The sequence below is a fragment of the Triticum aestivum genome, chromosome 7D (assembly GCF_018294505.1).
Source record: "Triticum aestivum cultivar Chinese Spring chromosome 7D, IWGSC CS RefSeq v2.1, whole genome shotgun sequence".
NCBI classification, from domain to species: domain Eukaryota; kingdom Viridiplantae; phylum Streptophyta; class Magnoliopsida; order Poales; family Poaceae; genus Triticum; species Triticum aestivum.
In genome coordinates, this window is record NC_057814.1 from 619604183 (window position 1) to 619747540 (window position 143358).

Genomic DNA, 143358 nt, shown 5'->3' on the forward strand with positions numbered 1-143358 from the left:
GCGGTTCGAAAAAAAAAGTTAGGGAGTCCAAATGAGAAAACAAAGATATTTGAGGGATGTTTGAGGATGATCCGGCCATCAGTCACGACCGCTCGAGTTGGGTTCGGGGAAGTTTCAGACACGCACGCAAAGGGGGGTTAGGCCGTCACGGTCAAGAGGGAAGCGAAAACCCGATTGGTCTGGAGCGGTCAACGAAGGCAAAGCGGTCCGAGGGAAGGTGATGAAGGCAAAGGGAAAAACGGCAACGACGAGCGAATGCAAGTTTTATGAAAACATGCGGATGCAATGCGTATGATGACATGATGAATGCAGCAAACAAATAAATACACACAACGATAACGAAAAAGATGGAAGGCGTCTGGAGCGTCGGTCTCGGGGCGTTACAGGATGGTTGAAAGAATGTCATGCAGCTGCGTCTCCGGCCCGCCCAGGACGAAAAGCCCATTTTCTGTCATGATTTTTTGTCATAGAAGTAGGACCCCACCACATCTATGATGATACCGGGTTTTGTCACAATTATCGTCATAGAAGTGTCATAAGTATGACAGAAAAAAATTCGTTCGGCTCAAAATGTCACGGATGTGTCTTTTTTTTGTAGTGAACGCACTTTTGATTGGTATCAGAGCAAGCTACTCCCTTGTTCTGTATGATTTTGGTTTAACCGTCTGGAGTTTTAGTTATGTCGACCGCAGGTATGATCAAGGTCCCTGCTGGGTGTCCTACCTTCGATGGGACGGACTACCCCTACTGGAAGAATAAGATGCGAATGCATCTTGAGGCAATTGATAACGATATCTGGTATGTTGTGGAAAATGGTGTTCCCTCAATCACTCCTTCTTTGAATGTTGCTGATGTGAAGAGATTCAAGCAACTCGATTCTCAAGCGAAGAATATCATATGTGGCCATCTGAGCAAAGGACGGTATGGAAGAGTGAGTGCTTTGGAAACTGCTAAGCTTATCTGGGATAGGTTGTCCAAAGTGAATGAAGGAGTCTCAACTCAGTGTGACTCTCGAGTTGATGTTCTTCGCAATCTCTTCAACCGCTTCAAAAGACTCGACAATGAAAATGTTCAACAAACCTTCGATCGCCTCACTGACATCTCAAATGAGCTTCAAGCACTTGGTGCCACTGACATCACCGACCATGAGGTGGTGAAGAAATTGCTGAGATCGCTTGATTCCTCATTTGATACTCTCGCTTTGATGATACAAGAACGAGCTGATTACAAGTCACTTGATCCCGGCGATATCCTCGAGAGGCTAAATACTCATGAGTTCCAGCTTGCTGAAAAGAGAGATCTCTATGGTTCTAGCTATGGCAGATCACGTGCACTGAAGGCCAAGGCAGTTTATGAATCTGAAGATGAAGACTCTGGCAGCAGCCTTGGTGATCCTGAAGAACTGAGCCATGAACTAGCACTGCTCGTGAAGAAATTCCAGAAGTTCTCAAGACGTGGTCGCTTTGGAAGACCCTCAAGGAGCAATGATTCCTCATCCAGTGACTACAAGAAAAGGCTTTGTCACAAATGCAAGAAACCTGGACACTACATTCAAGATTGTCCTCAGTGGGAAAAGGAATCAAAGAAGAAGGAATACAAGGATTACAATTCTGATGATGCAAAGAAAAAGAAGAAATCCTCAAAGTCTTCATCATCAAAATCCTCAAAGTCTTCATCTCACAAGAAGAGCAGCTCCAAGAAGGCTCGGGCATTCATTGGCAAGGAAATGGACTCTGAGGCTGAATCTGAAGAAAATGAGGAAGAGGAGGCATCTGAGGAGTCCGAATCCGGTGTGGCGAGCCTAGCTCTCGCTACTACATTCGTCAGCAAGTCTATCTTCAACTCTGAAGAAAATGACCTCACCAACAAGGCTGATGAAGGCAATGATGACTACGCTCCCACCTATTGCTTCATGGCAAAGGGTGCCAAGGTACTCAAATATACCTCCTCTGAATCAAGTGAGAATGAATCTGATGAAAACCTCAAGCCCAGCTGTTCTAAACTTGCTAAGATTGCTGTGAAACAACAAAGGGCTTTTGAAAAGGTTCAAAACATGCTACACAAAAGTGATGATATGTTGGGTGAAGAAATGGATCGCACTAAAACCTTGACCGAAAATCTTCAGAGACTTCAGAGTAGGTTTGACAACCTTCAAGGTCATCATAACACTCTCTTATCTGATCATGTGAAGCTTTCTTATGAATTTCTTCAAAGAAAGCAAGATCTTGAGAAGCTAAGAGTGAGTTATGAAGATCTTCAGAAGGAGCGCGATTCATTACTTGCTCAACAAATCAACGTTGTTCAGGAAGAATTTGTTCCTCCAATGTTTGAAGTGCATTGAACGTGAATCTGCTAATTCTTCACCTGAATGTTCAAATGCTTCTAATGCTACAAATTCTTCACTTGCCTCTGCTATCACTAATTCCTCATCTGAGGACATTGCTAGTATCACTGACGATGCAGGGCTGAAGGAATTGTACATGACAGGCATGTACAAAAGCCTCAAAGGGCATCAGACTCTTTGTGAAGTGCTTAAAAGTAGATCCTCAACAGGAACCCAAGGAAAGAGGGTATTGCCTTTGAGAGGAAACTCAATGATGATGGTACATATTGGAAGCCTGAGCAGTACCCCAAAACCTCATGGGTTGCTGCAAAGGGACCTCCAGTTGATCCATCTAATCTATCTGGCTTTACATGTGAATCTTCTCATTCTTCTGATGAGTCATTTGACTCCAACTATAAACTGTTTAAAAATCAGAATGGTGAAGTATTTGCTAGATATGTTGGCACTAACTGCAGGAGCGGTTCTCCTATGAAGAAAATCTGGGTTCCCAAAAAGTGCCTTGAAAGTCTTCAGGTGAATGTCCTCATGACACCACCTGTGAAGAATAGGAACTCCAGATCAAATTCTTCATATGGACCAAAGTCTTCATATGGATCCAAGTCCTCATACGGATCGAATTCCTCACGTGGATAAAATTCCTCAAAAGGATCAAAGTCCTCATATGAATATCATCGTGCTAACAACTCTGTTTCGTAGGGAAGAGCTAAGGGCTATGAATATGAGCATTATTCTTCTAATCATTATGTTCACAAGTCCTCGAAGAATTTCTCTGCTTATTCATATGCTTACCCTAACTCCTCTTATGTGAAACGAAATGGATTGGCTTCTATGCCACCTTTCTCGTATGGAGCTCGCAGAGTGATGAACCCTTTGCCACCCCTTCAGATGTGGGTGGTGAAGAAAAAGAACTAATCTCTTCTGCAGGGTCAGGTCTCCAGACGTGCGTGAACGTCTGAAGTATTTGCTGGAGACCTGAAAAATTGCCTGAAAGGATGCAGGCTAATCATGAAGAAATGAACTTTCATTTCCCACTTCCTCATACTGCTTTATCTGTTCTATTACTTGATGAAATTGATCTGATGAATTGATGTCATATTCTTCACTGATGAAGTATATGAGTTCGTAAGCTGCACTAATTCATCTGCAGGATGATCAACCCAAAGCCACTGAGTGGGTCCTCGATAGTGGATGTACAAATCACATGATTGGTGACAAGAATCTATTGATGGATGCTCCCTTATCACCATCGCATCTGAAGCATGTCATCTTCACTGACAAAGGCAAAAGTCAGGTATTGGGTCTAGGTAAGGTTGCGATCACAAAGGATCGACACATGGACAAAGTCATGCTTGTCGAGTCCTTAGGATACAACCTCATGTCTGTCACAATGCTTTGTGATCTTGATATGGTTGTTGTCTTTGGCAAGTATCGTTGTGTTGTGGTTATGGAAGCTGACAATTCCAAAGTCTTCGAAGGCTTTAGGAGAGGAGACTTGTATATTGTTGATTTCTCTACAGGACCGCAACCAGCCGTGTGCCTACTTGCAAAAGCTTCAGAAGGCTAGCTATGGCATCGACGACTTGGTCATGCAGGCATGAGGAATTTGCACATGCTTGCAAAGAAGAAGCACGTCATTGGCATTGAGAATGTCAAATTCCTCAAGGATCACTTATGCAGAGCCTGTGAAGCTGGGAAGATGACAAAGGCTAAGCATCCAGCGAAGACTATCATGACTACTACTCGTCCATTTGAATTGCTTCATATGGATCTCTTTGGTCCTAACCATTATTCTGCAGTTTCAAATGATGCATCTCAATATGGCTTTGTTATTGTTGATGATTTTCCTCGAGGGCTTGAACCAACTTTGGTGTGAAGATCAAGCACATCAGAAGTGACAATGGAACTGAGTTCAAGAACTCTGGTCTTGATGACTATCTTGATGAACTTGGTATTACTCATGAGTTATCTGCTCTTCATCGAACCGCACATCTACAGTTTCAACAACCTTATGAAGAACGTTGTTGAAGACTCTGTAGTTGTGCGAGTCCTTTTCGTAACCAAGAATAAAACCTTCATGTGCTTTCGGTGCAAATTTTAAGTTGTGATGAGGGTCTCTAATCCAACATTTAGCACCGAAGACTTTGAAATAACTCCCATTGGGTTTCTTGTCAGTGAGGAGTTCATAGGCAGTGTTCTTGAAGAATTTGTGAAGATATACTCTGTTGATGATGTGGCAAGCAGTATCAATTGCATCAATCCAGAAACGACGAGGCGTTTTGTATTCATCAAGCATAGTGCGAGCCATCTCAGCAAGAGTCCTGTTCTTGCGCTCCACGACGCCATTCTGCTGAGGAAATTATCGGCATCATGAAGAATCTGGTTTTCAACATCATTCATGGCATTCCTGTCAATTATCATGATTTCTTCATGAGGACTCTGGAAAATGTTGCTCATTCTCTGTTTGAGCTGAAGCCTTATGCCCCTTGGATTATGAGATTCCTCAGAACAAGGTCTTCACTCAACTACAAGGCTGATTTTCAGAATCACCTCAGCTACTTGCCCCCGATTGAAGTCCTCAAGCGGACCTATTCCTCAGCTGACCAAAAGGGCAAGGCACCAGCTGTTATTGATGAAGGCATTCGTCCATTGGATGGTCAATTCCACAAAGCTGCATCTTATTCCACCAATGATGACTCTGCCACTCATGATTCTGCTGCCCATGCATCCAAGCCAAATCCTCAAGCCACTGCTCCCCGTGTGATGACTAACCGTGAGCTTCTGCTAAGTCTTCACCAGAGGGTGGATCGAAACCATAAATGGGTTAAGCGTCAGTTTGGTTCAATTCTTCACAACATGACTGCTACACATAATGCAGTGAAGAAAAACCATTACTACCTCCATGAAGTCTTCGATCGCACCCGGGCTATTCTGTCACATGTATATGGTGAAGAAGATCTGAAGAACATGGGTCTCAAGGAAGACTTTGACTGGTCTGCACCTCCACCGAAGAAATACAAGAAGGTCAAGGTTCCTTCCTTGGTGGCCAGCTCCTATTCTTCATCGCGCGAAACCGATGAGCATGAAGACTTGGACGACACTGCGGCAGGCCCTACATCAACAAACGACCCCAACAACGCTGGCGCTCCTTCATCAACTTGATATTCTTCAGGGGCGTTAGTCCTCATTTTCAATCCTTTTGGTCATTCGATGACAAAGGGGGAGAAATTTGAGTTAGTCTTCAAGCGGGTCTCTCATATATGGGCGTTTTTTTTGCTAAGTTACAACTCTCGTTCTTCTGAAACTTTGCTGGATCGAGTTGTAAACTTAAACTCTATGGTGACCTGATACTTTTGATGTAGTTTTTCTGCATGCTTATTCCTCGTTAATGTTAATGCACGCATGCTGAATTACATTAGTCACCATATTTCATCATTCATTTCAAATTCTTCATATTATATGTCAAATGCGTGTATGAATTACAAGATATAGGGGGAGATCTCCATGATTCAACTCTTCAAGTGTGCATTTCTTCAAAAGCAAATTGCTCACTATGCACATCTTCAGGGGGAGTTCTTCTATATCTTGCAATCAAATTCCTCAATATCAGTATTTACACTTCATATGTTTATCCCTGTTGAAAACTTAACCTATATTGTCATCAATCACCAAAATGGGGGAGATTGTAAGTGCATCTAGTGCCCCTTAGTGATTTTGGTGTATTGAAGACTTATAGGTTAAGAGACTAATGAGTTTATGAGTGTACACAGGTCTATAAGTCTATGAGGAGTTTGATATTTACAGAGAAAGTCAACCCCTAAAAATGAAGTTCTTCAACTGAAGACTTTGGATTTCTGAAGACTTCCTGAGGACCTTGAAAGTGAACAAATTGGTGTGACCTTGAAGACTTGGTATTCATTTGAGGAACATGAAGCGTGAAGACTTTTGTTTTCGTAGTTTCATTTTCTCTTTCTTGAGTCATAGGAAACACCGTACTGTTAAAGGGAGTCGAGGAAATACTAAGGAAAATTTCTCATGTGATGCTCAACTCAAAATCCTACACCTACCAATCCCTTCGAGTGAAGCCATTGGAAATCTGATACAGTTCAGTCATATTCTTCAGTGACAGAGACGAAGTTCTTCTGGTCTCTGAGGAATTTGTTCTGACTGAGGAGTTAGGAATTCGCCAGTGCGGATTGCCTACACAGTGAGGAACATGATAGCCCTGAGGAATTTGAGCCTCAAATATCCGACCGTTGTTGTGCTACGCGCCAGCTGTCCTAAAATATCTACCCACCTAACGGTCATATCATTGAAGGGCATTTATGTCTTATCATGTCGGGCTGCTCCCTAGGCTATAAATAGCCGCCCCCTGCAACCATTAGCTGGTTGGCTGCTCCGAGAGAAACTGACACTTGTCATTTGAGAGCATCCCATCCTCCGAGGACTTTGAGCGAAAATCATCAAGTGAGGAAACCCAAACCCAAACACCTACAAACCCAAAGTGATTGAGCATCACTGAAGAGATTGATCCTGCGTGGATCCGACGCTTGTTACCTTTGAAGACTGTGCTTCTTCCAGACGGTTAGGCGTCATGGTCTAGAGCATCCAAGAGGAATTGTGGATCGTCGAGTGACCGAGTTTGTGAAGGTTCGGAAGTCACCTGAAGACTTACCACGAGTGATTGGGCGAGGTCTGTGTGACCTTAGCTCAAGGAGAACACGGTGAGGACTGTGTGTCCGGGACTGTGTGTCCTCAGGTTTAAATACCTAGCCGCTCCAACCAGATGTACAACTGAGACAGCAGTTGGAACTGGTCTACTGGTCTACCAAAGCATTGTCTTCACCAAGCTTACTGGTTCTATTTCCTCAACTCTTTCATTTCCTCATAACTGTATTGTTCACTTGTTCATATCTGTTTGAAGACTTTGACTGAAGACTTTCTCAATTTCTTCAGTTCAATTTCTTCAGTCTGTTTGTCTTCATCCTGTGCTATCCTGTGTTTACGCTTTCTGTACTCAGTGCTTGTCTTTATTTCATCATGATGATCATGCTTGTGTTCTGTTATGTTTAGTTTTGAGTACTTATTCCGCTGCAAGTAGTTCTTCGCTAAGGAATTTCCTCACCTGCAAATTCCTTAGTGAAGAATTCATAAATCGCCTATTCACCCCCCCTCTAGTCGATATAACGCACTTTCATTCGCCATGGACCTCCAGATAGCTTGAATGAGCTAGCAATCATGTTCGAGAAGGCTAACGTTGATGGACTCTCATCTGTCATGCCTGGAGTGGATAATGAAGAGGTGGAAGAAACTGAAACTGAGGAAGATATACATGAGTTGTATGAAGAAGAGAATGAGACTCAAGTTCCCAGCCCTGTTCAACCAAGCCCAGCACAACCAAAGCGCAAGCGTCCAAAAAGTGCAATTCCTTGTAGTCCATCCAAGTTCCAGAAAAATAATGTGCCAAAGGACTTCAAGAGGTTTGTTGATCATGTCATACAGGAAGATTGTGCGGGCCAAACTAGTAAGACCGCTGACAATGATGATATTCTTGCTATTATGGAAGAGGTTGCCAAGTGTGGAGCCTCCGAGACTAGTGATGAGTACTACATGGTTACAAAGTTGTTTGCCAAACCATCAAACTGCAGCTTCTTTTATGCAATGAAGACAAATGAAGGGAGACTCAATTGGCTCAAGAGATAGTTTGATGATAGAAAGAAGTAGCGTCTGTCATGTATCTTTACTTATTTTGGTGCTTTTGAACAATTTGAAACATGTGTTTACTTGCTGTACCATGTTGAATTATGTATTTGCTACATAAATTGAGCACTATTGAAACATGTTCTGTATGGATTAAACGATGGTTTGTGGTACTGAAGGACGGTCAGTGTCTCATGTAATATATAATTAATACCATATGTTATGACGAGTTCAAAAATATTGTCATGTGCTAGAATATGTGAAAACTAGTATGATCCCAGTTCAAATATGTGAAACTGGCCATCTACGACTAAAACAATTCAAATTGGGCCATTTACTGTTAAAACAGTGTAATCAGCACTTAAACCCAATCTACAGAAGAACAAAGGGCGTTATGGTCATTTCAGCATGTTTCAGCATCAGCCGCAGCTGTGTAATCAGCACTTAAACCCAATCTACAGAAGAACAAAGGGCGTTATGGTCATTTCAGCATGTTTCAGCATCAGCCGCAGCTGTGTAATCAGCACTTAAACCCAATTTACAGAAGAACAAAGGGCGTTATGGTCATTTCAGCATGTTTCAGCATCAGCCGCAGCTGCCATAGCACAACTACAAAACGGCTGCACTTTAGCTCCAACCTTCCAACCACAGCTAGCAGCTACAGCCGCTCCTTCCAGCTGCAGCTGGTGCAGCTGCAGCCGAAGAAGCTGCAGCCCAAACAAACACACCCTTAGTCGCTCCAAAAACTCTAGCAAGCTACTCCCAGTATCTTTTGCGTTGATTTTCCACACACCTTCATTAACAGTATTTGGGTCAATGAACCCAATGCCATAGACTCCATCTCTTTACATTTCATAAATCTTCATTCTGCATAATACCACAGAAAAGAATATAGTGAGGATAATTATAGGCAATGAACGAACACAGCTAGAGACTTAAATTACAGAAAGAAATCACTTACAGACAATAGCAACTAACGAGAGATTTGTCGAGTGCGTCTTGATTGAATAACTGATACATTTCTTGAAACTCAACCCACAAATCTTTTTCATGGAAGTAATGCTCTGCCTTGACTTTCACCATGAGGCTCTCTCACCCGTTCTTTATTTCTCTCAGGTACCAGTCATGCAATCTGCGCATTTTCGTTGATAAAAACGAGACCTCCTCAGGGCTGACTAGAGGTTGGACGGGGACATATTTCCATGCTACTTCCTCCTCTTGAATCATGGGAATAACCATCTAGCGATAGCAGACGGCTACAACTGGCGACCAAGGAAGATGCAACCTGCAGACCAAAATGCTAAAACCGGCAAACAGAAAATGCTATGGCGCACGGAACTGATATGCTGCAATTGGCGAGCTGCGATGGTCACTGCACCGAGCTGCTGCGGTCACCGCGGCGTTTGGGACCATGGCCGTGGCGAGCTGCGGTAGTCACCACCGAGCTGGAACCGTGGTTGCGTTTTGCTGCATCCGCAAACTCGGTTTCTTTTTCTGGAACCGTGGCTGCTCCGAGAGCGAGGATGGAGAGCGTGAACCATTCCTGTGCGAACGAGCGACCCTATGATTCCTTTTGGACCGGCCCATTTCGGACTCCTTCCCCACCAGTTTTGGGAAGGTTCTAGAACCTTCCCCAAACGGTTTTTTTGTTTTTCCCGACCTTTCTTTTCTTTTTCTTTTAAGCTATTTATTCTATTTTCATTGTTCTTTCTTTTCTTATATTTCCTTTCTTTCCTATTTCTTATTCTCTATTATTTTTCGTTTTGTGATCATCTTTTAAATTTGTGAACACATTTTCTCAAATTGTGAACACTTTTTGAAAATCATAAACATTTTTTGAACTCTTGAATATTTTTTGAAATCATGAACATTTTTCAAATTTGTTAATGTTTTCCACAAATTTCCGATTATTTTTTAAAATCATATACATTTTTTTAATTGACGAACATATTTTTAGAAATCACAAATTTGCAAACATTTTCAGAAATTGTGAACATGTGTTTTAAGCCTCTGAACATTTTTTGGATCTGCAAACATTTTTCGAACGACGGAATTTTTTCAGAAATGGGGGAACAAATTTGGCAATTCACTTTTTTTTCTACAAACATCTTTCCAATGCATGAACATTTTTTGATTACATGAATATTTTTTAAATCAGTGAACATTTTCCAAATCAATGATGATTTTTGTAATTCATGAATTTTGAATTTTGTGAACATTTTCGAAAAATCATGAAAACATTTTTAATTGACGAACAAGTGTGCAATTTCATAACATTTTTTGAAGACATGAATATTTTCAAAATTATGAACATTTTTTGAATATGTGAACAGTCTTTGAATCTGCGAACATTTTATGGTTTCTTGAACATTTCCAAAATGCACAATTTTTTAAAATTTTGGAATGTTTTGAAATCCCAATTTATTTAACATAGAAAAAAATAAAACCGTACTAGAAAAGAGAAAAGGGAAAAAGAAAAGGAGAAAACAAAGTTAAGAAATTGACAGACGCGCACATGGGCTGACCCAAAAACGCGCGGTTGGGGAGCTAGGAGTGTGTGCTATGTCTCCTCCCAGTGCTCAGCGCGCGGTATAGGAGGTCCCATGTCAGCATGTGCGCATGGTGTGTGTTTTGTTTGATTTGTTTGCCGGCCGGCTAGACGCTAGCCATTGCAGCCTGCAGCCCAATAAGGCAGCTGCTCATGGCCCAACATCATGGACATCACCAGGCTTTTTCACTTTTCCTTTTTTGAGTGATTTTTTCACCTTTCTTTTTTCAAGCGATTTTCCCATCGGTCGGCGATACCTATGCATGTGTATACCTGTATCTGTGCAAAAACATCACATGAATCAAGGTAGGGTGGCCACCCTACCTTGCCCTACAGGGAGCTACGCCAGTGGTGTAAACTTGAAATTGGCTGAAATCAAATAAAAAGGGCAAATCATCAATGTGCCCACAAAGGTTTGTGCCCAAATGTAACCCCCCACCCCCGCCCAATGGAAAATGGACTAAACTACCCTGGCCTTCCGTCAATGCGGAGGGTATCGATGGCCAGGACAGGAGAAGAGGAAGTAGTACCTCCTCCTCCCCCTCTAGATCTACGGGTAAGCGGCGATATCATCCTCCACCTTATCCCTCCTCCGTAGGTGTTTCCGCTAGATCAATCGATTTGGAATCCCTTTCTCCATTGACCTCTGATATGTCCTTCCTTGCAGCAACCCATGGAAGAGGCGGCGGCGGGCAAGCTGCGTAGATCTGACCATTACCACCGCGTCACTGATACGGCCAGCTTGCCGCCGCCATTCCAGATGGAGGACCTTCCTACCGTAACTTCCATTCCATTTGTTTTGTATTTCATTTTTCCTCATACTGAAAGCAACTGAAATTAAGTATTTACTAAAATATTCCCATACATATATGCTTCATATTTTTTTTATGAGTGAGGCCCAATGTTTATGTTGTCTTGCATAATTAGTTTCCTCCTGAGTAGGGCATTAACTTGTTTTTAAAATATTATTAAATGCTCGGTGAAGCTACAAGAAAAATATATATATATTGCATCTGCTCAAAGTTCTCTTTCAAATATATGCACTTTCACCTCATTGTGTCTACCAATGGCAATTAGTTCTAGTCAAAATTCAACTCACCTGAACATTTTCATCATTTCTTGTCGCAGGAGATTCAACCTGTTATAATGTCACTGCTACCACTTAAAGAGGCTGTGAGGGCCAGCATTGTTTCAAAAGGCTGGAGAATGCTCTGGAGATTCCATTGTAACCTATGTTTTGACAGCCGCGGTGATATGGATTCTGACACTGATGATGAGTTTACTCATCGGGATAGTACCAAAATAAAACAAGCAAAGCTCATTGAGACTGTAAATTGTGTTATTCAACATCATAGTGGGCTAGGAATCAATAAGTTCAACATTAGGTGTGGCCTGCGCAAAGTGGACTCTGAATATCTTAACATGTGGATTAGCTTTGCTGCTTCATCAAAGGCAAAGATAATAGATTTTAATCTGAAGATAATTGATTGCCCGTTCGAATAGTTCACCACTTTCCTCTTGAGGTCTTAGATGCTCTAGGTAGCTCATTTGTGCAGTCATTGTTTCTTGTTGAAGTTGCTATAAACCCACACTCACGCATGCGTGGCTTCATAGTACTCAGAAGACTTGTTCTAAAATATGTTGAGATATTTGGGGACTTCCCGGGCTTTTTAGCAAATTGTTTAGCACTCGAGGACCTAGAGATGATCAAGTGCTCCGGTGTAACAACTTTGAGCATACCACACCAACTTCATAAGCTCAAGCATTTGCTAGTTGATATAATGGATGTTGAGATGGTTGAGTTTCATGCTGGTGATCTAACTCATTTTGAGTACAAAGGGCCAGTGATCCCTATAGTGCATCATGGTTGCTCAAAATTAGAGAAGGCAACAATAATGTTTGAAGGTAGTAAAGGACTGAGCCATGTGTTCAATGATGTTTCAATCATTTTGGGAGTGAATACACTAAGTGTGCAAGCTCATGTACTTGCATATGAACAGGTTACCCGGTGTCTATTTATCTATTCTTGTTTGCTTACCTCATTGTTCTTGAAACTGTGTTCTAATATTATCATATTTCCCTATCATGTTTTAGTTGGAGAAGGTGGCACCAAGACCACATAGCATGTTTATGCATTTGCGGCACATGACTTGCGGATTAACTATCATCTCTAGCATATCAAAGGCTGACAAATGGTGTTCTTCGGCTGGCCTGTTGTCTAAATCTCACACCACAACTAGAGACGTTGCACTTGGATGTGAGTGGCATTTTGTTGGTATAGTTAAGACCCATACTTGGATTGTTTCTGACAGAGTGGTTGCTAACATCCAAATGCAGATGATGTATTCACACTGTAATGTTTAGGTCCCTCATGATTTTGTGGAGGAGGAAGGTCCCCACATGCATCGCCACGATCATCTCAGGAATGTCTACATCAGCGGGTTCCGGTGTTACACTGCTCAGACCACACTTGCGTGTTGTATCCTGGAAAATGCTTGTGTTCTTGAGCACATGAGATTACAACCCTGGATCGCGACCTGGATATGCCCTGATCCTGGCCTGGAGAATATCGGCGTCGAAGGAAGATTTCTGCCGAGGGTTCGTGAGTGGGCACGACTCACCTCTGAGCACTTCAATAAGGCGATCACCATCTAAGATGCCCCTTCAGAGTGAGTAAGCATGTATCATTTCCTCATCTGTGAACCATCAAACCATATTGTCATTCATTTTTAAGGTTAATGTTTGCTGGTGCCGCTTCTGTGTGTGCGCTTGTTTTCTACATTTCTTCAGGCTATAGCCGGTGTGTTGTGTTATTGGCTTGGATGGATGGATGTTCTTATGTTGAACTGGCTACTTCCAGTAGATATCCATAAATCATGAACAGCCACCCTTCTCCATGGAAGAAAAATCATAAGAAGAAAAGGATATTGAAGAATGGACGCAAAACACGGATAATTAACTAAACAATCTGGGACAAAGAAAGAGGAGAAATTTGCTTGCAATCGCCACCCCTGATCGTTTCCCAGCCGTGGAACACAATGTGACCCATCGAATTTGGGAAAGGTGACGTCGTCAACCAAGTCAGATTGTGCCTAGATGTGGCTGGATTGACCCAAGCACCACCACATGAGAATACAGCCACGGGTCTCGACCAAGATATGCTGTTATGCTATCTTGTTGAATATGGGCGTCAGAGGAAGATTTTTACCGGACGTCCATGAATGGGCACGGCTCACCTCGGAACGCTTCGGTAAGGCAATCACTGTCTTAGATGCCCCTTCAGAGTGAGTAAGTGTATATCATTTTCCTCATATGTGTATCGTCAAATTATCATTTCACCACCGATGCCTTTTTAAGCTTGGAACGAGAGGTTATTTTGTTTCTCCCCGTGTAGTAGCATAAAAGCTCGAACAGAATCATGACTTTCTTTTTATTCATTTACCTTTGCTGACTCTTGTGAAAGAACTAAAACTATCTGTCTCTCGGTTGGACATGAAATGTCTCTACAAAGCATACTTGATTGGCTTGCCTGAACATGTACGCAAAATTAAATTTACTTGAAGCAGTTTTTGGTACGTTTTACATGACATGCATGTACGTGTGTAATCATCCTAGGAAGCGAAGGTGAGTGTCACAACCTTCTTCCTCCTCCAAATCAAATAAGTGGAGAGGAAGTGGAAGTGGAAAGAGGCAAAGAAGAATAGAAGGGCAAAGAGGCAGAAACGGAAGTGGAAGCTTGCTTGGCAGGGAGCTCACTGCGGTGGTGTGAAGGTGCCATTGTCCAGCCACCAGTTCCTTTTATACCTCTTTGCCCTTCTATTCTTCCCCAATCTTCTTCTCCCAGGCCGACGGTAGATGGCAGCGTTGGAGAAGTTGCCGCTTGCCGCGTGCAGCTGTTGGTTACCTGGTCACTACAAATGCTTTTACAACATAAGGTTCTAATCACGGTAGAGGAAACTAAAATCAATACAAGAAACTAAATTGGAAACGGAAAAGGTGAAAATTTAAGCAACTAAACAGTAGCTAAACCCAATTTCCCCATCTGAAGTGTATAAACTGAACCATGCCGAAAAAACCAAGAGATTCTAATCCTGCAAATTATACAAACCTCGGGGGAAAATTTCCGATGATTCTTTCCGACCATAAAAAGTTCTTTTGAAAACTTAAAAAGTCCCTTAGAATAAACAATTTACATACATGATACTTGGTTGAATATTTCTTGGTTAGACGTACAAGTCCTTACTTTTAGTATAAAAGCACAACCAACTATACTCCATAACTCAACAACAGCGACTCGGAAACACATCAGCACAAGAAGAATAAACTTAGATGGCCTTGAACGAACTAACGTTTTACTTTTAAGTTGATGCATGGTATCAATAATAAGAAAAATAATGACCACACTGATTTCTTAGATGTTCTGTCACTGCTCTACCACCATTTTCCCTATGCTTCGACCTCCCTTCAACAAGATTCCACTTGGAAACACATCGGTACAAGGAAATCATCATGGTGGCAAGCTGCTCTTGGTTTCTAGCACACATAGCTGGAGCGCATCAACTGGGGCTAACTTCAGACTCTTACGCTTCGCTCGGAGGTCAGCCGCGGCGGCCTTGATGGTGAGGAACCTGGCGAGCAATGCATCCTCCTCGTTCCCTGCAATTCCATAGCGTCGCAAGTGTATCGTGCTTGTTGAATCCAGTACAAGATACACAAGCGGGATGATTTAAAATCGAATACCCCAACAAAGTAAGTAGTTCCCCTGTTACATGGTTAAAGAATGGTGTTCAGGCACATAGAGGACACACCTGACGGCGAGACACAGCAGAGCAGATCATGAGATGCATTATTTGGTATGAGACTATTTGACAACAACAGCAAGTGCATAACACAATGTGCTCCCAGGACAACGTATTTTGGTTGAGTCTGCCATATTGAGGTAGGGTCAACCAGCATGCCAAGTAAACAATAACCATTTTCACTCTTCGGAGCTTGATGGCATCACATGGTGGCGAGCGCCCATCGGCCGCCTGTACTATATACTCCCTCCATTTACTTATACAAGGCCATTATGGAATATACGTTTTATATCAATATAAGGCCACCAACAGTAATCGAGGAAAGAATTAATTATACTATTTCCTTGTACAAGCAACTTGTTTAATACTTGCATGCATGTAGTCATAATGACACTAGCTACTTCCTCCATTCAGTTTCCTTGCATGCATGTTACGTATTAATGATCCCGATAAACGAAAAGAAAAGTTGGCTTGTCAATTATGCATTAAATTTTACCTTAATACCTGTAATTTGAGTTTGTGGCCTTGTATATAAAAATGAAGGGAGTACTAACTGCGATGGCTGCGAGTTCATTATGCATATCAGATATCAGCATATGACTGCAGTAGTTGATAGCTTGACTGACATGACTACCTTATATGAGGAGAAGCAGCAGTAACTATTATTTTTAGTGTAGACCTCAAGTATGACATAAAAAGGGGACCACGTACCAAATCCATCAAAAGAAGCAAGAACAATCTCTTCAGGCAATGAGCTGGAAACCTCTCGCCAGCCTTTTGAGTTAGCTGTTGAGCTTGTAAATAGTCACCACACTCTTCACAAGTCCAAATAAAAGTACACGGTTTTAAGCCTGCCAGCGACAACAAAACTAATATTATGATCAAGATTATGTACATAAAAATTGTGTAAATAAGCTCATGGAAAACAAAATTCAATATTCTCATCAAGACAACAACTCAAAAAATGAGACATCGGAATTTGTTGGACCAGTAAGCACAAACTGCATAAAACATGTGGTGCTAGGTACTTGGAGACCGTTGATGAACAGTACGACAGTACCTGCAAGGCACACTGTTTAGACTCCATGTTCATTCACATGCATCTTTATGCTCAAATGATATATGATATACTATATAGCAGCTCGCGACTATATCAACATAATGTACTTAGCAGTAAAACAGGCTTAAAAAACAAGGTCGTCGTTACAAATATATACATTCCACAGTGAAAATCCAGTCAAAATGCAAATATCCACAATAACGGGCCATTTTGATACTAATGCTTGGGATTCTACCTATATGACATAAGGGTCGAACCAAGGCAACAAGCCATAGCTGCGATTCAATAGAGCAAGAACACAAGTTACATAGCACCAGGGATGGCAAACAATAGAACTAGTAAAACGCATGTAAGTGCCATCATGATTACATGAACGATTTAAAGAGATTGCCCCTACCGATCATAAGATTTTCTGACTCAACTAAAAGTCTGGAATACCCTTAAACAAGAGTGAAATGCATTGTAGGTCCCTAAACTATTTCAGGGTTGTCAATGTAGGTCATCAAACTATGAAAATCGGCATCCAGGTTCTCGAAGTGCAGTAAGTGTGCCATTCAGGCCCAAAATCTGCCTGACCCCACCTGGCCGGCCAGCTGGCGCCGTTGACCCGTGGCATGTTAGAAGGGGGGCCCACAATGTAACGGCCGCTGACGGGAATATGCGAATAAATTCAAATTCATAGTTTCAAAAAATGTTCGTGAATATGGAAAATGTTCATGACTTTAATAAAATGTTCATTAGTTTATAAAAATGTTTGAATATGGAAAAATGTTCGAGACTTTATAAAATGTTCGCGATCGATGAATTTGAAAAAATGTGAACAATGAATTTGGAAAAAAAATCGCGACCTTAAGAAAATGTTTGTGAACAACAAATTTTATTAGAAAAGAAAATATGTTCACGAACAATAAATTTGAAAATATGTTCACGAATAACAAAAAAGTTCACGAATATGAAATATATGTTCGCAACTTAAAAAAAACTATTCACGAACAATAAATTTGAAAATATGTTGTGCAACCACAAATATTGTTTGCGAACATGGAAAAAAATTCGCCAATTTTAAAAATATTCGCAAACGGTGAATTTGAAATAAGTTCGCAAACAATGAATTTGGAAAAATATTCACGATTTTAAAAGAATGTTTGCGAACCATAAATTTTAAAAGAAAAGAAAATATGTTTGCAAACCACCCCATATTGTTCGCGAATGATAAATTTCAAAATATGTTCATGAACTACAAAAGATGTTCGCGAATATGTAAAAAAATGTTCACGAATGACGAACGGGAAAAAAACTTTGCACAAAATTTCATAAATGTTCATTATTTTTTTCTCAATAGTGATTTTAAAAATTTTATGAATTTAAAAATGTTCACGGGTTTACAAAAACGTTCTGAGTTAAAAATGTTCGTTAATTTGATAATATGTTTGTGAATTTACAAAATTTCCGTTAATCTAAATGATCAAGGTTTCAAAAACTGTTCGCAAATAGTGAAAAAAAGTTCACGAACGAGAATTTTGAAAATGTGTTCGCGAACCACAAACTAATGAACATTTAAAGTCGCGCACTAGAATTTTGAAAATGTGTTCCTTGGAATTTATTTGAATTTATTTGCATATTTCCGTCATCGGCCATTACCTTGTGGGCCCCTATCCGACGTGCCACGGGTCAACAGCAACAGCTGGCCGGTCAGGCAGGGTTAGACAGATTTTGGACCCAAATAACACACTTACTGCACTTCGAGGACCTAGATGCCGATTTTCATAGTTTGAGAACCTACATGACACTCATGAAATAGTTTAGGGACCAACAAATGCACTTCACTCCTTAAACAGTAATGAGATACTAATCTAACTATGAATTATGAAGTGCCAAAAGCCATAGACAGTCCCAGTTCCTTAAACTCCACCACTTTAACCTTTTTTTAAGATGAGTTGAGTAACTTCTAAAAGAATTCAAATGATTGTTGGACTAAGTCAGAGTCAGACCCATAGTGTGCAAATGTGAACGTCCATCTCTATGGTCAACAAAATCTTGCTTCTGACTTACTTCTGAAATATGTTAAGATTTGTTATGCAACTCCAATATTATCCTTTTGACTTTCTTGTGGGCTATAAATAACCAATTTGGAAACGGTGAAATTCTTATGAGAGAAATGTTTCTAGGTGGTAGAATTTCAGCATTTCTGGGAGGAAACTTGTACAAGATAACCAAACAGTTAGAAATATAGTAGTACAGTTCAGTTCATAACTGATAACCATTAACATCAGATCTGATTACCATGCATCATTGATCAATCAATCCATGGAAATAAAACAGTTTTGCAAGCTATTTTTCAGCTCAATTCTAACGGGAAACCAAAACTCCACCAGTCATCAACTCATCATCCTGCCTAAACAAGCAAAAAATAATGGAAGTCCTGACTTTGCAAATGCAAGAAGGACTAATAAATCATCTCTCATTACAATGAACCCTTCATCAGTGCTCATCGGTGCAGCGCCGAGCTACGTCTGCTGCTGCTGCTGCTGCCTGCCACCGCCACACATCCTGAAGAAGCCGCAGGCGCCTCCACCAGTCACCACGGTCTCCTTGTCGTCCTGGAGCTGCTCCAGCACCGCCACCACCTGCTCCATGCTTGGCCGGGCTTTCGGGTCGACAGAGATGCACTTGAGCGCCAGCGCAGCAGCCTTCTGCGCGCTGCCAAGGGGGTACTGCCCGCCCAGCCGCGCGTCCAGGATTTGAGAGATGCGGCGCTTGCTTGTCAGGTACGGCGATGCCCACTCCACCAGCTTGTGCTCGCCGGCTGGCCGGTTCTTGTCCAGGGCGCGCCGGCCGGACAACATCTCCAGCAGCACAACGCCGAAGCTGTACACGTCGCACTTTGTCGTCAGATGCCCTGTTAAACCAAAGGTTCAGAAAGGACTAGCAGATAAGCAGTCCAACTAGATACTCCACCAAGGGTTCAGTTTCGATAGACATCAAGATCATTTTTTTCCTTGTTCGTAGTCAGATGTTGCAGAGGAGAAGACAACGAACCACCTTGGATTGACCCAACATGGATTAGTGTATGCATTAGCAGGATTATATGGGTATTACACTATACAGCTCATCAACTAAAAGAACAAGTAATGGCCGCCATTGACCTGTTGGTACAAAGTACATGGACTCCATTATGGATCAATCACCTGCTACTCCCTTAAATTAAAGTGCATATACCTATGTAGATGGTTGTGATACTTAATTAATCAAAACGTTTAGCGCATGTGGTGAAGGGGCCCAGTCAGGTCTGAAGCCATAATTTTTTTCAAAAAGTTGTGTTGCACCTAACTAATATGAGTATATGGCGTCCTCAGCACCAACTCAAGAATTTTAATAGTGTTTTTGTCTCATAGTGGTTCATATACCATACCTACTGCTTAACAACATCATCATCATTCAACCCTGACAAGCAAACTATCATGCTCAAAGCTTTAACAGAAGAAAATAAAACCGTTTCAGCGATACCAAGCATGCTACATCTGATCATGGCTTCGAAGACAAATTAAGCTCTGTGTTCATTTAATTTACTTTAATTTAAATATTTTACCTGTATCAAGGTATTCAGGGGCTGCATATCCATATGTGCCCATGACCCTTGTAGAGACATGACTCTTATCATCAGCTCGCCCATCCCTCGCCAACCCAAAATCAGACAGCTTTGCGTTGTAGTTCTGAAATCAGTCAGTCAACACAGTTAGCATTAATAAGGTACTGAACAAATTGTTCATTCATCAAATTAGAAGGAAAGAACAGAAACATACCGAGTCAAGAAGAACATTTCCCATCTTGAAATCACGGTAGATGACATTGGCCTTGTCGCTATGTAGGAATGCGAGCCCCTTGGCTGCCCCAAGAGCAACATTCATCCTCAGATTCCATGACAGTGGCTTGAAATGTGAGCCCCCTACATCATAATTCAACCAAACTTGTTATTATATCCCACTAACTAATCTTTCATCCTCGGTAGTAACTAATTTGGGAGGTGTTAGCTGATCAATGGAACGCTAGAATAAGGCTAGTTAGTAATTACTCCTGAACATATGGTTCTCTAAGCTTCCGCGTGGCATGAACTCATAGACGAGTAGGTGCTGCACGTCTTCGAGACAGTACCCTAGGAGCTTCACCAGATTGGGGTGCGACAATTGTCCAAGGTAATTCACTTCAGCCTGCACATAAGATTCAGAAACTAAGAACATATTATTCGATAATAATGTATTCGGAAATTTGGAGAACTGAAGAGATGAATGAATTGGTATTGATTGGTAGTGAGCACTGACCAGCCATTCCCTGTGGCCCTGGATGCCTTCCTGGTTGAGCTTCTTAACAGCAATTGGCATGCCAGTCTTGTCGCCGCTGGGCGGGGCAAAGGTGGTCTCGTCGACCCACCCCTTGAATACCACCCCGAAGCCACCTTCACCGAGCACACTGTCCGGACGGAAGTTCCTAGTGGCCGCCCTGAGCTCCCTGTAGGCGAGGTTGGCCGACTGGAGGATCTCGCCCTCGCTCCGAGAGGTCGGCTTCACAAAGCAGTTACTCATGGCCAGCGATATATCAGATCAACCAAACTCCACGAAGCAGCAGATGGATCGACCCCCAAACTGAAGCAGGGGAGAAATTAGAAGTTGAGACCTTTCGCCTCTGATGGCGGATGGATTTATTATAGCCATCTGAACGCGTAAGACTGATGGTTGACTACTGAGTACTGACTAAACATGCACAAAGAGGTGCCCAGCTGAGCTTAATTATTAACTCCTCAACTACTACAACAAGCCAACAACTGCCACCACTAATCTTATATTCAAGAATTAATGGACACAAAAAGGAGGAGATTAATTAAATTTAACTACATTATGTTAAAGCAGCAGGCACCGACTGGTATGTTAGATAACCATATAGCAGTGTAGTACTATACTGCGATCACATTATCATGGACTCTTCACCACTGTACCGTACGTGAAGGGCCTCATCCATGATCCACCTAACTCTTTGTTAAGCAACTAATGACCTATCTGCAGTTCTGTGTTGCACTACACAAAAAGGAGCCCATGTGTACATCCATCGTAGCTAGTTGACCTTTGTTAATTCCGGCACGTGTCTGCCTTGGAAGCTTCTACATGGTGGCTGGCTCCATCGCCACAAGTTGTAGCACATTGCTAGCAGTACTGCATGCAATGCATCCATCCATTCATTCGATGTGACCACCAGTGTAAGCTCTTCGGCGCATACATAGTACAATGTACAAGTGGCACCAACATCGTGTTCAACATAGGCCGCAATGAAATGGAGTGATGGCCAAAGAACGGAAGAACCTATGCAAGAAAGGAGTCAGCTGACAGAGTTAGGCTTCCACATACCACAAAATCATGTTGTTGAACTTCAGCAATGCACCCAACATTTTTCATGAACCACCACCAAAACAATATGGAAAGGCTAGGCTGCAAGAGAACATATTGGTTTATATAGCACTAGTACGTGAATAATCTTGGTTTCATCTAAATTTGTCTGTGTTTATGCATATGACTGCAGTAGCTGATAGCTCGACTATCATGACAGCCTTCTATGATGAGAAGCAACAGTAATAACTATTTTTAGTTTAGGCCTTAAGTATGGCATAAAAAGGGGATCACATACCAAACCTGTCAAGAGAAACAACAACAATCTCTCCAGGTAATAGGCTGAAACCTCTCGCCAGCCTTTTGATTAGCTGATGAGCTTGTAAAATATCCATTACTCTTCACAACTCAAAATAACAGTATTCCAGCTGCCACTTTCTCAGACATTCTGGTGGTCACCTTCTTAACCCTGCCAGAAACCACATGCAGTCACTCATTCAGAGTTTCAGATCAACAACAAAACTAATATTCGATCGAGATCATCTGCGACTGTGTAATTAAGCTTAAGGAAGACAAAATTCAATATTCCCATCATAACAACTAATCACACAATGAGACATCAGGATTAGTTGGACCAATCAGCACAAGCTACATAAAGCATGTGGTGCTATGTGCCTCGAGTTCGCTGATGAACAATGTGTACTCACACGGCACATGGGTTAGACTCCTTAGTCCTTACTCATCTGAATGTATCTTTATGCTCAAATGATATATGATATACTCCCTCCGTTCCCAAATATAAGTCTTTTTAGACATTTCAAATGGACTAGAACATACGGATGTATGTAGACATATTTTAGAGTGTAGATTCACTCATTTTGCTCCGTATGTAGTCAATTGTTGGAATCTCTAAAAAGACTTATATTTAGGAACGGAGGGAGTATTTAGCACCTCGAGATTATATCAACATAACGTACTTAGCAGTAAAGCAAGCTTAAAACATCAATGCGTCGTCACAAATAAACAATAAATACACCCCCACCCCCACCCCCCAGTCTAAACCTTAAAAAAATGCAGATATGCACAATCACGGGGCATTCGACGCGACCACTCGGTACTATTACATGGCATAAAGATCAAACCAAGGCATCAAGCTATAGCTACAATTCAACGGGGCAAGACCAAAAGCTACATAGCACCAGGGATAGCAAACAACAGAACTAGTAAAAGGCATGTAAGTTCCTCCATGATAATATGAATAATTTAAAGAGATTGTCCCTACCTATCATAAGATTTGTAACTCAACTGAAATACTCTTAAAGAACAATGAGATACTCATGTTGGCAACTGTACCAGGGTATGAATTATGAAGTGCCAAAAGGAAGAGACAATCCCAGTTCCTTACAGTCCACCACTTTAGCCTTTTGGGTTTTGTAAGATGAGTTGCATTTCTTCTAAAAAGAATTCAAATGATTTGTTGGACGAAGTCAGACTCATATTGTGCAAATGTGACAAGTCCATGCCTATGGAGACTTGGAAGAATATCAAGATTTGTTGTGCACTCGAACATTTTGACATTGCCCTTTGACTTTCTTGTGGAAAAATGTTGTTTTCCTTCTGAAAAATGTTGCCGCTGACATCTATTTGAAAACTGAGAAATTCTCTTCAGAAAAATGTTGTTTCCCTTCTGTATCATAAATTTAACAATCACATTGATTTCAGCCTTGAATCACCAGTAGTCATTGCAAGAACATGACCCCAACTTGAAGTGATGGAATCTATTCAGATCCCTCACAACGAACTCGCGCTCCATAATGTCACTTATGAGCTTGAACGCGTCGTGACAGTCACAGCACATCCTCAGGTTCTTCATCACCCTGATGGTCATCCCCTTGGGGATAACCAGCAAACCAAACCCCAAAGCCAATACCTCACTGTGCACTCCAACCATCTCGCCTTTCCCGTCCTCTCCATCCTCCTCATGAGCATCAAAGACTCTGGTACTACCTAGTCCACCCTTGTAACCCTTCTCCCGCATCTTACCCTCTAACTCATCAAGCAACATCATCACTTCACCTGCCCTTGCACCGGCGGGTGATACCAATCCGGCGTAGAACACGTAGGGTATGTCCTTTATCTCAATCCAGCTGCACCCAGGATCTTTCTGTATGCCACGTCGCCTCATGTTCGACCATACAGCAGCAGCATTTTCAGTCTGGCCGGCTGAAGTGTATGCATTTGACATCACTACCAGTGCACCTGCTACATCTTGGTTGAACTCTGACACTCTGTGGGCAGCCATGGTGGCTAGATCTAAGCGCCTATGTGTCCGGCAAGCGGACAGCAATGAGCTCCACAGCATGAGGGCATCACGGCCTTCAACCTGCGCTTCGTTGGCCAGCTCAAATGCCTCCTCGAGCCGTCCTGCTCGGCCGAGCATGTCAACCGCACAAGCGTAGTGGCTGGCGCATGGATGGATGCCATATTTGCTCTGCATGGACTGGAAGAGATGGAGGCCAGTGTCAACAAGACCTGAATGGCTGCAAGCATGCATGACGCCAAGCAGTGTAACACTGTTCGGTTGCACATGTCGATCGATCATCTCACTAAAAAAAGTGAGTGCGCACCTCCCAAGACCATACTTTGCTGCTGCCACGATGATGGAGGTATAGCAGATGACCGATGGATGCTCAATCCTGTCAAACACCTTTCTTGAGTACTCGTAGAATCCACACTTGGAGTACATGTCAACCAAGGCCACAACAATCACGCCATTGCATCCATGCCCAAACCGAAGGACTGTTCCATGTACAGACTTGCCAACCCCAAGCCGCCCAACGCCTGCACACGCATTCACAACGCTTGACAGCATGAAGTGGTTGGGAGCCATGAAATTACCTTTGGTTCTGAACTCAGCGAAAAGTTGGATGGCTTCACGCCCAAGCGCATTCTGCGCGTATACAGACAGCATCGAGCCCCATGAAACTGCATTCCTCGCCGGAGCAGCCATACCATCAAACACTGCACGTGCACCCTCCACATCTCCGGCCTTGCCATACATGTCAACGAGTGCAGTGGCAACAACAGCATCAGACGCGTAGCCCTCAACCTCAGCACGGGCATGCACTTTCCGCCCAAGTCTGACATCAGCAAGGCGTGCGCATGCGCTGGCAGCAGTCGAGAAGGTGAAGGCATTCGGTGGCACACCGCTGTGAGACATGTCACGGAGGAGGGAAACAGCCAGGCAGGGTCGGCCAGAGCTAGAGTACCCAGACATGAGGGCTGTCCAGGAGATGACGTCCCGCTCAGGCATTCCATCGAACAGGTCACGGGCGCAGGCAGTGACGCCGCATCGACAGTAAGCAGCGATGATGTGGTTGCAAGAAGAGATGGCGCAGGCTGTGCCGACCTTGAGCAGCTTCGCATGGGTGGCGGCCACGGACGCGTGGTCGGTGGCTGCACGTAGCAGGTGGATTAACAGCGGTGTGACCGTGGCTGTGGTTGATGATGCCGCCATGGGAGTGGATTGTCATCCAAAGGTTATTGCCTTCCATTCTCCCTGAGGATCAGCCCGCCCCTAATACCTCCTATTAATACCATGTATAAATGTAGAATTTGGCACAACTGCTACTTCTGCATGCAATCCCACACAAAAAATAATTAGAAGGACTATTGGACAGTCACTTGATACAAATTGAACATTTGAGAACTTGTATACTAAACAATGTACAGATCTGCCGGTAAATATACAGATTACCCTTTAATCAAAATCACCTATAATGCAATCAGTTGAAGCCGCATTTGTTTTCCTAACATTCGAAAGCCCACTATCCAATGTTTCTAATTTCATCAGCCTGCGGCAAATTTACGATGCCGTGGTAAACTAATCTGGTTAGCAAGTCGCGGCAACACATGGCACTGAGTTGATATGCACGAGCTAGACAGGCATGGAAACAGAAGGGGAAAATCGAGTTACCAAGGCGTGCGGCGCGGCGTCGCTGGGCAGCTCCGTGGACAATCAATCCTGCTCGGCCTGTCGGGTCCGCGCCGGATTGGGAGTGGACGCGCCTCACGGAGATGTGAGGCGCCGCCGGCACGGTCTGTGGCCCGCTGCCGCGACGCAGCGACGGTCTGTGAGGTGCGGCGGAGGCCTGCTGGGGCTGGGGAGCGCCGGGGCCGGGGCCTGGGCGACGGCAAGCGGCGCCTCCCCTTGGGACTGGACGAGCAGGCGATGGGGTCGGCGGCGCGTGGCGGCGGGAGGAGATAGTGGCAGGGGCGGATGGCTGCTACTGTCGTTCTTCGGTCGACAGTTCAACACCCCCCTTTCAGGTAACGAACGGCCGTGATTGAACAAGGAGAAGAGGCATGGATGGCCCAGATCAACTTAGTTACGTTGAGGGGGGGGGGGGGGGGGGGGTTGTTTAATTTTCTGTTATTTACGTTGGGGGTAACTAGGAATTGTCCCATCGAAAATGCCAAATGAAGACGGAGCTCCATGGAGGCCTTTATTTGATAACTTCAAAATTCAAACTTTTCAGTTTTAAAAAATTCTAAAAATAAATACACATATGCCTAGATACATAATGTATGTGTGTGCAAATTTTTAGGTCGAAATACAATAAAATGTGAGCTACACAAAAAAAGACAAATCTGGGGCTTTTTAGCATATGTATTGTTCATCTTTAAAGTCCATGATTTTGTTTTTTTATGCAGCTCGCAATTTAAGGTATTTCATCCTGAATTTTTTTTCACACATACACTTTACATCCTTGCATACATGTGTAATTTTTTTCAGATTTTTTCTAAACTGAAATTTATGAATTTTAAAATTTTCAAAATAAAGGGCTCCATGGAGCTCGGTCTCCAAAATGCCCTACTCCCAATTACTAATATCGTTTATGCTAGAGAAAAGTCCATATTTTAACCCTCAACTAACAACACGGTTTAATTTACAACCCTCGACTCCGGAACCGGTCAAAATGCACCCTCAGCTAACCATGAGGTTTAAAAATCAAACCTCATCTCGGTTTTGACCAAGTCAAGTGGTTTTGACTACTGATTGGGTAATGCCATGTCAGCACTATACTGGTCAAATTATTTGACTGGTTAGCCGAAGGGGCCACATGTCATAGTCTAAGTATTTTCTAAACAGATTTGACTGCACTTAAAATAAATGAATTGACACATGGTCAGTGGCTGATTAGGAGGGGGGCTAACGGGCGATTAGCCCTAACCAACCATCTCCCACCGACAAGTTTCAACGCCAGCGGGCGTGGGTGCATGGTGGCGGAAGTGCGGCAACTCATGGGAGTGGACCAAAGGAGGTGCGCGTACGTGCGCGAACTAGAGGGGAAGGTCGCACACGAGTGAGGAGCACGGGCCCCTACGGTCACCGGAGCGGCGCCGGCATCAACAGACCAGCAACTATGGAACTAGGCTAGAGGAAGAGGATGAGTGAGGGGAGCAGCGACGCAGGATTGTTGCTCACCTTGAACATGTAGGCACGTTCGGGGAAGCAGACGAGGGCACGGGGCATGCCGGCGGTCGCCGGAACGTGGCAATGCGAGGATGGCGCTCAGGGTAGAAGAACTTGGCAGGGAGGCGCCAGGAGCTGCGTGAAGATGCCATGGAGGCAAGGAGGCCAGAAGGGGCGCTAGAGCTTCGCCGAAGGTGGAGATCTGGGCGGCGACGACCTTCACCGAAGGCGGAGAAGACGTTGGCCGAGGCGACGATTCCGGCCGCCTCGGATCAATTCCTTTCATGCATGGGGAAGCTCCAAATGACGAGGCGGGGCGAAATGGCAACTCATGATGACGTGTTCACGTGCAGCTGGATATCTATGTGTAGGACGTCCTCTCTCTTCAACGGGAGACTACATTTGTGTCTGCAGCAAGATGTTTGTGTGACGACTCCAGCGATCTTGATAATCTGTTAGTACATTCTTCAGTAGACATATTATGAATGTGCACGTATTGGTAATTTGGTATGGTGCCTGTATATCCATGTTGTAATCGGTATTTTCAAAGAGGAAAAACCAACATTTTTGTTTATCTCAATGTTTTAAGGCATGTTGGTTCCTGGACATTTTGGCCCTAAAAGAAGCAACACTCTCGGTTTGTGGCTTTGTGCACTCCAGCGAAGAAAATCGTTCCAAACGAGAGTGACGTTTTGGCACATGGGAGCATATGCTTCCTGGATTTTAAAATATGTTTTAAACATATTTTGAAATGTCACAAAATTCTGACAAAATGATTCTCGCGTACATCTCGACATTATGTAACAAAATGATTCTCGCGTAGATCTCGACATTCTGTGACAAAATGATTCTCGCGTACATCTCGACATTCTACGTGCATACAAACTCGTTCGGTCGAAAACCGATAACATTTGTGTCACATGCAAAAAAGACAAAATTTAGTGTTAAAAAGGCTTTTCATGAAAAAAATTGTCTTTTTTACACAAGGCGTATAAAAATATCGGGTTTTCATGAAACTTGGCGTGCGTACATACAATATTGAGATGTGCGCGTCAAATTTGTGTTCGGGTTTTTTTTAACATTTTGAAATATATTTTTTGATGGTAGGAGCATATGCTCCCATGTGCCAAAGCGAATTTCCGGTTCCAAAACTTCTTCTAAAAAACAAACTCTCAAGGTTGCTCTCTCAAAAGAAAAGGAAAAACTCTCGGTTTGTGGTACACAGCGCTGGCCGCTGGTTGCTGTTACAGGGAAAGCGGCAGACTGGAGCAGCAACAGCGATGTGGCCGGAGCCGGCGAAGACGAAGCAGCCCCTGCTCCTCCTCCTCCTCCTCCTCCTCCTCCTCCTCTAGATCAGGAAGTAAGCTGCGCTATCATCCTCTCTCCTCTCCTCTCCCGCAGGGGTTTCTGACAGATCGATCGATTGCTGACGCGGGGTTCCTGTCGCCATTAACTAACCTGTGGGTCCTCCCTCACTGCAGCAGCCCATGGAAGAGGCCGCGGTGGCGGGCAAGCTGAGTAGGTTGGAGCTCCAGCGCGGCGCCGCCGACGCGCCGTCCTTCCGGATGGAGGACCTGCCCGTGGTAAGTGGCTGGTAACTTCCATTCCGTCAGCTCAGTTACTCTGTTTCCCCCCTACCATTACAGCAAGGGAAATAAAGTGTTTACTGAAAAATTTGATCTTTGGTGTGATGCCTGCTGTGTTCTCCACGGATCTGAACCTGTAGAGGGGAAATATTTGGTGTTCTGTTTGAGTCGTTGCCTCGGGGCTTCAACTACTGACCACTTCATGATTTTCCTGCCTCATGTTTTAGGGCATCTTGCTTTTAACTTGTTAATCAGGATGAATATGAATCAACTTTCTAAAAAGATCATCAAGGACTGAGTGAGACTACAGCAAAACAATTGCAGTTTGCATCGGATTTCTCTTTTCAAATATATACACTTTCATCCTCATTTTGTCTACCGGTGGCAGTGAGTTCTAGTCAAAATTCAACCCACCTATAGTTCATATCCTTTCTTGTCGCAGGAGGTTCAACCTGTTATAATGTCACTGCTGCCACTGGAAGAGGCCGTGAGGACAAGCATTGTTTCAAGAAGTTGGAAAATGCTCTGGAGATTCCACCGCGACCTATGTTTTGATGATCCCAGTGATCCCGATTCTGACACCGATGACGAGTTCGCTGCTCAGGATAGTACCAAAATAAAGCAAGCAAAGTTCATTGAGACTGTAGATTCGGTTATTCAACAACATAGTGGGATAGGAGTCAACAAGTTCAGCATCAGGTGTGGCCTGCACAAAGAAGACTCTGATCATCTTGACAGGTGGATTTCCTTTGCCACTTCATCAAAGGCGAAGATAATACATTTTGATCTGCTAATAATTGATGGTCCATTATATGGAGTTCACCACTTCCCTCTTGAGGCCTTAGATGCTCAAGATAGCTCATTTGTGCAGTCATTGTTTCTCGCTGCTGTTTCTATAAAGCCACACTCAGGAATATGTGGCTTTACAATACTCAGAAATCTTGTTCTGAAATCTGTTCAGATATTTGGGGATTTTCCTGGCTTGCTTGCAAAGTGTTCAGCACTTGAGGACTTGCAGACCATCGGCTGCTCTCGTGTTACTAGTTTAAGCGTACCACACAAACTCGATAAACTTCAACATTTGCTAATTGATAGTACAAGGGATATCAAGACGGTTGAGTTTCATGCTGTTGATCTTGCTCATTTTGAGTACAGAGGGGAAGTGATCTCTATAGTGCTTCATGGTTGCTCAAAATTAGAGAAGGCAACAATAATGTTTATGGCCCCTAAAGCAGTGACCCACACATTCACTGCAGTTCCAAGCATTTTGCCAGTAAAGATATTACATATGCAAGCTGTTATATCAAAATATCCACAGGTTGCCAAGTTTTTCTTTTTTTTGCTTACCTCATAGATAGTTCTTCAAAATTGGTGTTACTGTTATGTCATCTTTTTTGTCCGGGTCATGTTTCAGTTGCAGAAGCTGCCAGCAAGACCACAGGGCATGTTTATGCATTTGAGGCATATGACTTGCCAACTAAGTGTAAATTGTAGAGAAGCAAATTACGATAATGAAGTTCTTCAACTGGCCCATTGTCTGGATGCTGCACCCGGACTGGAGACATTGCACTTGCATGTGAGTGCAATTTTATTTATTTAGAAAGATTAATATATGGACCTTCAGAAAAGAACTGTACTTGGATTAGTTTGACCAAATGATTGCAATCTTCCAATGCAGATGTTTTATATGATATCCAGTGGTGTCTCCAGTGCTGAGGTGGCGGGTATGCGCCATGATCATCTCAAGACGGTCTTCATGAGCGGATTTCGCTGTTACAAGGCTCAGATTGAGCTGGCGTGTTGTATCTTGGGAAATGCTTGTGTTCTTGAGCAGCTGACGATAGAACCAAAGGTCACAAACACAATATGGGCGGGTAATTATTATGCGTGGAATAAAGGCCTCAAAAGAATTTTACCGAGGGTCTGTGAGTGGGCACAGATCACCTCGGAGCGCTTCAGTAAGGTGATCACCGTGTTAGGTGCGCCCCTTCACAGTGAGTAAACTATCCTTTCCCATATATGTACTACGTGCTATTGAATAATCTTTGGTAGGCAGTCTTGAGCATTTCAGTGTAACTGGGAGAAGTTTATTCGTTCATGTAATGCTTCTGTAGTGACTGTTTGGTTACTATTTGTGTGTCCCTCTTATCTTAGGGAGAAAAAAGAACAATTTATCTATGTGTGTCCAATGCATGTATTCCTTTCCGACCTGTAAGATGGTTATTTGTCCTGGTATGCTATCTTTGGAGCTACTGAAAGAACCTGAGTCGTGAAAATTCAAACAAACCTGAGTCGTGAAAATTCCGACCTGTAAGATGGTTAGTTGTACATTTGCCAACTCTTGAAAGAAGTGAAGCTGTAATGGGAGCTCACTGGTAACAAAACTTATACCACAAAATTTATGTATCGTTGGCTTTCCTATCAGGGAGTCCAAACCCCATATTTGGTCAAATCTGGAAGCTAAAAATTCCTTTGTAGATTTTGGTTTTAACATGGCAGGTTCTCCATGATAGAATAGAATCCCTACAAAAGAACAAGTACTAAATAGACATGGGCCTACTGATAGCACTTTGCTTTCTCATTGCTGTCTTTGTCTGCCCCTTCTATTCGGGAGGTTCTGGGTTGGAATTGGCACTCTGTATCAGTCCAAGACATGCTTACATGGCTCAAATCTGAGCCGACTTGGAGCATCGAGTATCTTTGGTTTGGGATTACAGCGGGTTTGGTGGGCTCTTTGGAACATCCAACTTTTTTTTTCCAACCGGGCTCGCACCCCTTTCCATTAATTTTGCAATCAACGGAAATACAATGTTCCAGTAGTTTTCCAAGACAACAAATCCAAAATAAGACTGAAAGGGGAGGAGCGAGCTGGAGCATCGACAGGAAACCCACCGCAAGAAGACCCTAAAACGGATCAACCGCCATGGGACGAAAACCTGACGACACTGACTAGCCACTACCCTAACCACAAAAGATAATAGTGCGAAACCTGAGAGGCTACATAGCCTACTCAGGGCATAAAGAGATAATCCTCCAAAATCACATATCACTCCAGGACGGGCATCAAACCCCAGTGGACTGGAAAACGAGCAGGTTAGCCGATCTGGATCCCATCTCCATCCTTCAAAAGTATCACACCTCGCGAGTGAGACCTGTCCGCCAGAGCTGCTGCCGCATAAGCCAATCTCTTCACGCCCGCCTGAAACTTCGACCTATCTTCTTCTTTCAGCAGTCCTGCCCAATACAACATAAAAGAGCATGCACTGAAAACAGCCTCCAGTGGAGAACGAGCATTATATTTGTCAAAAGTGACTTTATTTCGAAGACACCAGATCCCCCAACACAAAGCAGCAATAATCATCATGTAGAACCTTTTTCCACCTGGGAAAAATTTATATAACCACGCCCAACTTTGCCATAGAGACCGTGGGCAACAGGATGCTCCAGCCGTGAGCCCCAGGGTCCCCCAGACTGTTCGAGCAAGAGGACATGTAAAAAATAGATGGTTTGCAGTTTCTATGTTAGTGCAGAAAGAGCAAAAGGATTCCCGGGCCAATTCCTCTTCCGCAAATTATCCCGCGTAAGCACAGCATTTGAAATAGCTGCCACAGAAATATTTTGATTTTCAATGGGATACTAGCTTTCCAGATCCACTTATAGTTAGGACCAGCTAAATCCCTCTCCAACCATTCATACACAGATTTAGTGGTAAATCTTTTGTTCTTGCAGAGATTCCAAAACACAGTGTCAGGGGTAGTGTTTAAAGCATATTTTTTTGCCTTAGATATCACCCACTCCCACTGATCGTTAACCTCTCCAAACAGCCTGCGCCTGAAGCCCAGCTTGTAGTTTTTTGCCACAAAATCAGCAATAGTCCCATCCTGATCATGACACATGCTGAACAGGGTAGGGAATTTTTCACACAAGGGCGCAACATCTAACCATGGGTCATGCCAAACCCTAGCCAAGTTACCACTATTAATCTTGACAGCCCTTCCTGCCATATATGTTTCCTTAACTTTCATAATCGCTTTCCAGCAAGGGGAATCCGAAAAACGACTACGAATATTAGCCACAGTTTTGTTTTTGAAATATCTGGCCCGAATAATTTGCTGCCACAACCCATCTTTAGTTTCAAGCTTCACCACCACTTAGTTAACAGACTAATGTGCTGCTTATGGAGGTCCTTGATCCCCAACCCACCTTTTCTTTTGGACCGGCAAACCCTAGCCCATTTCACCATATGATAAGCACGTTTTTTGTTCTTTCTTTTCCAAAAAAATCTTCTCCGGTGTTTATCCAGTTTATCAATAAAAGTCTTGTTAAACAAGAACATACACATAAGACAAGAAGGGATCCCATCCAAGCTCGAACCTAACAAGGTGAGCCTAGCTCCAGATGAAGCAGCATAGGCTATCCAGGCATCTAGTTTTTTTATCATCTTAGCATCCAGGAAATCCAACTCTATATTCTTCAAAGTGGAGTAGGAGATCGGTGTACCCAAGTATTTCATAGGTAAAGAACCCACCTGACACCCAAACATCTCAGCATATACTGCATCAGTCTCATTATCCCCTCCTATAACAATAATTTCGCTCTTGTCGAAATTAATTTTCAATCCGGACATGAGTTCAAACAAATAAAGCAATAGTTTCACATTAACAACTTTATCTATATCATGCTCGAAGCAAATGACAGTATCATCTGCATATTGCAAAATCCCCACTCCATCCTTTATAAGATCAGAAGCCAACCCTTTGACGAGGCCATTTTTCTGGGCCGAGGTCATCATCTTAGTTAGGCATTCTGCCGCAAGATTAAACATGAACGGAGAGTGTGGATCACCTTGCCTGACCCCTTTAGCACTCTGTATATATGGTCCTAACTCATCATTGATCTTAACACTAACCATCCCATTCCTTAGGATCTGATTTACCCATCCACACCATTTTTGGTTAAAACCACGTTTAACATGACATTCTAGCAAAAAGTTCCAATTGACTTTGTCATAGGCTTTCTCAAAGTCAAGTTTGAGAATCACTCCTTTTTGTTTTTTGATATGAGTGTAGTGCATAATCTCATGTAGGGATAAAATGCCATCTACTATATGCCTCCCCTTGATAAAAGCATTTTGCTGTATGCTAAACAGTTTATGTGCATATTTTCCAGCCCTAAGGTCCATGACCTTGGTAATAAGTTTGTACGGACAACGCAATAAACAAATTGGTCTGTATTGCTGTATTCTACTAGCATCAATCGACTTAGGCAATAAGGTAATAATGCAATAGTTCAACCTTTGCACATCCAGTTTCCCCTCATAGAACCATTCAAACAGAGCAAATAGGTCCGGAGCTACGACCTCCCAGCAATGTTGATAAAATTCAACCGGAATATTATCGGGCCGAGGTGCCCAGTTAGATTTCATGTCGAATAGGGCTTTTTTAATTTCCTCAATAGAGAAGGGTTTAGTCAGTTCATCATTGTCTTCAGAAGATATCCTTTCCTCATGGGACCAAAGATTTTCATCAATACGGCAAAGGTTACCAGTGGCTGGTCCGAAGAGATTCTTATAATATTCAGTAGCATGCGCCAGGAGGTTCTTAGTCCCTTCAACAATGATCGCACCATACTCCAGTGAAATCATGGAATTTTTCCTCCGGCGGCCATTTGCTACCTTATGAAAAAAATTAGTATTGTTATCTCCTTTCAGGAGCCGTCTCTGAGTAGAGAATTGATGCCAATACAACTCTTCCTCCACATACATGTTACTGAGCTCTAGCAAAATTTCCAGTTTTCTAGTATAGGCCTGTCCACATAACCCAACAGTCTCCTCAAGCCCTTCCAGCTCTTGCAGTTCGAGCTTAATGATGTTTCTTCTGATCTTGTTATGCCCAAAAATATTGGAGCCCCACCCTTTAAAGAATTTTTTACTTCTCTTCAGTTTTATGTTCAGAGTGTCAATAGGGTCCTCGGTATATACATGTCTCAACCAAATTTCAGCAACCAGAGGCAAAAACTCTGGGTTATTAAGCCAATTGTTGTCAAACATAAAGCACCTATTACTTGGTGCTCTAGAGGAGGCCAAACCCCCATTCAACAACAAAGGGTTATGGTCAGATAACTCCCTCACTAGCTTACTAACTGAAACAAGAGGATACAAGCCCTCCGAGTCAGATGACATTAGTATCCTATCCAACTTCTCCAGGGTAGGATTCTCCTGCTTGTTAGACCAGGTATAACACCCTCCTGACATACTGATTTCTCTAAGCCCCAGAAGGTGGATGACTGGATTGAACACCTCAGAAAAATGGGACATGGGGGTTTTCTTGTTCTTCTCTCCACTATGCCTAAGGATATTAAAGTCTCCTCCCACCAAATAAGGAATGCGGGTACTATTGCACATACTAGACAGTTCTGCAATGAATTCTGGTTTATTTTCATCCTGAGCTGCTCCATACACCACTAGCAGGGCCCAGTTGCATTTCTTACCTTTATCAAAAAGGTCCATTTGAAGGACATATTTTCCATGTTTAACATTGATAAGATCAATTTTTTCTTTATTGACACCACCCAAAATACCTCCTGATTTACCCCTGGAAGGAATCCCTTCCCATTTAAATTTACCTTCAGGGTCCAATTTCCTAAAATAGGAAGGATTATATGATTTTTTCATAGTCTCTTGCAGACCAATAAAATCCACATCATTGGCATTAATGATATCAGTGAGGCAGGTAGACATGCCTTTCTTGCCTGCCCCCCTACAGTTCCATAATAGTCCTATCATTTATATCTTGCAGGTTTCCCCCTCTCCCTAGTAGGTCTGCCAGGATTCAGGGCAGACTTACCATCTTTATTTTTTATCTGACTCCTCGTTACAGGTCTGTCCATATCATGAGGGGACAGGACCTTCACTTTTTTCCTCTGTTGAGCATGTTTCCTTTTTTGTCTAGACTGTACCAGGATATAAGGCTCATCATCGTCTACATTTTCATTATCCCAAGTTAATAATAAGGGGATATCTGTTAGAAATATGCCCTAGAGGCAATAATAAATTGGTTATTATTATATTTCCTTGTTCAAGATAATCGTTTATTATCCATGCTAAAATTGTATTGATAGGAAACTCAGATACATGTGTGGATACATAGACAACACCATGTCCCTAGTAAGCCTCTAGTTGACTAGCTCGTTGATCAATAGATGGTTACGGTTTCCTGACCATGGACATTGGATGTCGTTGATAACGGGATCACATCATTAGGAGAATGATGTGATGGACAAGACCCAATCCTAAGCCTAGCACAAGATCGTGTAGTTCGTTTGCTAAGAGCTTTTCTAATGTCAAGTATCATTTCCTTAGACCATGAGATTGTGCAACTCCCGGATACCGTAGGAATGCTTTGGGTGTACCAAACGTCACAACGTAACTGGGTGGCTATAAAGGTGCACTACAGGTATCTCCGAAAGTGTCTGTTGGGTTGGCACGAATCGAGACTGGGATTTGTCACTCCGTGTAAACGGAGAGGTATCTCTGGGCCCACTCGGTAGGACATCATCATAATGTGCACAATGTGACCAAGGAGTTGATCACGGGATGATGTGTTACGGAACGAGTAAAGAGACTTGCCGGTAACGAGATTGAACAAGGTATCAGGATACCGACGATCGAATCTCGGGCAAGTACTATACCGGTAGACAAAGGGAATTGTATACGGGATTGATTGAATCCTTGACATCGTGGTTCATCCGATGAGATCATCGTGGAACATGTGGGAGCCAACATGGGTATCCAGATCCCGCAGTTGGTTATTGACCGGAGAACGTCTCGGTCATGTCTGCATGGTTCCCGAACCCGTAGGGTCTACACACTTAAGGTTCGATGACGCTAGGGTTATAGGGAATAGATATACGTGGTTACCGAATGTTGTTAGGAGTCTCGTATGAGATCCCGGACGTCACAAGGAGTTCCGGAATGGTCCGGAGGTAAAGATTTATATATGGGAAGTCCTGTTTTGGTCACCGGAAAAGTTTCGGGTGCTATCGGTAACGTACCGGACCACCGGGAGGGTCCCGGGGGTCCACCAGGTGGGGCCACCGGCCCCAGAGGGCTGCGTGGGCCAAGTGTGGGAGGGGACCAGCCCCAGGTGAGCTGGTGCGCCCCCCCCCCACCAGGGCCCAAGGCGAAGAGAGAAGGGAAAAGGGGAAACCCTAGGCTCAGATGGGCCTAAGGCCCACCTAGTGGTGCGCCCCCCTCTCTCCCCCCTTGGCCGCCCCTCCAAGTCCCATCTAGGGCTGGCCGCCACCCCTAGAGGTGGAAACCTAGGTGGGGGCGCAGCCCCTCCCTTTCCCCTATATATAGTGGGGGTTTGGGGCTGCCATAGACACAAGAACATCTCCCTCATGGCGCAGCCCTACCCCTCTCCCTCCTCGTCTCTTGCGGTGCTTGGCGAAGCCCTGCTGGAGTGCCACGCTCCTCCACCACCACCACGCCGTTATGTTGCTGCTGGACGGAGTCTTCCCCAACCTCTCCCTCTATCCTTGCTGGATCAAGGCGTGGGAGACGTCACCGGGCTGCACGTGTGTTGAACGCGGAGGCGCCGTGGTTCGGCGCTTAGATTGGAATCAACCGCGATCTGAATCGCTACGAGTACGACTCCTTCATCCGCGTTCTTGCAACGCTTCCGCATCGCGATCTTCAAGGGTATGAAGATGCACTCCCCTCTCTCTCGTTGCTAGTTAATCCATAGATTGATCTTGGTGATGCGTAGAAAATTTTGAATTTCTGCTACGTTCCCCAACAGTGGCATCATGAGCTAGGTCTATGCGTAGTTTCTATGCACGAGTAGAACACAAAGTAGTTGTGGGCGTCGATTTTGTCAATTTACTTGCCGTTACTAGTCTTATCTTGATTCGGCGGCATCGTGGGATGAAGCGGCCCGGACCGACCTTACACGTACACTTACGTGAGACAGGTTCCACCGACTGACATGCACTAGTTGCATAAGGTGGCTAGCGGGTGTCTGTCTCTCCCACTTTAGTCGGATCGGATTCGATGAAAAGGGTCCTTATGAAGGGTAAATAGAAATTGGCATATCACGTTGTGGTTTTGCGTAGGTAAGAAACGTTCTTGCTAGAAACCCATAGCAGCCACGTAAAACATGCAACAACAATTAGAGGACGTCTAACTTGTTTTTGCAGGGTATGCTATGTGATGTGATATGGCCAAAAGGATGTGATGAATGATATATGTGATGTATGAGATTGATCATGTTCTTGTAATAGGAATCACGACTTGCATGTCGATGAGTATGACAACCGGCAGGAGCCATAGGAGTTTTCTTAATTTATTGCATGACCTGCGTGTCAATGAAAAACGCCATGTAATTACTTTACTTTATTGCTAACTGTTAGCCATAGTAGTAGAAGTAATAGTTGGCGAGACAACTTCATGAAGACACGATGATGGAGATCATGATGATGGAGATCATGGTGTCATGCCGGTGACGAAGGTGATCATGCCGCGCCTCGAAGATGGAGATCAAAAGGCGCAAGATGATATTGGCCATATCATGTCACTTTATGATTTGCATGTGATGTTTGTCATGTTTACATCTTATTTGCTTAGAACGACGGTAGCATAAATAAGATGATCCCTCACTAAAATTTCAAGAGACGTGTTCCCCCTAACTGTGCACCGTTGCGAAGGTTCGTTGTTTCGAAGCACCACGTGATGATCGGGTGTGATAGATTCTAACGTTCGCATACAACGGGTGTTGACGAGCCTAGCATGTACAGACATGGCCTCGGAACACATGCGAAACACTTAGGTTGATTTGACGAGCCTAGCATGTACAGACATGGCCTCGGAACACAAGAGATCGAAAGGTCGAACATGAGTCGTATAGTAGATGCGATCAACATGGAGATGTTCACCGATGATGACTAGTCCGTCTCACGTGATGATCGGACACGACCTAGTTTGACTCGGATCATGTATCACTTAGGTGACTAGAGGGATGTCTATCTGAGTGGGAGTTCATTAAATAATCAGATGAACTTAATTATCATGAACATAGTCAAAAGGTCTTTGCAAATTATGTCATAGCTTACGCTTTAGTGTTGCAAATATGCCCTAGAGGCAATAATAAAATGGTTATTATTATATTTCCTTGTTCATGATAATTGTCTATTGTTCATGCTATAATTGTGTTATCCGGAAATCGTAATACATGTGTGAATACATAGACCACAACATGTCCCTAGTGAGCCTCTAGTTGACTAGCTCGTTGATCAACAGATAGTCATGGTTTCCTGACTATGGACATTGGATGTCATTGATAACGGGATCACATCATTAGGAGAATGATGTGATGGACAAGACCCAATCCTAAGCATAGCACAAGATCGTGTAGTTCGTTTGCTAGAGCTTTTCCAAATGTCAAGTATCATTTCCTTAGACCATGAGATTGTGCAACTCCCGGATACCATAGGAGTGCTTTGGGTGTGCCAAACGTCACAATGTAACTGGGTGGCTATAAAGGTGCACTACGGGTATCTCCGAAAGTGTCTGTTGGGTTGGCACGAATCGAGACTGGGATTTGTCACTCCGTATGACGGAGAGGTATCTCTGGGCCCACTCGGTAATGCATCATCATAATGAGCTCAATGTGACCAAGTGTTTGGTCACGGGATCATGCATTACGGTACGAGTAAAGTGACTTGCCGGTAACGAGATTGAACAAGGTATTGGGATACCAACGATCGAATCTCGGGCAAGTAACGTACCGATTGACAAAGGGAATTGTATACGGGATTGATTGAATCCTCGACATCGTGGTTCATCCGATGAGATCATCGTGGAACATGTGGGAGCCAACATGGGTATCCAGATCCCGCTGTTGGTTATTGACCGGAGAGTCGTCTCGGTCATGTCTGCATGTCTCCCGAACCCGCAGGGTCTACACACTTAAGGTTCGGTGACGCTAGAGTTGTAGAGATATTAGTATGCGGTTAACCGAAAGTTGTTCGGAGTCCCGGATGAGATCCCGGATGTCACGAGGAGTTCCGGAATGGTCCGGAGGTAAAGATTTATATATGGGAAGTCCTATTTTGGCCACCGGAAAATGTTCGGGATTTTTCGGTATTGTACCGGGAAGGTTCTAGAAGGTTCCGAAGTGGGGCCCACCTGCATGGGGGGACCCACATGAACGTGGGTAGTGGGGGCAAGGACCCACACCCCTGGTCAAGGTGCACCAAGATCCCACCTTAGAAGGAATAAGATCATATCCCGAAGGTATAAGATCAAGATCCCTAAAAAAGGGGGATAACAATCGGTGGGGAAGGGAAATGATGGGATTTCTTTTCCCCACCTTTGCCAACGCCCCAATGGACTTGGAGGGCAAGAAACCAGCCCCCTCCACCCCTATATATAGTGGGGAGGCGCATGGGAGCAGCACCCCAAGCCCTGGCGCCTCCCTCTCTCCCGTGACACCTCTTCCTCCCCGCTTGCGCTTGGCGAAGCCCTGCCGGGATCCCGCTACTTCCACCACCACGCCGTCGTGCTGCTGGATCTCCATCAACTTCTCCTCCCCCCTTGCTGGATCAAGAAGGAGGAGACGTCCCCGCTCCGTACGTGTGTTGAACGCGGAGGTGCCGTCCGTTCGGCGCTAGGATCATCGGTGATTTGGATCACGACGAGTACGACTCCATCAACCCCGTTCTCTTGAACGCTTCCGCACGCGATCTACAAGGGTATGTAGATGCACTCCCCTCTCTCTCGTTGCTAGATGACTCCATAGATTGATCTTGGTGATACGTAGAAAATTTTAAATTTCTGCTACGATAGGTTCCACCGACTGACATGCACTTGATGCATAAGGTGGCTAGCGGGTGTCTGTCTCTCCCACTTTAGTCAGATCGGATTCGATGAAAAGGGTCCTTATGAAGGGTAAATAGCAATTGGCATATCACCGTTGTGGCTTTTGCGTAGGTAAGAAACGTTCTTGCTAGAAACCCATAGCAGACACGTAAAACATGCAACAACAATTAGAGGACGTCTAACTTGTTTTTGCAGGGTATGCTATGTGATGTGATATGGCCAAAAGGATGTGATGAATGATATATGTGATGTATGAGATTGATCATGTTCTTGTAATAGGAATCACGACTTGCATGTCGATGAGTATGACAACCGGCAGGAGCCATAGGAGTTGTCTTAATTTATTGTATGACCTGCGTGTCAATGAAAAACGCCATGTAATTACTTTACTTTATTGCTAACCGTTAGCCATAGTAGTAGAAGTAATAGTTGGCGAGACAACTTCATGAAGACACGATGATGGAGATCATGATGATGGAGATCATGGTGTCATGCCGGTGACGAAGGTGATCATGCCGCGCCTCGAAGATGGAGATCAAAAGGCGCAAGATGATATTGGCCATATCATGTCACTTTATGATTTGCATGTGATGTTTGTCATGTTTACATCTTATTTGCTTAGAACGACGGTAGCATAAATAAGATGATCCCTCACTAAAATTTCAAGAGACGTGTTCCCCCTAACTGTGCACCGTTGCGAAGGTTCGTTGTTTCGAAGCACCACGTGATGATCGGGTGTGATACATTCTAACGTTCGCATACAACGGGTGTTGACGAGCCTAGCATGTACAGACATGGCCTCAGAACACATGCGAAACACTTAGGTTGACTTGACGAGCCTAGCATGTACAGACATGGCCTCGGAACACAAGAGATCGAAAGGTCGAACATGAGTCGTATAGTAGATGCGATCAACATGGAGATGTTCACCGTTGATGACTAGTCCGTCTCACGTGATGATCGGACATGGCCTAGTCGATTCGGATCATGTATCACTTAGATGACTAGAGGGATGTCTATCTAAGTGGGAGTTCTTTAAATAATTTGATTAATTGAACTCATTGTCATGAACATAGTCTAAATTGTCTTTGCAAATTAAGTTGCAGATCAATAGCTCGTGCTTAAGCTCCCTGTTTTAATACGTTCCTAGAGAAAGACTAAGTTGAAAGTTATTGTGAGCAATTGTGCGGACTAGGGCCGTAGTTTGAGGATTGTCCTCACTGCTACACAGAAGACTTCTGTCCTTGATGCACCGCTCGGTGTGCCAACCCCTCTAGCGTCGTCTGTGGATGTTGTGAACATCTGGCAGACACGTTCTGATGACTACTTGATAGTTTAGTGCGTCATCCTTTACGGCTTAGAGTCGGGGCTCCAAAAGCATTTTGAACGCCATGGAACATATGAGATATTCCAAGAGCTGAAATTGGTATTTTAGGCTCATGCCCATGTTGAGAGGTTTGAGACCTCTGACTAGATCTTTGCCTACAAGATGGAGGAGAATAGCTCAGCCAGTGAGCATGTGCTCAGAATGTCTGGGTACTTCAATCGCTTGAATCAAGTGGGAGTTAATCTTCCAGATAAGAGATTGATTGACAAAGTTCTCCAGTCGCTATCACCAAGCTACTAGAACTTCGTGATGAACTATAACATGCAGGGGATGGAGATGATCCCGGAGCAGTTCGCGGTAGGCCGCGGAAGTAGAAATGAAGAAGGAGCATCAAGTGTTGATGGTTAACAAGACCACTAGTTTCAAAGAAGGGAAAGGGCAAGTAGGGAAACTTCATGAATGGCAAGCCAGTTGCCGCTCCAATGAAGAAATCCAAGAACCCAAACCCGAGACGAAGTGCTTCTATTAGGGAAACTGTCACTGGTAGCGGAACTGCCTCAAATACTTGGTAGATAAGAAGGCTGGCAACTTCAACAAAAGTATATTTGATATATGTGTTATTGATGTGTACCTTACTAGTACTCCTAGTAGCACATGGGTATTAGATACCGGTTCAGTTGCTAAGATTGGTAACTCGAAACAAAAGCTACGGAATAAACGGAGACTAGCTAGGGGCGAGGTGACGATGCGTGTTGGAAGTGTTTCCAAGGTTGATGTGATCACCATCGCACGCTCCCTCTACCTTCGAGATTAGTGTTGAACCTAGATAAATGTTGTTTGCCTTGGTGTCTGCGTTGAGCATGAACATGATTAGATCATGTTTATTGCAATGCGGTTATCCATTTAAGTCAGAGAATAATGGTTATTCTGTTTACATGAATAACACCTTCTATGGTCATGCACCCCATGTGAATGGTTTATTGAATCTCGATCGTGGTGATACACATGTTCATAACATTGATGCCAAAAGATGTAGAGTTGATAATGATAGTACCACTTTTGTGGCACTGCCGCTTAAGGTCATATTGGTGTAAAGCGCATTAAGAACCTCCATGCCGATGGAGTTTTGGAGTCACTTGATTTTGAATCACTTGACACATGCGAGCCATGCCTCATTGGCAAGATGACTAAAACCCCGTTTTCTGGAACAATGGAACGGGCAAGTGACTTGTTGGAAATCATACATGCTGATGTGTGCGATCCGATGAGTGTTGACGCGTGCGGTGGATATCGTTATTTTCTCACCTTCACCAATGAATTGAGTAGATATGGGTATATTTACTTAATGAAGCATAAGTCTGAAACGTTTGAAAAGTTCAAGAAATTTCAGAGTGAAGTTGAGAATCATCATAACAAGAAGATCAAGTTCCTGCGATCTGATCAAGGGAAAAGTATCTGAGTTGTGAGTTTGGCAATCACTAAAGACAAGGTGGAATCGTTTCACAGTTGACGCCACCTGGAACACCATAGCGTAATGGTGTGTCCGAGCGTCGTAGTCGCACCCTATTGGTTATGGTGCGATCTATGATATCTCGTACCGATCTACCGCTATCGTTTTGGGGTTATGCATTAGAGACAGCTACATTCACTTTAAATAGGGCACCATCTAAGTCCGTGGAGACGACACCGTATGAACTATGGTTTGGTAAGAAACCTAAGTTGTTGTTTCTTATTTGGGGCTACGATGCTTATGTCGATAGGCTTCGGCCAGAAAAGCTCGAACCCAAAGCGGAAAATTGTGTCTTCATAGAATACCCAAACAAGACGATTGGGTATACCTTCTATCTCAGATCTGAGGGCAAAATTGTTTGTCGCTATGAACAGGTCCTTTGTCAAGAAAGAGTTTCTCTCGAAAGAATTGAGTGGGAGGAAGATAGAACTTGATGAGGTTGTTGAACCTTCACTTCAATCAGAGAGTAGCGCAGCACAGAAAGATGTTTCTGTGGCACTTGCCTCAGTTGAAGAGAAAGCTAATGATGATGATCATGGAGCTTCAGATCAAGTTACTATCAAACCTCGTAGGTCGACAAGGGTGTATACAACTTCTGAGTGGTCACCCTGTCTTAAAGGTCATGTTGTTGGACAATGATGAACCTATGAGCTATGGAGAAGCGATGGTGGGCCCAGATTCCAACAAATGGCTAGGAGCCATGAAATCCGAGATAGGATCCATGTATGAGAACAAAGTATGGACTTTGGTGGACTTGCCCAATGATCGGCAAGCCATTAAGAATAAATGGATCTTTAAGAAGAAGACAGACGCTGATGGTAATGTCACCATTTATGAAGCTCGACTTGTCTCAAAGAAGTTTCCGACAAGTTCAAGAGTTGACTGTGATGAGACTCTCTCAATCATAGTGATGCTAAAGTCTGTTAGAATTATGTTAGCAGTTGCTGAATTTTCATTTACGAAATCTGGCAGATGGATGTCAAAACAAAAGTTTCCTTGACGGTTTCCGTGAGGAAAGGCTGTATGTGATACAACCAGGCTGTATGTGATACAACCAGAAAGTTTTGTCGATCCTAAGGATGCTAAAAGGTATGCAAGCTCCAGCTATCCCTCTATGGACTGGAGCAAGCATCTCGGAGTTGGAACATACGCTTTGATGAGGTGATCAAAGTTTTTGGGTTTTGTACAAAGTTTGCAAGAAACTTGTATTTACAAGAAAGTGAGTGGGAGCACTACAACATTTCTGATAAGTATATGTGGATGACATATTGTTGATCGGAAATGATGTAGAATTTCTGGAAAACAAAAAGGGTTGTTTGAATGGAGTTTTTCAAAGGAAGACCTTGGTAAAACTGCTTACATATTGGGTATCAAGATCTATAGAGATAGATCAAGACGCCTGATAAGACTTTCACAGAACACATACCTTGACATGATCTTGAAGGAGTTCAAGATGGATCAGTCAAACAAGGAGTTCTTGCCTGAGTTGTAAGGTGTGAAGTTAAGACTTAAAGCTCGACCACGGCAGAAGAAAGAGAAAGGACGAAGGTCATCCCCTATGCCTTAGCCATAGGCTCTATACGATATGCCATGATGTGTACCGCGGTGTGCCTTGCCACGTGTCTGGCAAGGGGGTATAAGAATGATCCAGGAGTGGATCATTGGACAGCGGTCAAAATTTTCCTTGGGAATAAGGAAATGTTTTCTCGATTGTGGAGGTGATGAAGAATTCGGCGTAAAGGGTTATGTCGATGCAAGCTTTAACACCAAGCCGGATGACTCTGATTAGCAAACCGGATACGTATAATGGAGCAACCATTTGGAATAGCTCCAAGTGGAGCATAGTAGCAACATCTACAATATGAAATAGAGATTTGCGAAGTACACACGGATCTGAATGCTGCAGACCCATTGACTAAAACCTCTCCCTAGAGCAAAACATGATCAACACCAGAACTCTATGGGTGTTCGATTCATCACAATGTAACTAGATTATTGACTCTAGTGCAAGTGGGAGACTGTTGGAAATATGCCCTAGAGGCAATAATAAAATGGTTATTATTATATTTCCTTGTTCATGATAATTGTCTATTGTTCATGCTATAATTGTGTTATCCGGAAATCGTAATACATGTGTGAATACATAGACCACAACATGTCCCTAGTGAGCCTCTAGTTGACTAGCTCGTTGATCAACAGATAGTCATGGTTTCCTGACTATGGACATTGGATGTCATTGATAACGGGATCACATCATTAGGAGAATGATGTGATGGACAAGACCCAATCCTAAGCATAGCACAAGATCGTGTAGTTCGTTTGCTAGAGCTTTTCCAAATGTCAAGTATCATTTCCTTAGACCATGAGATTGTGCAACTCCCGGATACCATAGGAATGCTTTGGGTGTGCCAAACGTCACAACGTAACTGGGTGGCTATAAAGGTGCACTACGGGTATCTCCGAAAGTGTCTGTTGGGTTGGCACGAATCGAGACTGGGATTTGTCACTCCGTATGACGGAGAGGTATCTCTGGGCCCACTCGGTAATGCATCATCATAATGAGCTCAATGTGACCAAGTGTTTGGTCACGGGATCATGCATTACGGTACGAGTAAAGTGACTTGCCGGTAATGAGATTGAACAAGGTATTGGGATACCGACGATCGAATCTCGGGCAAGTAACGTACCGATTGACAAAGGGAATTGTATACGGGATTGATTGAATCCTCGACATCGTGGTTCATCCGATGAGATCATCGTGGAACATGTGGGAGCCAACATGGGTATCCAGATCCCGCTGTTGGTTATTGACCGGAGAGTCGTCTCGGTCATGTCTGCATGTCTCCCGAACCCGTAGGGTCTACACACTTAAGGTTCGCTGACGCTAGAGTTGTAGAGATATTAGTATGCGGTTAACCGAAAGTTGTTCGGAGTCCCGAATGAGATCCCGGACGTCACGAGGAGTTCTGGAATGGTCCGGAGGTAAAGATTTATATATGGGAAGTCCTATTTTGGCCACCGGAAAATGTTCGGGATTTTTCGGTATTGTACCGGAAAGGTTCTAGAAGGTTCTGAAGTGGGGCCCACCTGCATGGGGGGACCCACATGAACGTGGGTAGTGGGGGCAAGGACCCACACCCCTGGTCAAGGTGCACCAAGATCCCACCTTAGAAGGAATAAGATCATATCCCGAAGGTATAAGATCAAGATCCCTAAAAAAAGGGGATAACAATCGGTGGGGAAGGGAAATGATGGGATTTCTTTTCCCCACCTTTGCCAACGCCCCAATGGACTTGGAGGGCAAGAAACCAGCCCCCTCCACCCCTATATATAGTGGGGAGGCGCATGGGAGCAGCACCCGAAGCCCTGGCGCCTCCCTCCCTCCCGTGACACCTCATCCTCCCCGGTTGCGCTTGGCGAAGCCCTGCCGGGATCCCGCTACTTCCACCACCACGCCGTCGTGCTGCTGGATCTCCATCAACTTCTCCTCCCCCCTTGCTGGATCAAGAAGGAGGAGACGTCCCCGCTCCGTACGTGTGTTGAACGCGGAGGTGCCGTCCGTTCGGCGCTAGGATCATCGGTGATTTGGATCACGACGAGTACGACTCCATCAACCCCGTTCTCTTGAACGCTTCCGCGCGCGATCTACAAGGGTATGTAGATGCACTCCCCTCTCTCTCGTTGCTAGATGACTCCATAGATTGATCTTGGTGATACATAGAAAATTTTAAATTTCTGCTACGATCCCCAGCATTTAGTTCTACTGTTTAAGATATGTTCCTAGAGAAAATTTAGTTGAAAGTTGATAGTAGCAATTATGCGGACTGGGTCCGTAAACTGAGGATTGTCCTCATTGCTGCACAGAAGGCTTATGTCCTTAATGCACCGCTCGGTGTGCTGAACCTCGAGCGTCGTCTGTAGATGTTACGAAACATCTGACATACACGTTTTGATGACTACGTGATAGTTCAGTGTGTGATGCTAACGGTTTAAAATTGTGGCGACAAGACGGTTTTGAAAAGTCGCAGAACATATGAGATGTTCCAAAGACTGAAATTGGGATTTCAGACTAATGCCCACGTCAAGAGGTATGAGACCTCTGACAAGTTTCTTAAGCCTGCAAACTAAGGGAGAAAAGCTCAATCGTTGAGCATGTGCTCAGATTGTCTGAGTACTACAATCACTTGAATCGAATGGGAGTTAATCTTCCAGATGAGATAGTGATGGTTCTCCATAGTCACTGCCACCAAGCTATTAGAGCTTCGTGATGAACTATAACATATCAGGGGTAGACATGATGATCCTTGAGCAACTCGCGATGTTTGACACCGCGAAAGTAGAAATCAAGAAGGAGCATCAATTGTTGATGGTTAGTAAAACCACTCGTTTCTAGAAGGGCAAGGGCAAAAGGGATACTTCATGAAACAGCAAATCATTTGCTGCTCTAGTGAAGAATCCCAAGGTTGAACCCAAACCCGAGACTAAGTGCTTCTGTAATGAGGGGAACGGTCACTGAAGCATAACTATCCTAGATACTTGGTAGATGAGAAGGCAGGCAAGGTCGACAGAAGTATATTGGATATACATTATATGAATGTGTACTTTACTAGTACTCCTAGCAGCACCAGGGTATTAGATACCGGCTCGGTTGCTAAGTGTTAGTAACTCGAAATAAAAGCTGCGGAATAAACGGAGACTAGCTAAAGGTGAGATGACGATATGTGTTGGAAGTGTTTCCAAGGTTGATGTGATCAAGCATCGCATGCTCCCTCTACCATCGAGATTGGTGTTAAACCTAAATAATTGTTATTTGGTGTTTGCGTTGAGCATAAACATGATTGGATTATGTTTATCGCAATACGGTTATTCATTTAAGGAGAATAATGGTTACTCTGTTTATTTGAATAATACCTTCAATGGTCTTGCACCTAAAATGAATCTCGATCGCAGTGATACACATGTTCGTGCCAAAAGATATAAAATAGTAATGATAGTACCACATACTTGTGGCACTGCCATTTGAGTCATATTGGTATAGAACGCATGAAGAAGCTCCATGTAGATGGATCTTTGGACTCACTCGTTTTTGAAAAGATTGAGACATGCGAACCATGTCTATTGGTATATATGCATGAAGAAACTCCATGCAGATGGATCGTTTGGACTCACTTGATTTTGAATCACTTGAGACATGCAAATCATACCACATGGGCAAGATGACTGAAAGGCCTCATTTTCAGTAAGATGGAACAAGAGAGCAACTTGTTGGAAGTAATACATTTGATGTGTGCAGTCCAATGTGTGCTGAGGCACGCAGTGGATATCGATATGTTCTTACTTCACAGATGATTTGAGTAGATGCTGAGAATATTTACTTGATGAAACACAAGTCTGAATTACTGAAAGGTTCAAGTAATTTCAGAGTGAAGTTGAAGATCGTCGTGACAAGAGGATAAAATGTCTATGATATGATCATAGAGATATCTGACTTACGAGTTTGGCACACAATTAAGACATTGTGGAAAGTGTTTCACAATTAATACCGCCTGGAACAACACAATGTGATGGTGTGTCCGAACATCATAACTGCACCCTATTGGATATGGTGCATACCATGATGTCTCTTTACCACTATCGTTTATGGGTTAGGCATTAGAGACAACCGCATTCACTTTAAATAGGGCACCACGCAATTCCGTTGAGACGACACCGTTTAGAGAAACCTAAGTTGTCGTTTCTTAAAAGTTTGGGGCTGCGATGCTTATGTGAAAAAGTTTCAGGCTGATAAGCTCGAACCCAAAGCGGATAAATGCATCTTCATAGAATACCCAAAACAGTTGGGTATACCTCCTGTTTCAGATCTGGAAGTAAACAGGTCCTATCTCGAGAAAAGTTTCTCTCGAAAGAATTGAGTGGGAGGATGGTGGAGACTTGATGAGGTTATTGAACCATAACTTCAACTAGTATGTAGCAGGGCACAGGAAGTTGTTCCTGTGGCACCTACACCAATTGAAGTGGAAGCTTATGATAGTGATCATGAAACTTCAGATCAACTCACTACCAAACCTCGTAGGTCGATAAGGATGCGTACTACTTCAGAGTGGTACGTAATCCTGTCTTGGAAGTCATGTTGCTAGACAACAATGAACCTACGAGCTATGAAGAAACGATGGTGGGCCCGGATTCCGACGAATGGCTCGAGGCCATGAAATCCGAGAGAGGATCCATGTATAAAAGCAAAGTATAGACTTTGGAAGAAATACTTGATGGTCGTAAGGCTGTTGGGTGCAGATGGATTTTAAAAGGAAGACAAACAATGATGGTAAGTGTCACCATTAAGAAAGCTCGGCTTGTCGTTAAGATGTTTTCCGACAAGTTCAAGGAGTTTACTACGATGAGACTTTCTCACTCGTAGGGATGCTAAGAGTCTGTTGGAATTGTATTAGCAGTTACTGCATTATTTATGAAATCTTGCAGATAGGATATCAAAACATTGTTTCCTCGACGATTTTCTTGAGGAAAGGTTGTATGTGATACAACCAGAAGGTTTTTGTCAATCCTGAAAGATGCTAACAAGTATGCAAAGCTCCAGCAATCCTTCTAAGGACTGGAGTAAGCATCTCGGAGTTGGAATGTACGCTTTGATGAGATGATCAAAGATTTTGGGTTTATACAAAGTTTATGAGAAACTTGTATTTCCAAAGAAGTGAGTGGGAGCACTATAGAATTTCTGATGAGTATATGTTGTTGACATATTGTTGATCAGAGATGATGTAGAATTTCTCGAAAGCATACAGGGTTATTTGAAAAGTGTTTTTTTAATGGAAAACCTGGATTAAGCTACTTGAACATTGAGCATCAAGATCTATAAGGATAGATCAAAAACGCTTAATAGTACTTTCAAATGAATACATACCGTGACAAGTTTTTGAAGGAGTTCAAAATAGATCAGCAAAGAAGGAGTTCTTGGCTGTGTTACAAGGTGTGAGTATTGAGTAAGACTCAAGACCTGACCACAGCAGAAGAGAGAGAAAGGACGAAGGTCGTCCCCTATGCTTTAGACGTAGGCTCTACAGTATGCTATGCTGTGTACCGCACATGAAGTGTGCCTTGCCATGAGTTAGTCAAGGGGTACAATAGTGATCCGGGAATGGATCACATGACAGCGGTCGAACTTATCCTTAGTATCTAGTGGACTAAGGAATTTTCTCGATTATGGAGGTGAAAAGGAGTTCGTCGTAAAGGGTTACGTCGATGCAAACTTTGACACTAATCCGGATGACTCTGAGTAGTAAACCGGATTCGTATAGTAGAGCAGTTATTTAAAATAGCTCCAAGTAGCGCGTGGTAGCTGCATCTACAAGATGACATAGATATTCGTAAAGCACACACGGATCTGAAGGGTTCAGACCCGTTGACTAATAACCTCTCTCACAAGCGAGATATGAACAAACCCCATGGGTGTTGGATTCATTACATTCACATGGTGATGTGAACTAGATTATTGACTCTAGTAAACTCTTGGGTATTAATCACATGGCGATGTCAACTAGATTATTGACTCTAGTGCAAGTGGGAGACTGTTAGAAATATGCCCTAAAGGCAATAATAAATTGGTTATTATTATATTTTCTTGTTCATGATAATCGTTTATTATCCATGCTAAAATTGTATTGATAGGAAACTCAGATACATGTGTGGATACATAGACAACACCATGTCCCTAGTAAGCCTCTAGTTGACTAGCTCGTTGATCAATAGATGGTTACGGTTTCCTGACCATGGACATTGGATGTCGTTGATAACGGGATCACATCATTAGGAGAATGATGTGATGGACAAGACCCAATCCTAAGCCTAGCACAAGATCGTGTAGTTCGTTTGCTAAGAGCTTTTCTAATGTCAAGTATCATTTCCTTAGACCATGAGATTGTGCAACTCCCGGATACCATAGGAATGCTTTGGGTGTACCAAACGTCACAACGTAACTGGGTGGCTATAAAGGTGCACTACAGGTATCTCCGAAAGTGTCTGTTGGGTTGGCACGAATCGAGACTAGGATTTGTCACTCCGTGTAAACGAAGAGGTATCTCTGGGCCCACTCGGTAGGACATCATCATAATGTGCACAATGTGACCAAGGAGTTGATCACGGGATGATGTGTTACGGAACGAGTAAAGAGACTTGCCGGTAACGAGATTGAACAAGGTATCGGGATACCGACGATCGAATCTCGGGCAAGTACTATACCGGTAGACAAAGGGAATTGTATACGGGATTGATTGAATCCTTGACATCGTGGTTCATCCGATGAGATCATCGTGGAACATGTGGGAGCCAACATGGGTATCCAGATCCCACTGTTGGTTATTGACCGGAGAACGTCTCGGTCATGTCTGCATGGTTCCCGAACCCGTAGGGTCTACACACTTAAGGTTCGATGACGCTAGGGTTATAGGGAATAGATATACGTGGTTACCGAATGTTGTTCGGAGTCCCGGATGAGATCCCGGACGTCACGAGGAGTTCTGGAATGGCCCGGAGGTAAAGATTTATATATGGGAAGTCTGTTTTGGTCACCGGAAAAGTTTCGGGTGCTATCGGTAACGTACCGGGACCACCGGGAGGGTCCCGGGGGTCCACCAGGTGGGGCCACCGGCCCCAGAGGGCTGCGTGGGGCAAGTGTGGGAGGGGACCAGCCCCAGGTGAGCTGGTGCGCCCCCCCCCCCCACCAGGGCCCAAGGCGAAGAGAGAAGGGAAAAGGGGAAACCCTAGGCTCAGATGGGCCTAAGGCCCACCTAGTGGTGCGCCCCCTTCTCTCCCCCCTTGGCCGCCCCTCCAAGTCCCATCTAGGGCTGGCCGCCACCCCTAGAGGTGGAAACCTAGGTGGGGGCGCAGCCCCTCCCTTTCCCCTATATATAGTGGGGGTTTGGGGCTGCCATAGACACGAGAACATCTCCCTCATGGCGCAGCCCTACCCTTCTCCCTCCTCGTCTCTTGCGGTACTTGGCGAAGCCCTGCTGGAGTGCCACGCTCCTCCACCACCACCATGCCGTTGTGCTGCTGCTGGACGGAGTCTTCCCCAACCTCTCCCTCTCTCCTTGCTGGATCAAGGCGTGGGAGACGTCACCGGGCTGCACGTGTGTTGAACGCGGAGGCGCCGTGGTTCGGCGCTTAGATCGGAATCAACCGCGATCTGAATCGCTACTAGTACGACTCCTTCATCTGCGTTCTTGCAACGCTTCCGCATCGCGATCTTTAAGGGTATGAAGATGCACTCCCCTCTCTCTCGTTGCTAGTTAATCCATAGATTGATCTTGGTGATGCGTAGAAAATTTTGAATTTCTGCTACGTTCCCCAACAATATCATTACCCAGCCCATCATTAATAGTAATAGGAGGAGTGTTAGTTTCAACCCTCTTATCATGTAACAAGTTTCTAGATACTTCTAATTCACGCAAAATATCTATCGTGTCAAAGCTATCATCAGGAATATGCACCCCCATCATAGCAGCCCGAGCAACAATAGCACTATCATCCAACACAGAGAATTGATTATTGAAGTGGGATATTTTTTCACCTTCAGCATCGCGCTTCTTCAGTCTGTTGGTGGCCGTCTCCTCCACACGCTCCAGTTTCTGAAACTGTCTGCGTGAAGCCCGCCCTTCAGGAGCCATATTTTCATGCATTGGCGATCCAGAAGGCGATTCAACAGTGTAAACACTGTGACTATCCCCCCCCCCCCTTCAGTGGACCCTTCATCAAGAGGCACAATATGAGGCAGAGATGGCCACACCACATAATCTGACAAGGGAGGAAATTTTTCTCCATAAGAGTCATCAACATATTGCATAAACATAGGAGATGGAGGAATAGGAGTTTGGATAATATCCCAAGCACCTTTTTTCATATTGCCAGCAACATTAGGAGACCATTCCATCTCATCCCCTGATATCTCATCAGTTTTTTCCTCATAAGATTTTTCAGCTGGTGATTCAGGATAAGACATTTTCTCAGCTGCATATTCTCTGGCCATAGATTCGAGCAAAAGCTCAGTATGATTTCCCTCATCGCTTTCCCCCTCCTCCTCACTTTCAGCTACTGCAGATAATCTTTGTGACCCTATCATAATTTTGAGAAGAGAAATTTCCCATCACAGATGCACTGGTTTCCCCTTGCCCATCAGAAGAAGCAGGATATGAAATCATCCTGGCTTTCTTTGGGAAAGAGGGTAATGCACTGCTGTCCACGGTGACAGAGGCCTGATTTTTCTCTCCTCCAGCCATCAAAATTTTTTCAACCTCATAATAAAAGTCATAGAATTGTTCCCCCAACATGCCCTCAGCAGTGGGGGGATTTTTTTCAACTCTCTACATCCAAGAAGAATTCTAACGTACTCAGGTTTATGCAGAGTAGATTCATCCACCTTAAGAGTGATACCTACTAACCCTCCTGCATATGCAACATGTTTAGAACATCTTTTCTCTAAAGGAATATTACTAACTCTAACCCATGCTTTTTCCATTTCCCCTTTAGCACCAACAGAAGCTGACCAGGGCTTTAAGTTGACCACAGCAGCCCCATCTTTCACAGGTAGGTGTTTCCCATAGCAACAGGCCCTCTCCACCTCACTAGCATTAGGAAATTTCATCACAAATTAATTATGACCAATGGGACGAGTTGTACAGCTCCATTTTTTTACCAGGCTTATGAGCAAAGAAGCCATTAAACTCATATTCAATTTCTTTAGCTGTGGCACTCCCCTCCACAATAGAAATCACTACATTGTTCGTTTTCTCATTCTTCTTAGCAACACACAAATCAGGGATATAGAAAAAGCGCTGCCCAGGGGATTGGAAACCACACAACAAAGGTACGCATTCCCACGGCCTCAGAGTCTGACACAACTGCGCCATATGCCCAAGCTTATTGCATTTCTCACAACGAACAGTAGGGCAGCAAGGAGCAAAGTGACCTGGGAGGTTGCAGTTGAGGCAGAGCTTGTCGTTGACCTTGGCAGTTGGATCTGGAGCATCCACCGCTGCCGATGAAGCCGTCTGAGCCGTCGACGTCGTCGTATTCGCCCGCGCCTTGGCGTCTCCACCCATCGCCTTTGCCGCAGCCTCCCATCGATCTTCAGTACCTCCGCCAGATCTGGCCCCTCCAGATGGTGGTGACGGCGGATCTGCGCATTGTCACACCATCTGGCGAGAGGGATTCGCCTGCGCCGTCTTGCGTCCCCCGCCGAATCCACCGCGCGTCGAGGAGTCGCGCCATCCGCCAGATCTGCCTCCCCCACGCTCCCCCATCGATGCGGATGAAGCACCGCGCCCGCGCGCGCGAGCACCCGCCACCTAAGCGAACGAACGCTCGTCGCCGCCCACCTTGCCACGCCACCACCCGAAGGAATCTCGCGAGGGGGGAGAAGAGGAATGGCAAACCCTAGTTTTCTCCCATAGGTGCCAGAAGAGCAGAGCGAGATGAGAGTCGCGGCTCTCAATAATGGAGGTAGGTGGGAGGGATATGATGCGTCTGCTCCCTCTCCGCGCCCCGCGGTCTCCTCCTGGTCAGATCTGGGCCCGCTGTGGCGGTGAGACCGCCATGGATCCACCTCTCTCGTGCTGTCAGATGTACCACATCCGACCGCTGCATGGCACCTCCCCTCCCCCACCGGCATGCATGTCCCCACCTCCCGCGTCTCCGTGCATGGCGCACTGTCAACCCTAGCCCGGTGACACGGGAAGGAAATGATCTGATCCGGCTCGATGCACTCCCCCTCGTGTAGATATCGCGCATCCACCGTCACGCCATGCGTGTCAACCAGGACCATACGAAGCGCGCCGTGCCAGAGGACGATCTCGCCGGCGGCGGCTGTGAGGACGCGTGCCGTGACGAGGTCGGCGACGTACGTGACGCGCCAGCGTGTCTCACGAGTCTCGCGTTCCATCTCGTTCAGACAGGAATCTCTCCGGAACATCCAACTGACTGACGTCATCTTTCACACATTACTTTCCTGCAGCAATGGAGGCGTCTTTGGCCCAGCAAGACGCAGGATCTCTTGAGCACCATCATCAGCGAGTGCCGTCATCGCCTTCTGATTATTAGGAGTAGATCTTAATTACTGGGATGCTATGTCGCTCAGATTCTGTAATCCCCTGATGTCTGTTTAACCTCAATGTATCCTGATCTTGGAGTGAGTTAGTATTTTTCTCTGTTAGGAAGTCTTGCACTCCGTTTTCTTCACTGTGATTATTCAGTTGTTATTTCCTCAAATCACGGGATACAGAACCGCCACTCTGAATCCTGCCTCCCCCACACAAGAGGCAACCGCGCGGCCAGCCGCTGCCCAACATGGCCCGGTGAAAAATGAAACACATTTTCAAAGTGCATGCTATCTCCGCCGTGACACGAACGGCGACCTCACGACTCGCGACAGCTTTCGGGTGGAATACTACAGAGTACCTGATGCAACCACTAAGTAGTTCCTAGCTGAAGATCCTGTGGCATTTTGGATCTAGTAAAATATTCTAGACTATTTTCATCGACAACAATAAGATGCCTTTGATAGTTTCATCACCCTTGACAGGACGTGGTGTTTCGGAGCTCAATCTCAAATGAGCTCGGGTGAACAGTAAAACCCGAAAAAACTAAAATAAAATCAAAAAATTCTGATTTTTTTATGACAAACATTGACGGCGCTCACAAAATTTCATATGAAATGGCATTCGTGGAAGTCATGGCAAAAATATAAACGATGCTCCAAAAGTGTTTTTTTTTACATTTTGGAGTGCTGATTTTGTGTTTTTTCTCACGACTTCCATGAATTTTATGATGAAACTTTGCAAGCACTCAAAACATCTGTCAACGTTCGCCACAAAACAAATTTTTTTGACTTTTCTAATATTTTTGGATTACTGTTCATCACGAACTCAAAATGAGCTCGCGAGCAGAAGATGACTTTCGCCCTCAATGCTGCTTTACTACATTCTTTGGTAGCAATAATAAGTATGTCTTATATGTAAGTATTTATATGGTGTGTGTATCCAGGTTGTAATATTCACTCCCTCTGTCCCATAGCTTGAAAAACGATTTATAGAAAAAACAACTTTTTTTTTCACCAAGAATGTTAGAAGCAACACTGTCGTTTTGTTCACTCCAGCAAAGAAAAGGTTCCGAAACTTCCCCCTCCTCCCTCCAAAGGGGGCCATTGTCCCCTACTCTAGAAAAACTACCCCTAATTATAGGTTTGAATATCAATTATTTATTAGAGTTCATGCATAAGCATCAGGGCTCTTCGCGTTTTCGCTCCCCTTGGCGGCAGTACTGTGCAAGCTAGCACACTACATCTACATGCTGGTCCAAGGCGCACCGCCACCACCCTTGTTGTCGATGGCACCACCGCGCTCGTCCACCTCGTCGCCGCCACCACGGTTGGCATTGAGGACATTTGTTGCCGGCAACGCCAGCGTCAAGAATCTTAGCACGGCATCTTGGAGCCTTGCCTTCGGGCTTGTTCATGCACTCTTAGAGCGAGCAGCCGGTACCCCTCCTCCATCGGGAAGCCGCCAGAGCTCCCCCGACGACGGCGAGGAGGGCACCGTGATGGTGCACCTCCCCGTTCGCTGCAGCCGGCACCGTGATGGGCCGATCTAGTGACGTGGGCGTCGAGCGCGGCATCGACACGACAGGCGCAGTGCTCCTCGCCGAGCAGACTCGGCGAGAGGATGGTACCAGGTCTTCAATCTCCTTGTTCTTTCGGTGGTTTCTGCTTCCGGTTCCTCTGTTCGTCATGGGTAGTTCTTCGTGGAGTAGTAGTTTTCGAGCTCATGAAACCCCCCCTTTCTGTACTAGGTAATTTGGAAGTTTTTAGCATAGGGGTCTGTTTAGGGCGCATCTATGCCTCATCTACTCATGTACAAAATTGTGGGCTCGTTTCGTTTTCTTTCTCAGTCCTTTGTTATTGTTTGGGAGCACCTATAGCGGAAAAAAAGTTGACTGACGCAAACTGTTATTGTTTTGGTTTCCACTGATTAGGCCTACTGGACGGAGGTAGAACTAGGCTAAATCTTACAATGTTTGTACGTGTTCATATGCCATTTCTTTTTATAGAGAATAAATAGTGAAAATGTAGTGTAATGTAAAATTAAAATAAACATGTTCATGAATTGAAAATCATTAACTCCTTTATTTTTTATTACATATATATACTTGTCATTTTGATGGTAAAAAAACTAAAACAATTGTTTAGGATAGAAAAACCACTGTTTTAGTATTATTACACCTTCTTTATTTGTAATCGCATTTACATTTATGAAGACATGTCTTGCCCGTGCATGTTTAATAGTAGGTTGAATAAAGGCTCTCATAATTTCCTAAAAAAAGATGAGACGTGCATGCACCTGCGTGCCCTGCACGATCTCCTCCCTCGCTACTTCTCTGTATGGAGGAACGATCCCTCAGCCTACTGCGCGCCCACTAATCATGGTCATGTACTCATGTATACATGGATTCTTACCCCACAAAAATCTGTATACATGGATTCACGTTAAATTTCTGTCCACGTACGGTACGTGAGGCGTGGCCCACACTGCCATGAATCGTGCTCATCAGCTCCTAGTAATGTTAAAGATACATAGAGTTACACGGGATTTACAAGCTGGTGAGTTTTGATTAGAACGAAAGAGTTTCTTTCTAACTAACTAACCTCTCTTCCCTGATTTTCAAGAGGGTGGGCCTCTCCTCTCCCTTAGTCTCCAATCAAAACTCATCAATTTTTAAATTCTGTGCAACTCTATGTATCTCTAGCATTACTTCGTCAGCTCACCTCGCTCCTCCCGTCGACCATCCGCTATATACATGCTTGCATAATACTTTTTGCCTCCTCTCCTTCCTCCTCTCACCCGCTAAGTACGAGTTCTCTCCCGCCCTCCGTCCACCACCGACTGCTGAAAAAATCAGCTCTTCTCCTCTGCATGCATGGTCTCTTTCAGTGGCAAAGCTTCATTGGGCCAAAGGGGGCCATTGTCCCCTACTCCAGAAAACTACCCCTAATTATTAGGTTTGAATATCAATTATTTCTTAGAGTTCATGCATAATTGGCGCGCTCGTCCTCCTTGTTGTCGTTGCCACAGTTGGCGTTGAGGACATTCGTCGCCGACAACGCAAACGTCGAGAATCTTAGCACGGCGTGTTGGAGCCCTGCCTTCGGGCTTGTCCATGCGCTCCCGGAGCGAGCAGCCGGTGGCCCTCCTCCGCCGGAGCTCCCCTGGTGACGTGGGGGAGGGCACCGAGATAGTGCACCTCCCCGTTCGCTGCAGCCGGCACCGCGATAGTGCACCTCCCCGTTCGCTGCAGCCGGCACCGCGATGGGCCGATCGAGTGACGTGGGCGTCGAGCGCGGCATCGACGCGGCGGGCACAACGCTCCTTGCCGAGCAGACTCGGCGAGAGGATGGTACCAGGTCTTCGATCTCCTTGTTCTTTCGGTGGTTTCTGCTTCCGGTTCCTCTGTTCATCAAGGGTAGTTCTTCATGGAGTATTAGTTTTCGAGCTCATGAAAGCCCCTCTGCCTGTACTAGGTAATTTGGAAGTTTCTAGCATATGGGTCTGTTTAGGACGCATCTATGCCATATCTACTCATGTACTCCCTCCATAAAGAAATATATAAGAGCATTTAGATCATTATTTTAATAATCTAAACACTCTTATATTTCTTTACAGAGTACAAGATTGTGGGCTCGTTTCGTTTTCTTTCTCTCAGTCCTTTGTTATTGTTTGGGAGCACCTATAGCTCAGCGGAAAAAAAATTGACTGACGCAAATTTTCATTGTTTTGGTTTCCACTGATTAGCCCTACTGGTTGTATTTTGGTTATCCAGTTGCTGCTGTGTAGTGAGAAGCGAAATAAAAATCTTGTGTTCTGCCGCAACAGAGTAAAAACAAAAAGTATATCAGGGCGGCTTGTTCCCAGCAGGGCTCCGTCAATGCATTGAGCACTGTTGCTCTGTATGATTAAAGATAAATCTTATTCCTATTTTAGTTGCAAGAAAAAGGAGCAGACATGGTACGAGCTCTAGGACAAGTATACAAATTAACGTGACATGCTTGGTTACTTTGTCAACATTCCAGCCCACCAGGGTTCAAGTCCTGGTGTTCGCATTTATTCCTGGATTTATTTCAGAATTTCCGGCGATGCGCATTCAGTGGGAGGAGACGTTCCTGTCGATGACGAGGTGCCTACGATGACTTCGTAAATTTCAAGATGATATGCAGGCTATGTCTTTCGGAGGTGCTCATAGGGGCATGGTGTGCGTGTGTGCGTTCATATATAGAGGGTGAGTGTATGCGCGTGTACTGTGTTCAAAAAAACATTCCAGTGTATAAAAAAGAAAAATGGAGGAAATGGAACATGACTAAGGTGGTGTTTGGTTCTCTAGTCCTAGGACTTTTTCTAGTCCCTAGGACTTTTTGAAGAAGACTCTCAAGGAGGTGCTTCTAAAGACTTTTAGCAAAAAGTCTCAAAAAAGTCCCTCCTTGTTTGTTTTGCTAGGGACTTTTTTTAGTCCCAATACAAAAAAGTCCCTGGAACCAAACACCCCCTAAAAACCGATGAAAACACATTTAAATGAGATAAAAAAATGTAACTAGTTAGAATGAAAAAACTGAGTTAAGACATGAAAATATGCTTTAAACTGATACATGAACAATGAACTGGCAGAGTGGACGGTAAAATCTTCTAAAAATGTATACCGTTCTTTTTATTCCATTGTACAACGAATTGTCTGAATTTTGTACAGTGTGTACGTGCTTCGTTTGTGCACTGATGCCCTGTGTTTTGTTGAACCTATAGCTTGATGCATGATTGGTCGCTCAAGCTCGCTTGTGTTCCGTTGTTATTCCACTAAGGCTGATCGACGTAGAACTTTTCTTCACACAAAGTTGTTAATTGCCATGCAGCTGGAACATGGCGTGAAAAGGCTCATCTCATTCTCCTTTTGAAATGCTTTGTGTGTTAAAGCACAGGAAAAAAATACATGATGAACATTTTATAAACAATTTCAAAATGTTCATTCGGGTGTTGAAAACAATTTTTAAAATGTTCATGAATTAGAAAAGCATTTTCAACATACGAGACAAAACATTTTATAAAAAAGCGATGAAATTTTTGGAAGTACGTGATGGATTTATTTTAAAATGAAGCAAACATTTTATAAGTCACACGATAGAGAAAAAACCAAAAAGGGAAAAAGTAAAAATATACAATAAAAAGATTCGTTACTGCTGGAAATTTTACAGAAAAGCCCGTGAGTAGAATAACAGATGTGAGCACCTAGGAAAAAGAGCAAAAATGGGGTCTGATTTGGATAAATGTTAAGTTGTTCCAGAAAAAACTGGGATAAATATTAACTGGATTAAAAGCCGTGTGTTGTTGCTAAACTTGTGAAAGGATGAGGACCACTTGATTTGAACACAAAAAAAAAAGACCGTTTGTGTGTCAAGGCCAAATGCATGACAAGGGTGGACTTGGAAAAAAAAAAGACAAAAGGGTCAGGGCCTGTTGTGTGTCGAGTATGAGCTTGCAACTGGTACAAAAGGGTGTAGCCATTTGCGTGTTAGTAATGAACATGGAACTGTGCTAAGGCGGTCGAGGACAAAAGTTCCTTATCAATGGTGAACTTACAACTAGGACAAAAATGGTTGACCCCCAGTTGCGTGTTGATGGTGGACTTGCAAACTGGAGTACCGCCGTCATTGCCCCTCCCTCACCGGAGTCGGGCAAACCTTGTTGTAGTAGACAGTCGGGAATTCATCGTGCTAAGGCCCCATTGGACTAGCGCACCAGAGTAGCAACAACCACCGATGAAGAAACTCGTAGATCAGAAGGATCAAACCTGTAAACATCCAAATGAAGAAGAACTAAGACCGGATCCAAACAGATCAACCAAAGACCAGCACCGACCGAATCCCGCGAGATCCGACGGAGACACACCTCTGCACGTCCTCCGACAATACTAGACGCACCATCGAGGCGGGGATAGAACGTGGGAGACATTATTCCTACTAAGGGGCATCGCCGCCGCCACACAGCCCCAACTAAGACGTTGAACCTAACAAGAACGAGAACGGGGTCCCTCCCGCCGGCAGGGGGCCGAGATGCTCTGCACCTCCATGGCCTCATGGGGCGGACCAGTGACGGCACCAATGGAGGAGAAGGGCTTTTCTTGTGGAGGAGGAAAGAGATGGTACGTCGTTCGATCCATTGTAGCTGTCTATTTAATAAACTAGATGATACCCCGCATGTTGTTGCGAAAATATTTTGCAACATATTTTAATGTGATTCGTTGTATGAAACATGAATATTTGAAGTAATAATATAAAAAGCTAAAATTAAAAATACATATAATTTATTATGTTTGATTACTATATATTTGTAAAAAAATTATTAAATATATATAGCATAATAGAATGAAAATTCTCATATATGTTTGCATGTTGAGATGGGTCTTTTTTCCATGCATGACATGATGAAGTGGGATGCTTGCATGTTGAGAGACATATGATAGTGGGGTGTGCCTTTTCTCATGCATGTTGTGTGATGATGTGGCATGCTTACATGTTAAGAGAAATAGTTAGTGGGGACTAGCTATTTAGATATAGAAGATAAAGGAAGGTCATTTCCAAAAAGAAGTTATGAGCCCTCGTCCACAAAGGTACTAGGTCTTAGTGCAACGCCGAGTCTCCAACGTGTGGATCATCAAATGGACAACACCAGATGTTCATGGACACGTACGAATGTCTCCCCAGATAGATGGGCAGAAGGCAAATCAACCGGAGTCACCTAATAAAAGCGGACATCGTTTTTTCATTTATTTCTGGATTAATTTTACACAGCAAAAGAACACTAAAAACAGCTAAAAATCTTAGTCTACTCCTCCCCTTCGGAGGTGCGGTCGACGGGCCCGCATGGGATGGTTTGGCCCCTTATTGTTAGAGGCCGACACAAATGATGTGTTGTCTACGGAGTCGTGCTACTCAGGCACATCAACGTCCTTCATGTCCAGCCCCTCGAAGAGTCTGTTGCGCTCTGCTTCATTGACGTGGAGCTGCCAACGCTCGTGGCGGATGGTGTAGGTTTTGTGCACGGATGCGAGCACTGCCCGGTTGATGTTGATGATGCCCGTGACCGCCGCAACCATGGCCGCTATGATAGCTTCGGATGCATGTTCCGTCTCCAGTTGCTATTCTGCCAGCCGGTGCTCCTCCAGGAGAGACAAAATGTACCGTTTCTCTGCCTGCAACATCCTGAACACAAACATTGGCAGCTCCACCACGAGCGTGGACGTCCGCTCCTCCTCTTCCGCCAGCACCCGGTTGTAGTGTTGCTCCGCTCGTAGCAGGCCAAACCAGGACACTAGTGGCTCCTCCACTGGCGCAGATGTATGCTCCCCGTCCTCCATGGCGATCTCCAACCATCGCCATGGTGTCACCCTCCTCCTCCTCCATCTCCTATGGAGAGCTCGGAGGTTGGCCCGCATCAATGCAGGCCTGGCGTCGGGTCTCCTTCTCGCGGTGTGAGCTGCTTGTATCACATAGCAAAGGACCGCGCCATGGCAAATAATGTATGAGGATGCGAAGGGGTGAAGGTTGGAAGGCGGCTCAGACAATGGGAAGAGCTCGTAGGATAGGGTTTTAGGGTGTGGTCATCTGACTTTAAATAGCCTGGCGGGCGAGGCGGGCTGAATGCGAGCACTGGACGGAGTACGCTTCTTGGTCACAGCTCTGGTTGAATGTCGGGTAGGCAAACAACCGGTTTTGAGCCATCATTTCCGCTCTAACTGGCATGAATGCGACACACAGAGAGGGTTCTTGAGCGAGCGGGCGCTGCAGGAAAGGGGTTTTGCGTGGGTACAACGCGTCGGAGTCTGATGCGCATGTGGACGCCCAGGATTTCGTCATCGCGTGCCACCATGTTCCAAAAATTCGCATCCATCAATCCTCGACTATTGCCGCCAACCGCGCAACGCCTGCTGCCAACAACAATCAATTGACAACCCACTGTGAAGGTGGGTCACAATGTTTCGGAAAGCATAACTGGCGAACATCAAATAAAACGCAATCCCGAGCGAACACGCCTCATGTCATCGGATCTACTCACACGAATCACGACGCACATGGGGGATTCCACGTCACCGTCTTCACTTCATTCACTGGGGCGGGTGGGTCGCATAAAAAAAACCAGGACCGTAAACCGAAATTTGCGATACTGGCTAAGATTTGCAGGGTCTGCTAGGGATGCTCTTATCCCTTTCCTCTCTCCCACTACACCACACCTTGATCCCGTCCAAACGACGGCAGGGGCCTTGTTGCTCGCGATGGCGGCTCGCTCCGTGGTGGATGAGGCCGCTGTGCTGTCCGATTCCACGTGCAGGGCGGGCACGGCGGAAGAGTGGAGCAGGCGCGAATGGCAGCTGCGCCGATGGGCCATGAATGCAGGCAGAGGCGAAAGGGAATGGTGCTGGCGATGGTTGGCCTACGGGGCCTTGCGGAGCGAGCCGGGGACGAAGACGGTGTGCCGTCTGAGGCCGCACGCAGAGTGGACGTAGCGGCCAGACGGGATAGGAGGAACGGCAGACCGCGGACGCGGGCGATGGCTAAAGGGATTAGCACCAGCACCGGCGGCTTCTCCGCCACCACTACCAGCAGGCATACACATGGCGTAGTGGGAAGGCGGCCTGGCCTCTCCCTATCGACTGCAACAGTTGCAGCTCGTCGAGGTCAACTGCAGCGGCGTGCCCTCCGGCCAGGTAATCCAAAGGAAAAAGACAAAAATTCAGATTTTGCTTTAGTGGCATTGCTACCCCCCTAAGACCTCGGAGCGCCCTAACCCTAGCCAGGTTGACCTGGAGATCTAGCCCTTTGACTTTCACCAGACGGCCTTTGACCAATGGACTTTTCGACCTGGTAAATTCATGAAATTTTGTGTCTGCGCTATGTAAAACTTTCATGAATTTCCCTAGTCAGAGTATGATCAATTCATGAAATTTTTTGTTTCTCAAAACAAAAATGAAAAATCATATTTTGTTTTGGTCCCTACAAATTGGCAGCAAATTTTAATGATTTTTTGCAATGTTCACATAGCAAAAATTATAATCTTTTATTAAGAAATGTTTTCCTGCCCATCAATGCGCATTGTATATATATATTTGTTTTGCCCGCAAACTGGTGTCAATTATTTTATATTTTGCAATGTGACATGACAAAATTTGAATTATTTTTTTGTTTTGTCAAAATCACGGGCTATGAAGATGGGGGTCACATTTTCCTGAAGTGCAAGTTCGTGAAAAAGGTATGGAGAGCCATGGGCTTAGAAGCAGTGAGACTACAACTGATTAGACAAGCTGTTGTGGAGGCTATTTGTTTGATTAAGTCGGAAGTGAAGAAGGTTGTATGTGTCTTGTTGTGGGACTGTGGACAGCTTGTAATAAGATCAATGCCGGGGAGAAAGGAAAAACTACGGAATTATGCTATCTGATCCGGAAGCATCTCTTGGATTTTGCAGGTGTAATTGAACCTCACTCCGCGGCTGGTGTGCCGGTTCAGTTTTGGAAGCGCCCATACGAAAAATTTCGTAAAGATAAATTTTATGCGGCGTTTCACGAGCAACAAGGTGATGGAGCTTATGGTTTTGTGGTGCGAACTGAAACGGGCAACGCCATTGCTGCTGGGGCAGGAAAGCTAAAGTACGTGAAGAATGCGCTTCATGCAGAAGCTTTGGCATGTCTAGCAGCAATTGAAGGTTCTTCAGACATTGGTGTGCATCGGGTGTTAGTGGAATCTGATTCCCAAACACTTGTCCATGCACTTAAGAAAGGGGATGCAGATTTTTCAGCTCTTGGTGTCCTGATCAGGGAGGCTAGGAGTTTATGCATAATGGCCTTCGACGACAGCCATGATTTCATGCACTGTAAACACACTTGTAACACTGTCGCTCACGCTTTAGCGAGACGTGGGTATGGCGCAGCTGAATCCTCACTTGTTTGGGGGGAGGATATGCCAGATTTTGTATTAGACTTGGTAGCCAGCGATATTGCTGAGCCCAATGGTTAGAAATTTGTTTAATGGTACAAAAAATCACGGGATTTTTTGTGTAATATGTAATTGTACAGAAATAATTTCCTTTGGCAAATTTATTTTCATGACCTTGCAATTTTAATTTTTCTTATCCATGGCAAATTGATTTTTGAAGGGAATAGCGAGTGGGATTTGGTCGTTGGGGCCTGCCAGGCAGTTGGGTTCGCTAGTGGGGGTTCTCCCCCATCGATGGAATGTGTGGCTAGGATTCCGTTGATAACTGACGACAGCGTCCCAATATTTTGCTCTTTTCGTCGTGGGCAGTAAAGAAATCACGAGAAGACGACGCGAAAGGATGCCAAAGCGGGGCCGGGACGATGACGAGGAGCAAGGAGGAAGAAGAGCTAAGCCAAAGCCAAAGCGGCGGGAGGCACTCTACCTCGTCCTCGACGACTGGCGCTCCGGATACAGCATACGCAAGGTGAACCTGTTGCCCGGCGGGAACCACCATGAGCAGACCTATTCTTCCCCTCGCCCTTTGCCTAGGCCTTTCAACCGGCTGACGGCGCCGCGCGGGTACCCCAAGCACATCACGTCGGCCTTCGGCGCCCGGATCCTGGCGATGTGCACCAGAGATCCGCACGTCTTCCCCATGCTGGAAGCCTTCGTGGGGCTCTCCAAGGACCCGGGCACCTTCGGCCAGCTCTGCTCCTGCCGCGTGCCCAGCTCTGCCTACACCGCCGGTCATGAAGGGCAGTGCGCTCCCCCTCCGTGGCTGCTCTGCAAGGAGAAGCTCTTCAGCCAGGACCCGTCCCATCGGCATGTGAGCGCCACCCTGGTCTACATGGGACGCGGAAGCAAATTCTGCCTCGTAGAGTGCCTCTCCATTGGTGAAGACGATCAGCAGCACGTGAATGAGGACGACCGCCCTGACCAAGCCCTCGTCAAGGAGGAGGGAGATGTGGGTCTACACCTACGCTGTTGGCCTGTTGCTATATCTATCGTTTGACCACATTCTCTCTCAGCCACGACACGAACGGGGACCTCACGACAAGCAATAGCTGTCGGGTGGAATACTACAGAGTGCCTGATGCAACCACTAAGTCGTTCCTAGCTGATGATCCTGTGGCATTTTGGATCTAGTAAAATGCTAAAGTCATGTCATATGATATTCAGTTTCTATGCTTATTTATTCGCTCGCTCTCTGTTGCGTTCTATGTTTAGTTAATATGTACACCCAGGCCGATTCATTCAGTGAGTGTATTGCGTTATGTTTTCAAGAAAAATTTCTCGAACATTTTCGTCGACAACAAGAATACATCATTGATAATTTCATGACCCTCGACGGGACGTGGTGTTTCTGAGCTAAGCTCAAATGAGCTCAGGAGAACAGTAAAACCTGAAAAAAAATGAAAATAAAAAATCTGAATTTTTTATGACAAACATTGACAGTGCTCACAATGAAATGACATTCGTGGACGTCATGGAAAAAAATCGATGCTCTAAAAGTGTTTTTTGAAAGCATTTTTGAGTGCTGATTTTATTTATTTTTTTGCCACGAATGCCATTTCATGATGAAACTTTGCGGGCACTCAAAATATTTGTCAAAGTTCATCACAAAAAAATCATATTTTCTTTTGATTTGCTTTCAATATTTTTGGATTTTGCTATTTATCATGAGATCAAATGAGCTCAAATGAGCCCGCGAGCAGAATATGACTTTTGCCCTCGATGCTACTTTACTACATTCTTTGGTAGGAATAATATGAATGTATTGAAATCTTTTGAATATGGCTTTATAGAATGCTCTTTGTGGGGTGCTCCCCGCCTCTCCCGACCCCGTCCTCGCGCCGTCTCCCCGAGAGGCGGCCGGGGCGGCGCGCGGCTCCCTCCTGCCCCCCTCCCCTCCCCCAACCGCCGTCGTCGGGCGCTCAGGACTAAGCCCGGGTGGTGTCGGCAGGGTGTGATCTTCTCTTCCCGACTGTGGCCCTCCTTCTCACGGTAGGAGGTAGGCTGCGGTGCGGATCGGCAAGCGACGGTCCGGCGGGCGAAGTGATGACGGTGCTGCCCCATGGTGGCACGGGGTTGGCCGGTGGTGCGGGCCCGGCCTAGATCTGGGCCCTTATGGCCCTATCTGCGGTCCTGGCGGGCCGGCTCTGGCGCGGCCTCGCTGCTTTCTGCGTGCTGAGGGGGGGGGGGCTCGGACGGGGGATGGCGACGCCAACGACGTGCCTTCTACAGCGTGGCGGCGGGAAAACCCTTGGCAGCAGTGTCGTCATTGCCGCGTCCCTTCTTGGAGGTGTTGTTTCTAGGAGCTTGGTGGGAGATCTCCCGGTGGGTGCAGCGGTCGCGGGGCTTTTTGTTTTTGTTGATCCGCCCTTGCCGGCATTTGCTTCTTTTGTATTTTCTCTTTCTTTTCTTTTCTTTTGAGCATGATTATGTTGCTGCCGCCCCAGCACCTATCGTTGGTTGTTTCTATAGAGGAAAAACAACAACTTTTTTTACCAACAATGCTAGAAGCAACACTCTCGTTTTGTTCACTCGAGCAAAGAAAACGTTCCAAAACTCGTCAGGTTTCTTGGGTGAGGTGTACTGTTCTAGTACTCCCTCCGTCCGAAAAATGGAGTACTACACAATCCATTGCATTGCAGAGCGTCCAGAAGGAAGAGCAGAGTGGATGGATTTGCGGATGGCCGGAGCCAAGGAAGACGAAGCAGATCCCTCTCCTGCACCTGCATGTCAAGATGGCAACGGGGACAAAATCCATCGGGTTTTACCTGCCCAAACCCATCCCCACGAGTATATAACAAGCCCGTCCCCGTCTTCGTCACCGTGCGCGGGGCTAGCTTTTTGCCCGTCCTCTAAACCCATCGGGTTTTCTAAACCCACTGGGATATCGGCAAATTTAAACAAACATAATAGCAACACATAATAGAATTTCAGCAGAAAAAAGCATATTTCAGCAGCATAACTTCAGCCAAAAGATTAAAAATAGAAGTCAACAATGTACCTGAATGTACACTACCTATACCTGAATGTACAATTGCAATTTCTGTTGACACCACAATGTACCTGAATGTAGACCACCTGTACCTGGGTGGGCTGATGTGTAGTCGAGGTTGAATGGCCCAATAGACTCAGTGCAGTATTTTGGCGGGGTGGCGGGTATTGGGTTCGGGTATTACTGAAACGGGTTTAAACCTGCGAACCGTGACGGGTTTTATACTTTACCCAGTAACATCCCCGTGGGGTTAAAAAGACGCTCATCCCTGTCCTCTAAGGCCATGTACAACGCGACGCTTAGACGCTTAGGAATAGAATCCCGGCCGTTTTGCTCGTACGGAAAGATTTTTCTGGCATCTCCCAGCCAGTGATGCCAGACTTGGCAGCCAGTGCTTCGAGTGTATTTGGCAGGCTGGATAGTTGGTTCGATGTGACAGATAAAGCGCCTCAGCGCTGGAGACACAAGATCTTACGTGAGTGCTATGGTTTTAAAAAAAATTAAGAGTCTACCTAAACACTTATGCATTGAACATGCCCTAATAGGCTAAAAGCCAGCTGGGACGCGGGTTTCGGGGCTCCATTGTCATCTTGACATGCACCTCCTCTAGATCAGAAAGTAAGCTGCGCTAGCATCCTTTCCCCTCACCTCTCCTCTGCCGTGGGTGTTCTTGACAGATCGATCGATCTGCCGGCGCGGAGTTCCTGTCGCCATTAACTAACCTGTGGATCCCCCCTCACTGCAGCAGCCCATGGAAGATGCGGCGGGGGGCAGATCCGAGCACCACCACGGCGTCGCCGACGCTTTGCCCTTCCGGATGGAGGACCTGCCTGCGGTAACTACTCACATTCCGCCAATTCCTCTTTTTTTACTCTCTCTCCTAATGTTCCTTACATTACAGCAAGGGAAATACAATCGTTGCTTGATGTGATGTATTTGTCTCCACGAACCATGGATCTGGAATTCTGGGGCAAAAATGTCAGGCTCAATGTTTAGGGCTTCTTGCTTAAATTGTTTTCTGCATAAATAGGAACATCAGCTCTGCTTCAACTGCTGTTCACTTCATGTTTTCCTAAGTGAGGCTCGATAATGTTTTAGGTTCCTTGCTTAAGTTGTTTTCTGTATGAATGGGAACATCATCTTGCTTAAAAAGATGACGAAGCACGCAGTGAAGACACTGAAAACGAGATTGCTGCTTCCATCTGCTGAAATTTCTCTTTCAAATACATGCGCATTCAGCTCATTGTGTCTACCAGTTAGAAACTCAGGTCCTTTCTTGTCTCAGGAGATTCAGACTCTTATAATCTCACGGCTGCCACTGAAAGAGGCTGTGAGGGTAAGCATCGTTTCAACAAGTTGGAGAATGCTCTGGACATTCCACTGTAATCTATGTTTCAACAGCCCCATTGTTCCGGATTCTGACGCTGATGATGACACCGATGATGAGTTTGCTTATCTAGATTATGACGCCGATGACGAGCTTGCTCATCAGGATAGTACCAAAATGACACGAGCAAAGTTCATTGAGATCGTAAATTGGGTTATTCAACGGCATAGTGGGATAGGAATCAATAAGTCGTTCCTAGGTGAAGATCCTGTGGCCTTTTGGATGTAGTAAAATGCTAAAGTCATGTCATATGATATTCAGTTTCAATATATGCTTATTTGTTCACTCGCTCTCTCTTGCATTCTATGTTTAATTAATAATATGTACGCTTGGACCGATTCATTCAGTGAATGTATTGCGTTATGTTTTCAAAAAAATCCTCGACCATTTTCATCGTCAACAAGAAGACATCTTTGATAATTTCATCACCCTCAAAGATGGGACGTGGTGTTTCTGAGCTCAAAAAAAATCATAATCTTTTTATGACAAACATTGACAGTGCTCACAAAATTTCATCATGAAATGACATGGCAAAAAAGAAAACAATGCTCCAAAAGCGTTACTTCCACAAATGTCATTTCATGATGAAACTTTGCAGGCACTCAAAATATCTGTTGAAATTTGCCACAAAAAAAATCATATATTTTAGTTTTTTCAATATTTTTAGATTTTACTGTTCATCATGACACTGGTTCCCAACCTGTTTTCGGGTTGCTGATTCATAGTGAGAGAAAAGGTATCAGTATTAAATTATTGTAGCTGAATTGTTTCTAAAAATGTCAAGGAAAGCTACTGCCGCTGGCATATTGAGAAGGTGAGGCAAATCAAGCCATACGATCTAAACCAGGTTTTTTCTTCTTTTATTTTTCTTGTTTCTTTTTATTTATTTATTATTTTATTAAATGCGTGATTTTTTTCAAATGTGAAACTTTCTTCAAATCCGTGAACTTTTTTAGTGATCCTTTTCTCAAATTCACGAACTTCTTCGAATTCTTAGTGCACATTTTCCCTTCAATTCATGATTTTTTTTTCCTCAAATATGTTGACTTTTTAAAATCCGTCAACAACTTTTCCAAGTTTTGTGAACCTTTTTCCTCAAAATCGTTGGCTTTTTTTCAATTCCGTGCAACACGTGAACATTTTTCAAATTCATGAACTTTTTTCGAACTCACTTTTTCAAAGGTCAACAGTCAATGATTATTCATGAACTTTTTGCAAATTTACACACTTTTTCAAATTTGTGAATTTTTCTAACTGGAAAAACTTTTAAAATTTGTAGTGAACTTTTTCGAATTTTCCTTTTTCATATTCTTGAACTTTTTTCTTCTATTTTTTATTCTTTTTTGAACTTTTTGCAAAAGTCAATGGTCCATTGGTCAATCAGTCAAACTGGTCGACTGATGGAACAGGCTAGCGATTGGGTGTTGTTGGGCCGCGGCCCGCCCGTGGCATGCTTAAGCTCCATCCTACCTTCTTGGTGCTCAAGGTGCGGGATAGGAGGTCTCGGCCCAGCCTCCCACATGGTGGAAAATACCATTATAGGATTTCTATTTATGTGCCCTCGGTTCCTTAGTACTCCTCAGTTTTGCCCATGATATCTAACTTTTCTCGTTTTTTCTCCTCCACCACTCGCCCCATTATCACAAAAGCTCAAATGAAGCCTTGCCGTTGGGTCAAAGCAGTTGAACGTTACCTGCTCAGATGCATGGGGCCGCAGATCTTTGGACATGTGGGCTGAGTATGACAGGTGGGCCTTTGCCGTGACCGCTAATTACAACTAGAAGATTATATCTTTTGTGACACTGAGAAATGGACACGTGTTGGTAACGGGAGGAACTTTCCTGGCATCACAATGTTGGTCTTTTCAAGTCATTATGTTCTACTCCCTCTGTAAACTTTTATAAGACGTTTTAGATCACTACTTTAGTGATATAAAACGTCTTACAGAAGTTTATAGAGGGTGTACTTGATAAACAAAATAAACAAATAACAAAAATACATATTGATATGCATTGGAAGTATTGAGGTCATTCATTGTTATTACTTATTGTATTGCAATTGTGGCCTTCATTTGTATTTACTAGCAATGTTATAATTGTGATCATTTGTAGTTTGATTTCCCCTTTTTGTGATGATATTTGAATGTCCTAAGCAACTATTTCTCAATGTCTATATCAATGCACAATAAATTGAGCCGTATGAAATTCCTTATACATTATCATAGCTCGAAATTTCTCAAGTATTTATATTTCTAATTTTCTTAAGGTGGACGGGCGCGGCAAAGCACGCCTCTATGATGTAGTAAGGCACAAAAGACACCAAGCAACAAATATGCGGAGCAAATAGGTGTTACAAAGCTTATTTCATATGTCACCAAGCAATCATGCACGCGCCAATACACATATATACGTACAATCCCAGAGGAAAGCAAACCATCAGATATACTTAAAAGTCAAAGTCGAAGTCGGGTTCCTCTACGGAACCGCCATCGTCTAGATTAATTGAGTTGAAGAGATCAGCTATCGCTTCTCCAGTATCTATCGCGTCACTGATATGCCCGCTGACAGACAATGTGCGCTGGAATTTACTCCTGGACGGCTGATCTCTCCCGCGACCATCATCCTCCTTCTTCTTGTCATACAGTGGATTTGCGCAGCATGGATGGAGCCGGAGGCACAGCTTGCTGCTGTGGTAGTGGAATCCCAGCACGGCGTTGCCACAGGCGTCGCACACCAGCCTGGCGCCGTCCTTGGGGCCCTGGAACCGGAGCTCCAACTCGACGTTCTTAAGCAGCGGGTGCACAAGCTTGGTTCCTTGGTCCAAGGCGCATTGCTTGTGGAGGTCAAAGTCGCATGCATGGCACCTGTACCTTTCCTCCGTGCCGGGCTCACGGCAGCCGTTGCACACGAAGTTGGAGAGGCCAGGGGCGCACAGCGTCAGCATGTGTTCCCAGTGGGCCGAGTGGGAGATCAAGCCTGAGGAGGCCATGATGTTGGTCCCTTGGCCCCAGGCGCACTGCTTGTGGAGGTCAAATTTGCAGGCCCGGCACCTGTACCTCTCGCCCAACCCGCTCTTACGGCAGCCGTTGCACACGAACTTCCAGTAGTCAGTCGCCTCCAGCGACAGCTTGTGCCCCCAATGGTCTGGGTGCGAGATGGAGCGTGGGAAAGCCATGATCTTGGTTCCTTCTTCCAAGGCGCACTGCGTGTGGAGGTCGAACCTGCAGACCCGGCACCTGTACCTCTCCCCCGCACCACTCTCACGGCAGCCGTTGCACACGAACTCCCAGTACTCGGTCGCCTCCAGCGACAGCCTGTGTCCCAAGTGGGCGGGGTGAGAGATCGAGGCTGGCAAAGCCATGCTCTTGTCCAAGGCGCAATGCTTGTGGAGGTCGAAGTCGCATGGATGGCACCTGTACCTCTCGCCCCCGCCGGGCTCACGGCAGCCGTCGCACAAGAAGCTTTTCCCTGTGTCCTGCAGCCATAGCTTCTGTCCCAAGTGAGCCAGGTGGGAGATCGAGGCCGGCAAAGCCATGATCTTGCTTCCTTCGTCCACGTGTAATCTAGAATAATCTAGATCAGCCCAGCTAGCTTCTCTGATAACTAAAAAACATATCATGAAACTTCAGTACTTCACAATAATAGATATGGATCAATGCGTGCATCAACGACGGAGAATGAAAAATTCAAAAGGATTAATCTGTAGAATAAAAAAAGAAAAGAAAAACCTAAAGGATAACATCAAGAAAAGAAGAACAAAGCCAAAGACCACTCGCAAAGACAAAGGCAAAACCCTCCAACAACTAGTATGTCATATAGTCTCTGCGATTTGTTTTGATCAGCCAAAAACACTAGCATTTCATCTATAGTCTAGATTTGGAAGTTCCAAGATATGATAAGTACAAAACTACATAGCCGAAGGCCGGTGGCCGGGTGATTCATGGTTCCAAAAGTATTAATTCCCCAGAGAGCTGAGCACTAACCTGGAAGATGTGTAGTAATCGACCGATCAATGCACTTCTCAGAAAATTAACATGCATGCATCCAACAAGTGGGCGTACGGGAGGGGGACAAGAAGAAAAGGAGACCTCTCTGCTTGCTTTTTGTTAGACTAGTCATTATGGTATACGACTTTTAGTCCAAGTCAGTTTTGTATCCCTACCCAAGTCGGTTTGTACCCTCTTATATACTCTTGTATGCCGCACCAAATCATCAATAAGCAACAGTTTTATTCAGCTTTCATGGTATCAGATACATGTCCCAGGGTTTAGGGTATGGCTCCGCCAACGCCACCGCCACCGCCGCCGCCCGGCTACTTCGAGCGCCGGGCCGCACTCATCGCCAAGGCTGCCAACGCCGCGGCCGCTTCTCTCTCGGCCCTCACCATAGCTCCACAAAACTACCCTGCATCCATTCTCGCCGCACCAATATCTCTTGCTGACACAATCTCCGACGTCAGCCCCTACATCCCCATAGTTCTTGATCTCGCCGCCCACAACTACTACCATTGGAGACATCTCTTCGATCTCCACCTCGGCCGCTGCAACCTGCGCTCGCATGTCGCCGCCAACTGTCTTCCCCGCCCCGACGATCCGCAATGGTTGAAAGACGATCTCGCGATCGTCCAGTGGTTCTACACCCGCATAACCACCGAGATCTTCAACATGCTCGATCACGACGGCGCCACCGCTGCCAACATCTGGCACTCCCTCCGTCAGCTCTTCCAAAGCAACACCGACGCTCGGAAAAACGCTCTCCACACCGAGCTTCGTAATATGGTGCAAGGAGACGCCCCGGTGAACCTGTTCTGCTAGCGCGTTAAGACCATTAGCGATGAGCTCCGCGAACTCGGCGATACAGTTAGCGACTCACAGCTAATCAATATCGTCGTCGTCGGCCTCAGCGAAGACTTTGACAAGCAAGCCTTGTTCAAACCGATGATACGGCCCCCTCCTACCTTCGCTGAAGTACGTTCCTTGCTACAACTCGCGGCGGAAACACAAGCTCGCAAGGACTCTCGCCCCAAGGTCTTTCATGCTGCGGCTCGTCCTCCTCTGTCGTCTACACCAGCGCCGCCTTCCAGGCCGGCTCCTGCCGCCGGGCCGTCCCCATCGTCATCTGTTGAACCGCCCCCAGGCTGGCGTCCTAGTCCGAACTACCGCGGCAAAAACCCTATCTACAGGCCACCGCCGACTCGTTCGGTTCCGCCTACGACATCACCAGCACCGAGTCCTGCACCACCCACCAGTGCTCCATCTGCGGTTGCATGGCGGCCTCCTCATGATCCTTGGATGGGGCTTGTTCAAGCATGGCCCATGCCCTGGTCTGCTCCGTCCACCCTCGGTGCTCCGCCGGCATACTCAGGTGCCTGGCAACCCGGCCTTCGGCCGCCTACTGGTGCTCCCGGGGTTCTCAACCCCCGACAGTCGGCCAATGCCTATCACGCCGCCCCGACGTATGCTCCTTATGGTCATTACAGCACCGACGGCGGCGCCTACTACACACCTCAGCCGGCCCTGCTCCCGACGCCACCCCCACCACAGCCGGCCAATGCCTACTACACTCCCCAGCCGGCCCTACTGCCTTCACCATCGTATCCGCCGGCACTGCTTCCGACACCACCCTCACCTGCGACGCCGAGCTGGGATCAAGCTGCCTTTCTCCAGGCCATGAATAACTTTGCTGCACAAGGAAACTCAGGTACGGATTGGATCTTTGATTCAGGGGCCTCTAGTCATATGTCTGCATCTAGTAATTGGTTATCTTCTTGCACTAAATCTCCTTTCCCTTCCATTATCCTTGGAGATGGATCATCTATTCCTATATATTGTGTTGGTCAGGCTCAACTTCCCTCTTCCACCAAACCTCTTTTACTTCGCGATGTTCTAGTTGCACCCGCCCTCATTAAAAATCTTATCTCTGTTCGCCAATTTACTTGCGACAATCTAGTTTCGGCTGAATTTGACCATTTTGGTCTATCTGTGAAGGATTACCTGACCAAGGCCGAGATCGCTCGCTTCAATAGCTCCGGTGATCTTTATTCTCTTAATGGAGTTCCTGCCGCCACCCCTCCAACATCCATGCTGGCCTCCGTCGATCTCTGGCATCGTCGCTTGGGCCATCCCAACCCCGCCGTCTTAGCTTCTATGCTTAGTGAATTTACCATACCATGTAATAGGGATTCTCATAATTCTGTGTTTTGCGAGTCTTGTCAATTAGGCAAACATGTGCGTCTTCCCTTTAGTTCCTCTAGTTCTTGTAGCACTTATCCCTTTGAATTAATACATTGTGATTTATGGACCTCTCCCATTGCAAGTGTTTTGGGTTTTAAATACTACCTTGTTATCCTAGATGATTTCACCCACTTTGTCTGGACTTTTCCTCTACGCAACAAATCCGAGGTCCATTCTCTTTTCCTTAATTTTCAACGCTATGTGTCTGTTCACTTCTTCCTCCCAATTCGCTTTATCCAATGTGACAATGGTCGCGAGTTTGATAACATTAAAAATCGTACTTTCTTCTTACAACATGGCATCCTGCTTAGGTTCTCATGTCCCTACACCTCCCCTCAAAATGGTAAAGCAGAACGCTCTCTTCGCACCCTCAATGATATAGTTCGCACTCTCCTCATTCAATCATCTATGCCTCCCAAGTTTTGGGCTGAAGCCCTACACATGGCCACCTTCCTTCTAAATATTCGACCTTCTAAAACTAAACCCAACACTACTCTCTATTATTCCCTCTTTCTTTCCCACCCCGACTACTCCGCGGTTCGTGTTTTCGGCTGTCTCTGTTTTCCCAATGCCTACGCCACTTCTGCAAATAAATTGTCACCACGCTCTATCCCATGTGCTTTTCTCGGCTTCTCTGACGAGCACAAAGGCTATCGCTGTCTCGACCTTCACACCGGACACGTTCATGTCTCTCGTCATGTCACGTTTGCTGAGCACATTTTTCCTTTCTCACAACGCACTACTACACCATCCAACACCCCTAGCTCCGCAAACACCCCCTCTCCCCGTCCTTTCCAACTATATACTCCCCTACCTGCCGAACACAACTTATCACCACCACCATTAACACCCACCATAGCCAATCCCAACCATACACTCACCCCACCCGAGACGTCCCCAACACCCCCGACCCCTGCTCCCTCCCCAACACCCCCGGCCCCTACTCCCACTCCACCACCCAGCCCTGCTCCCACTCCACCACCCAGCCCTACTCCTTCGTCCGACTCTTCCGCTGCGCCGGACTCACCAGTACCCACCTTACCCCCTCGTGCTATTCCTACAGCAGCCCCGATTAATGATCATCGCATGCGTACTAGGGCCAAATCAGGATTTCATCAACCCCAAGACCGCCTAAACCTTCATACCTCCGTATCTCTCACTTCTCTTCCAAAGAATTACAAAACTGCTCTACTTGATCCCAATTGGGCCGCTGCCATGCAAGAAGAATATAATGCTTTACTTCAAAACAACACCTGGCAACTTGTTCCTCGTCCTCCCAATACAAATATTGTTTCTGGCAAATGGATTTTTCGCCAAAAGTTCCACTCCGATGGGAGCCTCTCACGATATAAAGCCAGGTGGGTTTGTCGTGGCTTTTCTCAGCAACAAGGAATTGATTACGAAGAAACCTTCTCTCCTGTTGTTAAACCTAGCACCATTCGCACCGTTCTTAGTGTTGTTGTCTCCTCTTCATGGCCCATTCACCAACTTGATGTGAAAAATGCTTTCCTCCATGGTTCCCTTCAAGAAACTGTCTACTGCCAGCAACCTCTGGGTTTTGAAAATCCATCCTTTCCAACTCATGTATGTCTTTCAGAAATCTCTCTACGGTCTTAAACAGGCCCCACGAGCTTGGTTTCAACGCTTCTCCTCCTTCATTCAAACAATAGGCTTCACTCCATCTCTCTCCGACACCTCTCTTTTTGTGTATCATCAAACTTCTGACACTGCCTATTTACTTCTCTATGTAGATGATATCATTCTTACCGCCTCCTCTCAAAAGTTCTTAGATCATATTGTCTCTCTTCTTAGATCTGAATTTTCTATGACTGACCTAGGACTCCTTCATCATTTCTTAGGCATTGCTGTTGTTCGAGATTCCTCCAGCCTTTTTCTTTCCCAACGCCAGTATATTCTTGATCTTCTTAATCGTGCTGGTATGCTTGACTGTCAATCATCTCGCACTCCTGTCGATACTAGTTTTAAACTTTCGGCTACCGGTGAACCCTTTTCCGATCCTACTCTCTATCGTAGCCTAACAGGTGCTCTCCAATATCTCACCATTACTCGTCCTGAAATCTCTTTTGCTGTTCAACAAGCATGTCTCTATATGCATGATCCCCGGGTTCCTCACTATAATCATGTTAAACGCATTCTTCGGTATTTAAAAGGAACTCTCAATCATGGTCTCCACCTCAATAATTCTTCTCCAAACTCGCTTACCGCATACTCTGATGCAGACTGGGCTGGTTGTCCTGACACTCGAAGGTCCACTTCCGGTTTTTGTGTTTTTCTTGGTAACAATTTGATTTCTTGGTCTTCGAAAAGACAGGTTACAGTCTCACGTTCGTCGGCCGAGGCTGAGTATCGCGCTGTGGCACATGCCGTTGCAGATACAATCTGGATTCGGCAGTTACTCTCCGAGCTACATAGGCCTATTGAGCAGGCCACTATTGTCTACTGTGACAACATATCAGCAGTCTACATGACCAGCAATCCAGTTCAACACCGACGCACAAAGCATATTGAGATTGATATTCATTTTGTTCGTGAAAAGGTTGCTCTTGGTCAGGTTCGGGTGCTTCATGTTCCCTCTACGGCTCAGTTTGCTGACATTTTCACCAAAGCACTGCCTACTAAGCCGTTTCAAGATATCTGTTTCAGTCTCAACGTCGTCGAGCCTGCCGTTGATACTGCGGGGGGATGTTAGAGTAGTCATTATGGTATACGACTTCTAGTCCAAGTCAGTTTTGTACCCCTACCCAAGTCGGTTTGTACCCTCTTATATACTCTTGTATGCCGCACCAAATCATCAATAAGCAATAGTTTTATTCAGCTTTCACTTTTATACAGCAAAAATAATGAAGAGCGGGCCGGCAGTGTAAGATAAGGAGAATGGTTGGCTGCAGATGACCGGCTGACTGGTTCAGACGTCGGTAAACCGCCCCAGAACATCGTTTTCAGTTTCAGTTTCCTGTCTATCAACAAACCACATATATCTGGACTCGTATTAATCGGACGTAACATACACGTACATATATATCTGGCTGGTATTGCATGCGTGCATGCTAAGTATATCGGTGATGGCGACTGGTCTCCTGATTTGAGCCAGTGTGTACAGTCTAGTTGACTTGGACTAGTAAACACACGACCACTTGCCTGTAGCCGGCCGGGGTGCCGTAACGGTAAGGCATGGTCGGCTTGCCTCTACTCCCTATGCAGTCGCATTCGCGGTGGAAAACAAAAATGTGACATTTACAGATAGCATGCCACGGATTCCACCTACGGACTCCTCTCTTTTGAGAACCACTCCTTGTATTTATTCATTCAAGTGGAGCATCTCTGATTGAGCAGGGTCAATCAGGAAATCATGGATGCCTAGCACATTGGTGAGCCACAAAATTGGCCTCCCGACGCACAAAGACTAGATCAAATCCCTCAGAGGACGAGAGATAAGAGTGCATCTCTCTACAAACTTGGCCTTCGACAGACATGTCGTCTCCTAGTGTCCATATGGTGCAAATGGACTGACAGTCCAATTCCACGATCACATGTGATAACGATCTACCATAGCAAGTTTCATAGCATCACGACAAGCTAGAATTCCGGCTATGAATGGGTCCTCCTTAGCAGGGTATTTAGAGCATCTCGCAAATAAGGACCCCCGATCATCCCTAGCCACCACTCCGGCTCCTGCATCTCCCGTCGCCTGGTCGGTCGCCCCGTCGCAGTTTAGTTTTACCTGGCCCCGCGGTGGTACCTTCTAACGTTCCTTTATGAGTTCATGTCCACTGTATCACCCCTTGGAATATCAAGTGATGTAATCAACTCATCAACTCCATTGATATTCAGTGTCTGGTATTGAGATTCTCCATATACATATTTCTATTGCTCCAAATTGACACATCACTGAAATAACTACTACAACATGCTCCTTCTTCAGAAAAGCACTGTCCAACAGATCTTGCTTCCACTTCAGGGGATGTAGCCGAGGCAGCTTCATGCATAAGCTTATTAGCTTTGTCAATCAACCACTTGGAGGGAGGGAAGATCGTGAGGAAGAAGACTGTGTTTGATTGCACAACACCCGTAGATGACAAATGGTATCATGTTGGGCTCAGCCAAGGGTGCTTTTACACGAGACGAGATATGCGGCATTGCAATTACCTGCGGCATAGTTTACCTTTGCACATGATGATATATACCACAGTACAATTTCTACACACACTTCGCCATATTGCAGAGGTCAATGAGGCTCAGGAAGCCTTCTTACATTTGTACCTCATAGCACAGAATACAAAGACTACTATATTAAAAAAACTCAGCCCAGCCATCATCAGGTAGAATCTATCCAAATGCCCTTCATTCAAGTTATCAGGTATCCACCCTGGGCTGCCTCCTCTGGCTGTGAATACTGGCACAAGGGAAAGGATAAATGAACTAAGGTAATTTCCAGCCGACATGTTAACAAGCGAGAATGCCATACATAAGCTTCGCATGCCATCTGGAGATTCATCATAGAAAGCCTCAGTTAGCCCAATATTGGAGAACACCTCGGCGACGCCTAGCAGGAAGTACTGGGGTCCTTGCCACATGATGCTCATCGGAACAGCCACCTTGCGGTGCACCAAACCTTCGGCCTGTGCAATCTGTAGCCGGTTACCCTCCACCAATGCTGCTGACACCATTGAGAACATCGAGAAACATAAACCAATCCCTATTCGCTGTGGTGATGTAATGCCATTCGCTCTGCCAGTAAATTTTCTAATTACTGGAACAATGAGTCTCTCATAAATTGGAACCAGTACAATGACAGTAATTGTATCTACACACTGGAAGGATGCAGAAGGTATTTCGAAAGACCCGATGTGTTTATCCATTGCCATCCCTTGCTCTACAAATGTTGAGGACATTTGTTCCTGAACTGCAGCAAACAAAATCATTGCCGACCAAATTGGAAACATCCTGATCAGAATCTTTAACTCCTCAACCTGAGTGACAGTGCAAATCTTCCATTTATTATGTTGGCCAGGAGATTCACAGTCAGGTAATGTCACAATTGCAGCTTTATCAAAGAACCTGAATGGGAAAGAAAAATGTGACCACTTTACTAATTATAGAAATCTACTTGATCAGACTGTGTTTCAACTTCCCTTAACACTGAAATAGAAGAGAGAAATATTTTTTGTACGAATTTCAGTACATCCATTTTTACCACAATAGAAGTTTCACAAAAGTGTAAAAAAAATTCCCTTTTCAGGGATTCGAATATAAGTTAAAATGTAGCTTATAATACCGTATTACTAGCAAACAAACTAATCAAGTATACTTGAATGGAAATTCAAAATAGAATGAATGCATAAATTATTAACTTAAGAGTCAAAATCTCAGCAGAGTATTACTCGAGTCCAGTTGTATGCTCCAATTTCCGTCTGCCTTCGATTGCCGAGCCTTGCCCCATAAACTCATAAAGAGCTGAGGAATCACATGGCAAAACCTTATCAAAGTTCCGAGTAGCTGCAATGACAACCTGGCATAGTCTTGTCAGAGGGCTTCCTCTAGGCTTCTGAAATCTATACACGATGGAGCCCAAGAAAAAAATACATACACCTAAAGTCACAAACAATGTAGAAATTGTAAAACCCCAGAGCCAGCCTTCATGTTCTTGAACCCAGACAATAACAGTCCCAGCAATCAATGAACCAGCATTGATTGCGAAATAGTGCCAATTGAAGAAGGAGCTCTTTCTGGTTTTCTCCACATAATCGGTGTCATCGAATTGATCGGCTCCAAAAGACGTGACGCAAGGGCGCTGTGCACCATACCCTAAACCCACCATGTACAAACCAATCAAGAATATGGTGTACTGAGAAGAGACTAGATGTACCCAAACAGTCCAAGCGTGAGGACCGGCTGAGATTAATTGAAGTGCTGCTGATAGAAGCAACATCATCATTCCCTAAACAACAGAATGAAGAAAAAAAACATAAGCAAACATGTTAAGAAAACTGAACTCAGATGTTGAATGCACATGTTAAGGTAAATAAAGATCTTTTGATCTCTTGCGATCAGGCATATAAGTTGGTTGCTAGTTTTCTTGGGCTGTTTGGTTTCTATAGCTTCTCTTTTGTTTTGTTTTGGTAAGTGCCACCTTTATGGCTATGTTTTCGCAGGTGTTAGAGCTTTGCGCAATGTTTATGTTCTTCTTCCAATACAAAATGACAGACAGTTAGATGCATGTTCGAGATAAAATAAAGTGTTGAATGCGCATATCATATCAGAACTATATATGCATAAGTGTCTTTCATCCGTCAGAACCGTCGTGATATCATGTACTAAAAACAAAGGTCTTACTCTTTCAGCGTACAGGATCTCCTTTGACAATGATTATTCAAAATATGGGCAGTCTTTGACTCTTTGTGGTCAATTTGATCATAAATAGGCATGAATAATTTGTAGCACTTACAATAATGAAAATCTTGCAGGCGATCAAAGCTGTCCGGTACTTCCCCAGATATGAATCGGCAACGAAGGCTCCAACCAGAGGCGCGAGATAGCTAGTACCTTGCCAAGTTGCAACATGTCTTGCAGCATCCAAATTTGTTTCATGTAGGACTTTTGTGAGATAACTGACTAGGTTTTTTCCAATGGAAGAATACGCAAGATAACAACAGAATGAACAGACTGCAACAAAGTAGTTTGCTTTTTGTTAGATCTTGTATTGAATACAGAAAGCGACCACAAAATTCTAGTGTCAAATTCAACTAGAGTTCCGTTCACTGACTGAAGAGACAAATTATCTTCACAAATACTGTTGGGATCGCGCTGGGTGTATAATATATGAACGCTTGAGTGTGAAGTATATTTATATTTTTTTAATGCTGTTGTTCAAATATTTATATTTTTAAAAAATGCATACAAGCATCTAACCATCACAATTACATGGTCTTCCAACAGAAGGTTACTTATGCATGAGCATTGTGCTGTACTGACTGACCTATGATTAAGAAGGAGGCCTTCCAATTCCCTGTATGTTTTCTGGAAGCAGGATGCCCACTGATGCAAACAGACCCATCACCTGTATATTCTGTTGTATTCTGCACTTCACAGTAAAGCAAAAGTAATCATAATGATAAATCTCGCCCATTGAATTTTGCGAAGATGTGGCAACAGAGAAATGTGCATTAAAGTAGTATAATTAATGGTGCATTCACAGGTAAATTGGTATGAACAGAGGGAGAGCTGGTATCCGATAATTATAAAGGTACTATATGGTTACAAACTGGGAGTAGTTTAGTCTCAAAACAGATGTTCTTTGAAACCATGAGCCATCACCTGTCTATTTCGATGCTGTCAGAAACTCAGAATAGACTGCATCCATGTAAGTATGGCTAATTAAGGAGAGTATACTTCCTTTATTTATATAGATTATACTACGTACTCCCTCCGTCCTAAAATAAGTGTCTCTAGCACAAAGTTGTACTAAGCTTAAGACAGTTATTTTGGGATGAAGGGAGTATTAAATAAGAATAGGCACATGGTTCAGAAAAAAAGGAATACCGAAAAAGGCTTTCGCCCCGCTTTATATATAAAGTAAATCACCAGAGCACAAGTTTGAAATTTAGTACGGCTTGCTTCATCAGGTAACTAAGCATGGAAACCGTTTGCTTAGACTTAAAGACACTGTTGCCGGAAGAGAGAGAGAGGTAGAGAGCGAGAGAGAGAGAGAGAGAGGGGGAGAGAGAGAGTACAAACCTCTTGTGATGAGCCGTCTCCGTCTAGCAGAGGGCTGTTGTCAAACTGATCCGTGGAGTCCATGGCTCTGTTCTTCTTACAGGAAGATCGGAAAAAGGTTTGGGAGCTGCTGAAGAGTTACAACTGTTTGGTTTCATTTGAGTTACAACTGTTACAGGAAGACCCAAAACAAGAGCAAGCAAGAGGAAGAAGATAACGTTAAACGGATGGAGCTGCAGGTCGGATGATGTCTCGATCTATGGCCCTACAATAATGCACAGAAATGATCGGTGCTCGTTCCACCTGCTTCGGACGTCGCATTCATCGAGTATATATATATAGACAAACATGCTGCAGGTCGGATATTATTTTCTTCCAAACCGAGGAAGAAAAGCAGCGAGCGCCGTGCACTTCTTGGTAAGGACGGGGCAGGGGAAAGAGCATTATTGATTCTGTACACTTGGAGCCCAGGAGTGGGATGGCTCTCCGTGTCCATGGACACTCACGGCTAAGGGCACGCATCCGCGTCCCCCGCTCCTCCACTACCTGTCTTGTCAGAGCATATACTTCAAAAGTCCGTCGGGCACCTCTCATTTTGCTGCATCCGCAGCCGTCTACCTCATGGTCTTTTATATCCATGCAATGCATGCAACATAAAAAATTAACCTATATATATAGATCTTCAACGAAGTAGCTAGCAACAAACAAACTTAAATCAGGCATGCAAAATTCACATATATATAAGCGGTCATCAGGCAAGCAAATTAACAAGTTTGCATCGGCCGGACAGCACTTAAACATAAGTAAAACTAAACTAAACGGACAAGGGTGGAGGAAAGCCCCTTCTCCTTGCGGTGGCGGTGCTGCTTTGGCCCTCCGTGTAGGCGTTGGAGGCAGAGGCATGCCGTCGTCGGAGCTGGATCCGTCGCTGTCGTCCAAGGAGATCTGCTCCTGCTCCACGGTTTGCCGATGCGCCTTCGCCTTGCCCGCTGCAGAATACTGACAGTGAGCAATACTACACATTCAGAACACACATTAGTTGTAAAAATTCTGGTCAACTCATAAACTTACTGTGCAGCTCTGCAATTTGTTGTTGACATGTAGTTTTTTTGTTCTCATTTTTCAAAATTTGTCCGCGTGTTCAAAAAATGTTCGAAAATTCTAAAATTTGTTCACGTTGAACAAAAAAGTTCACATTTTCCAAAGTGTTTAGAATCTTGAAATTAGTTCCCATTTTCAAAAAAGGTCAAAGTATGAAAAAAAAATCATGTTTCTCGAAAATTGTTCGTATTTTATTGACAGTTCAGTGTTTCAAATTTTGTTCTCATTTTTTTAAAATTTCAAAATGTGTTCCAATTTTTCAGGATTTTTCATGTTTTCAAAATGTTGAAAAATGTTTGCATTTCAAAAAGTATTCAGTTTTAAAAAACATGTTTGAAATTTTAAATCTATGGCTATTCCTACTTCTTCAAGTACCACGCTACTCATTAGTCACAAATGCTTGGCCGTGCATTTGTATGCCGCTGCGTCCGAGAGCATAAGGTCGTCTTGTGTTTGACTCCCAGCCACAGCACTAATTTTTGGAATTTTGCATACCACAGTCCTGCTGTTGGGTCGGCCCATGTGGCCATTTGTGTGTGCGTCCGGCTGCTAATTGCCGCAAAACGCGGAAGATAGGAGCTCCCATGGTGAAGAGCTTCAAAATGGTCCTCACGGTCTGACCTGTCGGGCCTCCTGTGGTGCAAGTACTATTTATTGTTGGACATAATTAGAATTGCCAATAATCAATCACAATTGCCCTAAAAAACCAATCATTCCGAAAATCCCTAAGAAAAAAATCTAGAAAACAGATTATGGTAACCAATCCATCAACAAAATCACTAAGAAAAAAAATCTAAAAAACAGATTATGGTAACCAATCCATCAACACTTTGACATCTTTAGTCTTGCTTTGCGTCTTCCCATTTAGGCACAAAACAAAACTTATGTTCCATGGAATTGTATCATGTTTGTTAATGCTAGAGAGATTACTCGTGTGCAAAACTAACAAGACTAACAATGGTCCAATCACATGAGATGTCATACAATTTTTTCTTCAACGTACATGGGTGGGACCATATAGGTATTGTCAACTCGAGGGAGTGATTCTTCTTCTCGAAAGTTATCAATTATTCCATGCTTACTTGTTTTATTAATTTATTATTATTATTTGTAATCATGCGAACTTGCGATGAAGACATGCAAGTTTATAGTTTGTTTCTTAGCTCACTACTTGGAGGACCAGAAAAGCACACCTCTACGCTAAGGGGATCACATCTGGTTATCAATTTATTTATTTTTTTGGTCTTTGCTTGTTCATTACCTTGGTAGTAGAATCTAGTGAGTTGTTCTTTTTGGAACATACTTCCTCCGTCCCAAAATAAGTGTCTCAACTTCGTACTAGCTCTAGTACAAATTTGTACTAAACTCAAGACATTTATTTATTTTAAGACGGAGGAAGTATTAATTATTCCAATCTTACTTGTAGCTTCCTTTTCTCTAAACAATGTGAACCCATGAGTCATGACAGATATAGTTTTGTTTCTTTCTAAACTCGCTACCTCGAGGGCAGAAAAGGCATAACTCTCCGCAAAGAAAAGCACTTTCAATTGTCTATTCTTTGATTTCTTCACCTTATCATTACTAAGGTTGTCTTCTTTTCGATGCGGATTTGCGGCATCGGCGGCATGATTATCTCCTCCTCAAGAGAAAGCTTGGTCACATGATGACAATATTCTTTTTTCATCTTATATCAAAGTACTGATGTGACAATATCTCATAAATGATCGCATGGATGGTTGTTGTACTTGGTGATTCCTCCTCAAACCAAAAGAGCTATACATAATACAGATCCCTCGGGCTTTAGGCCGTCTTTTTTACAAGTAGACTAATTGATCTAGTAGTACATATTTGCATCTTGCTAATGATCGAACGCATAGGAGATGTTCTAAAAACGTCTCCCGCGTGCCGCAGTTTACATGTGTCACCTGATCTAGTAGCCCTCGTCGCCACCTCCACCGGCGGCGTCCGGGTGCACCTCCCTTGCCAGGCGCCGATACGCCGCCTTGATCTCGCCCCTGCTGGCCCCCGCGCCCACCCCGAGCACCTCATAGTGCGTCCTCCCGGCCGCTGCCGGAGTCGCCACCGCCATCGTCGCAGACGCCCTCACCACCACGCACCGCCGGGCTTCGACGACGGGGCACAGCTGCGGCGGCGAAGGTAGCCATCGATGGTCCTTTCTCTGTTCTCGAAGACTCGAACCAAAGCAGAGTACTGCTACTTCTTCGTAGCCCTCCAAAAAAGGAAACTACTTCGTCGTTGTACTGTTGTCCGACCTCGGTATACATCGGCATGTGGTAGTCCATTCAAATCTCTAAAAAAACAAATATTTAGGAAACGGAGGGAATAGTTATGAACCTAGTGACGCCCCTCGCCGCTGCCGCCGCCGCCCCGACGCGAATGGCGACGGCGAGGCGCTCTCCTCGTCGTCCCCGGCCGCGGAGGCTGGGGTCGCCTTCTTCTCCCGCGCGGTGGTCAGCCGTCTGCGCCACGGAGAGCAGGCCGCGGGCGTGGCGGGAGGTGCCGAACGCGACGGCCTCCAGCGAGCTACGGCGATGCGCGGGCCAGGGCGCGGCGGAACCTCGTCTACGTCCAAGCCAGCCACGCGCTCGCCGCCCTCCTGCTCCTCTTCCTCGGCCTCGTGCACCGCCCGCGCTCCATGCTCGCCCTCTGCTTCGGCCGCGGCGGGGACGAACGGCGCGGCTTCGACGGCGACGGCGCCGTCCCCTCCTCCACAATTGATTCTTCAATTCTTGGCGTGGCTCTTCCTCTGGTATTGGAAGATCTCAGACAGTAGTAGTTGTGGTACCAATCTTCGTACTTCCAACGCTGTATATACTCTGTAGACAGGATCTCTGTCTTCCCATTTGCGGGGAGTTCTGAATCTTGTTTGCACTGCACTTGCTCAAGTGAAATTCTGGAGCTGACCGCGATGATCCGAAGCCGTTCCCATCTCAAGGGGAAAATTGTAGTACTAAGATGTTGCTCCAAGGAGCAAGCAAGTGTGTAAATCATCATCCCCCTTGCTGACTAATGGTGGAAATAATAAAGATTGTGAAGTTCAATGTATCTTATGTTGTTATTATCATGTGCTGTGTGATTGAACAAACTAACTGGGTCGACACCGAAGATTCTTAGAGAAGTTGATACATGGATGGAAGGCGTCAGGTGAGTCAGGTTCGTATCGCCACTACAATTTCTTTCCTTCGCAACTTTGGAAGCAACAGTTGAATTTTGAAATCCTCGCTTGTAAATTCTTATGTATGAATGCACTGACAGAGTAAATTTTGAAAGTTGATGCATTAAACAGAGATTGGGCAACAAAGCGAGCTCAAGAGTTGGTTTCATGGTGGCGATTACAAAAGGTAGGTTGCTGCTATATTATCAGTTTTTCTCCCAACTTTGGAAAACAACAACTGAGTCTGATGCCACGAACAGAAAACATAGAAACACAAAACTGCCTCCATTTTGGTATTGATTGCATCACAGTTGCTGCTTACAAAAAAGATTACACCTACATCCCTGGCGCTAACAGTCCGATCCCTCCATCCATCCGCCAGCATCCGATGTTTCTAATCCTTCTCTTACCAAGAGTACATCATATACACAACAGGCAGATGAATTCCATTATTTAGTGAACTAACAGAGTAACAGGGTAAGCGGAGACCATTTCTGGAGAAGTTGACACACGAACGAGATGGGTTGTGATTGCTGAAGAACTGAAGATTGAGAGCTTGGTTCGCGCTGCTACTGCTACATTTTCTTGCCTTCGCAGCATTGGAAAACAACCAACTGTTCGGAAGATGAATACAACAGCAGAGCAACAGGTCAACAAAGGAGATTGATTCTTACAAAAGTCGATGCATGAAACAGAGACAAGGCAACAAAGTGAGCTCAAGAGTTGGTTTCATTCAGGTGGCCAATACGAAAGGTAAGATTGATGCTATATTTTTCCCTTCACAACTTTGGAAGACATTGCAAAGTTGCAGGAACGGAAAATTGCATCACAGTTGTTTACAAAAAGATTACACCCCCAGTGCTAAGAGTCCGTTAGTTCCCTCTAAACTTCATCCATCCATCCGCCAGCATCTGATGCTTTTAATCCTCCTCTTACGAAGAGTACATCAGATACACAAAAAAGCAGTTCAGGCGACCAGCCTGTATATAGCTTCAGAGTCAATTGCTCCCAGAACATACATATAGGGGCCAATGATGAATTAAGTCCCACTCGGACCAACCAAAAAATGACGGGACTTGTATCATGCAGTGCAGTGAACTTAAGCCAGTCGAGGCTTGGCGTCGATGGCTTGCTTGAGCTTCCTCCCTAGCGCATAGGAGAGGGGAGGCGGCACAGCGTTCCCGATCTGCCTGTGCTTGCTCTGGATGTTGCCAGCGAAATGGTATCCATCAGGGAAGCCCTGCAAGCAACATTCAGGTCAGTTATGTCATGGGATTGGATCAGAGATCTTCAGAAAGATAGCGGCATATGCATTCAATTCATGGCGTGATGCATTAGGTTCTGATCTGCCTCCAGATCGATAGTGGACAAGGCGATTGTGCTTTCTACGAACACATAACTATGATCCGATTATTTGATAAAATGGCTCGGTCTAGTACTCTAGTAGCAGCATTGATGGGAACAAAAAATAGTATGAACTATATGCTTCATTTTAGTCAAGTGTAATTGTCCAGGCAACAGGGGGTATATTACTGTGTACTAGAGTCTATGCAGTATTAGCACTATGATCTAATTCTCATAAAAAGCTCAATCTTAAACTCTGGTAGCAGCAATAATAGGGAACAAAAACTACTGTGAACAACTCTGAAGTCTGAACGATATGCTTCATTTCAGTCGAGTGCAATTGTCGAGGCATCAGCAAGTGTATTACTGTCTGCTAGTCTATGCAGTGGTATCATTGTTGGGAGTATATAAGTTGATAGTGTACTTTACCTGGGATCGGGCGCATTCACGAACAGTGATGATCCTGTCCTGATCAGGGTGGAAGCACATGCCGACCTTGCCCATTGGCTGGGGATCTGTCACGGATGTGGGGAAGTTGCCCTCCCAGTCCAACCTCCCATACAGGCCTTTCCACTGGTTGTGCCTCTTGGCTGTGTTGGGCAAGCACCAAGGGATCAACTCCACCGTTTGCCCCGTCGATAGCTTCACCTGCATCCACAACATGATGAAAATTAGCAAGTACAACATCACATGGTTACCAAGAAGGTAGAAAGCAGCAGAAAAGGATTGGCACCAAGTGAGAACAAAAAGGCACAATGCTACCTTCTCATCTGGGAGGTCATGCCAGTCACAGCCAGGCCGCTTTGGGATATGCCTGCACCTTATGAGATTGAGCTCATTCATTTCTTTAGCTATGTGGTCACTCAGCGAAGGTGCATCGCCTCGAATCTTCTTCTGGAACCAGGAGACAGGCTCACCTCCGTACTACAGCACACAAGGGAGAAAATTCAGCTTGTGCATATCGAGCAAGAGCATTGACACAAGAGACTGAAGTGGAGTAGGGATGTACTGATATAAACCTACCGGTATTGTTGGTTTGCTGGCACCATTCCCCACCGGCGGCAGATCACCAATTGTATCCCTGACTGTTATAGAGCGGAAAGGAGCCCCTCCAGCAGTGCTCTTAGCAGCGGCATAGTATTTCCCTTCTGGTAGATTGATTTTCAACTCAGGGCTGGCAAAGACGTGCATCGGTTCAGGCCAATCAGGAAGGGCCTCCCCAGGTGCAGCAGCCCAGATGAATGCCCTTTTCCTGGACTGCGCAACACCATAAGCACCTGCCTCTAAAATCCCAAATCGAACCTATGAAATGTTCAGAGAGCCAGAGAGATTAAGAACATGTGGAAATGAAGGAATGCCATTTAGTACAAGCAAAAACAGAGGAGAGCAAGTGTCAAGCACCTGGTATCCCATCTCCAGCAGTGATGCTAGTGCCAGTCTGAAGGTCTGGCCTTTGTTGAATGAAACAAAGTTCCTAACATTTTCCAAAAGGAAGAACCTAGGCCGGAAATACTCCGCAAAGGACAGGAATGCCAAAATCATCTCACACTGAACTTTGCTCCATGGACTTTGGTTGAATCTGTTCATTCCAGAGAACCCCTGAGAAAAGACGGACAGAGTGTCAAGCAGCAACACTGAAGATTAACAAAGCATCAAGCAATCTCCTGGCATATAGGTGAAACAACCAACCTGGCATGGAGGGCCACCATTGATGAACTCTACTTCGCCTGGCACGGGGAGATTTTTAATCTTCTCGTCTGAAAGTTTAGCTGCCCGTTCAGAAGCCTCGGTAGTCGAGATGCAGTCATCAACATCACCGCACTTGTCCATTATTGCCCTGCAAAGGCAAACAGTCACATGTGAGTTGGGAGATACAGGAATAATAGGTTTAGACGTTTAATACGTCCAGATGGGAAAAAGGGGGTTGCATACTTCAGAATCACATTGCAGTTGTCCACAAATACCACTGCCTCTGGATGATTTTCACGAAATGCTTCCCCAGCAGGTTCTTCGTATTCAATTGCCCATTTTGTACGTGATGCGCCTGCAGAGTCGAATGATCAGAAAGTATGTGGAGGCCAAGGTGTTCCGTCTACCAACATGCACATGCATCTAACAAAAAACATGCAGATGGAAATACATTACCAGATAGTTGCAACCCTTCAGACAAACCTCCACAGCCAGCAAAAATATCAAGGGTTGCAAGACAGTTTTCTGGTGTAGCATTCTTCTGTTTCTCCGAACCAGCTTGCTCATCTTCACAAATCTGCTTTCCTTTATTCTTTTTCGCAGCAAGTGTCTTCCTTGTCAGGGTCGTGAGATTAACATTGGTCGGTAGCTGGTTCAAAAAACAAAGACAGGCCCAGTCAAGTATTTGAAGCAGTTTCTCAACAAAATAAACGCAAAGGTAAATGGAGAAGATCAAAAGCTGAATTTTGGCAATCTCTAACCTGCTTGAGAGCTCCAGTCTTAGGATCATAAAGATATTCACAGTAAAAGGCATGATCAACCACTACTGGAAGATTTGGGTTTGGAAGGTCGTTCTTTGCTGTAACCTCACATTTCCCCTCTATCATCACAACTGGCACACTCACTACATCTTCACTGTAGTAAACCTGGATCATCAAACAAAGAATAAATATTGAAGACCAAATGTACAAACCAAAAGGTTATGTGAATAACAGGCGTATGACGATAGCTATGCAGATAAACAATGAAGTGAATATTTTTCTTTGAACAAATGAAGTGAATACTAGACCTTAAACAATAAGGCAAAGTGACAAACCTCTCTGATGTCTGAAGAGTAAGCTTTAGCTGATGAAATATCATCTGGCCTGTATAACCTTCTTACACTGACTTTGATTGATTCTGGATTAGCTTTCTTCGGTCCAGCAGAAGCTTTGATACTCTGCAGTTGACACACCACATAAGGCTTCAGGCCTACATTTCTTCCAGCCTTGTACGTCCCCTGACCCTCGACTTCAGAGAAAAAATCAGGCCTAATGTACAGAAAGTCATGAACATTGTATGTAACATTGTTGAGGACAAAGCTGGTCTCTGATAATATTTTGAATTCATCACCAACTGCTTCTCGCTCCTCACAAGAACTACAGCGGCCAGTTCCGGTGCCCAGTTTATCAGAAGGGAGGGAGAAAAAGGCACCTTTCTCAGGACAGTATAAGCTTTTGCAGATATACTCCACAGGCAAACCTTTCCTCTTCCTGTCCTCTGCCTTGGTCCTCTCCATCTTAATAGCTTCTAAATGCTCCTTTCTGCACTCATGGCCCCAAGGAATCTGCTGAAAATTGACGGACACTGATTCTTTGATGTCACTTGTTTCGAATTCCAAACAGCCATTAGTGAAGAAAACCTCTCGTTCATTTGCAGCATTGCCAAGGACAGTGTGTGAACCTTTTTGCAGAATTCTTCCATGGATCATTTGTGTACCATCATGTTTCTCATACATATACTCAACAAAACACATGATGGTTTCTCCTGAATCATCTTCTAGTGTGACTGCCCCACCAACAGCAATTCTGAGATCTCGAACTCTAGCACATTTGTACAGAACTTCTCCAGAGAGTGTTTTCCCAACTGTTTGGCCCTCCCATTCAATTTCTTTACAAGCATTGGTTGATGACTTTTTAGACCTCGTTGATGGCGGGGTCCTAAAAACAGCTTCATCGTCAACTTTAACCTCCACCTCAGCATCATCATCTTCGTTCTCTTCCTGTTCCTCCTCAATTTCCTTCTGGTCATCATTCTCATCTCCCTCCTTGGAATCCTCTGGGAAATGAGTTGCATAGTAATCACTCCATATCTTGCTGATCAACCCTGTAGTTGTCGCACGCATAAGTTTTCTTTTAAGTATTGGGCCCATATTTGCACTTGGGTTCAGATTCTCTCCCCTCGTTGCCTGAGTTCTTTTCTTCATCGCTAGCTTTGTGTGCCTTCGTTCTTCCATCTTCGCAAGAAGCCCGGTGATGAAGGCACTTTGTTGAATAGTCCTTTCTGGATAACTTGCAAACTGCTGAAGAATTATCTGTCCATGCACCACAACATATCTTTCAACAAGCGTTGCATTTGTTGAAATAAATGCAGGCTGCCCTTTCTCAAATTCTGCTACTCTCTTAACAACATCAGCAAAAGCAAGTTTTGAAGCACGAGTTTGTTCTTTTAGAAGTTTGATGACACTGACAGCCAGCCTTGCTGTTTTAAGGACAGTGTCACACCATGGCGCATACTGCTTTGTTGGCTGGCGTAATTTGTACCTGAAATAATTTAAATTCATATGTGAGTTAAGAGGGAGGTTTAATAGGAAGGAATTGCAAGATTCCATGCATATAATAAAATATAGATTTCAAGACATAAGATCTTAAATGCTTGGCAAGCTATTGAGCAGGTGTGCTTATAGTACAGAATGAATTAGAGTAGCAGGAGTATTTACCAAGCTATGTCTGTTCGAATTAATATGCAGATCATTTCACCACCAAATTCTACAACCCACTCCTTGATTGGACTTAGATAAATTGCAATCCCTTGATCTTCCTGGTCAGATTTACTTGTGGAAGAAGATAACTGTGGTGGCTCGGCTGTTGAACAGAAAGTATGATCATCTTCTCTCATAAAACCAGACCCAAAGATCACTATGTCATTTTCAGCACCTGCCTTCATAGGAATGAGCTCCAAAGGGATGAGTCTGGCATCTGAATTATACAGAGCCCAATTGTTGAGTATTCTTGTTGGCAGTTCCCCCACAAGCATGTCATCTTCGCTGTCAAGCATGTACTCATCCATTTCTATGCTAGATGGTTTGTAGTATGCTGGCATTGGGTAGTCATTGGCAATCTCCGTTTCACTAATCTTGATGTAGACATTGTTCTGTGAATTTTCACGCTTGCCTCTCTGCTTCTTGTTCATCTTCCACTCTTCCTCATCCTGCAACAGTCTTGCTAATTTCTCATCTTCATCCTCATTTTCAGTCGCCTCCTTACATTGCCCATCCTTGATCGTCAGAGTTCCATTTGAAGTCATAGCTGCCAACCTGCTGAATTCCACCCAAGATTTACATCCATTTCTTAGGGAAACAAGAGCAGGCAGTGTGGACAGTATCTCATCATCGTTGTTTGCTGTATGGTCCAATGCAGTAAGCTGGTTATGGATAAACTCACCAATTGAGATTACAAAGTCCTTTCTCACCGTTCCACTGAATCTTCTCTCTGAATTAATGGAACGTACAACACTAGCAAGCAACTCTTCCAGACCCAGCAAAGGATTTCCGCCAACTGATCTGACTAGCTTTCTGTAAACTTCAACGCAGACATGGGCCTTCTGGCTGAAAAGATCAAAAAAAGACCGGTAACTACTTGCTGGCTTCACACATTCATAATCAGCTAGTTCGGTTGAGAGCCAAATTATCACAGTGCTTTCTTTGTAGCCAGAAATTGCCCAGTCCTTGATTGGCCCAAATCTCTCACAGCGTATTCCCTTTTCCCTGGGCTTTTTCATATCAGCATCAAAGGGCATGACAACAGCTGTTATGGAGATACCATCACTTTGAGACATTTCAAAAGGTTGCGGATTACCATCTCCATCATGCAGGACGAAATCACAGAGTTTTCTGCGAGGTTTCTTATCTTCAGGCCCTGTTTTTGTCAACCTAACAGCCTCTGCTTCCTCTTCAATACGGATTTCCTTGATTGTGACAAGCATATCTTCTTCAGACAAGTCAACCGCCTTCTGTTTGAAATTAGAACAGGCAGCTGTTCTCTTTGGTCTCTTGGAGACAATGGCGTCACGACCATTGTTAGTGGTACCGTTGTTCTCTTTATTAATATTGTTGTCATCCTCAACGGTCTCATCTTCAGTCTTATGAAGCTTAGGTCTGCGCCTCTTTCTTCCTGAAAAGCACAAAATGCCAGACACATTAAGAGCTGAACAAGATGCAAGAATATATACTCCCTCCGTTTGTTTTTATAAGACATTTCAGACAGGTTGCTCTGTACTGTTTTCAACAGTGTCTGAATGTCTAAAACGTCTTATAAAAATGAACAGAGGTAGTACATCAGAATATCAGATGAACCACATGCATAAGTATATTATAAATGGAGTGCATTCAAAAGACAGGAAAATAAATGGTGGTCAATATTTAATACTTATTATTATCAATATGAACTTGGATTCTGCACTGAGCCCAAAACTTGGAGCATGTCGTGAAGTGCTATGCCTAATCAAATCAAGATGTGGCACTGAGCGCAAAACTGGGAGCATGGCATATTAAGGGCGTGTTCGGTAGTCCACCAGCTCCTGACTCCTCGAACTCGAGGTCGGGAGCTGGGCCGAACGGTTCAACTCCAGGAGTTGGGCCAGAGAAGCTGGAGTTTTTATCAGTGCAAAATTTGAGGAGTTGAGGAGCTGGGAAACACAGACTCCTCTAAATTCACGAAGCGAGAGTTGCCTCAAATTACCTTCCTCTGCCACCGCGAAGTCACCTGCGCGTACCGGTTCGAGGCCATCTCCTCATTCGAGCGAATTACCCTGGAGGGGCTCGTCCACTCGTCTCTCCCATTCCCCTCCAACCCTAGCCGCCAGAGGTGGCCGCCCCACCGCTGACCACCTTGTCCGCCGCCATCTCCGACCAGCTCGTCCGCAGCGACGCGTCATCCCCACCGCCACGCTCACCCTCCTCCACCGCGACCCGGCAACCGTCGCGCTCCCCGTCGCCCGCCGCCATCCCCGACCGCCGGAGCAAGCAGGCTGCTTCGCGGAGCTCGTTGTCGACATTCTTCTCTGCCACCCAGACCATGTCGTCCGTTTTTCAGAAGGTCAGGGAAGAACTACCGGATCTGATGGTGATATGGTGATGGGCTGCGGGCTAAAATACATGGCCGAATGGGCCGAATATGGTTTTCGTTGGCTTTTAGGCCCTGCCGGAACGCTGCATGCCAGGAGTTGGTGCACCGAACAGATCGCTGGCTCCAGGATTTCACGAGAGAAGCTGGCGCTTGGAGTTGGGCGATGGAGTTGAGGATTTTCCAGCCATGGGCAACTACCGAACACGCCCTAAGTGCTATGACTAAGCAAATCTAGATGTGGCTATCATATGTATCTGAGCAGACATGCGATTACTCCCTAATAGCTTAAGCTCTTTTCGTCAAACACACACATATGTGTGTCATCTTGTACTAGGAAAACTTCAAGATGACACAGAACTTACAACAACAAAATCAAAACAAAGCAACAAAACCAGAAAGCCAAAACAAATAAGAAGACAAAACAAAAACTAGTTGGCTAGTTAGCGAAAACTAATAGCTTACACTTGTGTATCACAAATGAATAAATTCTGCCAAGGCGCAAGACAAGTTATCTTGTATTAAAAACGTAGACGTACAACCCAACAGGGGAATCACCCTGTGACTTTTTTAGTAAGAAATAACGCATGAGGCACCCCGTGGAGGAAGCACCCTGTGACTTTTTTAGTAAGAAATAACGCATGAGGCACCCCGTGGAGGAAGCACCCTGTGACCTTTTTAGCATCGAACGCGGGTGGGGTGGGCACACTTGCTAACTGAGGGGTGCTCGGTTCTCAAGTTGTCTTATGTTATACAAAACTCGACCCTATGTGGAGTTTTATAGTAAGAAGAAACAGCCCATGAGGCACCACACAGAGGCCAAGCCTCAAACATGGTGGGCTGGGCATGCATTCATGCAACTAGCCAATGGAGCGGCACTCAGTTCTCTTGTTGTCGTGCATATCCTATTACAGATTTGGTTAGTTACAAACTAGTGAACGACAGCTACTTACTATGTGATTTAACAGTTACATTTATTTACTTTGATATCATCTATACTTTCCTCCAGCTGGAAGCTCATGGTTAACTACACATTATTTGATCTTCCACCCAATTTAATTATGCTCTAGCCAAGCTTCAACTAACTCATGATAGAAAAAGTAATTCTAGGCTTCTAGCTAAGACTCCCTGTGCATAGCGGACTTGTAAAATATATTGGCAAGTGATCAATTAAACGCCTGAGATGGCAACTTATCAATAAATAACAATGGTATCATTCATTGCTTCATATGCTACACAACTTTTTTTTAGACCAAATACTACACCACATATTGAACTTATAAAAAAAAAGAACAATATCAGGCTGTAGTCTGACAATGCGAAGACATGCAATATTGCAGGAACTAATAAATTGATGCCTAAAATGTAGCAACAGAAGTAGCAAGGCAAACATACCTGCAGTAGATGCGGGACACGGAAATTTCGTCATAACTCCCCTGTAAAGTTTCATAATCAAGTAGATATGTCAGCTAGAAGTTGAGATAAATGTAGCAATAAAACTGCAAAATCAGGAGTTTGGCGGTTACATCATAAAGCAGCAGTTCATTAACATATTGACAAACAAGGACCTAGTTCATTGACACATGTAACAATGAAATTGGACACAGTTAATGACATCTGATCCAGTTTTTATAGCAACTATTGAAGAGACACATGATGTACAAGCCTACGGGGCAATGAAAGCATCTCCGGGGCGTAACAATAAGCGCGCCACATAAAAAAGGGTGCCGCAGTTGAACGGTATCAGTTTATCATATGCAACGATGTGGGAGCACATTCCGCATAACACGCTAAGGCAAGCAAATTCACCAGCATTAATATGCAAAGACAACGACAATGTCGCCGACCTGCCGACAGGCGCCTAGATCTCCTCACTGGAGCAAATAAATTAAGCCACTAAGCAACATTGACACAGTAATCACAGTTAACAAAGAGAGCAGCAAGGGCAACACCTCCCAGCTGATTTGATTCCAAGTGAGCAAATACTAGTTAGTAGCAGTAGCCACCAATTAAGCAACAGCGCTGCTGAGGTGCAACCACAACCACGGTTAATAAGGAGAGCAGCGCACAGGAGGCAGCAAGGGCAACAACTCCAGGGTGATTCGATTGCAAGTGATCACAACAGCAATTCAGCTACTAGTTCATCGATGGATGAGGAAGGACATGGTTACCTCACCGGTGGAATCCGCAGATCTCACCAAACTAGGGAGGGTCACACACTGACACTCACAGATCCATGACCGAGATCAAGAATCCTACAGGATATATCATCAGAGAAGCATCATAGTCAGAATCAGATTCAGAAATTTCAGCACAAGTCCCCTGTAAAATCCTATAATCAAGTAGAAATGTCAACTAGCAGTTGAGATAAATGTAGCAATCAAACTGCAAAATCAGGAGTTTGGTGGTTACATCACAAAGTAGCAGCCCATTAACACAACTTGGACACAACTAATGACAAACAGCTTATAGAAACCATTTAAGAGACACATGATGTACAAGCCTATATGGTAATGAAAGGATCTCCAGGACATAACAATGAGTGCACTAAATGTAAAAGGGACAGCGGTTGAACAATACGAGTTTTATCCTATGCAGCTATGTAGGAACACATTAAACGTTAAGTCAAGCAATTTCACCAGCATTGATATGCAAAGACAATGACAACACCGCCAAGGCGCCTAGAGCTCATCAATGGAGCAAACAGAATTAGCCACTGAGCAACCATTGAAGAGACACGTAATGATGTACAAGCCTACAGGATAAGGAAAGCATCTACAGGACGTAACAATGAGCGTGCCAAATATAAAAGGGGCAGTGGTTGAACAATAGTAGTTTCATCCTATGCAACAAATGTTGAGCAGATTGTACATGACACGCTAAGGCAAACAAATTCAGCATCATTTATATGCAAAGATGACAATGGTGTCATCAACTTGCCGACAGGCGCCTAGATCTCATCACTGGGGCAAACAAAATTAGTCACTAAGCAAACATTGAAGAGACACATAATGATGTACAAGCCTACAGGATAATGAAAGCATCTATGGGGCGTAATAATGAGCGGGCCAAATATGAAAGGGGCAGCAGTTGAAAAATATATAATTTTGTCCTATGCAACTATGTGGGAGCACATTCCGCATAACATGCTAAGGCAAGCAAATTCACCAGCATTAATATGCAAAGACAACAACAATGTCGCCGACTTGCCGACAGGCAACTAGATGTCATCACTGGAGCAAATAAAATTAAGCCACTAAGCAACATTGAAACGGTAAGCACAGCTAGCAAGGAGAGCAGCACACACAGGCAACAAGGGCAACAGCTCCCAGGCTCCCCAGCTGATTTTACTCCAAGAGATCACATACCAGTTAGCAACAATAGCCACTAATTAAGCAACAGCGCCACAACGCTACCATAACCACAGTTAATAACAATTCAGTTACTAGTTCATCAATGGTTGAGGAAGGACATAGTCACCTCGCTGGTGCAATCCACAGACCCCAGCAAGCTAGGGAGGGTCACACACTGGCAGATCCACCACCTGCGCAAGGAAAGCCCGGGTTATACCATCAGAGAGGCATCAGAATCAGAAGTCAAAATGCGAAAACGCAAATACAGGTAGAGCTAGCGATGTCGCCATAGGTCGAACATGGAAGCACGGCCACCCGCCCGGATTCGAACCAGATGGGGCGACGACCGAGACGCCAAGTAGACGGAACTAGTAGCTATCTTGGCCGAACGAGAGCAGATGGACGGAAACGCGGGGAGGCGCCGGCGCGGCCTAAGGTGGCGCACGGCTACACGGAAGAGAAGCAGCATCTAGCGAAAGCACGCGCACGCTCGCATCGCCATTCCAGCCCTGCCCGGCCGGCGATCATCCATCCACCCAAATGCGACACGAGCAAGCACGCGCGCGCGCAGACAAGGCAAGGCGGAAAACCCCGCCCCGGTCGGAAGCGACGGACGAGGACCCCGCTCGAGGGCGGCCGATCTTCCGGCCCCCACGCCCAGGACGAGCGCCGGCGGAGCATCGGCCAGCCCGGCCGTCTACCCCCGCCGGGGAGGCGAAATCGCCGGCCGGCCGACCGACCGGAACCCTCTGAGAAATTGGGGGAAATCGAATGTCCCCAAATCATGGAGCACGCGCCGGCGCGATCAGCGAGCGGGGCGACCAGAAGCATGGAAACAAATCCCCTTCCCCCAAAAAGGCCCAAATCGAAACCCTCGTCCCAAAAAAAATTAAATAAAGCTCGTAATAAAGCAATGGAAGCGAGCGAATGCTGGGGCGGCCGGCGAGCGGGCGATTACCTGCCGGAGCAGGAGCGCGATGGCGGGCCGGCGGGTTACCTCCGGCGACGGGCGGCGAGAGATGGGGGAGAGGGGTGGGGCGGGGCGGTCTCGATGGTGGGGACGTAGGGTAGCTCGTAGGGGTGTGGGAGGAAGCGAAGCGACGTGGGAGGAGTGGGAGGTGGTGGGCGGAGTGTGAAGAGAGAGAGAGAGAGAGAGAGAGAGAGTGGGAGGAGGTAAATGAGCGCAAGGTGGGCGCGGCCGGGGGGCGGAAAGCGCGCGGGTTTCGATTTTTGGGGCGCCTCCCTTTGCGCGGGACAAAGCTCTCCTCTCCTCTGCTCTGCTCCGGGTGGGCTTTGCTTGCTTGGGCCATCATTCGACCGACAGTCCATCTGAGCCATCGCGGCGAACCTACCGTTGCAACTTTGTCTCAGCAAAGCAAAGTTATCGTCGCTCATGTTTTTCTTTTCAACACAGGTTTTTTTTTTAGGCAAACTCGCAAGGCTTTTTATTAAACCGTCACATTTACAGGGACGAAGGGTAAGGTCTCCTGGGTGGCCTGACCAAACATGGAGGCCGGTCCCGAGAGTTAAAGCATGCTTTTTTTTGGCAACACAGGTGTACCGCCAATTTCATTACGAGAGAAAACACAAAACAGAGTGGCCCAATTTATACGAAAAACCAGGCCAAAAAACCGTATCGTTGCCTGTCACCCTTCTCCTTCCCAGTGTGTGTCCTCGCCCTTCTTCCTCCTAGCCATCCTTCTCTCCCTCCCCTTCCTTCCTCATGCCATCTCCCTCCTCCCACCGCGTAGTCCGGATGTCACCAGCCGTGTAGTACAAATCGTATCGTCGTTGACGCACTTCTGGCCCGTCGGTGGCTAGGTGTCAGTGATGACTTTTTCAGCACGGACGGGCCAACTGGACGGCCAATGGTGACCTCTGAACGCAGACCGCTGGCTGGTGGTGAGTGATAACATCCCCATTCCTTTTCATTGCTGGCCTTCGTTTCCGTTTTGTTGCCAGCCATGGAATTGCGATTGACAAAAAGGCAGGCATACACAAAAATATACACGCACACGTCGTGCATTCTGCACAAGCACTTTACTTTTCATAACAAACAAACACATATAATTATACTTCACAGCCAACACGTGCATTAAATTGAACACAATTCGTAGCCAACATTTTGAACTTGCTTGTAAAACCTACAAATATAAGTTTTGTTGTGATGTGCTCATACTATGTCGTCCTTCCCAAGTAATTCACTTTGTCTCTCTTTAGTGCATGAGCATGGTAGAGGAAATGAGACTGGTTCATTTTGTGTAGTGACATTAAAATATAGCCTGTCAAAAACCAAATTTGCAAGCAATTTATGATTTATAATAATAAGACATGAGTATGGTTGAAGTAAATGAAGATTGCTTAGAATAATTATACCTTCTAAGACATACTATCGACAATGTCTGAATCTACAGGATCAATAACTGCCTCTAGATAAGAGGTTGATAGACCGAAACAAGAAGTTAGCAAACGTGAAGGTAAACCTATAAGTCCCGAAGGCAAACTTAATCATCTGGACTAGCAGGTGCTTTCTCCTGAACGTTCCTTTCTTTTCAGATTTTTTTGTGTAGTGCAACTAAAATATAATGTCATCACCGCCTTCACATTTAGGATAACACTGTACAAAACAAAATTAATTGTCTTTGCTATATTAAGTAAGATATGCAATCTAAAACCTTAATAGATGTGTCTAGCTCTGGTAACATGAGTTAAAGAATTTTAGTTATTATTAAACACTATTAGAAATAAAAAGTTTGACTAAAATCTAAAGCATTAACATAATTATATAAGCATCATCTATAGAAATTTATGAAGGTAACACGTTTCATCATCGGGCTGGTGGCTAGTGCAACACTATTAGCATGCCTTGACTAAAATGTAAAGCATTAATTGATTTTTATAAGCACTATCTGTAAAAAATGTGTGACAAGTTTCATCATCCGCCTAGTGCTTAGTACGACACAATTAGCATAGTTTCATTAAAATCTAAAACAGTAGCCAGGGGCGAAGCTGGAGCTTAAGTCACCCTCATGCACCAACTTCAACATTGTGTATTTTTTAAAAACAAAAATGGTGTAACATTTTCAAGCAACATCGTACTAAATAGAAGTGTGTTTCATATCTTCTAGCATCGATTATACGATACACTATAATAATTTTTCTTTGCTACGAAAAGTAGCAAATAAGAAAATATCAATGAAAAATATTGGCTACTTTACCTATTTGTACACAATGTGCAAATACGTTAAATTTCATTAACAATGTTGACATCGAAATATCAAGTGAATATAAAAAAATTAAATCATATAATTATTTAAGTTAGAAATTTACCTTTTAACATTTAGGCTCTCTTACTTTTATAAATCAATCAACATTATTATTCTTTTTATAGGAAAAAATAACATATTGCTTGAACTATCTCCATAAACCAAGCAATTTTTCTTACCACGTCTTTAAGACTAGGATTGTAATCCTTTTGCGATGATTATACCAAATTCCTTCTTAAAAATTAGTCTGATCTCTACGTTGTCTTGTGATGATTTTCTCTTTTAAGAAGATGCCTATCCGTATCTGCCGGATGTTGTCTTGTGATGATTTTTTCTTTTAAGAATATATATCCATATATCTGCATTTGGTAGAGATTAATTATATAAATTAGACGGCCTTCACAAGAAGCTTCTACACGGAACCAAAAGAATAAAAAAAGGGGAGATTTGAGAAATCCTCTTACACTAATAAACGGCGACACTTCTGCTTCGATACCCCCCCCCCCCCCCCCTCCCCCTAAACATATCAGTGGCTAAGATTACCCCATACCTCTTCATAATAATGGGTAGGATGACCATTTTTGAAAGTACATCACCCACGACGAGACCTCTGATGCGTGGGCTGCGTATGGCCGAGCACGGCGGTATTCATGGGCCAGCCCACCAGGCGGCGGGCCACTTGCTATTTCAATGTGCGACTAAAAAACGAGCTTACCACTCGACTACACCACCACCATGTCTAAAATAAACTCGACTACAACACCGCTAGTGATATATAAAGCACGAAAATATGCTATTAGTTGTTGCCTGTAGATCTCGCGGTCATCATTGTTCTTTTTTTTACGTCAACCACATGCATGCAATTTATTGAAAAGGTCCAGGGATCTCTGAAGCTACTATACGTACTGAGAATACAATCAGGAGGCTGAAGCGCCCAGACCTGACACTGATTATTACTAACACCCGCCCTAGCAAGTGCATGCACACTGCGCTGTTTCTGAGCGCCGAACCCAGCCTACTTTGTATTCCTGCCTTGTGCGTAGAAGCTCTTTCACCTCTTCGATCACAGGACCCAAAACTGAAGAAAAAAAAATCCCTTGCTCTGTAGTTTGCAATCCATCTCCACGTGCAACCTCTCAACGTCCATGTCCACAACACGTCATCGTTGCTCTGTGGTTTGTACTTTGTACTAGTCAAGTTGTTCAACGTTTCTGTGTGCGTAGATTTGTTGTATGAAGGCACGCGGTAACTACCCACGTGGATGTATGTGCAAATCTCAAATCGATCTGCGCGTGTGCCATTTCTTCTATTTTGTTCGTGATAGATTCATGCCTTTGGTCTGGTGCATGTGTATGTCTCCCCAGAACAGCCATTGTATCATGCATGTATATGTTCCCATTTTCTAATTTTTTGTTCACAAATTTAAGAAATATTTGTGTTTTTAAAAAGGTTGCTAATTTTTTTAAAAATACTTTGTTTGCAACTTGTATTCAACATAAATTGTCAGGAATTTCTTAACAATTTCGGAAAAAGAGTGTTCAAGTTTGTAAATTTTACAGTTCAAAAAGTGGTTTCAATATAAGAAAATGTTCATGTTGATTGTGATGGAAATAGCAAATAACCAAAGCATTCAAATTAGAAAAAACTACAAGCTCATGGATGCATCCGTCTGGCCTAGTCTAGCACAATCCTCTCAAACCGGTGGTTTTCTCCTGAAGCAGGTAGACATCCATGTCAGGTTTGAAGAAAAATGTATTCAAAACCATAGTTTAAGTAGTAAATGCTTTAAAAAAGTATCTTATAAAAAAATGAAAAAAGGATTTAAAACACTTACTTAATATTATTATTTTGGTATTCCAAACAATATTTCAAAATTTCGGACAGGTTTCAAAAATATAATAAAGTTCAAAAAGGGAGAAAAATGAATTAACGAAAAGAGAGAAGAAAAACAAAAGAATATAAAAGAAAAAATGATTAGGCCTTAGGCCTTGGCCCAACTAGGCGATGACAACGCTCCTGCCGGGCCCCTGTTCGTCCGGCTGAGCGCTCGTGGCTTTCAAAAGACTTCACCTATTCAAAAAATGTCTATGTTTTCAAATTTCGTTCACAAATTCATCAAATATTTCCCTTTTCCAAAAAAGAAATTCACAAATTAAAAAGCAATCGAGAAGTTTCAAATAATGTCCGTGAATTCAGAATGTATTCGGGATTTACAAAATGTTCCTGTTTTTGAATCTTTTTACACGAATACAAAAAAGTCTGGTGAAATTTAAAAAAAATGGTTTCATTTTTCTGGAATTTTTATATTTTTATGGAATTCTAAATTTTTTAGCACTTTTTAAAAAAAGTTCGCGATCAAAATTTTGTTTGCTCTTTTTTAAAATGTTCGTGTTTTGTCATTCTGAGCAACTTTTAAAGACACGAACATTTTCTTTGTAATTTATGTACAATTTATTAAAATATGATTATTTTTATATTTGAACAAAATTCTAGTATGCAAACATTTTTTAACAAATTGTAAAAGCGCGAGCATTTTTTAGAAAGAAAGAAACGTGAGAGGGGAAAAGCAAAAAACTAAAAAGAAACAAAATATGAACAGAAAAAAGAGAAAAAGACGCGGGTTTTCTGGGAAAAAAGTCGGTAATCAGAAAAAATATTCACGAGTATGAATTTTTTTCTTGGATTTGAAAATGTTCATAGGTTTTATAAAAAAAGTTTTATGTAAACTGTAAAAGTGCATGGATTTGAAAAAAGTTCAATAGAGTGTTTGCAAAAAAAAAAAAAAAACCACAGATTTGGAAAAAGTTCGTTAAATTTGAAAATAAAGTTCGCGAAGTTGAAAAGATTCACAAATTTGAGAAAAGTTCATAAATTTTAAAAAAATTCATGCATTTTAGATATTTAAAGAATGAAAAAGGAACCAGAAAATAAAATAAAATAAAAACCTGAGTAAAAACAGAAGAAAAAGGGCCAAAACAGCCCGCAGAAAAAGTTCACGAATTAGATAAAAGTTTGCGAAATTGAAGAACATTCGTTCATTTGAAAAAAGTTTATGAATTTAGAAAAAGTCTACAAATTTAAGAAAATATTTAAGAATTTAAGAAAATGAAAAAGGGGAAAAGATGAACAAATAAAGGAAAATAAAAAATGGATAAAACTGAAGAAAAAATGCCAGTTAAAACCAAAAAAGAAGAAAACCAGAGTGAGATGATGCACACCAAAAATAATAAAGGAAGTAACTATGCATAAGAAATGAGGTGTCCCAGTTGGTTATAGCGGGTGGAAATAAACCAATAGGTTGGGAGTTTGAATCCTACCTCACGCACTTATTTTTTGAAGGTTAAAAAAAAGAAAATAAAAATGGGCCAGGCCCGTTAGTCTACATACAGCTCGTATGTGTAATATACATATAGGTGGGTATACCTTATAGTGTGTGTGTGTTGGGGGGGGGGGGTACCGAAGCAAGGCTCGCAAGGGCAAAAGAAGAATACATGTGTGTCTAGTTCATGAACAAAATATTATATCTAATACATTTTTCAGAAATATGCTTTGAAAATCAAGACGTCCTCTTACAAGCCCTTCATAGAAGCCTCTGTGTGCATGTTTCAACTCTTGGTTGAATGGCCTTATTTCTTCAAATGTCATTTTTTTCGGCGGAAAGGCCATACATTTTTCTCGATCAAATGGGCCTAGCTGAATCATGCAAATCACTCTGCACTTTTTGTGGAACATTGATTATTCAGAGTATGCTTTCACCGAACATCAACATCATACTCTAATCGACAATAGCAATATGAACAATTTGATTTGAAAAATACTGATCAAATGAGTAAGAGATTTTCTGCATGTTCTAATGTTTTGAATTTTCACACCATAGATCTTTGATTTTGCTAGGACCATGATCACCCTTTTTGACAAGGTAATTTCTCACCAGGTAGGCCCACGATGACATAAGACCCACGTCCATGTATGCCGAGGACCAAGTCAAGACTAGCAATAGGGGGTGGGCGACTAGGCGATGCATACCTGTTGGGGAATATTTAGAGCATCTATAGCCGGACCCCTTATATCCTCCTCAAACGTCCAAAACGTCCGTCCGGTCGAAAAAATGTGACCCAACCGGATCCCCTACTTTCTCCCTAAACATCCGGACTGACCGGCATATCTCAAACCCGTCTCAAATCTAGGGGCAATATGAGGCTGCCCGGTCATGCCCGGGCACCTTCACTCGACCCAACATGCAGCAACTTGACGAGAAAACCGCGGGAAGAAATTCTCCCGCGACGTGCTAGAGCCGTCGCCCACACCGCGCCAAACCCGAAGCTCGCCCGCGTCGTGGCCGCTGTGCCCGCGCGGCCCCGGAGCTCGCACGCGCCCCCGCTGCTCGTGGCAGACTTGTGTGCATGTCTAGGGCATGTATGGCTAGTATCTGACGTGTGACGTGTGTCTGTGCATTGTATGGGCAATGTCCGACTAGTGTATGGCATGTGTGGTGTGTGTCTGGGCATTGTATGGGTAATGTCCCACTAATGTATCTCGCAAAAAAAAAAGTCCCACTAATGTATGGCCTATGTGGTGTGTGTCTGGGCAATGTACGAGTAGTGTATGGCCTGTGTGCGTGCGTCAACACTGGTCGCCGTGCTCTGGCCGTAGTCCTCGCAGCCGCGCCACCGGAGCTCGCGTGCAGGCCGTCGTAGACGCGTGCGGGCGTGCGGGCCGCCGCAGCCGCGTGCCGGTAGCTAGCTGCCGCTGGCCGCACGCATGCTTGCCTTGCGTGCTAGCTAGCCAGCCGCTGGCTGCGTGCGTGCATGCACAACTGGCCTTCGCGCGCATGCCGCCAGAGCTCGCCGCCTCACTGCCGCTGCTGCTTGCGATGGACGTCCGCTGCCGTGCTCTAGCGAGTTCGCACACAAGGTGTTTGTCGAAAGGACCGAAAAGTAGGAAGAAAAAATTACTGTACGTGAAAGGAGTCAAAACGGACATGCCTGATCACTGCCGGGGAGCTTCCGTGGACGTTTGAGGGACCAAATCAGCTAGGTCAGGCTGTAAATGCTCTTACACCTCATATTGTGTGCCAGTCGGGATTTCCATCACTTGGCCTGTCGGCAGTCAATTCTCCCAGCAGTCCAACGACCTTCATGGGGACGTTAGAGGCTTAGAGCTCCACTACGCACTAAAGACCAAGCGTTATTGACTGCCTCCACTAGGTGTTTAAGACGTATGTTATCACTTGTAATGGGCATGAAATTGCAGGTATTCAGGCCTTGTTTGGTTCGGCTGTGGATTTCTAAAAGCAGCTGTGAAAAATCTGCTGTGGAAAATCTGATGTGAAAAAGATGTAGGTCATTTGGCAAAACAGCTGATACAGCTTTTTCAGATTTTGGTCCGCAGCGGAATCAGATTTTGGAAAGCACGTCCTGGGCTGCTTCCGCTTTTGGTTCAGATTTTGGCAGCGGATTTCTGGAATCGGATTCTGCTGGGTTCGCCCTTTGGTTCAGATTCTGCCGCACGGCAGCGGAATCTGTCGATAAAAGCTGAACCAAACAGGTTATACTCCGGAGCATTGATGACCAGCCGTTGTAGCTCCGGTGCATGGCTTACTCTATATAAGCATGTCTGGAACCCTAGGTCGAGGGTTCCAAACATTTGTAATCACACGTTACGCAAGAGAGACAACACGGCAAACAAGAAATATGGTATTACCTTCACCGCGGAGGACCTCAACCTGTATACATTCTTGTGTACTCCCATTTACACTTTGGTAGTTCTACGCTCCATAGTCCATACACACCCCTCGCTCTATTGTCAGGATTATATCCACGACGCATTTGGAAATGTGAGAGATTCGTGAATATTCTCCTAGTCAAGACACCAAAGGAAAGACCAAATGCTAGAGTTACCATTAGAAATTTGGAAATGACAAGTTTTAGGCATGCCAGGCCAGAGAGCAAAAAGGCAGATTTAGGGGATGTCGTGGGAATGATTCCGACAATAGAGAGGGGTAGTGTAAGGGAGCATGATATATCGAGATGCAAATGGGTGACACAGTGGTTTTAGCGAGTTCAGGCCTCTCACGGTGGAGATAACAGCCCTACATCTCGTGCTCCGGAGAGGCTTTGTTTTCGTCTAAGTATGTATCCGGAGATTACAATGTGTGTGAGAGAGGGGGGAACGGATCCCCATGCCTGAGCTAAATCCTGAGACTAATAGTGAGAGAGATGAGAGCGAGGGGAAGAATGAGGGCCTGCCTCCTTAGCTACATGGTGGGGGTGGCTTATATAGAGTGCGCCACCCCCTCACCTCTTACGTTACAAAGTGGGGCATGGATGTCATAATGCCAGCCCACTACGAAACCTCCACTATGAGAATGATGCTTCGACTGCCTTGTCGACTGTTGGTCTTCGCATATCTGAGTGAGTCATACGGCCGAGTGGTTGACTGTCATCCGAGTGGATAGTATGTCTGTATGAGATTTATCTAGACCCACCTCATGTGTGGACCCCATGCTTTATGATATTTCGACCCTTCTTGGGCCTACCTGTTATGTGTATCCCCAACATTAGCCCACGAATTGATTGAGATTTTGTAGAACGAGTTTGTGAAATACACAATTTGGCCCGAGTGATTACGGAAATACTTAGTACCTGTCATCGTGCTTTCGAACAACCAAGGCTTGAACAAAATCTCAATGGATTATGGCACTGCGCTTCCCGATTGATCTGGGGTAAGCGGCCGCGAGGAGAAACTTGGTAACAGTCGTTCAGCTCTCGGAAGAGGTTAACTCGTGATCCGAGTATGGAAGTGTCATTAAATCTAGGCAACCAGATTGACGCATGGACCACTCTCTTAGAGAGGTGCCATTCTTATCCCAGAGGAACGTCAATACTAGTCGGTTCTAGATCCAAACTTATGAGTTTCATGCTTTGAGTCCTAGAAGAAGGCTCAAAACGGGTCCGCGGAGGAGCGTTAAACTCGCCTTATAGCAAAACTTTTCTGAGTGATTTGGAGCTGGTCCTGCGCCGCATAACTAATTACTCGGAATTTTGTTCTATGGGTGCGCGAGGTGTAGTCCCTGAGACTCGGACTGATTGCTGGTAGTCGGTTGGAGTCTATAGGGTTTGTTGTACTTGAATGTTGTTGTTGGATTTACCCGAGCATATGTTTCTTCTTGAGTTCTCTTCCAGTGGGGGCACGCTGAGTGCATGCACCCACTGGGTGTAATCTCCGAGCCTCTGTCGGACTAGATGAGTCTGGCAGAGGATTTAAGTCTCCTCCTGAACCTCGCCATGCAGTCGGCACGGTAAATATATTTTAGTCTGAAATTGAGTGAATCACACAGATCTTCATGCGCTTGGAGCGGTAAATAAGTTCAGCCTGGAGCTGAATCAACCGGTCTGATCTTCGTGCACTCGGGCACGGTAAATAAATTCAGCCTAGAACTGGGTCAAGCACGCGAATCATCATGCACTCGACACAATGAATGAATTCGGCCTCAAAACTGCCGACTGTAGGAAAAAGCTGGACACTCCAAGGAGTAATCGTTCCAGTAGGACTTATTACATTTACTGTTAGCTTTTGCTCTTGCGAACCAGACGATCGGGTTGGAGACGAAGAGTGAGCATTAGGTATTGAGCATATTTTATGAAAAGTAGAAAGCTGAGTGAGGAACATGCCGACTGGCGGCGCGCCCATAGGTTTAGCCCCCGAATCGGTTGAGGTTTTGTAGAACGAGTTTGCGATAGACACAATTTGGCCCGAGTGATTACGGAAATACTCGGTACCCGTCATCGTGCTCTCAAACAACCAAGGTTTGAACAGAATCTCAATGGATTCTGGACTATTCATTTTCCGATTGATCGGATTGGGTTGATTGTTGTGCAAAATTGGGTGGCATTCATATGTCTCTCGAGAGAGATTGACTAGAGGTGGACTGAGGACATGTCATGAAAACCTGAGTGACGACACCGGCGCGTGGTCTAATTCTCCGGAGAGATGCCACCCACTATCCCAGGGGAACGCCAGTGCAGGTCATCTCCGAGTCCAAGTTTATGAGGCACGCTCCTTGGAGCCTAGACAAAGGGCCAAATTAACCCGCGACGGGCGTCGAGCTCATCCATGCAATCCTGAAGGTGACTTCAGTCAGGTGTTTTACGTGTCCGAGTGCACGGAGACCCTTGGAGGGTGGTCGGTCGGACCGACATGTGTCCTTTAGGAAAGGCATAATAATAAATCATGCATGCCCGCGCAGAAGTAGTTATGTCGCGGTTAGTGGGGAAAGTGGGGCACTGCGAGGAAAAACTTGGTGGCACTCGTATGTCTCCCAGAGGAGATAGACTAGTGGTCCGAGGTGGACGTGTCATGAAAACCCAAGTGGCGAGGCTAGTGTGTGGACTGACTCTCCGGAGAGAAGCCACTCATCATCCCGAGGGAACACCAGCACATGCTATCTCCAAGTCCAAGTTTGTGAAACTGACGCCTTGGAGCCTAGAAGAAGGGCCAAGTGTATCCGTAGAGGAGCGTCAGTTTCACCTTTTTGCAGTCCTGAAGATGACTCCAGGTAATGATTTGGGCAATCATCAAAGTGGATGATGCTGCCCTTATATCGGCGGACCGAGCAAGTATGTTTAGAAAAATATTCCTGAGGTGCTCAACAGATTGATTAAGTGGGCGTAACCCCTGAGGGTGACACAGCCCTTGGCTGTGGCGCAGCCCCCGAGTGATGCTCGAAAGAGGTAAGCCCGCTACAGAGTGCGATATGAGGTTTGATCATATGAGTAACTTAGTCGTTTCCACGTGGGGATACAGTGGTGAAGACGTGTCCAACTAATGGCGACACGGGGGAGGGGGGAGTGTCGAGTGGTGAGGACGTGGCCAACCGAGTGGCGACGCGCGGGGCAGCGAAGTGGTGAGGAGGTGTCTCACCGAGTGGCGACCCGCAGGGCGGCCAAGTGGTGAAAAGGTGTCTCACCGAGTGACGATGCGCGGGGCGGCCAAAGTGAAGGTGCATCCTGCTGAGCGGCAACATGCAGGCGACCGAGTGACGACGCGCGGGGCGGCCAAGTGGAGAAGACGTGTCCAGCCAAGTGGTGACGCGCGGGGCGACCGAGTGACGACACGCGGGGCGGTCAAAGTGAAGGCGTGTCCAGCTGAGCGGCAACGTGCGGGCGGCCGAGTGACGACGCGCGGGGCGGCCTAGTGGAGAAGACGTGTCCAGCCAAGTGGTGACGTGCGGGACGGTCAAAGTGAAGGTGCGTCGCCATCGGTTGGTCACGTCCTCACAAATCGGCCGCCCCCGCGCGTCACCATCGGTTGGTCACGTCCTCACCACTCGGCTACCCCATGCGTCACCACTTGGCTGGACACGTAGTCCTTCACTCGGCCGCCCCCGCACGTCGTCACTCGGCCACCCCGCGCATCGTCACTCGGCCGCCCGTGTGTGAGAGGTTCGAGGACGGCATCGAGGCTGGAGACAACGACTGGCGGACGGCGCCGGTGTCGATGTATGGAAGCGCGACGTCAGCGTCGTAGATGGAGTCCGAGACGACGGGTGGACGGCGTTGGTGTCAATGTGTGGAAGCGCGACGTCGGCGTCGTAGATGGAGTCGGAGACGACGGGTGGATGGCGCCGACGTTCGTGCGTGGGGGCACGGCGATCGCAACAAGGCCGGAGATGACAATGCGTGGACGGCGTCGCTTCATCGTCTGGGAGCAGAACCAGCGATCAGAACAGAGCGAGGTGTCCCTTTCGCCGCTTCTTCTCCTTATGATTATTGATCACGCATGGGTGATGTCAGGAGGAAAAGATCAACTCATTGTTAGATAATTAATTCAAAGAAAGACTAGATCAAATGGATACTTCACTGATCCTTTTGTTTGTATGCATGGCGCAATGGCCAGAATTCGAGCAGCCAATCTCTCTCGCGATGGTCGTCGATCTGCTGCGGAAAATTGATGAAAAACCATTTGCACCATGGCTCGACAGACATCATGCCCCACGGTGGGCATCAATTGTCGTGGGAACAGATCTGACAGTAGAGATTAGGGGTACGTATGAGAGGGCAGTGCCTAGCTACGACGAGGTTGTACACTCGGATTTACGAGTTCAGGCCCCTCTCGGAAGAGGTAACGACCCTACGTCTCGGTGCCGCGGGAGCTTGTTATCTGGAGTGTTGAGTTACAGGGGGTGCAAACTCTTGTGCAGGAGCAGAGGGGCGGCTTATATAGAGTCCGCTGGCCCCTCTTGAATGCCCCGTTACCCAAGGGTTCGATGGAGAAGTAAAGGGTGAGAGCATTACTGGTAACGTCTGTAATTGGTGTTCTTTATGATGGCGAACTGATCTCCTGACTGTTGCTATCCCAGGGTGACTCTAGGTCTTCTGCCTTCGAGTGGTGTCTGGTACTCCGAGTGGATGGGGACAGTCGAGTGGTGGAGAAGTAATCGAGTGGATCTTGTGTCGAGTGACTTGCACGTTGCGGTCATTCCAGTCGGTGTCCCTTCTCTAACTTTGTAGGTCTTGGATTCCTGTATGTAATACTTTGGGTAGGGTATGTAGGTCAGGCCTGGGAGCCTTCCCTAGGTACATGTCCTCGTCAGGGGACATAAGTGTTTCCTTTCTGGATAGATGAACTAGGAAAACATTTTACCTTCAAACCTCAAATGCCAAGAAATTATGCTCTTTAATAACTATCCAATTAGATGATGCAATGAGGGCTTTATTCTGGATCTTTGTTGTCAAAACACTAGTTGAACATAAGGCACAAAATTAATTAAGATATCAAGTTAACAACATAGTTGCAAATTGCAATACAGACACAAACAAACTTCACAATACTACTGAATTTATCTATCTAAGCAGCATCCACATGCTTTCAACTCTCCATTGCTGTCGGCCTAACCTCGATCCCCTCTATGATAATCTGGCACCCATGCGACCCTGTCAACCCTCTGAACTCAATGGACACATTACTCTCGTTTCCTTCCAGACACTGCTCGTCCAACTGTATTCTGATCTCTTGCTCTACCCACCGTCCGTCACTCCTCACGCTCACGCCATCAGGTTTCAGCCGTCGCTTCCGACTTTGATTCTTCTCGGTCATGGCTACTAATGCGGACAACGATGACGATCCATCAAGTTCCCAGTCCCAGTCCCATAACGGAGATCGCGAGTAGTTATGAGGCACCAGATGGTTGCACTCATGGTTGCAGATGGCAGCGGCAGAGGACGCTGTAGCTTCTTGGCTTTGCTTCTGACCGGTGTTTGGAGCTGGCAACCAGTGCACCCTGTATACGAGATAGGCGGCATAGCCTCTACCGACGCCCGGGAGGTTTTTGGTGTTCAAAATGCCATACACGTCCAGCCAGCACAAGTGCGATAGAACAGCCACCTCACGGAATCTACAAATCAAAAGGGTAAGTCTAAGTTTACGGCAAAAGCAGATCAAACAAACGCTAAAATATGCACACACAAAAAAGTATAAATTGGGCAGACAGGATTCTCATAATCCACCGTAATGTCCAACTCAACCTAAATTATTTGCTTTACTTCCCAATAATCTTTTATACCAGTTACACTAGCGAAGATAATGTAGTTAAAGTTTTGTAGACCCGATCACCTAATTTCACAGTACTTAGCCTAAATTCAGTATGGTGGTGTGCATTTTTTTTAAAAAGAACAATATAGTTGCAAGTATAAAAATTACTGAAATTGTACCGGCAATTATGCGAAATGGCACGAAAACAAAACCTGGAGTGAGGGTGGCAGTGCGACCAGGCGAGGCCTCCGTAGGGGTACCCACTCCATCCATAACACAGAGCTTTCGCCGGTATCATGTACTTCTTGCCGCCGCTACGCCTGTCCAGCGAGAAGCTCTTCTCGCCCGGCCGGTCGATCCATGCCAATGTCATTCGAGATCGATCATTTGATGAATGGTACTAACAATTAAGTCTGCGCAACAGCAAAGATTACCAGCTTGCCGCCGTCGAGAAGGACGGGGGAGTCGCAGAGGCGGGAGAAGAGCTCCTTCTTCGTTTCACCCTCGCGGCGGCCGGCGGTGCCACACCGCGCGAGGATGTCGGCCCAGTCCGCCGGGAGGAAGCTCCCCCAGACCTCGTCGGAGCCGGCGGCCGCCCGGAGCGCGGTGGCGGTGGCCGCCAGCCTGCACGCGTCGCCGGGGGAGGTCAGGGAGGCGACGAGGGCCAGGCAGTCCGCCGGGAGGTCGCAGAGGCCCGTCTCCGTCGCCATGCATACGCGTTGATTAATTTTGCTTGGGTCGATCCTGGCGGGAGCGACGATAAAGACTTTTTGGACCTGGATGCGTCCGTACTACGTTGCTGGTCACTAACACATGGTGTTGCGACGATGACAACATTTCTTGCTCCAGATGCGAGAGTGAGCACATGGTGATCATGGCGTGGCTATGGCCACATAATGACGACATTCGTGAGGCCAACTTGGGTAGAACATATAATTAGTGGACCAGTTCCCTTCTCTCTCTTTTTTCTTCTCACAAAGAAAAGTTCTCTTCTATTTTTTTATTTTTTTGCGGATGCTAGAAAGAAAAAGAAAAGGAAAAGGGAAAGAAGAGAGATGCAAAATATATTTAATTACCCTGCCTATTTTATAACTTTTTTTTTGCGGAATCTGTCTACTTTATAACTAGCTCTCTTGTATCTTTACAATTCGAGTACCTTGGGAAGAAATATATACTGTATTTGTTGGATCATAGTCACCTTGTAAACAAAAAAGTGAAATGAAGACATGTAATTTATCCTACGTGCATATCTATGATGTTAAACTTGCACTTCCCCCATGAATGGAAGAACAAGCCAAAAGAAAAAGGTGCAACTTCAGGTTGAGAAAACGGCTGACATAGGGGAAAAATATATAGAGATGAAAATTTCCGCTGAGTATGACTCTTTGACAATTTTTCAGACGCAACTTCGTTCTCATAGTTTGTAAGAAAAGCTGTTGGAGTGGAATCCGCACAAAACATTTTTGGCTTAAAAACTAACACAAATTACATGATTGGTTTGTCTTTGGTTGTGGTACCTCCTTTGGCAATCTTCTCCCTCGGCGGTTGTACCTTCCTCCTCGGCCAGGGGCTCCAATGGACGACTATGAGGGCATATTGTGGGTTCTGGTCCCTGCTAGCCTTCTTATACTCTTCACCTTTTATAGTGACCTTTTTGGTAAACAGTGTATTTTTAGCTCGGTAAATAGTGTTTGTTGTTATCATTCAGGAAAAAAAAACCATCCCGGAAATGGTGTCGGTTTATTTGGGTTTTTCGGTGCGGGTCTTTACATGGTTTCATAGTGGGTTGTGATGGACTGGAAACAAATTGGACTAGAGCGGTGCGAGTTGAGCAAAATTAGGGGGTGAAAAGAAATTGAGCAGACGAAACTGCACATACTAAAATGGTTCTAGTTGACGGGATCACCCACAGGTTCAATCCACTCGGTTGGATTGAATGACTCAATACATTCCCCAAGTCCCCGTCATGGACATATCCGTGCACTCACACTGCCCTGAACTGGCACACGCCTTTTCTTTCCTCTATGCCTGGGCTTTGACTTTTGAGGTATGATTTTCGGTTTGGCGGGTTTTGCAAATTTGTTTAATTTGTACCCGTTCCCAGGTTTGCACTCTCTGTCATTTTCACAAAATTACTTTAAATAGCACGATAATCCTACACACACACGGACCCTTTACGAGCTTTTACGTGATTTTCTTCTAACTAATCTCTCTCCCGCTGAAATTCAGCGGGGGTGGACCCCATCCTCCCCTCTTGTCCAATCCCAATCGCCCACGTCTGTTAGTCCGTGAACCCCGTAATCAATCCCTCCCTGAGTCTAGCATTACTCTAAATAACAATTAGTACGATATTTTTGGTCCCAATTGACTTTTCTTTCCCGAGTTAGCATCCAATGTAACTATGCTTGAACGGAAATAAAGCTAGCCAAGAAGGCTTTTCATACAAAAAAAGACGATAATGGCATAAAATTTATCTCAGAAGGCAACGTATCCAAAGTAAAATTCTGATGCTACTCTTTTCTTTTACTAATGATGAAAACAAACAGGAGGCTGTTCACAGGTTCGTACGAAGCCACATGAGCTCATCATGACCGGGCCAGCAGAGCCCGGGCCGTCGCCCTTGGCCGGTCGGCGCTGGTAAGGGAAGGCGCCGATCTCCCCTTCGATCCTGCCCCTGACGTCGACGAGCAGGCAGCGCAGCCTGGCCGCCTCGGCCTCGAGCGCGGCGTGGTCCTGGACCTTCTTGGTGAGCTGCTCGTTCATAGCCCTGAGACGGGCCGCCTCCTCCTGCAGCACCGCCGTGTGCTCCTTCTTCTTCTCGCGGTACTTGCGCACGGCCGCCCGGTTGCCTGACGGGCGGCGCTTCTTGCTCCGGGAGGTGGCGTGGGCGTCCTCCGGCTCGGTGGGGGAGTCGGCGGCGGCGGCGTCGGAGGAGGCGGAGGCGGCGAGCTTGGAGTGGACGTGGTGGCAGGTGTGGCTGTGGGGGAGGTCGTGGGCGGGCGGGTTGCACGTGTGGGTGTGGGTGCAGCACGCGAGGTGCTCCGCCGCGCCCCCGAGCACGTCGTCGAAGTAGCTGCCCATGGACATGGAGGAGAAGTCCAGGTCCCCGTCGTCCATGGCCGCGATCGATTTGCAGCGACCAGGAGACGCTTAATTAGCCTGTGCTCACGTGACGCTTGCATTTGTTTCTTATTTTTTCCCGGGAAGGTGTCGACATGATGGGAAATACTTCAACGTGGACCAGAGGAAGCCACTACCGTTCACAAAAGAAAAACGCCAGCGATTTATTCATCTATTTTTGTTTGTCAAAAAGAAGCACCTTTTTTTTGCGGGGGTCAAAAAGAAGCACCTGATGCAAACTACTTCGCCCGGGCGAGGAGCCGAGGAGGCGGAGCGGAGTCCTGGGGCAAAAATCCTACACAGTTTTTTTTGTTCTTTTTTGCGAAATAAAAATCCTACACAGTTAGAGCGTCTACAACCGGACTTGTCAAATCCGGCACCCTATATGCCCGTGGCGTGTTTCAGCCGCGTCTGCGGACAGTGACTCCCCAAATCGCCGCATCCACCATCGTCAGAGCCATCGTTGTCGTCACCGTCATCGGAGAAGGAAGAGGAGATGACGAATTAGCCTTTGAAGCGCCGGATGACGCGGTCCTGCTTCTGCTTCAACTTTGCCACCCTCATCGCCTCTCGCTCGGACTCTCAATGCCGAGCCGGAGCTGAAGGAAATATGCCCTAGAGGCAATAATAAAGTTGTTATTTTATATTTCCTTATTCATGATAAAGGTTTATTATTCATGCTAGAATTGTATTGATCAAAAACTTAAATACATGTGTGAATACATAAACAAACACAGTGTCCCTAGTAAGCCTCTACTAGACTAGCTCGTTGATCAGAGATGATTAAGGTTTCCTAACCATGGACATGAGTTATCATTTGATAACGGGATCACATCATTAGGTGAATGATGTGATGGACAAGACTCATCCGTTAGCTTAGCATAATGATCATTCAGTTTTATTATTATTGCTTTCTTCATGTCAAATACATATTCCTTCGACTATGAGATTATGCAACTCCCGGATACCGGAGGAATGTCTTATGTGCTATCAAACGTCACAACATAACTGGGTGATCATAAAGATGCTCTACAGGTATCTCCGAAGGTGTTTGTTGAGTTGGCATAGATCGAGATTATGATTTGTCACTCCGAGTATCGGAGAAGTATCTCTGGGCCCTCTCGGTAATACACATCATAAGCTTGCAAGCAAACGACTAAGGAGTTAGTCACGAGGCGATGTATTACGGAACGAGTAAAGAGACTTGCCGGTAACGAGATTGAACTAGGTATGAAGATACCGACGATCGAATCTTGGGCAAGTAACATACGATGAACAAAGGGAATTACGTATGTTGTCATAATGGTTCGACCGATAAAGATCTTCGTAGAATATGTAGGAGCAAATATGGGCATCCAGGTTCCTCTATTGGTTATTGACCGGAGAGGTGTCTCGGTCATGTCTACATAGTTCTCGAACCCGTAGGGTCCGCACGCTTAACGTTCGTTGACGATATAGTATTATATGAGTTATATGATTTGGTGGCCGAATGTTGTTCGGAGTCCCGGATGAGATCACGGACATGACAAGGAGTCTCGAAATGGTCGAGAGGTAAAGATTGATATATGGATGATGGTATTCGGACGCCGGAAGTGTTTCAGAGGGTACCGGATACTTATCGGGTCACCGAAAGAAGTTTCGGGCATCCCCGGCAAAGATATGGGCCTTATGGGCCAAGTGAGGGAACACACCAGGCCACAAGGGGCTGGTGTGCCCCCTATAGGGCCGGCCTAAGGGGAGGGAAAGGAAAGGGGAGGAGGAAAGGAAAGAGTGAAGTTGGACTCCCACTTCCTTCCCTCTCCCCCCCTCGAGTGGAGTTGGACTCCCACTTCCTTCCGTCTCCCCCCTCTTTCCTTTCCCCCTTGTCCATACAAGGAAGGGGGGGAGGGGGCGCAGGAGGGCAGGAGCCCTAGGGCCGGCGGTCAGCCCCTAGGGGCGCGCCCTGGCAGCCCCCCTCTCCCCTCCCACCTATATATACATGGGGAGGGGGCGCCGCACAAGGACACAACATTGTCTTAGCCGTGTGCGGCGCCCCCCTCCACCGTTTACTCCCTCGGTCATATTTTCGTAGTGCTTAGGCCAAGCCCTGCGGAGATCACATCACCATCACCGTCACCACACCGTCGTGCTGTTAGAACTCATCTACTACCTCGCCGTCTTGCTGGATCAAGAAGGCGGAGGACGTCACCGAGCTGAACGTGTGCAGAACGCGGAGGTGCCGTGCGTTCGGTACTAGATCGGTTGGAGTGCGAAGAAAGTTCGCCTACATCAACCGCGTTATGAAACGCTTCCGCTTACGGTCTACGAGGGTACGTAGACATACTCTCCCCCTCGTTGCTATGCATCTCCATGGATAGATCATTGCGTCTGCATAGAATTTTTTTCCATGCAACGACTCCCAACAGGAGCGTCTTTGCATTGATCCTCCAGAGCCGCCGGGCGTTCTTCCCCGCCGTCGTAAGTGACCGACGGTACACCCACTAGAGGACACGCTCATCCTCGTCGGGCACCGGCGGTATCACACGGAGGGTGCGGGAGGACTATGCAACCGCGTCGGACGTGGCCCCATCTCCCTTGTCCTCTGCCCCTCGGGGCGTACGACGTGCCCTTCCCATTCTGGAGTGCGCATTTGCCGCGCCGGCGCAGCGGGCACTAGAACCTACCACTGCCCGCACGGAGCAGCAACCGGAGGTGGAGCAGGCCGACGGACGGGCAGCGCCGATTGAGCCGCCCTCGTAGATCCGCGTGTGGGGCGGGAAGGGCGGCGCTGCGGCCGCGGGCGACAGACGGCGTCGAACCTGAATCGGAGCTGCCTCCCGTGTCCAGCCGCGAGCGCTCCAGCACGATACGGAGGGTCAGTTCGTTCTCGTCTTCGGCACCATCGCGGAGGAAGGCGTCCCAGTTGTCACCGTCGGAGCCGCCGGAGTGATTACCGGTGATGTACATGGACGCCAGCACTCGGGAGTTGACGGATTGGAGCAAAGGGTAGCCGAGCAGAGCTGAGTGAAGTGAGGCTAGGATTTGGTCTGAATGAGGATTTTATGGGGTCACGGTGGATTAGAGGTGGGCCGGGCGCGCCCGGGCCGTCTCATACCCACCCTACATTTGGGTTGTATATGAGGGGTGTCGGTTGGCCAAGGCGTTTGAGGCCGGTTTGAGGCGCCTGGTTGGATCAGTTTTTGTGACCAATTAATGATCGGTCCGCCCGCCCAGGTGTTTGAGACGGGTTTGAATTGTACGACTGTAGATGGTCTCACGAAAAGGTACTATAGTTTATTGTTTATGGAGGGATGTGTACTCCTCCGCACCACAAATTCTTCACGGAAATGTTTGCCTTCAACCTATCGATCTGAGGTGAGCGTCACCCGCGTGCCCGCGTTGGATGGATTCTTCATCGAATGATTGAGAGCCAACTTCACATATTCCCCATTTCTGCACCAACAGTCCGCCCTAGCCAGCCACCGCCTAAAAAATATAGGGTTTTCTGCCTCCCGCCGGCACCGTCGCTGATCCGCCCCGTCTCCGGTGGCCTTAGGGCCATGGAGGCGGAGTGAATCTCGGTCCTTGCCGGTGGGAGGGCTCCATTTTTAAATCTTTTTTCGAGCTTTGTTAGGGTTTGTGTCCTGATCAGGAAGGCGAGACGTCGGCGGCTCCCTGAAGATGGAATAAAGATCTCTCCGCCTAGCACCCATTCCGGTGATGCGTCTAGCATCATCGGTGGGCGTGTGGAGGTGTGTCTCCAGCAGATCTGTCTTTGATGGATTTGCTCGGATCTGTTCGTCGTTCGTCTTCGTTCGTGTTTCTTCAGGTTGGATCCTTTTGATATACACTCTTCCGCGGCGGTTAATGTTCTGGTGCGTTGGTTCTATGGGGCCTTAGTACGATAACTTCCCGACTGTCTACTACAACAAGATTTGCCCGGCTCCGACGAGGGAGGGGCGATGACAGCGGCGCGCCTTCGGCTCGCTTCAGTGATTGTAGTCGTCGCTAGGAGGTCTACGAATCTAGATGTAATTTTTATTATTTCCAGTGTTCATTGTAGTACCATGACTGAAGATGAATAGATTAAAAATATTTAAATAATAATAATAATCCTCGTTTATGCAACTCAACCATTGTTTTAGAATGGTCCCACAACTAGACTCTTGTTGCAAACTGGCCTAACCGCGTTGCACGCTCGTCACATGTCCGTTGTCCCTCACACAAGTTCGTAGGGATCTCCTAGTCAACGCCTTATGCCGGCCTAGGAGAAACAACGCCCAAGCGCACGCCTTATGGGCCGGCCCGGGAAATGTTTCAGAACTAGGTCGTTCGTTCAGGAACCGTTTCAGGGTCGCTCGCTCAGGGTTGACCAGTTGACCGACAACGTTGACTTCTGGGAAAAATACGAAAATAATAATAAACCATTTTTTCTCTTGAAAAGACCGATAAAATTCGTGAATTCAAAAAGTTGTTCATAGATTTTGAAAAAAAGTTCACAAACTTTAGAAAATCCATATATTTACAAAAAACTTCATCAATTTTGAGAAAAATTTCACAAATTTGACAAAAATTCATAAAATTTGAAGAGAAGTTCATCAATTTTTTTAAAAAAGTTCTCAAATCTGAAAAAAGAAATCATTGATTTTTTTTAAAATCATAAATTTGAAAAGTCTGTCATTTTTTTAGACAATCATCAATCATGAAAAAAGTTCATCTATTCCAGTATATTATTTTATTGATTTAAAAAACAAGTTCGTTGATTTTGGAACGAAGCCCATAAATTTAAAGAAAGTATTCATATCTGAAAATAAATCACGCATTTTTAAGAATAAAAATAAACTAAAAAATGGAAAGAAAAAGAAAGGATAAAAACCGAATAAAAACATCCAGAAAACTAAAAAAAAGAAGAAAAAAAAGGTCAAAACCTTCTAGAAGTTGAGGCACCACAAAAGAAGAAAAAGCGAGTAGGTAGAGACGTAAGTTGTGGTGTCCGAACTGATTGACTTGTACGTGAGGTTTGGGGGATCGAATCCACGTACCCAATTCTTTTATGTTTGATTAAAGGAATGAAAACTCCGTAAATGGGCCAAGCCTAGGTCGAAGGGAGGGAGGAGGGGGGGGGGGGGTGCGCCTGATTGTGAAGTAGCGAGCGCTATACCTCGCATTCAGCGAGACCAAAGGTTCTCTAGCTCAAGCGTCTAGGCTAATCAGGCTGGCCCAGCAGCGCACATATTTGCAAGAAATAGAGTAATAAAGGAAGTGAGCGGGGGATCGAACTTTGCGGAAGCTATGAGCACGATTGGTTTGATGCATCAAACCAATTATCCTCTATATCTTGCGTTAAGCAAGACGAAAGGAGGATCTCTCACTGAAGCATGAACAGGAAACATGCCGGCCCACTATATAGCATAGTTAATACAAGAAGAACAAAGGGCGCGACCAAGGATCAATCCCAGGACCGACTGGTTCCCACATACCACTCCACCCACTGCGTCACCTAGCAAGTTCGCGTTTTCTTACTAGGACGAATACTACTTAAAGGAACAAAGGCAGTTTTGTATTGTTTTTTTCTTCTTCTGGTTTTTTGTCGTTTCTTTCTCCCTTTTTTTTGTTCTTTGTTTTTCTACGTTCCGTTTTTAGTTTTTATTGGATTTTTTATTTTTCTTTGTTCTTTCTCGGTTTTCACCAGTTTTTTTTTCGGTTTTGTTTGCTTTTTTTTTTCGTTTTTCACTGGCTTTTTTTGTTTTCTCTTGGGATTTCCTTGTTATTCTGACACCTTTTGGTATATATTTAGTACATTTTCTAGTACACATTTAACATTTTTCTAATAGAAGATTACCATTTATTTATTGCATGTTGAACTTTTTTTATACAAATTTATTCAATTTTCAAATGCCTGATTAACATTTTCCAGATAGAATATATAAATTTTGTTGAATACATGGTTAACTTTTTTTTTCCTATATACATTTAACATTTTTTTTCAAATGCTTGATTAACATTTTTCAGATATAAGTTTAACATTTTTTGAATACATGGTCAAAAAATTTCTATACACATCCAAATTTTTTCAAAGAAATTTTACATAGATTTAATACATGGTCAACATTTTCTATACACATTAACATTTTTAAAATACAAGTTTAATATTTTTTGAATCCATGGTTAACATTTTCACTATACACATTGAACATTTTTCGAAGACAAATTTAAAGTTATTTGAATACATGGTCAATATTTTTTTATACACATTTAACATTTTTCAAAGACAAGTTTAACATGCTTTGAATACATTGTCAACATTTTGTCTATACACATTTAAAATTTTCAAAGACAAGTTTAAATTTTTAAATACATGGTCAACATTTTTTTATACACATTTAATATTTATAAATGGAAGTTTAGCTTTTTTAGATACATGGTCAACAATTTTTACTTACACATTTAACTTTTTTCAAATACTAGCTTAACATTTTTCGAACACTTGCGGACCATTTTTTGAAATGCTTGGTTTAGCATTTTGAAGTACGTGGTCAACATATTTTCTATACACATATAATTTTGTATATGTTTTGTATTCATGATAAACATTTTTTACATACCCATTTAACAATTTTTAATGCTTCATTAACATTTTTTGGAATCTTTTATGTAAAGTATTTTTAATGATATAAAATATTTTAGATTATAAGTAAAAGAAACGAGAATAAGGCCTGTGGTCAGCGGCTCCATGAGCCGGCCGAATATGGAGACTCCTCTTGTCTCGCTGTAGGCGAGACATATCAGCGCCCATTGAATCTAGGATCTCCTGATTACTCCATAGCACTGTTAGCCACTGAACCATCATCAAGCATGTGTTAAATAAGTCGGGCGCAACCTACTAGAAGGAAAGACAACATATTTTTACACTGGATTTGTTTTTCTTTCTCCATTTTCTTCGGTTTTGTTCTGTTTTATTCGGTTTTCTTTCTTTTCTATTTCTTCACCCTTTTTTGTTTTTTATTCTTTTCCCATTTGTTTCTTCGGTTTATTTTACATTTTCTTTTTCCATTTGGTTAATATTGTTTCTTTTTTAGTTTTTATTGTTTCTACTAGTTTTTCATTCTACCTTTTTTTGTATATGTCAACAACATTTTTCTAATACACTTTTAAATTGCTTCAAATATAAATTACATTTTTTTAGTACATAGTTAATATTTTTTCCATACACATTTTAATGATTTTTAAATGACTGATTAATAGTTGTCAAATACAAGATTATTCTTTTTTCAATACATGGTCAACATTCTTCTGGTACACACTTTAAACTTTTCTAAATGCTTTATTAAAAAAAAATTGAATACAAGATTAACATTTTTCTAATACATGATCAACATTTTTTCTATGCACATTTAATTCAAATGCTTTAGCAACATTGTTTCAAATGCAAGATTAACATTTCATTGAATGCATGGCAACATATTTTCTATACACATTTAACTTTTGACAAATGCTTGATTAATTTTTTTAAAATATTGTTCAACAATTTTTTAAATGCTTGAATAAAAAATTATATAAATTGAAAAAACATTATTTTTGAATGCATGGTCGATATTTTTTCTATACACATTTAATATTTTTCCATTGCTTGATCAACATTTTTGAAATACTCGTTCAATATTTTTTTAAATGCTTGATCAATATTTTTGTATACATGATCAAAAGATTTCATCATTTTTTAATACACGGTCAACATTTTTCTATAAATATTTAAAAAAATTCAAATGCATTATTAACATTTTTGAAAACATCATTGAAAATATATTTTTGTAATATATATAAATAGAGAGAGAGGGGGGGGGGGGGGGGGAGAGAGGGAGAGAAATATTTGAAAGTGTAAACAAAAGTAAAAAAATGGAATAAAAACAAAGTAAAATCACAAAAAAAAGACAGAAAAACGAGGTAGCGTCCGCCCACGCACTGGGCCGGCCGATATGCTCACGTGCATTGGGAGTTGCTCGACTCGCTGAACGCGACACATAGGCGCGCTCGCTTTTAGGCTGGCCATAGTGGAGAGTAACTTAGACTTATTTTGCATTGGGAATCGCTATGTGGTGGTAACATATTATGTTACTCTATTTATCTCTCTCCTCTTTAATTACTTACCACATCACTTTTTTTGCTTATATGCCATGCATGTCAGTATCTATGTTACTCCTACTATGACTAGCCTTAACAGGTGCTTAGAGCATCTACGATCGGACTTGGCAACGGCCTCCCTATATGTCCGTGGACGCGCCCGGGCATGCCTGTGTATGCATCCATACGTGCCCTCGTATTTCACTCCCGCATCCACATATCTCAAATCCGGACTCTCAAATTCATGCACGTCGATCATACAATCCATTGTCGCATGATACAAATAGTGTTTACATAAAATTTATTTTAAGTGCACAATCCAAACATTAGTTCTTTGCTTTTCATTGTGGGTCCACATATGCTCCATAAGATCACTGAGTAGCTGCACGTGCACCTGATGATCTCGAAGATTCTGATGCATCTGCAGAAAGTTCATAAGCTGAGTTGCATCTTGATCTTCTGGGATTTCAACTTGTTCTCTAGGTGCTTCAAAATCATTGGTTTGGGCTACACCATCACCCTCATCCTCGATAATCATATTGTACAAAATAACACAACATGTCATGAGCTTCCACAAAGTTTCTGATTCCCACATCATTGCAACCCCATGAATAATTCCTCAACAAGCTTGAAGCACCTCAAATGCCCTCTCCACATCCTTCCCACCGCTTTTCTGCATTGTTGCAAAGTGGTTATGTCTATTGCCATGTGGTTCGGATATGGTATTCACAAACGTCGCACAATGAGGATAGATGCCATCGGCAAGATAGTATCCCATGTTGTAGTCTCGGTCGTTGATGATGTCCCTCGCGGCGATGACGAGAGAGATGACTGCTCTGCCGGAGTTACCGACGCTGAGGCTAGGAACGGCCGCGGGGCGCGCGCGGCGACGGAGCTGTGAGATGGACGCTTCAGAGGAGGAAGAAGAGAGGAGAGAGCAAATGGATCCGACAGTTCTGGGGGTGAATTTGGTGCAATTTGCGGTTGGGTCGAGCGGCCGGGTCTGACTTGGCTGGCGCGCCCGGACGCCCCATCACTAGTAGAAAAAGGGCCATTTGTCCCGGTTCGTAAGGCCCATTTGTCCCGGTTGGGGAACCGGGACTAAAGGGTCGGTACTAAAGCCCTATACCTTTAGTTTCGGTTCTTACACCAACCGGGACAGATGGGCCTCCACGTGGCCGCTGCGGCGAGCCCAGGCAGGAGGGCCTTTGGTCCCGGTTGGTAGCACCAACCGGGACCAAAAGGCATCCACACGTCAGCAGCTGGCAGGAGCTGAGGTTTTTGTTTTTTTGAAAGGGGGTGGGTTTAGGGGGTTTTGGGGGGTTAATTTAGGTGTTTCATATATTGTGTTAGCTAGCTAATTAATAGAGAGAAGTGTCCTCTCTTATATCCGTGCTTGGTCGACGCTACGTACTATACATATAGAGAGGACTCGAGACGCTAGCTAGTAAGCAAATGAAGGAAACCATTAAGTACAAAAGATCGTCATGAACATATGCATACAGAGAGAAGTGATATCGACCTCTCCTTCTCTGAGAGATTGGTCGAATAACAAGTTTTCGTATATCTATACGACGCTACTGGCAACATATATACAATATAAGATCTCTTACAATATAATCCTCTATTTATATATGAACTCAGGGTCCACATGGTATTCTACGTCTTTATTGATCACGTGGTCAAAAAAGAATGCTGCCAATTCCTCTTGAATTGCTCGCATGCGATCTGGTGCTAGGAGTTCACCCCGCATCTAAAACATCTATTAATTTGAAGAAGGGGGTCAATACATATATATGAATTAATGAAACTCAACACAAATGATGGTAATAAAATAAAATTGTGAATATTATTGCTTACGCACTTCATATTGTTTTTTAGAGTAGCCCCGCTCACAGGTCATGTGGCGGATGGACTCGCAAACGTAGTATCCACAGTAATTATTCCCAGCTTCCTGCCACAACCACTTTACAAGAAATAGAGGTCAATCAAACTGATAAGCAAGCATGCTAAATGGTATTGATGAAACTAGCGCTTGAATCACTAGGAGATGCGCGGAACTAGCTAGTAGTACTTACTTTCGGGTGTCTAAATCGCAGCTTCCGCGGCAGCCCCGGAGCTTTTGCGGTGAATTTTTTCCAAACTCTGCCAGACAAAGAAAACAATTACTTGATATCAGGAAGTGAACAAAGTTGTCGATATGGTGCGATAATGATCGATTTAACTTACTTCTCGAGCATTTCAGTCATGTCCGCATACTCCTGGGGATCTTTTGGTCTCGAGTCTAAGACGGTTATGTTGGGGAACGTAGTAATTTCAAAAAAATTCCTACGCACACGCAAGATCATGGTGATGCATAGCAACGAGAGGGGAGAGTGTCGTCCACGTACCCTCGTAGACCTTTAAGCGGAAGCGTTATGACAACGCGGTTGATGTAGTCGTACATCTTCACGATCGACCGATCCTCAATACCGAACGTACGGCACCTCCGCGTTCAGCACACGTTCAGCTCGGTGACGTCCCATGAACTCATGATCCAGTATAGCTCGAGGGAGAGTTTCGTCAGCACGACGGCATGGTGACGATGTTGATGAAGCTACCGACGCAGGGCTTCGCCTAAGCACCTCTACAATATGACCGAGGTGGATTATGGTGGAGGGGGGCACCGCACACGGCTAAAAGATCAATGATCAATTGTTGTGTCTATGGGGTGCCCCTGCCCCCGTATATAAAGGAGCTAGGGGGGAGGCGGCCGACCAGGAGGAGGGCGCGCCAAGGGGGGAGTCCTACTCCCACCGGGAGTAGGACTCCTCCTTTCCTAGTAGGAGTACGAGAAGGGGGAAGGGAAGGAGAGAGGAGGAAGGAAAGGGGGGAGCCGACCCCTCCTTGTCCAATTCGGACTAGAGGGGGAGGGGGCGTGCGGCCTGCCCTGGTCGCCCTTCCTCTTCTCCACTAAGGCCCAATAGGCCCATTACACTCCCCGGGGGGTTCCGGTAACCCCCCGGTACTCCGGTATATGTCCGAAACCTCCCGAAACACTTCCGGTGTCTGAACATAGTCGTCCAATATATCGATCTTTACGTATCGACCATTTCGAGACTCCTCGTCATGTCCGTGATCATATCCGGGACTCTGAACTACCTTTGTTACATCAAAACACAGAAACTCATAATACCGATCGTCACAGAACTTTAAGCGTGCGGACCCTACGGGTTCGAGAACTATGTAGACATGACCAAGACACGTCTCCGGTCAATAACCAATAGCGGAACCTGGATGCTCATATTGGCTCCTACATATTCTTCGAAGATCTTTATCGGTCAAACCGCATAACAACATACGTTGTTCCCTTTGTCATCGGTATGTTACTTGCCCGAGATTCGATCGTCGGTATCTCAATACCTAGCTCAATCTCGTTACTGGCAAGTCTCTTTACTCGTTACGTAAGGCATCATCCCGCAACTAATTTATTAGTCACATTGCTTGCAAGGCTTATTGTGATGTGCATTACCGAGAGGGCCCAGAGATACCTCTCCGACAATCGGAGTGACAAATCCTAATCTTGATCTATGCCAACTCAACAAGTACCATTGGAGACACCTGTAGAGCACCTTTATAATCATCCAGTTACGTTGTGACATTTGGTAGCACACAAAGTGTTCCTCCGGTAACCGGGAGTTGCATAATCTCATAGTCATAGGAACATGTATAAGTCATGAAGAAAGCAATAGCAGTAAACTAAACGATCAAGTGCTAAGCTAACGGAATGGGTCAAGTCAATCACATCATTCTTCTAATGATGTGATCCCGTTAATCAAATGACAACTCGTGTCCATGGCTAGGAAACTTAACCATCTTTGATTAACGAGCTAGTCAAGTAGAGGCATACTAGTGACACTATGTTTGTCTATATATTCACACATGTATTATGTTTCCGGTTAATACAATTCTAGCATGAATAACAAACATTTATCATGATATGAGGAAATAAATAATAACTTTATTATTGCCTCTAGGGCATATTTCCTTCAGTCTCCCACTTGCACTAGAGTCAATAATCTAGATTACACAGTATTGATTCTAACACCCATGGAGTATTGGCGCTGATCATGTTTTGCTCGTGGAAGAGGCTTAGTCAACGGGTCTGCAACATTCATATCCGTATGTATCTTGCAAATCTTTATGTCTCCCACCTGGACTTGATCCCGGATGGAATTGAAGCGTCTCTTGATGTGCTTGGTTCTCTTGTGAAATCTGGACTCCTTTGCCAAGGCAATTGCACCAGTATTGTCACAAAAGATTTTCATTGGACCCGATGCACTTGGTATGACACCTAGATCGGATATGAACTCCTTCATCCAAACTCCTTCATTTGCTGCTTCTGAAGCAGCTATGTACTCCGCTTCACACGTAGATCCCGCCACGACACTTTGTTTAGAACTGCACCAGCTGACAGCTCCACCGTTCAATGTAAACACGTATCCGGTTTGCGATTTAGAATTGTCCGGATCAGTGTCAAAGCTCGCATCGACGTAACCATTTACGACGAGCTCTTTGTCACCTCCATAAACGAGAAACATATCCTTAGTCCTTTTCAGGTATTTCAGGATGTTCTTGACCGCTGTCCAGTGATCCACTCTTGGATTACTTTGGTACCTCCCTGCTAAGCTAATAGCAAGGCACACATCAGGTCTGTTACACAGCATTGCATACATGATAGAGCCTATGGCTGAAGCATAGGGAACATTTTTCATTTTCTCTCTATCTTCTGCAGTGGTCGGGCATTGAGCCTGATTCAACTTCACACCTTGTAACACAGGCAAGAACCCTTTCTTTGCTTGATCCATTTTGAACTTTTTCAAAACTTTGTCAAGGTATGTGCTTTGTGAAAGTCCAATCAAGCGTCTTGATCTATCTCTATAGATCTTGATGCCCAATATGTAAGCAGCTTCACCGAGGTCTTTCATTGAAAAACTCTTATTCAAGTATCCTTTTATGCTATCCAGAAATTCTATATCATTTCCAATCAGCAATATGTCATCCACATATAATATTAGAAATGCTACAAAGCTCCCACTCACTTTCTTGTAAATACAGGCTTCTCCAGAAGTCTGTATAAATCCATGTGCTTTGATCACACTATCAAAATGTTTATTCCAACTCCGAGAGGCTTGCACCAGTCCATAAATGGATCGCTGGAGCTTGCACACTTTGTTAGCTCCCTTTGGATCGACAAAACCTTCCGGTTGCATCATATACAACTCTTCTTCCAGAAATCCATTCAGAAATGCAATTTTGATATCCATTTGCCAAATTTCATAATCATAAAATGCGGCAATTGGTAACATGATTCGGACAGACTTAAGCATTGCTATGGGTGAGAAAGTCTCATCGTAGTCAACTCCTTGAACTTGTCAAAAACCTTTCGCAACAAGTCGAGCTTTGTAGACAGTAACATTACCGTCAGTGTCAGTCTTTTTCTTGAAGATCCATTTATTTTCTATGGCTTGCCGATCATCGGGCAAGTCAACCAAAGTCTATACTTTGTTCTCATACATGGATCCCATCTCAGATTTCATGGCCTCAAGCCATTTTGCGGAATCTGGGCTCACCATCGCTTCTTCATAGTTTGTAGGTTAGGATTACCGTACCACTCTGGTGCGGATCTTACTCTGGTTGACCTACGAGGTTCGGTAGTAACTTGATCTGAAGCTTCATGATCAACATCATTAGCTTCCTCACTAATTGGTGTAGGTGTCACAGGAACCGGTTTATGTGATGAACTACTTTTCAATAAGGGAGCAGGTACAGTTACCTCATCAAGTTCTACTTTCCTCCCACTCACTTCTTTCGAGAGAAACTCCTTCTCTAGAAAGGATCCATTCTTAGCAACAAATGTTTTGCCTTCGGATCTGTGATAGAAGGTGTACCCAACAGTTTCCTTTGGGTATCCTATGAAGACACATTTCTCCGATTTGGGTTCGAGCTTATCAGGTTGAAGCTTTTTCACATAAGCATCGCAGCCCCAAACTTTAAGAAACGACAACATTGGTTTCTTGCCAAACCACAGTTCATAAGGCGTCGTCTCAACGGATTTTGATGGTGCCCTATTTAACGTGAATGCAGCCGTCTCTAAAGCATAACCCCAAAACGATAGCGGTAAATCAATAAGAGACATCATAGATCGCACCATATCTAGTAAAGTACGATTACGACGTTCAGACACACCATTATGTTGTGGTGTTCCGGGTGGCGTGAGTTGAGAAACTATTCCGCATTGTTTCAAATCTAGACCAAACTCGTAACTCAAATATTCTCCTCCACGATCAGATCGTAGAAACTTTATTTTCTTATTACGATGATTTTCCACATCACTCTGAAATTCTTTGAATTTTTCAAATATTTCAAACTTATGTTTCATTAAGTAGATATACCCATATCTGCTCAAATCATCTGTGAAGGTGAGAAAATAATGATACCCGCCGCGAGCCTCAATATTTACCGAACCACATACATCAGTATGTATGATTTCCAACAAATCTGTTGCTCGCTCCATTGTACCGGAGAACGGCGTTTTAGTCATCTTGCCCATGAGGCATGGTTCGCAAGTACCAAGTGATTCATAATCAAGTGATTCCAAAAGTCCATCAGTATGGAGTTTCTTCATGCGCTTTACACCAATATGACCCAAACGGCAGTGCCACAAATAAGTTGCACTATCATTATCAACTCTGCATCTTTTGGCTTCAACATTATGAATATGTGTATCACTACTATCGAGATTCAACACAAATAGACCACTCTTCAAGGGTGCATGACCATAAAAGATATTACTCATATAAATAGAACAACCATTATTCTCAGATTTAAATGAATAACCGCCTCGCATCAAACAAGATTCAGATATAATGTTCATGCTTAACGCTGGCACCAAATAACAATTATTCAGGTCTAAAACTAATCCCGAAGGTAGATGTAGAGGTAGCGTGCCGACGGCGATCACATCGACTTTGGAAGAATTTCCCACGCGCATCGTCACCTCGTCCTTAGCCAGTCTTCGCTTAATCCGTAGTCCCTATTTCGAGTTGCAAATATTAGCAACAGAACCAGTATCAAATACCCAGGTGCTACTATGAGCTCTAGTAAGGTACACATCAATAACATGTATATCACATATACCTTTGTTCACCTTGCCATCCTTTCTTATCCGCCAAATACTTGGGGCAGTTCCACTTCCAGTGACCAGTCTGTTTGCAGTAGAAGCACTCAGTCTCAGGCTTAGGTCCAGACTTGGGTTTCTTCTCTTGAGCAGCAACTTGTTTACTGTTCTTCTTGAAGTCCCCCTTCTTCTTCCCTTTACCCTTTTTCTTGAAACTGGTGGTCTTGTTGACCATCAACACTTTATGCTCCTTCTTGATTTCTACCTCCGCAGCCTTTAGCATTGCGAAGAGCTCGGGAATTGTCTTATCCATCCCTTGCATATTATAGTTCATCATGAAGCTCTTGTAGCTTGGTGCCAGTGATTGAAGAATTCTGTCAATGACACTATCATCCGGAAGATTAACTCCCAGTTGAATCAAGTGATTGTTATACCCAGACATTTTGAGTATATGTTCACTGACAGAACTATTCTCCTCCATCTTGCAGCTGTAGTACTTATTGGAGACTTCATATCTCTCAATCCGGGCATTTGCTTGAAATATTAACTTCAACTCCCGGAACATCTCATATGCTCCATGACGTTGAAAACGTCATTGAAGTCCCGGTTCTAAGCCTTAAAGCATGGCACACTGAACTATCGAGTAGTCATCAGCTTTTCTCTGCCAGACGTTCGTAACGTCGTCAATTGCATCTGCAGCAGGCCTGGCACCCAGCAGTGCTTCCAGGACGTAATTCTTCTGTGCAGAAATGAGGATAATCCTCAAGTTACGGACCCAGTCCGTGTAATTGCTACCATCATCTTTCAACTTTGCTTTCTCAAGGAACGCATTAAAATTCAACGGAACAACAACATGAGCCATCTATCTACAACAACATAGACAAGCAAAATACTACCAGGTACTAAGTTCATGATAAATTTAAGTTCAATTAATCATATTACTTAAGAACTCCCACTTAGATAGACATCCCTCTAATCATCTAAGTGATCACGTGATCCATATCAACTAAACCATAACCGATCATCACGTGAAATGGAGTAGTTTTCAGTGGTGAACATCACTATGTTGATCATATCTACTATATGATTCACGCTCGACCTTTCGGCCTCAGTGTTCCGAGGCCATATCTGAATATGCTAGGCTCGTCAAGTTTAACCCGAGTATTCTGCGTGTGCAAAACTGTCTTACACCCGTTGTAGATGAACGTTGAGCTTATCACACCTGATCATCACGTGGTGTCTCGGCACGACGAACTTTGGCAATGGTGCATACTCAGGGAGAACACTTTTACCTTGAAATTTAGTGAGAGATCATCTTATAATGCTACCGTCAAACAAAGCAGAATAAGATGCATAAAGGATAAACATCACATGCAATCAATATAAGTGTTATGATATGGCCATCATCATCTTGTGCCTTTGATCTCCATCTCCAAAGCACCGTTATGATCACCATCGTCACCGGCGTGACACCTTGATCTCCATCGTAGCATCGTTGTCATCTCGCCAACTATTGCTTCTACGACTATTGCTACCGCTTAGTGATAAAGTAAAGCAATTACAGGGCGATTGCATTGCATACAATAAAGCGACAACCATATGGCTCCTGCCAGTTGCCGATAACTCTGTTACAAAACATGATCATCTCATACAATAAATATAGCATCATGTCTTGACCATATCACATCACAACATGCCCTGCAAAAACAAGTTAGACGTCCTCTACTTTGTTGTTGCAAGTTTTACGTGGCTGCTACGGGCTGAGCAAGAACCGTTCTTACCTACGCATCAAAACCACAACGATAGTTTGTCAAGTTAGTGCTGTTTTAACCTTCTCAAGGACCGGGCATAACCACACTCGGTTCAACTAAAGTTTGAGAAACTGACACCCGTCGGCCACCCGTGTGCAAAGCACGTCGGTAGAACCAGTCTCGCGTAAGCGTACGCATAATGTCGGTCCAGGCCGCTTCATCCAACAATACCGCCGAACCAAAGTATGACATGCTGGTAAGCAGTATGACTTGTATCGCCCACAACTCACTTGTGTTCTACTCGTGCATATAACATCTACGCATAAACCTGGCTCGGATGCCACTGTTGGGGAACGTAGTAATTTCAAAAAAATTCCTACGCACACGCAAGATCATGGTGATGCATAGCAACGAGAGGGGAGAGTGTCGTCCACGTGCCCTCGTAGACCATTAAGCGGAAGCGTTATGGCAACGCGGTTGATGTAGTCGTACGTCTTCACGATCGACCGATCCTCAGTACCGAATGTACGGCACCTCCGCGTTCAGCACACGTTCAGCTCGGTGACGTCCCGTGAACTCACGATCCAGTAGAGCTCGAGGGAGAGTTTCTCAGCACGACAGCTTGGTGACGATGTTGATGAAGCTACCGACGTAGGGCTTCGCCTAAGCACCGCTACGATATGACCGAGGTGGATTATGGTGGAGGGGGCACCGCACACGGCTAAAAGATCAATGATCAATTGTTGTGTCTATGGGGTGCCCCCTTGCCCCCGTATATAAAGGAGCTAGGGGGGGGGGGAGGAGGCGGCCGGCCAGGAGGAGGGCGCGCCAAGGGAGGAGTTCTACTCCCGTCGGGAGTAGGACTCCTCCTTTCTTGGTAGGAGTAGGAGAAGGGGGAAGGGAAGGAGAGAGGAGGAAGGAAAGGGGGGAGCCGCCCCCCCTTGTCCAATTTGGACTAGAGGGGGAGGGGGCGTGCGGCCTGCCCTGGTCACCCTTCCTCTTCTCCACTAAGGCCCAATAGGCCCATTACACTCCCCGGGGGGTTCCGGTAACCCCCCGGTACTCCGGTATATGTCTGAAACCTCCCGAAACACTTTCGGTGTCCGAACATAGTCGTCCAATATATCGATCTTTACGTCTCGACCATTTCGAGACTCCTCGTCATGTCCGTCATCATATCCGGGACTCCGAACTACCTTTGTTACATCAAAACACAGAAACTCATAATACCGATCATCACAGAACTTTAAGCGTGCGGACCCTACGGGTTCGAGAACTATGTAGACATGACCAAGACACGTCTCGGGTCAATAACCAATAGCGGAACCTGGATGCTCATATTGGCTCCAACATATTCTTCGAAGATCTTTATCGGTCAAACCGCATAACAACATACGTTGTTCCCTTTGTCATCGGTATGTTACTTGCCCGAGATTCGATCGTCGGTATCTCAATACCTAGCTCAATCTTGTTACCAGCAAGTCTCTTTACTCGTTACGTACGGCATCATCCCGCAACTAACTCATTAGTCACATTGCTTGCAAGGCTTATTGTGATGTGCATTACCGAGAGGGCCTAGAGATACCTCTCCGACAATCGGAGTGACAAATCCCAATCTCGATCTATGCCAACTCAACAAGTACCATTGGAGACACCTGTAGAGCACCTTTATAATCACCCAGTTACGTTGTGATGTTTGGTAGCACACAAAGTGTTCCTCCGGTAATCGGGAGTTGCATAATCTCATAGTCATAGGAACATGTATAAGTCATGAAGAAAGCAATAGCAGTAAACTAAACGATCAAGTGCTAAGCTAACAGAATGGGTCAAGTCAATCACATCATTCTTCTAATGATGTGATCCCGTTAATCAAATGACAACTCATGTCCATGGCTAGGAGACTTAACCATCTTTGATTAACGAGCTAGTCAAGTAGAGGCATACTAGTGACACTATGTTTGTCTATATATTCACACATGTATTATGTTTCCAGTTAATACAATTCTAGCATGAATAATAAACATTTATCATGATATGAGGAAATAAATAATAACTTTATTATTGCCTCTAGGGCATATTTCCTTCAGGTTACTAGTCCCTGCTCAAGCTTAATCTCTAGGAGAATATAGTGGAACCTGCGCATGCATGCATAAGTCATCAATTACATGACTATAACCTCGACTAGTAAGGGAAACCGAATATGCACAAGACAGTAACACTCACTTGAAGTTGTAAGGAAAGAGTATTATATCTTTGTTTTGATTTATTACCAACGATCGTAGCAAGTTGGCCTCGGTATCTTTGGCTTGAAATTCAACCGTAAATTGATCTATGAGATTTGTGTTAATGAACCCAATATTACCGATTTGTCTTTTCTTCAATTTGGCGATCTTCAATCTGCATAATATAGTGAGGGTAATTATATATACATGCAATGAAAGAGCTGAGCTATATATAGAGACTTAGTGACAGAAGTAGTACTTACAGACAGTAGCAAGTGACCGTTAATTTATCGAGGGCCTTTTGATTGAAAAACTGGAAGAACTTCTCAAATGGAACAGACAACAGATCAATTCCAATGAGGTCATGCTCCTCTTTAACTCTCAGCGTTGAAGTATTCATCCCCCCAGACTCTCTGCAGGTTTTCATGTACCAATCATGGAATCTTCGCATCATCGTTGTTAGAGATCTTTCATCTTTGACGAGAGGCTTCCCGTAATGGTATTTGTGTTCGTCCACCTCCAAGAAATCATAATGTACATCGTCGGGCAGGTAATCTCCAAGATTGGTATTGGGCAAAATCTCTGGATGATTAGCGACGATATCGCTAGACACCTTGAGCGGGGGGCACGATTGGTTCGCTTGTTCGCTAGGAAATTATTTTCCCAGCTCGTCGTTCTGCTAACCTTTGATCACTGATAGTACTTCTCGACTGCTCCGCTTCGATATATGACCTTTGAATAATGCCATCATAGTTGGATTGCGGCGGAGAAGGTGGTGCTCGCTTCAGGGCATCGATAGTACGCTTCGCTTTCACTGGATCTATCTTCTCCTCCGGAGGTGGATGTTTCTTTGCTTTCACCGCTTGAAGGTAGTCCCTCACTTCGGCTTCCACGATCTTCTTGTTTTCCTCCATGGTCATCTCGTATGGTAACTTCTCTAGAGGCTTGAGAGATGGACCAAATCTGTATTGCCTCTGGCTGTACTGCTAGACGCCGGAGCAGACGGAGCGGCTGCGGCTGTCTTCTTTCCTTGCTTATGAGGCGGAGGAGAAGGACTACAACACGCCGGAGCAGCCGGAGCAGCGGCGGGTCTCTTCCGCCCTTGCTGACGAGGCGGAGAAGGAGGAGGCTGGCTGCACGGGCGCGCCGGCGCAGGCGGAGAAGGAGGCGGAGTGCCGCCACGCGCCGAAGAAGGAGGCTGAGTGCCCTGATCACTCGCCGGAGGAGGAGGCGGAGTGCCCTGACTCACCGGAGGAGGAGGAGGAGGCGGAGGCGTCCAATTCGGAAGGTTGATGAGCTCCTTCCGCCATAGGCATGGAGTCTTCAAAGCAGAACCCAACCGAGTCTCCCCTTCACCGGTAGGGTGGTCAAGCTCGAGGTCCTCAAATCCCTCCGTTATTTCGTCCACCGTCACCCTAGCATATCCTTCTGGAATTGGATGACAGTGAAAAGTTGCGCCGGGTTCAGGAGGTCGAACAGAGCCGACAGCCGCCTTGACTTTGAAGTTTTGCCATTGCGTCATAAGGTGGCAATGTTGATACTCCGTGATAGCATCCACGGGGTAGCTAGCAGGAGCCGTGAAGACAGGCTCCAGCTGAAGCAGCTCGGTGGAAGCCACGCTGTTTCTCCGCTGAGATGGCGGGGTAGCTTCGGCAGGTTGCTTGCTGCGAACTGCTTCTCGTTCCTCTATCGCTTGTACCCTTGCGTGCAGCGCCCGCAGTTGGGTCTGCTCCACTTTCTTCCTCCTCTCATGGCATTTGTAACCGCCTGCGTCCGGAAACCCAGCCTTCCACGGAACGGAGCCTGGCGTGCCTCGTGTACGTCCAGGGTGCTCAGGATTCCCGAGGGCCATTGTGAGCTCGTCGTTCTCTCTGTCTGGAACGAACGTCCCTTGCTGCGCTGCGGCGATATAGTCCTGAATCTTCGTGACGGGTATTCGCATTTGCTCGTTCGTCCAAACGTACTTCCCTGATACAGGGTCCAAGGTTCCGCCAACCCCGAAGAACCAAGTCCGGAAACGGTCTAGCCAGTTCAATGTCTCTAGTTCGACCCCTTTATCAAGCAGGTCATTCTCAGCCTTGGCCCACAACGGTCGGGCTTTGAGGTAGCTACCTGACCCCGTGCGATGGTGAAGCTCCTTCTTTGCAGCATTTTTCCTGTTTGTCGCTGACATCTTCTTACTCTTGTCCGGTGTCTTGTGGGCCACAAATGCGGGCCAGTGATCTCTGATCTTCTCATACCGGCCGGTGAATTCTGGTGTCTTTTCGTTGTCGACAAACGTTGTTTTTAGCTCATTCTTCCACCTCCTGAATAGTTCTGCCATCTACTTAAGAGCATGAGAGTTGATCAATTGCTCTTTAACTGGCTTCTCCGGATCCTCCTCTGGCGGTAGGGTGAAATTTGCCTTCAGCGCGGTCCAAAGATCATCTCTCTACATATCATTGACATAAGACACCTCAGGGTGTTCCTTCTTAGGCTTAAACCATTGGTGGATGCTGATCGGGATCTTGTCCCTAACAAGAACCCCGCACTGAGCAGAAAATGCTTCCTTGGTCCGGATGGGTTCAATCGGTTGGCCATCGCACGCGATTGCTGTGATCTCAAACCTTTCATCCGAGCGCAACTTTTTCTTCGGGCCTCGTTTCTTTACCGAAGTTGTGCTCGATCCGGAGGGCTAGAAAAAAGAAGAAAGACGAGAGTTAATTAATATGTGTACATACCAAAACAATGAATGCATCAATTAGCTAGTTAGCACAGGCTTAATTAATATATATACCTGGCCGGACTCTGTTCGATCACCGGAGCCGTCATCACGGTCTCCTTCTTGCACCGGCATTCAGTCACCGGAGCCATCATAATCATGTCTTTCCTCCTCCATTGTTCGATCACCGTAGCCTGCGTCTTCACCCTGTCCTTCCAGACCATCATTGTTGTTAAGATACGACAAGACATCAGCTCCGGCTAAGATTATGTCCCCCAACACCTCTTCTGCTGCCTCGTCTCGTCCGTGCTCCATTGTTTCTGCAAATATTACAACATGGCAATTATTATACAAACATGACAGCAGGTGGATATATTAGTGGCTAACGTAGACCTAGCTACCTAATCACAATAAGGAATCATATTAGTGGCCTCGACGCTTCTCTAGGGTTTGGGGTGGCCTCGGCAACGCTTCAAGGGTTCGGGGTGGCCTCGACGACAACGCTCGGCTCCTCGACCCTCGACGACCCTCGAACCCTCGGCCCCTTGACGACCCTCGAACCCTCGACCCCTCGCCCCTCGAACCCTCGACGACCCTCGACCCTCGGTGACCTCTACCCTAGTTCCCGACCCTCGCCCCTCAAACCCTCGGCGACCCTCAACCCCCCCTCATGTCGAAGTTATGGGGGAGGGGGTATATTGACTCCCCCCCTCATGTCGAAGTTATCGGGGAGGTGGTATATCGACAACGACATACCCGATAAAAAATAAGAAGATGAAGAAGAAGAAAAAAAAAGAAGAGAAGAAGAAAGGAATAGAGGAGGAGATCGAAGAAAAAAAAGGAAGAAAAAAGAGAGGAGAAGAAGAAAGGAATAGAGGAGAAGAAAAAAATAGAACAATTCTATTTTTTCTTCTCCACCTCTATTCCTTTCTTCTTCTCCTCTTTTTTTCTTCTTTCTCCTCTTCTTATTTTTTTCTCCTCTTCTTCCTCTCCTCTTCTTCTCCTTCTTCTTCTCTTTCTTCCTCTTCTAATTTTCCTTTTTCCTCGTCTCTTCTTTTTCTTCTTCTTCCTTCTTCCTAGATAAAACTTTTCTAAAAATGTAACTTTTGCATATATAAAAGTTTTTCTTTTTCTTCCTTCTTCCTTCTTCCTAGCTAGATATATAAAACTTTTTCTAAAAGTGTAACTTTTGCATTTATAAAACTTTTTCTTCTTCTTCCTTCCTTCTCTTCCTTGTTCCTAAATATATATAACTTTTCTAAAAATGAAACTAACCTAAAATGCACTAAATCAGAGAACATATATAGATAAAACTTTTCTAAAAATCTATCCTTTGCATACATGAACATATATACACAGAGAACATACATACATATATACATTTTTATAAAAATGCAAAAAACAAATCATCATATATATGAAAAAAAATCTGAAAAAGGACATATAATCAGATATACACACATACATATACTCACACATATACATATAATCTGGAAAAAAACATCATATATATGTGGAAAAAGACAGGGAGGAGAGGATAGGGGAAGCGGGGGGGGGGGGGGGGGGGCGGTGCCGGCCTGACCAAGGAGAGGTGCAGCGTGGTCGGGGCAGGGGCAGAGGCACGACGTCGGTGCAGAGGGCGGCGATGGCGGCGTGGTCGGGGCAGGGGCGACGGCGGCGTGGTCGATCGGGCCAGGCAGGGCGTGGCAGAGGCACGGCGAGGGCACGCGGCGTGGTCGGGGCAGGGGCGGCGGCGTCGACGGGGCAGAGGGCGGCGACGGCGTCGACGGGGCGAGCTCGGGCAGCTTGGCGGCGTCGTCGGAGGGATCGAAGAACTGAAACGAAATTTTCACAAGTGCTGGCTTATATAACAAAGGCTTTAGTCCCGGTTCATGGCAGCAACCGGGACCAATGCCACCTTTAGTGCCGGTTGGTGCCACCAACCGGGACCAAAGGTCTCTTTTCAGCAGCCCAAAGGGCGGGAAGCAGAGGCCTTTGGTCCCGGTTGGTCGCACCAACCGGACCAATGCCCCCGGGACTAAAGGGGGGGCATTAGTCCCGGTTGGTGCCATGGACCGGGACCAAAGGGTGGCATTGGTCCCGGTTCATGCCACCAACCGGGACCAATGGCCTTGCACAGCGGCATGGTGGTGGGAGTTTAGTCCCACCTCGCTAGTTGAGAGCGCCCCGCACCTGTTTATAAGCTCCGCTGCCTCTTCCCTCTCGAACTCCTCTGAACTGCAGGCCTATGGGCCTAATATGACACTGCTATGCCTGTGGGCCTGCTGGGCCTTCTGCGGGCCTGAATCCTGGCCCAACTAGCTGGGTTTCTAGTCGTATTCAGGCCGTGGTGACCCAGTAGGTGGCATTTTTTATTTTTTTCTAGTTTTTTTCTTTGTTGCTTTATTTTTTTATTTTGTTTCTACTTACAACAAACTACTTACTGTTGCTATTTTTATTTATTTTATTAAAGTTTATTTTATTTTGTTTCTACTTATTTATTTTATTTTATTTTGTTTCTACCTACTTATTTTATTAAAGTTTATCTTATTTTATTTTGTTTCTACTTATTTATTAAAGTTTTTTTGTTTCTACTTATTAATTGTATTTTGTTTTTTACTTATTTATTTTATTTTATGATAATTCTTTTTTCTATTAAAGTTTCTAACAAAAAAGTTCTTTTCTAAAATTCTTTTTGCTTTTAATGTTTTGAACAGAAAATACTTTGATAATTATTTTATGATAATGAACTCTGAAAAGGTTGAAAGTTGGCATGGTATCATCATTTCACCCACATAGCATGTGCAAAAAAGTTGAGAGGGTTACGGCAAAAACTAGATGCACTTCGTGTACAAAACGGACAATCTCTTTCGAAGTATCAGGGTTTCATACGGAAACTCATCTGTTACAAAGGGATTTCGTTTTTTGAACTTATTTGAACTCCAGACTTTTTGTGTGTTCAAAATGCAGCATTCAAAGCCACATCATCAATTTTCAACCCTTTCTGACTTCATTTGTTATTTTTCAGGCATTTACTGATTTTTTAAGATATAAGACCCTGAAATTCAAAAGCATTTTAAATGAACTCTGAAAAGGTTGAAAGTTGGCATGATATCATCATTTCACCCACATAGCATGTGCAAAACATTTGAGAGGGTTACGACAAAAACTAGATGCACTTCGTGTACAAAACGGACAATCTCTTTCGAAGTATCAGGGTTTCATACGGAAACTCATCTGTTACAAAGTGATTTCATTTTTTTAAACTTATTTGAACTCCAGACTTTTTGTGTGTTCAAAATACACCATTCAAAGCCACATCATCAAATTTCAACCCTTTCTGACTTCATTTGTTATTTTTCATGCATTTACTGATTTTTTTGAGCTATAAGACCCTGAAATTCAAAAGCATTTCAAATGAACTCTGAAAAGGTTGAAAGTTGGCATGGTTTCATCATTTCACCCACATAGCATGTGCAAAAAAGTTGAGAGGGTTACGGCAAAAACTAGATGCACTTCGTGTACAAAATGGACAATCTCTTTCGAAGTATCAGGGTTTCATACGGAAACTCATCTGTTACAAAGGGATTTCATTTTTTGAACTTATTTGAACTCCAGACTTTTTGTGTGTTCAAAAAATGCACCATTCAAAGCCACATC

The 143358-nt window shown here is 44.9% G+C and overlaps 8 protein-coding genes and 1 pseudogene across 18 annotated transcripts; 2 read left to right on the forward strand and 7 right to left on the reverse strand.

The window, feature by feature from the left end:
- Positions 1–11088: 11088 nt before the first annotated feature.
- On the forward strand, positions 11089–13244 carry LOC123171445 (putative FBD-associated F-box protein At1g61330; annotated as a pseudogene).
- A 1852-nt stretch (positions 13245–15096) lies between these two features.
- Positions 15097–22216, reverse strand: LOC123164443 (receptor-like cytoplasmic kinase 176). Its single transcript, XM_044581933.1, has 13 exons — positions 22122–22216; positions 21845–21925; positions 20768–21088; positions 20521–20656; positions 20252–20394; positions 20038–20161; positions 18996–19347; positions 18185–18227; positions 16684–16723; positions 16100–16239; positions 15885–15950; positions 15398–15515; positions 15097–15245 (listed from the first exon to the last, which is right to left on the reverse strand). Exons 3-13 carry the CDS (start codon positions 21026–21028, stop codon positions 15097–15099), a joined length of 1572 nt encoding a protein of 523 aa, XP_044437868.1. The 5' UTR covers positions 21029–21088; positions 21845–21925; positions 22122–22216.
- On the reverse strand, positions 21300–26089 carry LOC123164442 (pentatricopeptide repeat-containing protein At4g15720). 7 transcript variants are annotated; one of them, XM_044581931.1, is made up of 4 exons: positions 25800–26089; positions 23177–25456; positions 22127–22292; positions 21300–21799 (listed from the first exon to the last, which is right to left on the reverse strand). In XM_044581931.1, exon 2 carries the CDS (start codon positions 25338–25340, stop codon positions 23553–23555), a length of 1788 nt encoding a protein of 595 aa, XP_044437866.1. In that variant the 5' UTR covers positions 25341–25456; positions 25800–26089; the 3' UTR covers positions 21300–21799; positions 22127–22292; positions 23177–23552. The 7 variants fall into 7 exon arrangements, with proteins under 7 accessions (XP_044437866.1, XP_044437861.1, XP_044437865.1 ...); XM_044581926.1 differs by having other exon boundaries at positions 22122–22292; XM_044581930.1 differs by having other exon boundaries at positions 21300–21925; positions 22122–22292.
- A 2414-nt stretch (positions 26090–28503) lies between these two features.
- Positions 28504–31095, forward strand: LOC123165533 (F-box/FBD/LRR-repeat protein At1g13570). 2 transcript variants are annotated; one of them, XM_044583200.1, is made up of 5 exons: positions 28504–28659; positions 28781–28882; positions 29328–30203; positions 30300–30461; positions 30564–31095. In XM_044583200.1, the coding sequence occupies exons 2-5, from the start codon at positions 28787–28789 to the stop codon at positions 30885–30887; spliced, it is 1458 nt and encodes a 485-aa protein (XP_044439135.1). In that variant the 5' UTR covers positions 28504–28659; positions 28781–28786; the 3' UTR covers positions 30888–31095. The 2 variants fall into 2 exon arrangements, with proteins under 2 accessions (XP_044439135.1, XP_044439136.1); XM_044583201.1 differs by having other exon boundaries at positions 28784–28882.
- A 41407-nt stretch (positions 31096–72502) lies between these two features.
- Positions 72503–73634, reverse strand: LOC123171446 (uncharacterized). The gene has a single exon (XM_044588945.1). The coding sequence runs from the start codon at positions 73589–73591 to the stop codon at positions 72503–72505; it is 1089 nt and encodes a 362-aa protein (XP_044444880.1). The 5' UTR covers positions 73592–73634.
- Positions 73635–79754: 6120 nt separating this feature from the next.
- Positions 79755–84282, reverse strand: LOC543406 (protein NRT1/ PTR FAMILY 8.3). Of its 3 annotated transcripts, XM_044587240.1 has the most exons (6): positions 84045–84282; positions 83287–83386; positions 82756–82973; positions 81898–82248; positions 81692–81819; positions 79755–81368 (listed from the first exon to the last, which is right to left on the reverse strand). In XM_044587240.1, exons 1-6 carry the CDS (start codon positions 84105–84107, stop codon positions 80546–80548), a joined length of 1683 nt encoding a protein of 560 aa, XP_044443175.1. In that variant the 5' UTR covers positions 84108–84282; the 3' UTR covers positions 79755–80545. The 3 variants fall into 3 exon arrangements, with proteins under 3 accessions (XP_044443175.1, XP_044443176.1, XP_044443174.1); XM_044587241.1 differs by having other exon boundaries at positions 81692–82248; positions 82756–82873; positions 84045–84193; XM_044587239.1 differs by having other exon boundaries at positions 79758–81368; positions 81692–82248; positions 84045–84277.
- A 4728-nt stretch (positions 84283–89010) lies between these two features.
- LOC123165616 (DNA (cytosine-5)-methyltransferase 1A) lies at positions 89011–100990 on the reverse strand. Of its 2 annotated transcripts, none has more exons than XM_044583308.1 (15): positions 100806–100990; positions 99975–100038; positions 98671–98749; positions 97890–97930; positions 94091–95543; positions 92429–93914; positions 92094–92258; positions 91789–91981; positions 91576–91687; positions 91333–91480; positions 91045–91242; positions 90667–90945; positions 90406–90567; positions 90073–90291; positions 89011–89539 (listed from the first exon to the last, which is right to left on the reverse strand). In XM_044583308.1, exons 4-15 carry the CDS (start codon positions 97921–97923, stop codon positions 89399–89401), a joined length of 4590 nt encoding a protein of 1529 aa, XP_044439243.1. In that variant the 5' UTR covers positions 97924–97930; positions 98671–98749; positions 99975–100038; positions 100806–100990; the 3' UTR covers positions 89011–89398. The 2 variants fall into 2 exon arrangements, with proteins under 2 accessions (XP_044439243.1, XP_044439242.1); XM_044583307.1 differs by having other exon boundaries at positions 98666–98749; positions 100806–100989.
- A 12884-nt stretch (positions 100991–113874) lies between these two features.
- Positions 113875–115736, reverse strand: LOC123167843 (F-box protein PP2-B11). The gene is made up of 3 exons (XM_044585703.1): positions 115080–115736; positions 114858–114982; positions 113875–114508 (listed from the first exon to the last, which is right to left on the reverse strand). The coding sequence occupies exons 1-3, from the start codon at positions 115353–115355 to the stop codon at positions 113983–113985; spliced, it is 927 nt and encodes a 308-aa protein (XP_044441638.1). The 5' UTR covers positions 115356–115736; the 3' UTR covers positions 113875–113982.
- A 1406-nt stretch (positions 115737–117142) lies between these two features.
- Positions 117143–117816, reverse strand: LOC123168701 (basic leucine zipper 23). Its single transcript, XM_044586569.1, has one exon. The coding sequence runs from the start codon at positions 117760–117762 to the stop codon at positions 117172–117174; it is 591 nt and encodes a 196-aa protein (XP_044442504.1). The 5' UTR covers positions 117763–117816; the 3' UTR covers positions 117143–117171.
- Between the last annotated feature and the right edge of the window lie 25542 nt (positions 117817–143358).

Bases quoted from the DNA above. Each gene is read 5' to 3' on its own strand.
- LOC123165616 (XM_044583308.1), bottom strand. From the start codon at position 97,923: ATGACGAAATTTCCGTGTCCCGCATCTACTGCAG. The intron at 93,915-94,090 runs GTAAATACTCCT...AAATTATTTCAG, and splicing joins ATTCGAACAGACATAGCTTG to GTACAAATTACGCCAGCCAA. The intron at 90,946-91,044 runs GTGCTTGACACT...AACATTTCATAG, and splicing joins TGCTGGAGATGGGATACCAG to GTTCGATTTGGGATTTTAGA.
- LOC123167843 (XM_044585703.1), bottom strand. From the start codon at position 115,355: ATGGCGACGGAGACGGGCCTCTGCGACCTCCCGGCGGACTGCCTGGCC. The intron at 114,983-115,079 runs GTAATCTTTGCT...CCGGGCGAGAAG, and splicing joins TTCTCGACGGCGGCAAGCTG to AGCTTCTCGCTGGACAGGCG. The intron at 114,509-114,857 runs GTTTTGTTTTCG...TTTGATTTGTAG, and splicing joins CACTGCCACCCTCACTCCAG to ATTCCGTGAGGTGGCTGTTC.
- LOC123168701 (XM_044586569.1), bottom strand. From the start codon at position 117,762: ATGGACGACGGGGACCTGGACTTCTCCTCCATGTCCATGGGCAGCTAC.
- LOC543406 (XM_044587239.1), bottom strand. From the start codon at position 84,107: ATGGACTCCACGGATCAGTTTGACAACAGCCCTCTGCTAGACGGAGAC. The intron at 82,249-82,755 runs GTAAGTGCTACA...TCTGTTGTTTAG, and splicing joins CCTGCAAGATTTTCATTATT to GGAATGATGATGTTGCTTCT. The intron at 81,369-81,691 runs GTAATACTCTGC...TTTCCCATTCAG, and splicing joins GAGCATACAACTGGACTCGA to GTTCTTTGATAAAGCTGCAA.
- LOC123171446 (XM_044588945.1), bottom strand. From the start codon at position 73,591: ATGGCTTTGCCGGCCTCGATCTCCCACCTGGCTCACTTGGGACAGAAG.
- LOC123164443 (XM_044581933.1), bottom strand. From the start codon at position 21,028: ATGAGTAACTGCTTTGTGAAGCCGACCTCTCGGAGCGAGGGCGAGATC. The intron at 20,657-20,767 runs GTCAGTGCTCAC...TCTTATGTGCAG, and splicing joins AGGGCCACAGGGAATGGCTG to GCTGAAGTGAATTACCTTGG. The intron at 16,240-16,683 runs GTAGAATCCCAA...TGTCGCTGGCAG, and splicing joins TCGACCCTTATGTCATATAG to GCTTAAAACCGTGTACTTTT.
- LOC123164442 (XM_044581931.1), bottom strand. From the start codon at position 25,340: ATGGCGGCATCATCAACCACAGCCACGGTCACACCGCTGTTAATCCAC.
- LOC123165533 (XM_044583200.1), top strand. From the start codon at position 28,787: ATGGAAGAGGCCGCGGTGGCGGGCAAGCTGAGTAGGTTGGAGCTCCAG. The intron at 28,883-29,327 runs GTAAGTGGCTGG...TTCTTGTCGCAG, and splicing joins GGATGGAGGACCTGCCCGTG to GAGGTTCAACCTGTTATAAT. The intron at 30,204-30,299 runs GTTGCCAAGTTT...GTCATGTTTCAG, and splicing joins TTATATCAAAATATCCACAG to TTGCAGAAGCTGCCAGCAAG.